The sequence below is a fragment of the Miniopterus schreibersii genome (genome assembly GCF_964146895.1).
Source record: "Miniopterus schreibersii genome assembly, chromosome: 6".
Taxonomy (NCBI): Eukaryota; Metazoa; Chordata; class Mammalia; order Chiroptera; family Miniopteridae; genus Miniopterus; species Miniopterus schreibersii.
The window spans coordinates 37,922,963-38,067,141 of NC_138107.1; the positions used below are offsets into that span (position 1 = coordinate 37,922,963).

The 144,179-nt window shown below is 37.1% G+C and overlaps 1 protein-coding gene across 2 annotated transcripts; it reads right to left on the bottom strand.

Moving 5' to 3' along the window:
• Nucleotides 1-51,048: 51,048 nt before the first annotated feature.
• IBTK (inhibitor of Bruton tyrosine kinase) lies at nucleotides 51,049-121,387 on the bottom strand. 2 transcript variants are annotated; one of them, XM_081139983.1, is made up of 29 exons: nucleotides 121,209-121,387; nucleotides 113,503-114,205; nucleotides 110,588-110,684; nucleotides 109,159-109,283; nucleotides 104,861-104,971; nucleotides 103,763-103,933; nucleotides 101,617-101,734; nucleotides 101,346-101,526; nucleotides 99,333-99,456; nucleotides 96,857-97,034; nucleotides 94,071-94,248; nucleotides 92,302-92,901; nucleotides 91,356-91,442; nucleotides 90,176-90,258; nucleotides 90,060-90,097; nucleotides 89,519-89,615; nucleotides 83,051-83,152; nucleotides 80,825-80,942; nucleotides 78,271-78,331; nucleotides 77,594-77,718; nucleotides 76,079-76,191; nucleotides 72,410-72,558; nucleotides 70,518-70,681; nucleotides 69,012-69,104; nucleotides 68,327-68,470; nucleotides 64,038-64,187; nucleotides 53,902-53,973; nucleotides 53,133-53,265; nucleotides 51,049-52,331 (listed from the first exon to the last, which is right to left on the bottom strand). In XM_081139983.1, exons 2-29 carry the CDS (start codon nucleotides 113,821-113,823, stop codon nucleotides 52,200-52,202), a joined length of 4,065 nt encoding a protein of 1,354 aa, XP_080996109.1. In that variant the 5' UTR covers nucleotides 113,824-114,205; nucleotides 121,209-121,387; the 3' UTR covers nucleotides 51,049-52,199. The 2 variants fall into 2 exon arrangements, with proteins under 2 accessions (XP_080996109.1, XP_080996110.1); XM_081139984.1 differs by having other exon boundaries at nucleotides 94,071-94,245; nucleotides 121,209-121,385.
• Nucleotides 121,388-144,179: the final 22,792 nt, after the last annotated feature.

Below are 144,179 nucleotides of genomic sequence, written 5' to 3' on the forward strand. Positions count from 1 at the left end.
AGCAGTCGTTTCTCCTGGGAGGAAAGCACTATCGCTGCTCCAAGTACCGCAGCACTCTGCTTGCCTGGGGTTGGGCCCTGTCCTGGTAGTGTGTTAGAGAGAAGGAGACGTTTGTCCTGTTGGTGTCCTTGGTGAGCTGTTACTGCAGCTGGGAGGTCAACACGTAGGCCTCCCCTGTGCTGGGGAGGCTGGTCTGCTCACCCTGGGCAATCCCATCCTTCAGTATCACTGTCAGAACACACCGTAGTTGGCCTGGCTCACTTGACCCAGCTATGTCCCAAGGGATATCTGGTCACCATGACCCAGAAGGGCAGGTGAGGCAGCCTCTGGATAAAGTGTGTGTGTGTGGGAGGGGGGTCATGCTGGCCCCTTGCAGGGGTTTGCAGTTCTGACCCTCCTGTTTTGCTCTGCAACTGGCACATCCTTTAAGGCCAGTGTGTCTTTGGATCCAGCAGTGTGCCCTGCAGGCTGCTCACGGGGTCAGTCTATCATAGTCCCATTGTCTTCCTGGGCAGTTCAGGAGAGCCCTCCTCCTTCTAGATGGGGAGCAGTGTGCATCTGAAGGAGGCGTGCTTGCCCCAGGCTACTGTTTTACTTTTTGGTGCAGACTAATGTTAACTTGTGACATGCAGCAGGTATGGTCACTAAAGCAACAAGCCCAGGCAGACCTCACATTTACATGGCCGATGGTTGCGGGGGTGGGGGGAGGGGTAGTAGTGTGCGGATGGGAGATCCATTTCAGCTGGTCTTCTGTTCCCGCCTTACTAACAAACAGACTTAATTTTAAATAAAGTATCAGCTTTAGGATTTTGGATGTGATTCCTAGAGGGTCCTAGGCTCTGGGATTTAGCACGACAGCAAAGAGGAGGGGCAGTGTGGATGCTGGACCAGGGAAGGAGAGCTTGAGTCTGTGGCTGCAGCTGTGGGTGCCAGACAAGCAATTCCAGGCAGTTCAGGGAAAGGAAGGGCCCTAACGGGACAGGCAGGCCATCAGAGACGAGGTGGGGACCCTCCTGGGCCTCTGCCTCCTACTCCGAACGCCCATGGTCACCGCCAGTAGGTGTCCCTGGTGCCCGGGCCTGGCCAGAGGGAACAAAATGGGGAGAAAACAGTGCCAGTGTGTGTGGCCAGGGCCTCAGAGAAGGGCCTTGTGTGTTTAGGAAGAGAACTGAGCTGTGAACCAGATCACTGAAGAGTTACAGGGCTTCACATGCATTTAAATCCGCACTTTCTCCTCTTGGCTTTAAGTTTCCCTGTATGTGAAACAGATAAGATTCGCCCTGCTTGCCTGCGGCCTGCCTGTGGGCCTGCATCTCAGGGCACAGTCTGCTCCCAGGGCTCTTCCTAGACCAGCAGTGCCACCTACCTGTCTGTCCTGCCTCACCTTAGGGGACTGAAAGTGCAGTCTGTATGTTAAGCCCGTGACACTGATTTGATTGTACCCACAGCATCTTTCACTCAGAGAAGTCCATCATGCCTTTTGCCAGGCTGCTGACACTAATTGTGTGAGGAGAGTGTTGGAACATCTTTCCTTGTGTGCACTTCTGTAAATAGGATGGGCTCACATATAAGGAAATGATTTTGATTTGGGAATGTTATCGACTTGCTACACATGAAATGGGAGTTCAGAAAAGTTCAGACTCTGTAATGAATTGCAAAGACTTAACGATTTGTGTATGAACTAAACCACTGTAGTTTTGTACCACATGTGCCTTTACACCACATGACCAGCAGCTTCTAAATAAAACCAGATGACTTTCTGCCCCCCACCAAAAAAGGCGGGGGGTGGGAGGTGAAGACAGAGCTCTGAGAATTAAAACTGAATTCATATAAACTATCTTTTTGTATAGTCAGTGTGAAAGCTATCAACAATGACAGCTGAACATCACAAGAGAGTGAGCACTATTCTAGAGACTGTGAGGTAGAAAGGGTAGAAGGCAAGGCTCTTGGTTTCGGGAACTCACAATCAGGGTGAGGCATAATGAAGACACATATGAAAATCTGGCCTCAACAGCTATGCTGTCTTCAATATCTTATATCTTCATCTCCAATGCATACGTGCATCTTGTATAAAATATTTCAATTTATTAAAAAATATTTGCCATGAAGTATTCAAAGCAATGCAAAACAAGAATCTGAAACCAATACTACTCTCTCCAGCTAGGCTATCATTCAAAATAGATGGTGAAATAAAGAGCTTCCCAGATTTAAAAAAAAAAAAAAAATGGCCGGTCGGGTGTGGCTCTGCGGTTGAGCGTCGACCTAGGATCCAGGTGATCGGGGTTCAATTCCCAGTCAGGGCACATGCCCGGGTTGTGGGCTCGATCAATGACTCTCTCATCATTGATGTTTCTATCTCTCTCTCTCCCTCTCCTTTCCTCTCTCTGAAATCAATAAAGATATATATTTTTTAAATAATATAAAATTAAATTAAATTTAAAAAAAGGGCTAAAGGAGTTTGTCACCACCAAACCAGCATTACAGGAAATGTTAAAGGGGCTGCTATAATAATAAGAAGAAATAGAGAGAGAAATGTAGGCATAAAGAATTAAAATGGCAATAAATAAGGACCTATTTAAGGGAGAGATCAACAGCAATATAGTTATAGTTGTGGACTTGAACACCTCACTGATTTCACTGGATAGGTCTTCCAGACAAAAAGTCAACACAGAAACAGTGACTCAAAATGGCACACTAGATCAGATGGATTTACTTGATATTTACAGAACATTCCACCCCAAAGCTGCAGAATATACATTCCTCTCAAGTGCACATGAGGCATTCTCAAAGATAGACCACATGTTAGGACACAAAACAAGCCTCTACAAGTTCAAGAAGACTGAAATCATATCAAGCATCTCAGATCACAATGGCATGAAATTAGAAATCAACTACAGTAAAAATACTCAAAAATATTCAAACACATGGAGGCTAAATAGCATGTTATTAAACAATGAAGGGCCACCAATAAGATCAAGAAAGAAATCAAAAACTTCCTGGAAACAAATGAAAATGAACACACAACAACCCAAAATCTATGGGACACAGTGAAAGCAGTCCTAAGAAGGAAGTTCATAGCACTGCAGGCCTACCTCAAAAAGCAAGAAAAATTTTTAGTAAACTATCTAACCCTACAATTTTAAGAATTAGAAAGCTCCCCTGTGAAGCCGTCTGGACCAGAGCTTTTGTTTGCTTGGAGTTTTTTATTACCGCTTCGATTTCATCAGTTGTTATTGTCCTGTTCAGGTTTTCTGATTCTTCCTGATTCAGTTTTACATGATCTCACTCATATGTGGAATCTAATAAAATAGACTGAGGAACAAAATAGATCCAGAGACAAAGAAGCATGGAACAGACTGATCCACCTCAGTGGGAAGGTGGGGGTGGGGGAGTGGGTGGGGAGAGATTAACCAAAGAAGTTATATGCATATATGCATAACCCATGGACACAGACAATAGTGTGGTGAAGGCCTGGGGGGGGACAGATGTGGGGTGGAGGGGATTGATAGGGAAAAAGGGGATATCTGTAATACTTTCAACAATAAAAATAAATGTAGAAAAAAAACTAAGCTAGCCAAATATGTGATAGCCATATATATATATATACACACACACACACACACATATATATGTATATATATACACACACATATATATATATATATTTGGCAGTTTCTATACCAATGAAATATCCTAGCTTTCTATTCCTCCTCCTCCCTTTCCTGCTGTATTTCTTTCAGGTTCACAGAATTTTAACACTCTCACTTCTTGAATAGATCTTTATCCATTGTCTGTCTTCTTCCAACCTACTTCTTCCTTCACGCACCACCACCCCCAACACACACACACTGGAAGATAAAATATATTTGGAAATAATAATAGATCCCTTTAGACAAGAGCATAGTATGTTCTTTAAAATATACTCTATGTCCCAAGTTTGATGCAGTGAACTTTAAATAATTATTTATTTTTAAATACATAGTCATAAGCCAACTTTACAAGAGACTATTCGATGCTTTCCTGCTTTCTTTTTCAGATAAAAATGTCATTGTAAATTAGTAAGTTTTGAAATTGGGCACAGAAATTAGGAGAAATCTAGAAACTTGCAAGCTTCAACAAAAACTACATAGAGCAAATATTTTCTAAAAAGGCAATTGTCAGTGTCAGTAATTAGTGTACACACATCAGCATATGCAGTGTGGCAAAGAGTGTGTTACTTAGACTAATCCATAACCCAAATGCTAATCTGGATGATATGCCGTAAATAATGCCGTAATGAACATAGGGGTGCATATATCTTTTCAAGGTAGTGTTTTCACTTTCTTCTGATAAATACCCAGAAGTAGAATTGCTGGATCATACAGTAGCTCTGTTCTTAATTTTTTTTAGGGACTTCCACCCTGTCTTCCATAGATCGGATGATATGCTTGTGCTCTAATCAGGAAACCAAATTTCAATATCTGAATGCACTATAGCGTATTCATCACCAAAGGCCTAGTTTCCACCCATTACTATCTATTTGACCCCTTTACCCATTTTGTATTCCCCAGTCTCCCTTCCGGTTACCCTCTGCTGACCACCCATCCATTGTCTGGATCTACAAGTTTGCTTCTTTTTTGTTTTATGTTCCACATTAGTGAAAACATATGGCTTTTGTCCTTTGCATCTGACTTATTTCACTTAGCGTAATACTCTAAAGATCCATCCAGGTTCTTGCAAATAGCAGTATTGTATCTTTTTTTATGGCTGAGTAATATTCCCGTGTGTGCGCGTGTGTGCGCATGTATGCGTGTATCACATCTTCTTTATCTATTCATCTCTTGATGGACACAGGTTGTTTCGCTGTCCTGGCTATTGTAAGTAATGCTGTAATGAATATAGAGGTACATATATCTTTTCAAATTAGTCTTTTCATATTCTTCTAATAAATACCCAGAAGAGGAATTGCCGGATCATATGGTAGTTCTATTCTTAATTCTTTCTTTTCTTGAGGAACCTCCGTACTATTTTTCACAGTGGCTGTATCAATTACAGTCCCACCAACAGTGCACAAGAGTTCCTTTTTCTCCACATTCTCTCCAACATTTACTTCTTGTATTTTTGATAATAACCATTCTATCAGGTGTGAGGTGATATCTTTTTTCTGTATCTTGATCTATACCAATGCTTTGTAAATCTGCACGTGCAACATCAGAAACAGTTTTCTATAAGTGTAAATAGTGGTCTGTTAACTCTCATGATGAAGGTTAGAAATTGACTCCCCTGGTGAAACTTGAAAAACATGAATGGGCAAAATTCCTTTAGAGGCATTCTCCACCCTTAAATGAATCAGGTAAAAGAACCTAAGGATGAAACTTAAACACTGCCGTGTCCAGCTATGAACTCTGGAGAATTCTGTTTCCTGATGGGTTACAAAAAGACACAGAGACCACTTCCCAAAGTTTGAATACATAGGTGCTCTATAAGGGTGGCAGGATCTCACCCCTGGAGTCTGGGTGTTCATAAATCTTGAATGAACCCTCCTTGAACTGTAGTGTCAAAGCACCCTTAAAAGGACTGAGAACTGCGACTCTGGTGAGCCTACAAGACAGGCTGGATGAAGTGTTCCACTAACACCAAGGTCGTCGTCTTTGGCTTTAGCAGTTAATCAGAGAGTATGAGAGTACAGTTTGATATGACATACTCTAGTGTAGTAATCAATACTATTATTAATGGCCTATACTTTAAAAACACTCACGACGTGCCAGGCACTGTTCTTTGCCAGGGGTCTGCACACTTTTTCTTAAGAGGTCAGATAGGAAACATTTTAGGCTTTAGAGGTCAAGAAGCAAAATTGAAGATATGGATTTAGGTACTTTATATAACCATTTTTAAATGCAGTCATTTAAAAAAATGTAAAAAACATTCCTAGCCCATGCTTCATAAAAAAACGGGCAGCTGACTGGACTTGGCCTACTAACCAGGGCTTGCCATCCCCGTTCTAAGTACTTTACATATATTAACTCATTTAATCCATTCAGTCACCTATGAAGTAGGTACCATTGTAGCCCCATTTTAGGGATCAGGAAATTGAAGCAAAGAGAGGTTAAGATACTATCTGAGGGCAGACAGCTATGCTCTATTAGTTAAGTATAACTAACATAGTCTAGTATCACAGAGATTATCTTCTCTGTGTGCAACTTTTTGAAAGCCCGTGCACCATGTTTCTGTCCACAGAAAAAGACACTGATTGGAATATCCCTCGTGTTAAATAGTCTCTCTTTCTGACATCAAGAAGCCAGGTGCTGGGAAGCATGTTGGGGCCTACACTATGGGATGAAGGCCCCAAGAGTCAAGCCTTTTCTCTACCCCTTAGTAAGCTTTTGTAAGCTCCCAGTCTCCTTTAACTTCCTCATTTTCTCAGCTGCACACAGTCAAGGTCAGACATTTGGTGACAATCAAGCCACAGAAAGCAAAAAGCAAAGAGGACTTTATTCCCTGGAGCTGGCAGGCAGAAGCTCTTGTTCCCTCTGTAAAATAATGAGGCTTTCATCGAGGGCCTCCCAATGCAAACAATAATACAGCAGTTATGTTTCCAGGTAGCACTTCGCAGTCGATCGTCTTTACATAACCTGATGGTTAGTGCGAAGCAGCAGTTGCAGTGAAATTGTCTCTCAGCTTGACTTTAGACCTTGCTGATAACATCAGCTCAATATTTGGGATAACCAAAGCCATGCATTTACCCGTGGAAAAGAAGACTAAGCTTTACTGTCTCTGAAAGGAAACATCAGAGTCAGCAAACACAAACATTACTTTGGGTCCCAAGCCTCTGGCACCAGTGAAAGGCCCTAACTGGACAACATCCTGAAAATGGTAGATGCTTTTTCTGGCTGATGGTGCGATGATTCTCTGATAGGGGTGTCATTTTTCCTGGCTCTTTAATCAGGAAAAGAAAAATAAATCCAGTGGAAATAGCTTTGTTATGTGCAGCCTCGAATCAGATGGCCCTTGGCTGAGCAATCATCACTCTGAGATCAGTTCAAAACATTGAGGACTTGGAACTTTCCAGTGCTCTGAACAACCCTCACTGAGCAGGGCCAGCAGTAAGGGTCAGATTCTAGACAGTCTTCTGGATACGATAGGGAGTTACCACATGTTCCATATGAGCCAATTGAAAATCATTTCAGTTCATTGTTAACTAGTGCCACTCGAATGCCTCCTCTGAGCACAAAGCACTAGGTGTCATAGTGTAGAGCAAACCCCAGTGACATACTTCCTGTCCAAAGACATAATTAATATGAAAATTATACTAAAATCACATATACTTTTATTGTTCAGCTGATACACATGATTAGCAAAACAGATTATTATATGGTAAGTGTGTGTGTTAAAATCATAGGCTTATATAAATCTGCTATTTTTTTAGGTCAGAAACAGCTGAGTCTTATTCAACCTACTACAAATTAATAGATCTCTAACTACAAATTAATAGGTCTCAACTTAACTTATGGAGTGTTGACTAAATTATTATTAAAATTGATATGGGAAGCTTTCTTACTTGGATATTTTTATTATATCTAGCCCTCAAGCACCTAAAACACTTTAGACCTGGAACCCCTGCACCTCCCTGAAAGAAGCCATGTGCGCTTTCTGAGTTAGTTTTGGGAGTTCACCCCTGTGATAGGGGACAGAGCACCCCAGAGCCCAGAGAATCCACAGTCATGAGGCTTCTGGAGAGAGAGGCTCTCAGACACACAGCCGACTAGAAGTTACTGGCAGGAGATACCAATCTCCACGGTTGCTTCCTGTGAAATTTGTACAGAGAATCGCAAAATGGGACCTAAAAGCCCACAATTACATGTGTAATTAAGTTAACTCAAATAAATTATCATCCTAAATATGATATGAATCAAATGATAAAGTAACAGTGCTTCTTCCTGTGTATTCTGTGACGATAATAAGAACTTAAGGGAGATTTTTAAAGCAAATGAAATAAAGGTTTCTTTAACAATAAATATTTATTAGATACCTACTCTGCCCCCAGTACTGCCAGTCTCTTTCTCATATATCATTACTTTTCCTTTTCACAGCTCGTCCATAACAGGGCAGGGTTAGGACCCAGAGTTTCTGAACCAACAGGGCACCAGGGTACCGCTCTGTGACCTTACTTGGAAATCTTTCTCTGGGCTGTTCAGTAGACATTATGTAATATGTTTTGTAAGAGGAACCAATTTGGTAAAACTGAGAATGAGAACAGTTTGCTTTTAATTTCTTTTGGAGAGATAGTGTGCGATTAAAAGCTCCTACATCTAGCACAAAGGGGCTTTTCACCTGGGCAGGGAGCATAAGCAACCTCAACTGAGTCTGTCCATAGCAACTATTTTCTTAAGAAGGAGAAACCAGGCAAAGTTCATTTTAATGCCCAGCTTAACTTCCTATGGGAGGACCTGTGTCAAATTGAACACAAATATTTACCTAGATGTACCTGAAGAGGAACCAAGGGTTCTTCTGTGTGTGGATTCCCAGCCTGCTCCAGAGCCAAGTGATCACAATTCAGAAGTTAGGACTCTTAATTGCAGTGTCAGTAAGATGTTCTGATTTAGTGCTAAGGAATAGTTCATATAAATATATAAAGTATGTAGAAGATATATCTAGAAGCAGGCCAGCCAGAATGTCACTCTTTTTTTTTTTCACTTTGCTATTATAATATTGGGATGCTCTTGGAACTCAACTTTTCTGTGTAAACTCTGCGAAGAATGTTTACATTTTCCTTGCATTCGGTGTGAGGAGCAGTATCAGAAACTTGTACCGCATAGCACAGTTTCATAAGTGTGTAGAGGGTGGGAGAGAAGATGGGCCAAAAGCCTCAAAGAGCCTAAAAGCAGATGAGCTGCCACTTCACTAGTGGGGCTAGACCTGGCCCTGTCACAGTCTCCAGGTGTCACAAGACCGTCGGCCAGCTCTGCGTGTTAGGATAGGCACACTCACAGCGTTACACACCTTGCAAGACGGAACAAACCCCTGCACTGCCTTGGAGCACCTGAATGGGCCAGCTCCAGAAACTCGCAGGGCCCAGGGAAAGACGCAAATGCAGGGCTTCATATTCAAAAAGCAAGAAAACAACCCTTTTCTTTTTTCTAAGGCCTCTCAACATGGTATTTATTTGCCATTTAATACAACGTTCCCTTGGCACAGGGGTACTTACTGGGCAAGAGCAGACCTTCACTGTCATGGGACTCCCAGCCCCCCCAGCTCAGCACATGGGGCTTGCTCTTGCCTCCAGCTGCCCTTGAACCTGCACACAGCCCCACGGAAATGGAGCTGGGAGTCAGAAGGGGACAGCAGTCACTGGGCAGAGTGGACAGCCAAGAACCTATCTCAGAGAAACAGTGACAAGTCAAGAAGAGGGACCATGTGTGAAGCAGGCTCCAAGCACCTGTCGCAGACTCTGCACTTACAAAACACAAATTCAAATATAAAATTATCAAGACTTTCATGACAGTGGCCACAGAACATTAAACCCCAAGCATGAGCCCTTCTGAGCACAGAGCCTGGTGCATCCACCCTGGAGATGCCCATGAAGTCGGTCTTGCATGGTTGATAAACCCTGGAATTTTCTCAGGGAGCCTATTTGCTGAAGGTGAGCTCTTCAGTTTAGAAATTGATCAGTCATGTGACAGTGGCCTTCCTAAATAGTGAACAAAGAGACACTGCCCAAGAAGAGAACCCTAAAGCAGAAAGGCCAGCCAAGGAGTCCCTACACCTCCAAGGGGCAGCTCTTTCAGTGTTGAACTTGGCATAGATAAAACGAGTCGGGATCTAAAATCTTTCCCTCAGCCTCAAGAGTTTCTCACTAATCATTAGGGTGAACTTCTAAGTAGAAAAACTCTGAGTTTCTTAGTTGACAAACTAAAGCAGGGGTGGGGAAGGTCTTGCCCATGGGCCATATCCAGCCCGTGAAATCATTTGGTCTGGCCCTGCCAAGGCAACTGCAGATGAGACTCAAAATATAATAAACCTAGGAGCTTTATTCATAGCTAATTTTTAAGTTGATAGTTTTGTATGGCCTGAGAATGATGTTATAAATATCCAAATGGCCCTTGGCAGAAAAAAGGTTCCCCACCCCTGAGCTAAAGGGAAGGTACTTAAGGAAAGAGTTCTAATCAGATAATCAGCACAGAAGCCACCAAATCATGAAAATCCAGAGAAACAGACAAAAAAGTGCTATCTTATCAGCTGGTCCATAAAACAGCTGGTCAGAGAAGCAGCTCTGGGAACCTAGAAAATAAGATCTTAGAAAAAAAAAATAAGAAAGAAAGGTACTGTGACAGCCTTGAATTTTGAGCTAGGAATGGAACAAAATTCAGATAGGCTTTAAAAGAACCATCATCGGTCTTACATTTTCCAAAACAGTTCACAGGTCATCCTCAGTGGGTTATAAATCTCAAATATAACTCAGAACTATTTTAACACTGAAACTGCATAACTGGGGCATTAGGTTAAGTGTTTGTCCTTGGCTATCATGCTGAATTGTCAAAACCATGCTTTGTTAAACCGCATTGTGCAGGTGGGAAACCAGAGCTCAGGGAGTGCACCTTGCCCTGTGTCACCAAGGTGGTCCCCCGTGACAGCGGTGTGTGGCTGTGACAGCCTGCCTCCATGCCTGCACTCCTGGCCCCTACACTTGCTCAGTCTCACAGCTCTGGCTGCCCGTATTCCCTCCAGAGACACAAAAAGCATCTGTTAAATCCTTGTGTCCTGATTTTTTATATGGAAATTGTAATCACTAGAGCAAAAGAACTCCGACAATGCAGCTAACGGATAGCAGCTAAAGGATGAAATCTTACAGCTCCTCCTTTCCCTTCTCCTTCTGGTATTAATCATTGTTCTTAACTTTTCCATGCCCCCATGTCCTACTCGTAAAATAAAAATAACAATGAAGTCTTCATCACAGTATTGCTGTAAGGACTAAAATTAGCAATATATGTAGAGTAGTATGTTAAGGTGGGTCAGAGAAAATTACAAATTTAGGGCTCAATGATAATGAAAACTTGTGTTGCAGATATCCAGAAGCACACCTAATATGCTATAGTTTCCAGTGTCTTCTCTCCCAATTCTCTGAAAATTCTTTCAGAGGCTCCTCATCCCACACAGGGCCAACTTCTTAGCCAAACAGGAAGGAATCTAAGGGAAGAGCTAAATCTCAATGTACTGGAATCCAGATGTTGCCAATTTATCTGCTCAAATTCACTTCTGAAAAATTTCACACTAATACTGATCACTGAACTGATTTATTTTATATTTAACTGTTTTACTAGCTCTAAATGGTTTAGGAATTTGGGTCTTATTATTTATATATTTTACTTGTCATTTTATGTAGAGTACAAATTCTCTTTTGTAATTCCTAGCACAGTGATACATAACAGAAACTATATAATGAGTAATTAATTTACTTATTAGGCTAACTCTCTTAGGGAAGTCATTTTCTGGTCCCCACAAGTGTGACCTCTGTGAGTTTAGAATTTTGGATCCCAAAGAGGGAACACATGCACCAGGAGACCTAGCAGGAATCCCACTGCACGCTAACCACTGCTGGTAACTCGTGCCGGAGGACTAGCATCAGGGTGGGAAACATCCAGCCCGCAGGCCTTATACATCCCATGAAGTCATATGATCTGACCCTGCCAAGCAACCGCAGGTGGGACTTGAAATTCAGTAAACCTAGGAGCTTTATTCATAGCTAATTTTTAAGTAGATAGTTTTGTATGGCCTGAGAATGATGTCATAAATATCCAAATGGCCCTCGGCAGAAAAAATGTTCCCCATCCCTGAACTCACAGGTGAAAAGGGGAGTCATCATCCTGGCAGAGGTAACCTATCTGATCATGAGTCATAAGGAGGAAGAACTGCAGTTACCCAAAGAGGCGAAAGAGGGTTATATTTGGCACAAAGGTGATCCCCTTGGGCTTTTCTTGCTATTCCATCTGCCAACTATGTTAACACATATCATTAACATAACTCATCCATTATAAATGCAGTAGCCACTGTCTGAGAAGGGGCTTGAACCCCTCAGAGATGAGGGACCTCCCACCAAGTGAGCCCCGTAGACCAGCAGAAGTGCTAGCCAAGGGTGAAGGGAATTTTGAGTGGTTAGCAAAGAAGGGAGGGGAGGAGTATCATTTGTAGCCTTGGACCTAACTGCCACTGTGGGAGCAATAGTTTGTCTCACTGATTGTCCTTCTGTAAGTTTCCCTCAGCGGTCCACAGGAACCCTGTAGGAGCTGACCCCAGAATGTAATGGCTTTTCTCTCATGGTTCTAAGGGTCAACTGGGCTCTCATTGGGTGATTTTTCTGTTCCATGAGCCATTGGCTGGAGCTGCATTACATCTGTAATATTTTCAACAATAAAGATAAATTAAAATTAAAAAAAAAAAAAAGAAATTAGAGGTTTACATTTGAGATTGGCCCAGGCTGAGATTTTAAATAACTGAAAGGAACAGGAAATGATGGATGCTAGACAGAATATTATGGGTGGGAAAAGAATATTTGACATAATTTAGGGGGCATTTGAAATCATATAAAAAACTTTGAATATATATTCCTTTCAGTTGAAGTTATTCAATAAATCAACTACAGAAGACTGTACAAATATTAGTGATGATTATGAATTAAAAAAATTAATGTTTTCAACTACCAATCAAAATTGAGATAAATATTTAGAGATGTTTTCTTCATCAGAGTCTGTGTTCACTCTCACTTCTAAGAATGAACATCTTAATGTCTATCTGAACAGTGCAATCTGACAACTGTTTCACATTAATTTCATTTTTGTTGTACATTTTAGTTTAAAACTCATTATGTGACCCCCTCTAGTCTTTCATAAATCTTTGCAATTTTTCCAAATGTGGAAATTATGGAAAAACAAAGTGTTCTCTGGTACACACCCACATCCTGCTCAATTTTGAACAGATTAAGAAACAATTGGTTGGAATTCACAGTATCTGTTGAATACTTTCCTAGAGCTGAACAGTACTTTGGAATACATTTTTGAAGCATCATTGGGAATAATATCCTGACAAAATTTTTTATCTGTAGTGGTGACATATTTGCTTAGTTCTTTACAGTTTAAGAAACACCTTTGGGCATATTGCTGCATTCTAGCCTTGAGCCTCTTTGAGAGGTACACATTAACGTCTCTGCTTTCCAGGAAAGCAAGTCAAAGCCTAAAAAAATTATGTAATTTGCTGTAGGTCTGTAGCTGCAAATTCCTAAACCCAGGTTTAGGCTTCACATTAAATGGGCTAATTTTTCTAATTTAATGACCTGCTATCATCTTCCTTACTATATGCTTAACCTTCCTTTCTCCAGACAGATCTAGTTTGAAAGAAAATTCTTAATAGAATATGAGAAGAGCACTGGGTCCTAACTCCTATAGAAGGGTTATCCTAACATGGCCAGTATTTCCCTCGACATTTAACCCTCATGCCATTGTCAAAACCCTGGATTTTCTGCTGCCTTTGTATGACTGTTACTTTTTTCCACAGTCAAGTTGGTTAAGACAGAGTGTCCCTAATAGAGGAGGCAGGTCATACAAAGTAGACAGGACTCTGACAAAGGGGGCGCTTCCAGCAGGATCCTGAGGGTTGTGGTCTTTGAGAAGCCAGGTTGAATAACACTTTAATTCAAGGGTAGCTTCTTGAGCTGAGGCGTGGCTGTAGGCATACATTTCTGCATGAAACAGTCATTTCAGAAAAAAATTGCTATAAAGTACAGCCTGTTGTAACAATTAGCTTTTTGGCCCAAGTTTTTAATTAGCATCAAAGTTTCTTAATGGGACATTACATAATAATTAAAACCATGAGCTTTGAAGTGAGACTTGAGTTGAAACATTGGTTCTTGTCCATATTGTATGTGTGGCCAGTCAAAAGCCACCTAACTCTCTAAATTCCAGTTTCTTTCTTAAAACAAAATAATGATGGGTCATTGGTTGGATTAAGATAATTGTGTATGTTAAAATGGACAATAACAGTACAGTTTACAGTAAATATAAACGATAATTTTTGTTCACACTTATAACTCTACATCCAATTATTTCTTTCACTTTTTCCATCACTTAACTCTTCTAGTCTGTCTGCAGACAACTTACTCAACATCACCGGCATGCATAGATATTACATGGTCTAAAGACAACTTTTTGTAAAAACACAGTAAGTGGTTACTTGCATGATTAGGAAACCACCCCAAATTTACTTACTACTCTTGTTTGCTTTTGTTATAAATTTTTTTTCATTTTACCATTAGCAATGAGATTTAAAATGAAAATGTTGCCTCCTCTCACTTAGTCTTAGAAGGTAAAACAACCACAGTAAGGTACAAATTGTTGATATAAAAATTTTTGAGGACAGATCTGATGAGGTACTGGGGACCAAAGAAAAACACAAGATCTATAAAATTTGAAATGAAGGATTCATTATATGGGAAGAGAAAAATAATTTTTACTACATTTACTCCTGGGTTTTAATGTGTAGTGAATCCATCCAAATTGTTCCAATAAAAACCTTAGTTGGGACTGATATACTCTGTGATGGAAATATGCTGTCACCAAATTCCCTCACTGTGTATTAAGCACTGGGTGTCAGGGACTGTTCTTGTTAGAGGAAAAATGACAGAAAAGACCATACAGCTCCAGACCTTAAGTTTTCCTCTAATGGGAAGATGAATTAGGCAACAAATAATTACTATCAGCAAAGTCAAACACTAGATAACACTAGATAAATGTTATTTTGTGTGCTTTAAGGTATTAACTTTAAACTTTGATTTATTTTGCATCTTTAAATTAGACAGGGAAAACAATAGTTCACAATTTTTACTATGTACTTTTATCCCATTTTATTAAGTGTTTAAAACAGCTGGGTTTTTTAAATTAGGCTTTATCTCAATTCAAGCAGTAAATTTGCTAGTCTCTTTCCTGAAGGTCTGGGTCCTTTCCCCTTCATTTCTGCCAAGGTTTTTATGCCACTGCAAGAGGAGTAATTCCTTTTACAGAGCAGCCACACAAGTATAAACCCTTCAAATCAACCCTCACTTTTTTATCTCCTTTCTCTTGCAAAAACTTAGGTTGATCAGAAACTACTGTGAGAATGTTAGGTGTTAAATACTAAAGAATACATGGAAACATAAACACTATCATTACAAGCTTTCTAAATAAAATTGATGTTGACATGTATGTCCCAGGAAGGGGATGCTTTAGACTTTCAGAAGATAAAAGAATGGAAGAAACCAATTACAGTAATAATAATAATAAACACATAACTAGGTGTTGCTGAAGAATATTTGGAATCAAGATCTCTGGTCTACTTTCACGGAAACATTCGTCATGTAATGTCAATGAGTCATTCATCCTTCTAGCAGTCAGATTTGTTGTACTGATTTAATATTGACTGACTGCTTATCACATACTAAGCACAATCCCTGAAGGTGAGATAACACAAGCCAGCTCAGAGCTGATTCTCTCTCTGCCTTTGTAAACTTACACCACAAACTCCGAGAGATGGCCATGCCCAATGGTCTAGAATTCATGTAAGAGTAACCTTGATCTTAACAACTTACTGAATGAGAGTTATGCAGGAGAGAAAAAGTTCCCAACAAATGAGAAAATATCCTTATTAAGAAGCGATTTGGGGCAGAAGTCAAGGTTAATCAAAGAGATTTAGTGTTAAAGGGGAGAAAATGATGGTCAGCTTTAAAAGGGAGCTCAAGACTTCCCCTTTGCTTCTATGTTACTTTACCTGCTGGGTTACAGGGTCAGACAGTAACAAAGAGGACTTTTCAGAGGGTGGAATATTTAACATGATCAGGAAAGCATGTGAGGCCTACACTGTGTCCTCTGAGGGTCTGTTTTTTATTCTTCCACTCTTGAGATTGACCGTCACTTTTTATTGCCTCATTTTTCTGTCATGGGAGGTCCCTACCCTGAGCAGGCTTGGATCACACAGCTTAGATTCAACTCTAATTCTCAGAGAAAAATGTCCTTCCCTTCCCTTCTCAGGTGCTTTCTTCCGTTTCCTTCTTTCTGTGCTTCCCAGGTCATGAAACCCAGGAACTACATGGCAGAGCTATACAAAAGGGACCCGAAATGGGGTGGGCCTAATCTTAAGGAAGCCTGGAGCTGCTTCAGGAGAGGACTTGCTCCCCCAGTTGCTGAGAATGTTAACTAAGAAAGCTGCCTTGCTCAGAGTTACACGTCCATTCAGGAACAGCTCCCATTCACAGTAATTTATCCCTGAAAACTCTGAAGGCTGGTCCCAGCTCCCGAGCTCCCCCTGGGGTCAGCAGAGGCCTGCTTGAGCTCAGTTCCCTCTGCCCAATCCTGTCCTTAACATCCCTTTGACAGCCCAATACACTCCCTAATGAATATCCTTGCCTTTTTTTTTTTTTTTAGCTTGCAAACTGTAAAAAAACAGGTGGCAAGCTAGACTTGGCTCATGGGCTGTCGTAGCCAACATTCGCTCTACAACCACTTTTGTAAATTAGGTCAGCTTTAGGAGTGTTCGTATTGAACGTATGTCATGCGATGCCCATTTCCAAAGTCAAAATGTTTAAAGTAAAATGCTTACATTTAAGTCATTGATGGGCAAACCAATGATGCCACCAACTCAGAAATGTTAAGCAAAACCATTCACAAGAACAAAACACTCCCACTCTCCAGGCTGCATTTTTTCATGAAATAAAAGGAGGACTTTGTTTTGTTGGTTTGAGGGCCAAACATTTTTGAAGTGAAAAGGAAAAGTCACTTGGCAAAGAAAAACATTATTTTACAGTTAGATGTGAAAGTTTGGAGCTGCGATAAAGAGCGGTTTTCTACACTTTTCTCACTTTGAGTTTCATGGAATCTGGCAGCGGTCTTCGGAATGAAGGCACAATGTCACATTCACTTGAATTTACGTTGAAAGGAAGTGACAGGAAAGTAATGCACTGAACACATTAAGAAGATCTGGTTTGCATCTGCTCAGTGGCTCCTGTGACCCCAGGCCTCCAGCCTGCTGCCCTGTTCCTCAGCCACCCTCCAGAGATGAAAATGGACATTACACCCCTGAGGCCCTCCTTTCTCAGAGAGGGAGTGGAACCAGTGACAGGGATTGTCCCCTTAAGGACTGAATACTCAAGAATGTTGGCAGAATGAAGCATTGTGAGTGAGTAACTAAACGGGGAGCTCAAAAAAGATACTAAGGTGGAACTATCTTCCACTTTGATTTCATTGCTTACCTCCTGCTCAAGTTTCAGCATAAACTATGGACAAAAAAAAAAAAAATTTAACGGCTTATTTGACATTAATATGTAGTCAAAGTCAATCTTGTATGAAAATATACTCTATTTTTAGTTTTCAAATTCTAATTAACTTCATATCAAATAACTGACTTTTTTCTCATAGAGTATAGGAGTCAGACTATTGCATTCTAAATTAGAATTAAAATTTCCCAGAGAGTATCTAGAATAGAACTGTGGTGTGATTCATGTTTTCCTTTTCCCCCCTTTCTCTTGTAGGTGTAATCTTTTTAGAGGAATTCACTGGTAATCCTATAATGATATCTGAAGGGAAATCAGTGAGAATAGAGTAGGTCTGATTTCTCTAACCATAAACACTATCAGTTAGGGCTAGAAATAACTGGGAAACCATGGCCACAAAGACTATGGTTAAACTAAAAATAACATGATACAATTTGAAGGGGGTGGATGGCTGTGGTTCAGGCAAGAGTTTTTCCTTTATTGCAGGTTTTCAGGGAGAGGTCACTATGAAGTCAACCACTGTGGCTTCCGACAAGCCTTCTGCTCCTTTGCAGAGCCCAGATCCTGAACATGAGCCTCTTTCCTTATTTCATTTCTCATCTCCCTACAACTCCCTCAGATTCACTTTTTTTCTGGAGCATCTGATTTGGCACCTTCAGTAGAGGCCAAAAGACGGGGTGCAGGGTGGAAGGGAAGGACACAGGAAGGAGGGGTAAGAGTTGAGCATCAGATAGGATTTTCTCTTAATAATGAAGCTAAACTTCTTTGTCACCAGGGCTCACGGCCTCCCTCCCACAACTAAAACTCAGAGCTCAGAGATGGTGGATTTACCTACTTCTGGGCTAAGCTGTCAACATGAAAATACTAGTCCCTGAGCAAATTTCACACCAGCCTGTGCTGACTGGCACTAAAGCTTACAACTAAGTAGTGTCTGTGCCATGAGATTCAGGTGGTGCTTCATGGTGGGTTCCTGGGAAGCCGTGGTTAGAGGGAGCAAACTCAGAGGCCTGTGCCTTTCTCTCACCTTCCCTTCTTTCTTAATGGGACCATGTTTGGAGGTAGAGGAGCCAAGTTACAATCATGAGGAAGAGAGGCCGAGCCCTGGACCTCTTCCTCTGGACTTCATTGTTCATGAGAAAAATAAAGCCCTATGTGTTTTGGCCCCCATTGTTTTAATCGTTTGAGCCAAACACAATCCCTAACTGACACACTTGTCTCTACAGGTGAGGCGCTGAGGCCCCTTTAACCAGAGTCACACACCTGATAGTGGGGCCAAGGTTCAGATCCACGTCTGTTTCCCAGGACCCCAGCCTCTTTCCAAGTCTTTGCCTTTGCCTCTGCTTCCTCTAATGAGCCCTGGAACTTAGAGTGTTTTCCTATATCTAAAGCTCTTAAAAATGGTGGCAGTGTTCAAGGACAGTGTTTCTTGAGACCCCCTGGCCCGGGAAGTGAGTTCTCAGGTATTCTGCCTCTGCTGGTTGGGCAGCGAGAGGCAGTGCAGGGCGAGCTTCATGAAGGAAAGGGCAGTGGGGCTGGGCCGTGCGGGATGCTAGGGGTTTCAGCAGCTGAGGTTGAAGCAGGAGTGGCTTTTCAAGCAAAGGGAACCCTTCGAGCTGAGCGTAGAGAGGGTCCAACTCTAGTTTGGCAGTAGCAAAGAGTATGTGAAGGGATATATTAGCTTTTTTAAAAGAATATTTTTATTTTTAAATAAATTAACATCCTGTTTATTTTGGAAGATTTTTCCTGTCAAGGGGAAAGTTTATTTTTAGTACAATATCAAAAATTTGGTGCCACTCAAAAACAAAATTAAATATGAAAATTGGCTGTATCAGCAGCTAGCAGCCCTATTACACTTCCCTATTTTTGCCCTTAATTTGTTGCAAAGAAATATTAGTCTATCACAAGCCTCTTTGCACAGCACCAGTAGTACATATTTGTAAATTTTATTGTATTTGTATGGAGAATATGTGTGTTTTACGTTCCTGAACAAACGAACATGAGTTAAGTACCCATTTAACACTAAGTTATTCTTTTTTAACCAGTCATAGTAAGTAGACATGGTTAATTTATCTGTTTTACTGCTTTATTTCAGTTGAACTCTGTACAGCTTGTTATCTTTACTTTTTTATGATACAGCATATGATAGAAACATATCTTCATTGTAAGATTTTTGGAAAGGTACAATATCTTCCTTTAGAATAGCATAAAGTATTCTTCAGGTGATCGTATATGACATCAACACCATTAGATAGTTGGAAATAGTGACAGTTTAAACTCAGTCATTAATAATTCTTTTTAAGATATTCTTTGTAAGTTCCCTTACAAGCTATGCTACTATACTAAAACACTTATGGCATCTCTCAAATGCCATCACATTTTTGCAAACAGGTACAGCAAGTGACCAAAGAGGCCCCATGAATACTGAATGGAGTTGCCTGGGCTTTGGCACAACTTCTTTTAAAAGAAGTTGTTTGTTCAGTGCTTTTCTTCATCAATTATCCACTTCCTTAAGTGATGGCATCTGTAAATGTGCTGACAGTCTATTGTCATCCCAGACTATGCGTTAACATGTTTATAGATGAGTGTTTTTTTCAACATGATTCACTATTCAAAAGAAAGAGTGGAAAAATTCAGTGCTAGATCAAGGAGGTCTATCTTTATTTATGATGTCTGTTTCCAAGGAATGTATTGAGATTTCCAACTAACTGCCCAGGAACTTATCCTCTGAAACAATTTGCACATACTGGGGTCTGTCACTCTGAAATAAGATGCTGAAGTGTTTTCGATCAGATTCACTTCTGCATTGCTACACATTTTAAGACTTTCTATTATGGCAAATATTTAGTGTGTCTATCTTGCAGTATCACAGATAAAAGTTAATTATATCAATATAGCTATATTTACTTTTTAAAAGTTTTTTATGTACAAAATATTTCCAGAATTATTTTTGAGGTGGTATACAGTGAAAAATAAAGATGCAATAAAACCACAAAACAAAAAAAGTTGAGATTTTAAAAAAGTGATAAGTAATGAATCTGGTAGTAGTTACTAATACCAGACAATCTGAACTAAGGAAACCCACCACACTGAGTGCAAAACTAAATTTTGAACTTGCCGTGAGCAAGAACATAAAACACAAACAAAAACTGATGTGTTGCATTGGGATCACTGTTAGCAAATGGAAGCAAACAGTTTCCCAAGAGTTCAGTTTGAAAGCATTTATTGTGTATCAGTTACATGGTGGATTGTTTTTAAGCTTTGTGCAGAATTACAAGCCTGAGAATTTTGTTCCATGAAGATGGGCCCTTGGTTCTACCGGTGACACTAAATGGAAAACCAAACAATGTGATGGACCTTTTTTTTTAATCTTAATCTTACTAAATCCTTCCTAAACCCCCTCAAGAGCAGGTATTATTAATATTCCCATTTTATAAATAGGGAAACTAAGATGCCGAGAGGGTAGGTTGCATGGACAATGGCATGAAGCTGGCAAGGGATGGAGCTGAAGATTAATCTCAGAACCTTTGATGCTGTAACTCTTGCTCTTTCAGTTACCACACCAGAGATTTCCAAATGCAGTAGTGACAATCAAAACCTTTTCTTAAACAAAATCATTGAAAGAGGCACCATCTACAGAATGTAAGAGAGCAGAACTGCTCTGACTAAAGTAGGGTGGGGTCCATACTCATGTTCCCTAGTTTCTTTTCCAAAGGCCCCTCTCCATGAGTAGCAGGTTCCCAGAGACCCCAGCTTGAAGGCCCCAGGGATCTGTAAAGCACAGTTTGGAGCCATGGTGCTGAATGATATCGCTCTCCAAACCCAGCCTCTCCTGGCTCTGAGAGCCAAGGTGATAGCAAGCAGATCCGAACAGAAGGAAGGTTTATAATGTGACGGGTTGCTCTTCAGAACCAGTTTAATCAAACGCTTCACATGGCAATTCTTTCTCTGAAAACCCAAGAGCATAATGCTGTTATGGATCTCTGAAAGCATTTATTGGGAGATCTAAAGTCATAATATAATTCTCAGGCAATCTGGCTCAATATGGGGTCCAGCTGAGTGCATGATTGGTATGTTCTAGAATCTGTGTCAATTTTCCCTATTGGGTAATGGATTTTTTAGAATACAAAGAGTGAAAATTCAAAATTAGAATCACTAGGAGGGTGCAGAAGAAGAGATTTTGTAGTTGATTTAAAGTAATTCCATATGCGAGAATCTAGGCTTATAAAAAGCAAGGTTGACATTTTGCTGTAAAAATCAGAGAATCTGACTTGTCTTCTAGCTATATCAGGTTCAAAACTTGCACATAACTCAATGGGTTTTATGAAGTTCTGAGTCGCAGTATACAGAAAGGATGAAGTGGCCCTGGCTATCTTGAGGCCGGAAGTGAATAATAATGCTCCTCCACCATAAGACTCCTGTAATAAGTTTTGTTTTTAGCTGGATGAGTGCATTCCCAGGTATATGAGATTATACTCACTTCCTGTTTCATAGATGATGCATGGAATTCATTTATCCTCATAGAAGACAAAAGTCAGATCCCTTATTTTAAAATCTTTCTGGGGAGTCATGTAGCCCTAGGCAGAAATTGAGAGTTTAAAAGACATGCCCAGAAGGGGCATTCTTCTTAACCCCATCCTGATAGGAGAGGAATACTTTTAACCAGGTATGGCCCAGAGTTCATCGGCACAAATCAAAATAAGGAAGCACAAGTACTCGGGTATTCTTAGATTCCTGCCTGTGACACTGCCCAGGAGGGAAAGCTCTGGAAAAAAAGACAACTATTTGTTGTTCATGAAGAACAGACAATTACACAGGAATTGTGTTTGTTAAAGACTATGGGACTTTAGTTCTGAGATCTCCTGAATGACCAACACTGGCCATTTTGATGTGAGGACTCTCATGCCTTCTAAACATTAATTATCTCTGTGAGAGAAGAGATGACCTGGTATGATGGAGTTTCAGGAGGAATGTCTGAGTGTAGACCTAACACAGAGAGGCTATGTAGGGGCCTATTGCAATAGTTCAAAGGAAAATAATAAGGAATTGAATTATGGTCGTGGAATAAAAACAAAGGCGAGAAAGATATTAAATAGAAATCCTAGTGGATTTGGCATTAGAAAGGATCTTAGTGGAGAGGATTCAGAAAAATACACAGGATTCCTGATAGTTACACCAAGTGAGCTAAATAAGTTATAATAATTCAACACAATAAAAGGTTTTATGGACAAATATATTTGTACTATTATCTATAAAAAGTACTTTATAAATAATCAAAATGTTCAATGATAGGGGAATGGGTAAGTAAACTATGGTGAGAATGAAAAGTATCAATTAATGACCTGACTTTATACCTAGACCTAGAAAAATGAAAATTCCTTCATAAGACCTGAAGTCCACTGCCTTCCTGTGTTCATGTGATTGTCTTCACCTCTCTCTTAGTGTGGAAACCAAGGTTGCCTGGCAGGGTTTCCAGGAATCTAGGAAGGATGTGTGGGTGAGGCATGATTTCCCTATAGCTAGAGAGTTCAGGCCAAGAGAGCCTTGAAAGGCTGACCCAGAAGAGCATGAGTGTGTCAGATCAACTGAGCTCAGGGGTCAGTGGCCTCCCTCATGGGTGAGGAAGGCAAAGTTAAGGACTCAACCTAGGAAATGAGATAGGGCCTTCACTAAGCACTCACGTGCTTTTCTCATAGTCCTCTACAGTCCATTTCCAGTGGGCACACCACCACCAGCAGAGCTGTGGGAGAGGCTTTATCCTGAAGATAGCATAGCTTTATCTCAACCCTGTGCCAAGAGATTGTACTTTCCATGGCACTGAAAAAAAGATATTGGCTAGGACCACATAAACTGGAGTCCTTTATGTAACTGTACTTTTTTTACATTGTATCCCAGCCAATAAGCATGTACAAAGAATACATTTAGCACAAAATAAGGGCTTCCAGGATGGTGTTGTGCATGCCAAGAGTGTTGTGGTATAATCTTTGGGTGGGTATTGTACCTTCAGTCCTTAAAACTCTTAAGGGATTCGCATTTGCCTGCTACAGGAAGGAGGATGTGGTTAGTTATGCAACAGTTCACTGTAATACTATAAGGAAAGAGTTCGGATGTGGTATGCAGGAAAGAGTTCGGGATTTGAAGACAGACCAGTGCAACTTTACTGGCTGTTCCACCTCAGTGAAGTCATTTAATCTCAGTCTCAGTTTCCTCCTCTATAAAAGAAGACTAATGGTGTCTTCCTCATCTTTCAGTATTGTTGTGACAACCATGAGATATTAAAATAAAAATCTGTAATTATCTGTAAAAATAAATATATTTATAGTACACTATATAAGATAATATACAAGTAATGTACTGAAACTTGTTCCTGCCTGTTACAGAGACTCTTAAACACCACAGATAGGTCTTAGGGTCATTGCAAACATGTAAATGCTGATGATTCCCAAACTTATAGATCTAGCCAACCTTGCTTTACGTTCAAAGCCTTACTTACATGGATATCACACAAGCCTCAGACTCAGAGTAAAAAAACTTAACTACTCCTGTCTTCTCTTTCTTAATGAATATCACTATCTATCCAGTGCCCAAACTGGAAACTTGGGAGGGTAGTTGTCATGACTTGCTAACCCCACCATCCCACTCCATAGTTCACTCCTAAATCCTGTTGACAGGAGTATTTGTATCTGTCCCCATCATTACTTAGTTCACTTCTTGCTCCCCTAACTAGCCATCTTGCCTGTTTGACTCCTTCAGTGACTTACTCATGCTGTTGTGAATGATATCTTCCTATAGGTTAAGTTCAGCTGTAACACTCCCTTACAGTTCTTCAGCATCTTGTCATGCTTGCCAGTATAAACCTAGGCCTTTCATGACTGTGACCACACCTCCCCTAGAGTCCTGTGCATGTATCTTTCCTTCTGCTCCGTAATCCAGACATGCTGACCTGTAGTTCCCTGAGTGTGTGGCTGTCTCCCCATCTCTATAGATTGTCAGTGCTGTTTCTGCCATGATTTTCCTATTTAGCTTACTCTCACAGGTCTTCAAGTCTCAATTTAAATGCCACCTCTTTCAACAAATCTTGAATGACCTCCACCTTGCACCCCTCCTAACGTACACACACCTCAACATAGGCCTTCCATCTCCATGGCCATAGTTTTCCTGTAACACTTCACTTACTGTAATATTTTCTTCTCTCTTTCCATTACCAGATGAGTTCCATGAAGGCAAGTACTGAGACTTGCATTGTTTTCCTTCTAACAACTTGTTCTGTGTCTGGCACACTCCTGATCCTAGCCAGATGTGAAGAGCTGAGGAGACCCACCCAAAAGGAATCTTCTTTTGAATTCCTGCCCAGATAGGAGAAAGATCTCTTTAATTAGGCATGACCTTGAGGTTGTCCAACAGATGGGAAACTTGAAACCTGTTCAGTCCTTTAATTATAGGCCCTTTCTTATACCAATGACATTTTAAAGGAAGGTTCACAACCATCTTGTTATTCTTTAACTATGAGCCTGAAGAGCAGCCACAGCAAGCTGAGGAAGGTTCCTTTCATTTGGCTAAAGGCCAGAAGAGAAGTCAATGGGAGTTTTTTCCCCAAGGCCTAGAGCAGAGCTAGTACCTCAAATAGGAATGGCAAGTCCAAGGGAGACAGCAAGGCCAAAGAGAGATCACTCCCTGGTGGGTTTAGACCCTTAACCCCTCTACTTACCATAGGGAAAGAACTTCCTACCAGCACTGTGAGCTGTACAATACCCTTGCCCTTGCCTGTTCCCTGCAGGAGACTTAGAGAAAGAATAGAAGCTTTGAACACTTTCTAGAAATTACTCCTTGCTTTAAATTATAGAAGCCAACTTGACCACAATTCCTTTCTCAAAAACAATTATACACAATTAAAATAGTGATTTAAGTAGTGTTAATACTTGATGTGCATAAGAACTGTTCAGAAATGCCAGGAGATGTGCCCCCTCCACGTTTGGTCTTACTGGAGCCTAGAAGTGTGGTTCTCTGCTCACCCTTTCTCTCTCTCTCTCTCTCTCTCTCTCTCTCTCTCACACACACACACACACACACACACACACACACACACACATACATACATACATACATACATACACACATACATAGACATACACACATGCGCACACTTTCCTGGTATCAGAAACCACATAAAAATCATTTGGAAAGTCAGTGCCCATTCTCCCATTTTACCCTAGCAGAGAGGATAGGTAACCTGCTTAGATCAACCAAAAAATAGGAAAGGAGGCAACCTTTTGAACTGCAATATGTTTTGCTTTTTCTTCTCTGTCAATTATATTTCAGACAGAAGAATGGAGATGTGCACAACACACACATGTCCTTCAGTGAAAAAGGGTTTTCTAATCATCAAAGCATACAAATTTGAAAAAGTATGAATTCAGATTTCCTAATATATGATCCAATATCTTGTGTTTGAACTTGCATTTATCCTTAGTCTTAAAATTCAGTCACTGTCCTACTATGTAAGTGGCCTGTGGAGGTGGGGAGCAAAATAAAACAAAATTCACTCCCACAAGCAATGTTCTTCTACCTTCAGTACCATAGACAATGGATCCATTGAGGCTTTGCAAGCCTTTCAGAATCATGAAAATTTGAGTAAAATTGCTTAATTGTTAGTAATGAAAACAAAGTTATTTTTTCCATGACTTAACAAATAGCATCTAAGAACCTGTATTAATATGCCATTTATTTCACAATCAGACACCAAATTTGTTTTGATTTATATTCATTTTTAAATTATCTTCACTTCAAGGAATAATTTGTTGAAATTTGATAGTCTCTGTGGTTTTATAAATCATCCTAGGAAATGGTTCATCACGAATTTGCTGGGCTTCTTAATAAGTTTTCATGATTAATGACCATTAAAGGTTATTAGGACCTTAACATGATAAATATTAAATGTCCATTGTGGTAATTACTGACTCTTATTCAGAGCCATTTTTGCAATGAAAGATTCTGTGAAAGGTCTCTGGAGGAAAACAAAAATATCAAAGGCAGTCCTGCATCTAAATAGAAGCCTTAAATTTCAACTTTTAATTTTCATTGAACTGTGTTCCAACCAAGTCCATCCCACTAGGAGGGTGCATGTGGAGCAGAGCTTAGCAGAGAGCCAACAGGCAGCCTCTAGGGGTATTTCTTGGCCGCCTTGTTTTGGTTCGCTTTTTGTTTCTTCTGTGTTTCAGGTTTACTATTGCAAGTAGTCACCATGAGGTGAAAATGAGAGGGAAGGCTACTCTCTGTGAATTTTCTTAGATGATTAAAAGCTCCCCTTCCATTGCAAGGATATAAAAGAAACAATGCTGCCTTGATAATAAAATAATAGGACACTACTCTCCTGCTCCTTTGCATTTCAAAACCCTGTCCTTCTGAAATTCAGAGTGTGAACATGCAGCCAGTTTACCTCAAGAAGCTGCAAACCCACAGCAGAATTGCCCAGGCCCCTTCCAATGTCATCAAGCTGAGGGAAACCAGAGCTGACAAAGAAAAACAGGCATTATTTTCAATGCTCATTGAGTAACATTTCAAGGGGGTGATGTGGACAGGAGTGGGGAACAAGTCATAAGAAAATATGAACCAAGTTTCATCATTTCTCAGGACTTACCCAACGTCTAAAGCCAAGTTTGCCAAGAGTTGAGTCAATTTAAGGAAATGGATTATCATGTCTCTTTCATTCACAAAAGACCGTATAGCTTAGATCCGACCAGGAAGAGCTAAGGACGGAAGTTTCAATAAAGAGATGTTTTCAGAATCTTTGTTCCTAAGATCACATTAGACATGTGCCCTAAGAATAATATCTTGGGGAAAAAGAAAGAAAAGAAAGGGCAGATGATGGAGGAGGAAGTGACTTCACTGATACCTGGGATTTGAGTCACAGCCACTGTAGATGGCAGCCCCTCAACTCCCTGTCTTACCTCCTTCCACCTGAATATTCAAAACAAGAATCAAATCCAAGGTCAGAGTGTTCAGATCGTTGTTCAGAATGAGAAGTCCAGCATGAGAAGTCCAGCTTCCGTGTTACTGTCTGGGGAGATGTTTTCAGGAAAACTTGTTCTCTTCTTGGCATTGCTCACTTCTAAGATCCTGCGATTTGACTCTGCTTTTGTTGTTTTTTAAATCATCACCTGAGGATATTTTTTCAATTGCTTTTCAGAGAGTGGAAAGGAGACAGAAACAGAGAGAAACATTTATGCAAGAGAGACACATCGATTGGTTGCCTCCCACATGTGCCCCAACTGTGGCCCCAACTGGGGTTGGATATTGAGCCTGCAACTGAGGTACCTGCCATTGGCTGGAATCAAACCTGGGACCCTTCATTCCACAAGCCTATGCTCTAACCACTGAGCTTGATAAAAAGCTATTTCTGAACGTATTATTTTTTTAAATAATTCTTCTATCAAGATAATTGGGAAGATGCTAGATCCCAGTGGTAAATTGGTTTCTTTCTTGCAGGAATTTTTTTTTACATTCTTTAAAATGCCAATGTACATTATTATTTTTTGAGTGGGATAGTATATGTAGCATTCCCAAAATTTATTTGACATAAAGAACGTTCCCCCCCACTCCCGGGTTGTATATCGGTAAGGATGAGCTAAGTAATGCTGAGTAACAAAACCTCAGTGGTTTATAACAACAACACTTTATTTCTTATTCACTGCATGTGACAGCTGCTAGGTGGCTGTAGCTCTTATCAGCATCTTCACTCTTGTATCAAAACTAAAAGAGCAGCTCCCATTTGGGCCATTGCTGGGCTCACAGAGGAGATATAAGGAAAATCGTAGAACCTTGTAAAGGCCTTAAGGCTTTTTCTGGAAGTGGCACACACCACGGTATCTGCCATTTCATTGGCCAAAGCAAGTCATTTGGCCAAGCCTGATGTAAATACAGAGATGTGTCATCCTCCCACAGGGAGCATTTAACAATTCTGCTCCTCTGTGGAACACACTTTGAAAAACCCCACATTAGGAACATATAACTTGAAAATCACACTGAGCTTGGGACACCCTACATTTCTTCTGACAGAGAAAGGAATCAGGACCACAGGGCAGTGCAAAATTAGACCACAGAAAAATCCTGGATTTCATATCAAATCTATTATACTTGTAGCTTATACTTTTCTCTCAGTTTCACAAAAACAGTAGACAAAAGAAAATGATATAATTATCCAAAACTTCACTCCATTAGCTTAATATGCCTAAACATTTTTAAAAGAAGAAAAACATTAAGTCTTCCATTATCTTCTGCCTAAAAATTCTGATTGTGGACATATGTAAGAGCAAATTGAAGCTTGCCTGCTTTTCTTGGAAGGGGACAGGGTTGGTTTGGTTTTCTTTAAGCTATGAATGGATAGGGCTCCATGAGTCCTAAGGTAATGCCGGCCACCAGATGCCCTGTCTCTTTGCAGCACTGGGCTCATTGTTTCTGACAGGGCTGTGCTCACATCACCACTTGGTCGCACCAATGTGTCACTCAGATAGGGCTGGATGACTTGATGAAAAGCAAAGAGTTTTGTCTAAATGACTACCTGACTCTGGGCTGTAGCTGAACCAATAACAGAGCTTGTGAGACACTTCACAGTCTCAGTGATTAAGCATGGCATTCTCTTGCTAAGAACAAGAAGAGGATTCAATTAAGAAAAAATAAAAACAATAGTTATGCTAATTACTGATTGGCTAAATTGACAGGCTAATAGCTGATACCAAACTTCGCTCTTCTGGCTGCAACCTGAATGCACATCATATTTTTTACTGATAATTCCAATAACACCTTCCATCCCAACAGATCCATACCTGGCATTTCCATACCATCATTCAGGGGGTCCCTCTGTATAAGAAATACCTTTATACTCATGGCCTGTGACTCTGACCCACTCAGTGTAATAAGAGAACCACTTTTGAAAGCAGCTTTAAAAATGTGATCATAGCTATTGGATTCTCACCTGTCACTGTCCCTGCCATTTGCTAAAGTCCCATCATTAGAGGAATTTTTAATACACACACACACACAACATATGCACTTATATATCTAAGTTAAAGCACATAGATAGATATATATCAATAGTTTTAAATTCAAATAGTTATATACTGATAACTAGAGAAACCATGTTTGAAATCCTCTATTGTAACAAAACATTTTAAAGGTGGTTTTAACTAATTCCACCTCAAAAAGCCTGGAACTGGCCCAATGACTGTGTTTTTTGAATGTGTGGGTTTACTCTCTCCTGGGCCATGTGTTTTGAAAAATGTCACTAACAAGGCTTGTATTTTCATCTCTGCCCCAAGTTCTTTTGTTCATAGACATAGGACTGGCCTGGATTTGACTTTGCCTGAATGAAACTGCCCTTGTTCTCAGCCATGTCCCATCAGGGTTGTAGCCAACACTGCAGGTGGCTATGATGGATGTACTAGGTCTTCAGAAATGCACAGCTAGCCCAGCCGGTGTGGCTCAGCGGTTGAGCATCAACCTATGATCCAGGAGATCAAGGTTCGATTCCCGGCCAGGGCACATGCCCAGGTTGCGGGCTCGATCCCCAGTAGGGAGCACGCAGGAGGCAGCCGATCAATGACTCTCTCATCGTTCATGTTTCTCTCTCTCTCTCCCTCTCCCTTCCTCTCTGTGAAATCAATAAAGATATTTAAAAAACACACACACACAAAAAAAGAAATGCTCAGCTAGAGAGGTTACACACAAAAGAAGTTGTATTTCAAGTCCCGTAAGTGGGTTTATGCAAAATAAGTTATTTTGCACTGCTTAAAGTTGAAGACAAACCCAGCAGTGTTCACAAACAATAACCCAACCTCTTTCCTCCTCCAGATGGTCTTTATAACAGTCTAATTAACTTAAATTATTTTGTTAGCTAAAATCTATAATTAAATGTAACAAGAACCTCCCACAACTTATAACTTAAAGTCAGAGCTAATCATCTTGAAACATCATGCAGTTTCTCAACTTGACGCTTATTATAAAACTGTCCAGAGAGATGGAATATGATATTTTATTTTTCATCTAGGCCATTAAGAATATATATTTTAGTTATAGCTTTGGCTCAGTGTTATAAATTATTTTTCTAACTTTTCACAATACCAAAGAACTAGAGGAAATTTAAAGAAAGAAGAAAAGGCTAGGGCTGTATCAAGAAAGACCACAGCTGTGAGCACCCTGGACTGGCAAACAGGTGCTCTGTGCTGAAAAGAAAATTATATAAATGTCACTGGCTTATAAATATTTTAGATGGAAAGTTTTAAATTTCCCTTTTACAAAACTGGTCTTTAAGAGAATCTGAATCTAGTCATCTAATTGCATAAAGCTTAAACTGAAGCTTAAAAGGAATACCACTACTGTCACCCCCTCCAAACCCATTTATGCATAGTAAAACTTCCAAAACTGTGTAAAGCATCGCTTTTAGAATTTTCAGACAAGAAATTTACCATAAAGAGTTCAGCTTCGGGAATGTAAAGGTCATTTTCCAAGAGCCTAACAAAGAAAACGTCCACCCTGCTGAGAAATAATGACCATGTAATCTACCTCAGGCTTTCCCCACCCCTTGGCAGATGAGGCTCACTCCACTCAGCTGAGAAAACAGAACTGAGGCTTCTCCAGCTGCTTATCACAAATCCACAGACCTACTTTCATCTGCACTCTCTAAAATAATCATTGACTCTCTAAAATATTGACTCTCTAAAATAATCATTGGTGCTGCTCTAAAGAAAGCAGAGACTGTTTTAGCAAAGCGTTGCTGCCATGAGTCTCAGATCAAGAATGCCAATCTTCTACAGACCAAATAACTCCAGGCAACTCCTAGCCAGCCAGCCATCAGCTTTTGCCAACTATATGATAAGGTTGGTATGAATGAGTCTACTACTCAAAAAATAAACTGCATGGCTTGGCAGGTGGCTCGGCTGGAGTGTCATCCACACACCAAAAAGGTTGTGGGTTCAATTTCCAGTCAGGCCATATATCTAGGTTGCAGGCTCGATCCCTAGTCAGGGAGTGTATGGGAGACAATCAGTCGATGTTTCTTTCTCACATATCTCTCTCTCTCTCTCTCTCTCAAATCAATAAACATATTCTTGAGTGAGGATTTCTTTAAAAATCTATTAAATTAAAAAAACTGCATGGTCTTTTGATAATAGGACATCATCATATGCAATGGGCAGCATATCAAAACATACATTTTGTGATAAAATCAGATATGCAAGAGACTTCTAGAAGCTAATTAACCCATTTCCTCTCCTCCATGTATGTTGAACTTAGGCCAGTTACAGTAGGATTTGTGACCCATTTTCTTAATCCTTTATGTACCTCAGCAACTTTCCTGTGCGAAATTTCCAGAGTCTACATTTTGAACCGCTATCCTGAAGGGACTGCCCAGTCTCTATTGCTCTGCAGTGTATTGATTGGAGAACAGGTTTGGAAAGAAATACGATGAACTCTATTAGGTTATGTTTTGCTTGGGACGCAAGGCTAAGATTGGTGCAGGTGGCCATTGGGCATAGGTGCGGAGCCTAAATTTGTCTGTTTTTGTTGCTTTCTGTACTAAATGGTGTCCTTAAAATTTGCAAATGACTGGGTTTGGGTGAGTTTATGCTTCTATCATGTAGACTTTTCTCTCTTTCTTTGTGTCCCAGGAAGATCTAAGGCTGAGTACGTTTATAACTAAAATCAGAATCTTTCAGTGTATAAACATTGACTGTGAGTCAAAAGGATAATGGCCCATAAAGTGATGAATAAACTTATGCAATGTTTCTCCGAAAGTACACATCAGAAATCATATAGTTTTTAAATTCAGACTTAGCTAAATAGAGAACAAGAATCTTCAAATTATTTTGACTCAGAAAGAGTATGAATGTGTTGATGGAGTTAACAAAGATCAAGAGTTGAATCCTGGGCAGTTTTATAGGAGCTGGGTTAATTTTATACAGAGGCAGCCATTTATTTTTTTTGTTTAACAGTTCATATATATGACTTTTTTTTTTTTTTTTACAATATCTTCAGAAATCCTTTGAAAGGTCTTGGGTTGCTCAAGAATGGAGTAATTTACAGTCATATTATTTTAAAATTCTTAATTGCTCTCCTACTTGGTGAAAGTTAATAGCAGGGACTAGTTACCATTTGGCTTCTTTTACCTGAGGTAGGGTCACCTTAGAAAATTGTCTCCATGTCCATTAGATTTGAAATTAAAATTAAGTAAATTAAATATGTTTTGAGTTCTTATAGAGGTTTTTAAAATTACAGTTACAGGTAGTTTGAAATGAACAAAATCTTAGCAGAATTTTATTATAGTCCAGAAGGAAGGAGGAAAAATGTGTGTCTTTGACCCTTCACGTTGTCTCTATCCTGAGCTTCCCTGAAATGGAAAAAGAGCCATTCGGTCTTTTCTTTCTGATGGAGCTCTCCCCGGATGCAGAGCTCCCTGTGGCAAAGAGAAATGCCCCAGAATTTGCGCACCGAGGGCCTCCTACCTGAGGGGGAGGGGGGAGGGATTCACAAAAAGAATGCGGGCTGAGGGGAGGCTGGAATGAAGACAGGGAAAGAGAAGGAGGAAAGTCCTAGAAGCTCCTACAGTACTGGCATCGACCCGTAAGCCTGCTACAGCAGAGGGGAAACGCACCCCCCGAGCTGTGCGCCACCCTTCTGTGTGTCCTTTCTCGCCTGTGAGAGCGAGCTCGCAGGCCCCTGCTCGCTGGGGGTGTGCAGAGGGGTGCTCCTGGGAAGGAAGGCCTGGTCCCCAGGGCTCGCAGCCCCACGCGCTGATGGTAGCTTTTCTACTTGTTTCCAAAGGGGAAGAGAGAATGATGATTCTGCCACTCAGACACTCAGGAGTTAACCTTCTATTTTGTGTAAAGTACTAGTAATGGAGAGAGAAAAGAGTGTTCTTGGGATATATTTTGGAAGTAGGCAGTTGGGGTAGCGGCAAATCAAAAACAATAGCAACAACAAAAACCCCAAGAATTTCCCTGAGGTTTTTCCTTTGAGTAACCGAGTGGATGGTGGATGCCTCTGCCTGAGAAAAATGGTTAAGAAATAGGTTTGAGAATGAAGATTAGAAATCAAGAGTTCTACTGTTGGCCATGTTAACTCTGCAATATCTTTAGTAATCCAAGTAAATGTAGACCTAGTGTGTTGCAGCACCGCACTTAGCCTGACATAGACCTCACCTCAGTGGAATGACGCCGCATCCCCCTCGTCTCCCAAAGGGGAAGCCTGAATTCCAGACCAGGCCTTCCCCTTCCCGGCCACCCATCCCTCCTCCAGTCAGCTCCAGCTCTCTACATCTCACCACCCAGTTATTATATCTGAATTTCGTATCAAACACACTTCATCAATTCACTTCCCACTGCCGTGCCTCCTCCAATCTTTAGGACCAGAAAAGTTGGGCTGTGTGACTGCTGCTGGGTGGCTCCCATTGTAGCTCAAGCCACAAGCCATCAGATGATAAGGCTTTGATAACCCGGAATATGGTGGCATCTTATACGTTCAAGTCTTCCCTTTTTGGATCCTCTACTAGCACCGGCATTATCTCTCTATATTACAGTAATTATTAGGTGTTATCTGCCTCACTGACATTTTGTTTCCTTGACCTGGGAAATGGGGTGGGGCTGACAATAGGCCCTAGCAGCAGCCTGGTGACCCAGAGCTCTAGTTAGGACACTGAGACTAGTTCCAAAGCCTGAAAAATCTCAGCATCACCCAGCTCAGCCCAGCGTTCCCAGCCCAGGCTTTGTCCAGCTTAAGAACTCCAGCTTTGCCCAGTATTTCCTCGATTAGCCTTTGTCTCTCTCGTACTATGAGGAAGTAGGAGGAGGAGAGAGAAAGAGGAAGAAAGACACAAGGGATAATAAACTAAAAAAAGAGGTGAAAAAAACCTGTGTATATGTCCTTCATTTCCACCCTCTCAGTCATCATCGTGGTTCTAATACAGTGTGGTATTGGGAGCGTGTTCCTGTCCCAAGGACCATCTCCAGTGAGTGCCAGGGTCTACTGTACATATTATCAATGTTGCTTATAGAACTGAAAGAGGAGAGGTGATTTTAAGTGATTAGAAAGTGTTTAAATTTTTTCAGAAAAGGTCCTTGGGATGCAAGTGTCTCCATTAGTATTGACAAGGGAAATGGGGACACAGGACATAGCAGGAAGGAAGGCAGAAATTATTCTACTTAGGGAAAGTGGGGTAAAACCAACCTGTTCAGAAGCAGCTCAAGAGGAGGTGTGCTCCAAGAGGTGGGGGCACTTACACGAGGCCAGTGTTGGCATTAGAAGGAGGTCATTAGAATCCACAGGCAGGAATTTGAATTTCATGCCCGAGGTAACTGAGAAATCCCCGGAGCACATTTGACAAATTGTATATATAGCCTATTGGACGCTTCCATTCTGTTTTCCACACCCCACCTCCATGAGAAGTTAATTTGCATTGCACAATGCAGTCTTCTGGCTTAGACAGAAACACTGTATTTCTTAGAAATTACCAAAAATATTTATAGCTTGACTAAGCTAATTTAAAACATACAGCAGAAGCACACCATGCCTTATGCTCTCTGGGCTGCAGCTGTGGCGTGGCTCAGTCAGGAACTTTGTTAGGAGGAATACTCCCCACTCATCAGGACGCGTGCATAGATTACATACAGCCTCCTTTGCTCACTAGGTCACTGTCTAGTGTGGATATAACTTTCCTGTCACGTTTTCTTCAGAACCTAAACTTTTGAGGCATTCAAGCCTTGAGCAAGATGCTGAGCTTGTCTCAGAGCAGCAGTATCTCATGTCTCGATCCAGTAAAACATTTTACAAATCATTTCCTAATCCAGGAAAAGCTGACTCTTACCCTCAGATAAACCTAAAATGTATCCTGAATAAAACACAACAAACAAAAGCAAATTAAATGAAACAATTGGGAAAAGATTTCCTTTATTCTGCCAAGAAGATTCAACATTTGCCCCAGGGCCACAGCCCTGGCCCTCGGGAGTGCCATCGGGCATCTGAAGGCAGCCACGTGGCCCTGGGCGGCTGAACCAGACACCAGGCCTTTCTGTGTCTTCCTGGTACTTCAGTGGATACAGTGGTTACTGTCTGCTTCTTTAGTACCAAGTCTCCACATAATAGGAAGTTTATCTATTATAGGTAAACCGGACACACTCTTATTTTTCTGATTAAACTAGTAATGCTGCCTCTGGAAACACTGTTTTGTCTTAAATTACAAAAGGCATGCAAGGAGAAATATTTAGTTATTTTTTGCTCCAAAATGTACATGGAGAAAAGGAAAATGGGCGAGGGGACTGGAAGGGGGCTGCTAGGAAATGGGAGAGACCACCCGTTTGCCCTGAGAACTTCTTGGAGCAGATGTTGATTTCACATTCTGCATTTGATACATATCTGCCTCCTGATAAAATGGAACAAAATCCCGAACTCAACATCCTCCTCACCATAAAGCCATGTGCACGGTACGGTTTTAAACTAAGCCCAGGAGGGGCCTGGACGATTCACCCACAGGGAGGCCGTTACTTTGTTTTGCTCTTACTGTTTATACATGAAGCTCCAAGGAAGCCAGCCTGGAGTCCCTACAAAGTGAGTGTCGTGCTTCGCCATCCCTGTGACAGATGAGGAAGGGCCTCTCCACAAGGGAGCCACACTCCTGAGACTGGGCAGAAAGTAGCCGAAGGGAGTCACACAATAGAAAACGGAACAAAAGAGGATGCACCGGGTCCCAGGAGAATAAGTGACAGTGAGTGGCTGGTGGAGGGAAACGCAGTCCAAGGGCAGTGCTGATGGGCGGCCTCCCGCTGAGCCCTCAGGGGCCTCGGTCAGGAGCTGGTGGTGGAAACCCGGTAATGACTGCCCGAGGGAGCGGCTCCTTTTGGGCTGGTAGCACTGCAGTGGCTGCTTGTTTCCAGTTAAGGATCTTTGTGGCCAATGGATACTGTCTGCTCTAAATGCTTTGGAGTGTGTGATGTGAAATGATTTATCCAGAAGGCTGCACAGCTGGCACCCGATAAAACATTTGGAATCATTTTAGACATGCGTTACCTAGAAGTAGCATTCTCTCCCCAAGGCTAAATTTAAACCATTCCTGCCAGTTCAGACGCTCTGAGGAAATCTGTTTCTCATAGGGTGCCTCTGTCCTGGAAAGAGCCTGCGGCCCCCTGGCCCCCTGTAAAATGGAAGAGGGTTTGAAGCGTATAAATCACCCGTTCTTCTACCTCCCTCTGCGTAAGCACACAGGCAGACACACACACACACCCCTATCTCTTAAGCAAAAAAAATTCAGAACAGAAGAAGGAATTCGTGGAAGTGATAAAGATGAGCTCCCCAGGCCAGGGAAGCGGAGGGAGGGAGCCTGTCAGTAGCTCACAAGCAGCGGGCGCCTGACTCATGCAAAAGCCGCAGAGGGATGGTGGGTTCCCTCAGCTGCCCTTTGGAACAGAGACAGAAAACGTGATACTATCGATGTTCCCACAGAATCCCAGCTTTACGGGATCCCAGAGAACCAGAGGCCTACCCTGCGGCTCACCATGCTGGAGTGTAGGCAAGCTGATGTGCCCTACATAGCTAAACCCTAACTGAAAACATTCAACAGGCACACATACCTCTCCCTCCCCCCTCCCCCCTCTCCCCTCTCTCCTCTGCCCTCTGCCCTCTGCCCTCTCCCCTCTGCCCTCTCCAAGATCCTGGAAAGTTTAGGTAGTCTGATTGAGTCTATCCTATTCTGTCCTTGAATATTAAAGTAAGTTTTAAAATCTTCCAATGTTTCTTGATGCAATTTAAAAGCAAAATCAATATGTGGATATTAATATCCTTATTTCAACTATAGATTTCAAAACTATTTCAAGAAATAACCGAGTTTAAGCAGAGCCCAGAAGAGCTCAGTTTGAAGCCCAGACACAAGTGCTCCGGGTAAATAGAGGCTGTGCTTGCAGCTCTGAGGATTATAACCCACAGTCTCAGGACCACATCTTTAACTTTTCCCATTTGTCTCGGTTTTGCATGGTGACGATGCCACTGCTTACCACAGTTCTGCCCCTTGCCTGGAATTATTGAGCCAAAGAATTGGAGGCTATTGCCAGGGGGCTGGGAAAGATGCCTAGGGTTCTAACCAGTTTGTAGTTGTGTCATAAATGCCTACAGGTACAAGAAAGGGTGAGCAAGCCTTGTTTGGTCCAAGTCATCTCCTCCCCCAAATGCAGCTAAGAAAGAGCACCTGACTAAGTACAGGTTTCCGTGGCCTTCTCTGAAGGTGAGCAACAGGCAGGACACCAGAACTGGGAAAAGTCTTTGTCCTATGCCCAAGGAATACTACATTAGAAAGTCCAAACCACGTGGGTAGCTTGGTCCCTTGAGCTTCCAGGATTTTCTATCAAGGCCTTTTGCAGAAACTGCTGTGGCCACCGTGCACTGTGAGATTACAGACCTCTTACGGTGGATGTGGTTGAAAGTTTCCACTTGACGCTGTAAGGGATTGGCATTAAGCCACTGGGGAAGAAAGTGGTTCTTCGTGGGAAATCCTAACGTCCCACATCATACAGCATGTCAGGTGCCAGAGCATCTTCTTCTTAAGCCGCGTCATCAATGCTTCCGGCCTGAGGTACCACGAGCAACACCACCTGCGGTCCGCATGGCCACAGCGGAGAGCTTTAGTCTTCCTGGGGCTCTACCAAGTGCTTCGTCCGCAGGAAGTCCTGCTGCAGCACCTGTCCGCACGCTTCTCAGTGGCATTTGCCACCAGGATGATGTGTTCTGAAAAGTCAAGCCAACGTTGACAAGCCCGTGTGTGTCAGTGTATACTGGTGAATGCAAATTACCGTTTCATATCATTTACCATATTACTTTGTGAACTCACCACAAGATCAACTGCACGGTCATCTACAGAATGGGACTACCTCTGTCGTGACAGGGATGACATTCTACACTGGCTCTGTCCTACAAAGGGGACTACTGATTGCAAACATATTCTGGTTGGTGGGTGGTGGTCGTCACCTGAAGTAAAAGTTACCCGGTTGGAGGTGTCTTAATGAAGCCAGTCCACCCCCTGCTTGGTTACTAACATTTTCACTCAATGCTCAGAGCAAAGTTTGGTCGATTCCCTGTAGATGTTCAGAATGCACACAGAATCCATGTTTTCTCTTTTATTAAAACAGGCAGAGATTATAGAGCCTGGCAGTACACACTCAGTCACACAGATCTTTCTTGAAAGGACCACAAGCTGCTTCGTAGGCAAACAGCATGAAACCAGTTCTCAGAGTCAAGTAGAAAACTGGACATGACACTTAGCCATATTCCTTTTCTAATAAAAAATCTTTGCAGATCTCTTCTACAGTGATAGGAGATAGTTTTGGTTCTGAAGAGAGCAGTTTATAATACTGGCTGTCCCCTCAGGTTTCCAGGGCTCCAGGAATCAGGGAAACTGAATGGCCATTGACAATGGAAGAGAGGCTATGAGCTGTTCCCTAGGGCCTGGCCCAGAATTCTAGGTCCTGCTTTTGCAAGCACAGCCCAAGTTAGTACAGAAAATGAAAGTTAATTCCCAGCTATGTCAGAGAGGCTCAAGGAGCTTTAATTTTTTCTTTAAGCTAACTTTGATAGCCACCCACTGAGATAGGAACAGGTGTTAACCAGTTCTTACTGGAGGACTGCAGTACTGGTCAGGGAGGGGCATGGTATGCCACGAGCTGGCTGCAGAAGGCGGAACTGGGGTCCAACACCTTTGCACTCACTTCTGGTCTGTGCCGCCAGCCTGGCTCCTGCTGAAACATTTCCTGCTGTCACACAGCACACCTGTTCAGTGTGAAACTAAACTCAGAATCATCTTCCTGTTAAATTAGTGCTTACAACTTCCGCGAGACGAAATCCTGGCCTTTATAGCCACTGCCGTCGTTGTTAAAATATAGCCATTGTGATGTTTGCTAGCACTTGGAATCATGTCCTAATGGAAAAATCTGTATGAAATAATAAATAATAAATGTCAGATTTAAAAGTTATAAGGGAACCCAGCTAGGCGTGGCTTAGCAGTTGAGCATGGACCTAGGATCCAGGAGATGGCGGTTCAATTCCCGGTCAGGGCACATGCCCGGGTTGGGGCCTCGATCCCCAGTGGGGGCTGTGCAGGAGGCAGCCGATCAATGACTCTCTCATCATTGATGTTTCTTTCTCTCGCTCTCCCTCTCTCTGAAGTCAATAAAGATCTATAAAAAAATAAATAAATAAAGGCTGAGAACTGCTCACCCATAGTGTAGGGCACTCGGGTTAAAGGAGATTTGTTTCCAGTATTTTGCTATTGCACTTAAAGCTACTATGAACATTTGTATACAGGTTTTGTGTGAACCTAAGTTTTCATTTCTCTCAGATAAATGCCAAGAGTGCAGTTGCTGGGTGATGTGGTAAATGCACGTTTAGTTTTATGAGAAACTGCCAAACTTTTCCAGAGCGGCTGTACCATTTCACATTCCCACCAGCCACCGAGCGACCCAGCTTCTGGTATTCTCACTGTTTTTCATTTTAACTGTTCTGGTCATTGTAAAATAATCTCTCACTGGGGTTTTTAATTAGCATTTTTCTAACAACTAATGATGTTGAACATGGTTTAATGTGCTTATTTGCCATCCGTATCTCCTCTATGGTGAAATACCAGTTGGTATATTTTGCCCATTTTATAGCTGTCCTGTTTTTATAAGTGTTCTTTCTATATTCTAGATATAGTCTGTAGCTTGTCTTTCATCCTTTTAACAGGGTCTCTCACAGCACAAAAGATTTTAAATCTATTGATTTTTTCTTTTATGGATTTTTATGTCATGTCTAAGAATTATGCACCTAGAGGAACTAGGAACATACCTGTGTGTGCTGGGATCTGCACGGGGAACAGAGAGGACGCCGAATCTAATCTAAGCCCGGGGAGCCCGCAGTGGGGCAGGAGGGTGTGGGCAGGGGGAGGAGCTGTGACTTTTCATCATTTTTTATTAATTTTTTAACTATATGAATAAATGAATTTAAAAAAAAATAGAGCATGGGCTTTGAGTCAACTCAGAGTTTCAATACAGGCTCCACAGATTAGCTGTTAGCGTTTGGGAAAGTTATTTATTACTTCAGTTTTCCCATCCGTAAAATTAAATGTAAAAATAGACAAACTATCCCAGGAACTTTTATGAATATTAAATGAGATGATGTATGTGAAAATACTCAGTTTAATAAAGAATGAATCAATTATAGGACTGAGTTAGAATCATGAACCAAAGCAAAATTTATATTTTAATATAAAACAGCTCAAATGTTTCCTGTTGCTTCACAGTCATCTGTGGCGACATACTGCTCAGTTCTTCTAGCTGTGATGTTCCACTGGGGAGTTACGGTGGCTGCATGTGTGCTCGCAGCTTGTCCCACTAATGCTGTTTCTATAGGAATTATTATTCTTAATGTATAGGTGAGAACCGAGGGTTCAGAGAGGTAAAATGATTTGCTAGTTTGTCTAATTCCAGAGCTTTTCTATCTAACTTTGATGTCAGCATGATCTAGAAAATCCTCCATGAACTCCAGTCCTAGTAATATTGCTCAAAAATAAAATTTAAAAAAAAGGGAAAAAAAAGAAAAAAGAAATTCATTGGTTAAATAAATTTAATATACATCTTTAAAAAGCATGATGCAAAAGCCTTTCTTCAGAGTTTGCAATGCATATTAGCAAATTAAAGGTTCTGAGAAGTCCTGTAGTCTTTAACCCAGCATTTCCCAAATTAACTTAATCATGGGGCTTTTTAGAGCTATATAGCTATCAGCACCACTCAGCACTGGCATTCCGTAGAAAACATCTTAGGGAACCTTGCACTGAGCATACATTCTGCCCTGTTTTAAAATGCTTGATATTTCTGTACTATGTAATCTTAATATGAGTGACACCCAAATGCTACAGTTTCACAAGAACTCTACAAATAACATATATGGCATGATCGCATCTTACCAATGAAAGTAATAATGCTATAGTAAACTTTGTGAAATTATACATACTGCATATGCTATGAAGATAACCCTAGAGGAGTAGCAAGTTTATAACAACAACTCTGAGAGCAAATAATGTTAAAAGGAACATAAATCTCCTTCCTAACAAGCCTGATTTCCCCTATGAATGGTATACTATTAAAATATCTAAGATAAAAATTTAAGTTAAAATTATTTGGGGGTGCTCTATTTAACTAATCAAAGTAAATGTTTAACATACAACCAAAGAATAATTTTTCTTTTTTTAAATCTCAGTCACTACCTTTAATTCCAGTACTTATTTCCTATATCTCTTCTTATAGGCTCTTAGAAAATACCACATTATTTTCTGCCACTCTCAGCTCAAATAGGAGAAACTACACTTTCTATCATTCCCCATCCTTGAATTCTACCCTCTTGTATAGTAGCTATTTAAACAAATTCTTGGTGATGAGTGTGATGTTGATGGTAATGGTCTTAGATACATAGTTATGGGCATACATCTAACATGAAATCATACAAAATGCCTCTTTTTCTAAAAGTTTTCCTTTTTTAACATTGGCAAAATGAATCCAATGCACTCCTTAACAGTAACAGCACCAGGGTAACGAGCCAGCCAAGGCTGGCCACTGCTATGTTGTTCTTAGAAGGTAAAGGAAAATTATCTTTTAGTTCCAGCTTGCTGTTATTTCCATTCTGCTGGGGTTGGAAATAAAAGGAATATTAGAGTTATAAAACTGGAATGTTTTGCTATTTCTATTGATAAGTGCAATTAGTAATTTGTTTCACAATTTTTTTAAAACCTTCAAATGTCTTAATTGAAGCCAGTGACATACATAATAAAAAGCACTTTAAAGATACAATAGTAATAAATTCATTTTCTCTAAAAACTAATTAAAATGAAAATAAGTTTTATTTCCTCTAAGTGTTATGCACGAAATGAGGACTTGAGAGTGACATAACTAATACAATACTTGGATTATTTTTAATAGAACCATCTGTGATTTTCCACTATAGACTACTTTAAAGGGGTCTAAACTAAGACATCCAATAGTGTCAGGCATAAGTTGTTATGAAATGAACTTTGATTTTCTCATTAAATAATTTTTTTCCAGTGAGAGTGGATATTACTTCCTCTTTGCCCTAAACTACTAAAAGTATACAAAATACACTTTTATTAAGACTTGATCATTAGACTTAGCTTCACACTGCAGGGGAGGACAGTTTAGCTTCATGACTTGACTTAAAAAACAAGCCAGCCTTATTTTGCCTATGGATTTTAAGCTTATTGGGTTCACAATAAAGTGAAACAACAAAAAATAAATTGATAAATGCATTTTGTGAAACTCTGTTTCAATCTTTATTCACCTAGCAACTTTAGATGTCTTCACATGGAACATAAAACTCTGTTACCTTTTCAATTCTTGAGTTAACAACTGTGATACAATTCACAACTTAAAATTCTAAACTAATATGCCATCTGTTGCTATACATCTGAAAGATATAGTGCCTCATTTGGCGACTTTCATTATATTAAAACACGATCATTTGGAGTTGTGAACTCCCAGTAACCCATAAAAAAAGATCTAATTTCTAATTCTGGAACACCTTTAGAATCCATGTTCTTAAAATGCAACCCTCAAAATAGTGATTCCAAAGAAGAACCTGAGGCTCAAATGGCGCACAAAATTAAAACCAATTTTTTAAATGTTTAATAGAAATCAACCCCAAGCATTCGTAAATTTTAACTTATTTTGTTAACTTCCTGCTTTGGCTTATGTTCTTTACTGACTGATGGTCCATGTAGAAGGACGCTGCAATTAATATGTTTATTAGAAAGGGGTTTATTTAAATGCTTATCTACTTCTATAGTTATATGGTATATATTGGTAATTTTTCAGAGTATACAATTTACTTGTCTCTTCACTATCATACATAATGATAGGGTTCAAAAGTTTATTTTCAACAAGTCTAAAAAGAACTTGTTTTCAGGGCTATGAAACAAGATTGAATATATGTAAATAATTTGCTTTTTACAGTCCACCAGATTTTGCCTTAAAATATCTGACAGTTAGAGCACAGAGTGAAGATAGAGCCTTTATACTTGTACATTTTCTTAAATGCGGGCTTTTCTGAAGGAAACTTCGCTTAATGATTAGAGCTTTCACATGTTAACCAAGTTCAGGGTACTTGTTTTATACAGTCTGAAATTTTAATATTAAACACAAGGAAAATCAGTATACTAAGCAAAAATTATGTTTGTCTCTCTTTTCTATAAAGCCATCTATCTACTTACTACCTTTTTGAGCTTATAGTTAACTTTACAATTTTTAAATTATAAAAGTAATACACTTGCAGAGCTTAGAAGTCAAGCCCTGCTAAAAGAGTTGTGCCAAAACAGCTGTGCCCTGACCCCAGCTCAGACATCTCTTTCAGCTCTTTCAACTGTTTCTTTTTCATTTGATTTTTTAAACCACTTTTAGTGAGGTATGATTGACATGTAAAAAGCTGTATATATTTAATGTATACACATGATGAGCCAAAGTTTTCTCCTGCCCCCTTTTCAGTAGTACATGTGTGTGTGTGTGTGTGTGTGTGTGTGTGTGTGTGTGTGTGATCAACACAAGATCTACCCTCTAGGCAAATTTTAAGCATAAAATCTATACTGGTAGCTATCGGCACAATGCTGTAAAGAATACTTATTTATGCAAGATAAGTAAGTTCTGGCACATCCCAGCCAACCAGGGAAGGAGCCCACGCACAAAATCCCCAGAGGGAAAGCGCGGTCACGCTTTGTGATCTGCGTGCGACATGGAGGCACACCACCGAGTATGATGTTAGCTGCGGGCTTGTCAGATGTGGCCTTTATTATGTTCAGGTAAGTTCCCTCTGTACTCACTTTGTGGCGTTTCATCGTAAATATTGAATTTTATTAAATGCTTTTCCTGCATCTATTGAAATGATCATCTAATCTTTCTCCTTCATTTTGTTAATGTGGTGCACAATGGTTGATTTGCATATGTTGAACCATCCTTGCATCCCTGGAATAAATCCACTTGATCATGGTATACGGTCCTTCTGATGTATCGTTGAATTCATTTTGCTGTTTTCTGGGCGATTTTTGGACCTATGTTCATCAGGAATGTTGGCCTGTAATTTTCTTTTCTTGTGGTGTCCTTGTCTGGTTCTGATAACAGGGTAATGCTGGCCTCATAAATGAGTTAGAAGTGTTCCCTCCTCTTCTGTTTTACGGAAGAGTTTGAGAAGGACCGGTACTCATTCTTCTTTGAGAATTTAGCAGAGTTCACCAGGGAAGCCATCTGGTCCCGGATTTTGTTGTGAGATTTCTGATGCTGATTCAATCTCCTTACTAGTAATTGGCCTGTTCAGATTTTCTATTTCTTTATGATTTGGTCTTGGTAGATTGTATGTTTCTAGAAACATATCTACTTCTAGGTTGTCCAATTTGTTAACATAAAATTGCTCACAGTAGTCTCTATAATCCTTTGTATTCTATGTTACCAGTTGTAACATCTCTTTCATTTCTGATTTTCATTTCTCTTTTTTCTTGGGAACTCTAGCTAAAGGTTTATCTTTTTTTTTAAAAAAAGACCCTGCTTAGCTTCATTGAACTTTTATACTGAGTTTGAATCTCTACTCCATTTACTTTTTTTAATCTTTACTTCCTTCTTCCTAATTTTGGGCTTTGTTGTTCTTTTTCTAGTTCCTTGAGGTATAAAGTAAGGTTGTTTGAGATTTTTCTTATTTTCATTTATTTAAAAAATATTTTTATTGATTTCAGAGAGAGGCTGGGAAGGAGAGAGAGAGAGAGAGAGAGAGAGAGAGAGAGAGAGAGAGAGAGAAACATCAATGATGAGAGAGTCACTGATCAGCTGCCTGGGCATGTGCCCTGACCAGGAATTGAACCACAATCTTCTGGATCACAGGCCGTGAGCCATGCCGGCCAGGCTTACTTCTTGATGTAGGCATTTGTCCCTCTTAGAGTTGCTTTTGTAGCACCGCATAAATTTTAGTATGTTGTATTTCCACTTTCATTCATTTCAAGGTATATTTTAATATATATCTTCTGAGTTCTTCTTTGACCTATTGGTTATTGGGCAGCTTGTTGTTTCATCTCTACATAGATGTGAATTTTCCAGTTTCCTTATTGTATTTGATTTCTAGTTCATGCCATGGTGGTTGGAAAAGATGCTTGATATGACTTCAATATTCATAAATTTCTTAGGACTTGTTTTATGGTCTAACATATAATCTATCCAGGAGAATGTTCCATGTGCACTTAAAAAGAATGTGTATTCTGTTGCTCTTGGATAGAATGTTCCATATTAATCTTTTAGTTCCATCTGATCTAACATGTCTTTTAAGGCCAATGTTTCCTTATTGATTTTCTGCCTGGTTGATCAATGAAAAAATTTTTATTTTCTTAACAGCAAGTTATAATTAGGACTAGCAAATTTCAGGGCACCTAAGGAAATTTCAAAAACATTTTAAGCCTTACTAAATATTTGAGATTTTATTTTTATTTATTTATTTATTTATTTATTTTTTAAAAATATATCTTTATTAATTTCAGAGAGAGGAAAGGAGAGGGAGAGAGAGAGATAGAAACATCAGTGATGAGAGAGTCATTGATCAAGCCCATAACCTGGGCATGTGCCCTGACCGGGAATCAAACCCCGATTGCCTGGATCCCAGGTCGACGCTCAACCGCTGAGCCACGCCCGGCCGGGCAATATTTGAGATTTTAAAAGTAAGCAACTTACAAATAAACCCCTTTTGCTATCAAATAGTGAAAAGCCTTTGATTTGATAATTAACACAACTTAAGGCCTTTAAACTTAAATACCAAGTATGCTTTCCACTCTCTTCCAGTTACCAATCATCTCTGTGGTATGGAAAGTAATTCTACCTAGATTATCAAGCCTAAAATAGGTTCTCTTTTCTTTCACCTCAAAATATGTCCTCAGGGCTGTGGGCCTTTTTTTTTTTTTTTTTTAACTTTAGACCTACAACATGTAAAAAAATAAAATTGATTAAAAATCTTTCCAAAAAGAAAAGTCCATATAGGTGTCAGATGGGTACTAAACTTATCAAAGTGATCACTTCATAAGTTATATAACTATCTAACCACTAGGTTATATATCTGAAACTAATATAATATTGTATGTCAATTGTAATTGAAAAAATGTGTTAAAAAAACACATTGTGGGGCTCCACTCCCCAACTTCCAGACTCAGTAGAGCTGCAGTAGAGCCGACAACTTTGATTCCTCACAAGTTCTCAGTGATGCTGATGTTGCTAATCTAGAGGTCAAACTGAGAACCACTCACCTGTGACCATCTTCAATTTCTGCCCTTAAGTTTAGGAGAAATAAATAGCACTTTCCTCCTTACCAACAAGTTTTCCTTCGAACTCTTGATTCCATCTCACCCCCATTCTGCAGTTATTTCCTCTGTTCCCAGCATTTCTGATCTCTATTTGCGCTGACTTCTCATTTTCTGCTTTCTTGATGTGTAGCCCTTCACTTTTTCAAACACAAAACAGTTGCCCCATCTACCACTTTTGTGTCTCATGCATCTGCATGTTTGCTGCCGTATTTCTAGGTAAACTATCCTTGAACACAAACCTCTACATTCTCATACCTTTCTCCATTACTCAGATCATCTCTGCTTCAGGTCCGAGCGGAATCAGCATTCTCAACTTGGGTACATTATTAATGGACTCTTCATAAAAGCGCGGGCAGGCCCGAGGGAAGCTATAATGGATACTACAGTAGCCTTGCCTTCCTAGACAGAGTGGGTGAGGGAAACACATTCACCAGAAGCTGGGGGAGTGCTGTGTGCACAGCAAGCTGCCTCATGGCAGCTCTGACCTTTCTGAGGAGTGCAGCCCGCAGCAGCTGTAGAGGGTCAGAACAGAAAAAAAGCTGCTTTCTCTTTCCTCCTGTCAATATGCCAATATTCTGCTAGTGCTCCAAAGTGGCTCAAGGAACAGAGCCAGAAGGAAAATGAGCTGGTTGATAACATCCTCAAGTTCAACTTCATGAGACACAGTAGTGGGGAGAACAGAGAATGGATGAGGTGCAAATACACACCCAGCACAGTCTACGCCCTTTGTTCTCCAGCCTCTATTCTTGTTTTTTATTTAGGTGAAAAATTTGTGTCCTCAACATAGCAATCTATGTACAAAGTCTTATAGGCTACTGTTTCATAAGAGGTTGATGTCAATTCAATCCTCACGCACACATGGAACATTCTCCAGGATAGACCATTAATTTAGAAGATAAAACATATCTCAGTAAATTTAAATAGATTAAAGCAATTTTATATCGATGAACAAAATTAAGAGTAAAAGTGGGAACCTCACTACCAACCGTACAGACATTAAAAGAATTAGAAGAAAATCCTATGAATTTTATGCCAACAAAATAGATAACTTATATAAGTTGAAAAAATTCCTAGACACAGAAATGACTGAAACTGATTCAAGAATACAGAAAATTCAGTAGGCCTGTAACATGTAAAGCTATAGAAGTAAATCGAATAATTAAAAATCTTTCCATAAAGAAAAGCCCATACAGGTGTTAGATGGATACTACACTTATCGGAGTGATCATAAGTTATGTAATTGTCTAACCACTATGTTCTACATCTTAAACTAATATAATATTGTATGTCAATTGCAATTGAAAATAAAAACCATACCCAGATGGCTTCACTGGTTAATTCTATCAAACACTTAAATAAGAAATAATACCAATGATTTATAAACACTTCCAGAAAACAGAGATGGGAATATTTCTCAACTCCTGCTACGAGGCCATTAGGCTGATTCCAAAGCCAGAAAAAGATAGCAAAAGAAAAACCACAGACCTATATCCTTCATGAATTATAGCAAAAGTCCTCAATAAAATATTAGTAAAATCAAGCCCCTCTTTCTGCAGTGGTGTTAATGGTCCATTTCTTGACCTACTGGTAAATCACTAAGCGGAATATTTTTGTTTTGTGCACTTATCTATATTATGGTTCAAGATTTTAAGATTTAAATACACATAAGAAAAGAATGCCTTGTCCATACCTTCAAAATATAAATTTAGTAAAAGATAAAGACTCATAGAAAAAACAAAAATGGCAGAATATGACAAGTATCCTAAAAGGAATAAAGTGTTAAGAGGAAATAACAATTGATCTATATATGCTACTGCTTTTATTTTTGAGGGGATATGAGAAGAAAAAGACAAGAAAAAGTGTATAAAGGAAATATAATTTGGGTTGCCTTAATCATGAATAGGTAAAATTTCAATAAGTGAAGAGAAAGAAAAATTTAGGTAGAGATTTGCATGAGCAAAGCTTGAAGTCTATTTGGGAGAAACATAACATCAGGTTTGACTCCACCACTACATATATAGATGAAAAAAAGCACTTGAAGGCCAAACTGAAGATATATGAACTTACTTAAAGTATAGAGGAGTAATTTATGTTTTCAGGGCAGGGAAAAAGACAAGTTGTAGGCTTTGCAGGTACTCCTTTGGGAGGTAATGAGTCTAATGGATTGGACCAGGGAGACAGAGAAAGAGGTCACAGCAGCTAAGGGGCTAGCACAAGGGTTCTCGACCAATTTCTCAACCTTTCATACGCTGGTGAGATGAAAACTATTTTTGTAACACTATTTGCTTTTCCAGTCTGTTTTTCAAGTCTACAGACAGTACATGACATGTGATATCATAAGACAGTGAATGCAGAGTAGATGTAAGAACCTAAGGAGTCCTCTATTAAACCAGGCAGTAAAGACCTAAACTTGAAGTAATGAGTTAAGTATAAAAATAGAAAACAATCCCAGTCTTCTTGCTATTGTTCTGTAATAGTTATATTTTCAATAAAATGTTTTTTTACGTTAGCATGTGATGGCTTATGATTTTTATATTAATTTAATTTTTAAAGTTTGTTCTAATTTTGAATACATTAAATTTGGATAGATGTAATCCATATGAACCAAAGTTCTTTGGAGTCCTCAATCATTTTTATCAATATAAAGTCATCTCGAGACCAAAAAGTTTGAGAACTTCTAAAATGAATTAAGACATTAAACATAGTAGTAAGAAGAATGAAATGGTAAAGATTAAATAAAAGATAATGCAGAGAAAGAACTGATATAAATGTAGGGGCAAAATGGGGAAAGACAAAGAATCCAAAAGTTCAGCTGGAATGATTTTGGAGAATAACTGATTAAGAGACAAGGAAGTAAGAAAGATCCAAGTTTGGGGGTAGCAAGAATTCCGTTTTGACACAAATGAAATGCCAGCCAAGCAGCCAAGTCTAGAAGAAAAGGAAACATATAAGGGCTGAGACTCAGTTTGTGTGTGTAGGAGAGACCAGGTTGTTTTGCTGTCTTGGATCACTTGTCCTCCATTCCTTGTTGGAAGATTGTTGTAGCTTCTTCTGAAAACATCTCTTATACTGCCAATTCTGGAATCTTCTGGGTTACACTTATTTTTAATAAGTGCTTTTTTAAAACATTTTCTTAGTCTCTGCTACATTTCTGTAGACAATTAGCACTTTCTAAGAGGCAGTCTGGTACAATCATAGGGGAACCAAACAAAAGACATAAGATCTCATTCTCATTACTCACTTTTTCTGGAGTCCATGTTCTTCAATTTATAAAACGAAGGGGAATATGCAAAGTAATCTGTAAGGCTTCTTCAGATGTCAAATTTTATGAAACAGCTGTCAACCCACTTGTGAACACACACATATCCCTAGCCTCCAAGAGTTACAGAACCAACCCAGGTATTCCCAGCAACACCTTTCTCAACTAACTGCATCTGTTGTTTCTGTGTAAACTAGGATTGTCTTAAATTTATTGTAAAAGCCACCTCTTCAGAACTTTGAGAGAAGGCCTGAATCTTGTATTTTGTCAACAAATTTGACTTTACCTGACTGGTAGACTTCTTGATTTTGCAAGTTTTAAGCATATTCTGCTCTGACACCTACTCCCTACACCCAACTCCCCACCTGTCCATCCCCACTTTATGAGTCTATGATTGTTTTCTTGACTCTTAAAAACCTCTTCTATCCATCCCACTGATCCTTCAAGTGGCCAATGCTAGATTTTCTTCAATTCTATTAAGTCTTTCTTTAAGTCTTTCTTTAAATCATGGGATTAAAGATGAATTAATAATTGCAGGCAGAATAATGTTACTGTTAGGGGGAATAAGGTTACTTTCCTGGGCTTTTTGGCAATGTATCAGGTTGCTATCTTCATGGAATTGTTTATAAATTAGTTTTTAGCAGTGCTTATCATTCATTTTACTAGCAAAATAACTTTTTTTCAGTGAAATTTAATAGGACACCCCACTATATAAAACAGGCCATAAAATGCAACTGCTGACAGGTTTGTTGGGGCCTAAACCCACAGATTTGGTTAGCCCTTGACATCTCATCCAGCACAGGCCCTTGAGGGTGGTGCCCAGGCAGCATGAAGCGCACTATGAAAATCATCATCACTTCACAGCATCTTTATGTATTAAAGATGTTAGTATACATGTAAGACTCAAGGCTTCAAATAAATTACTCAGAAGGCCTCTTTACTGCAAAATAAAACAAAATTCATCTCTTCTCAATTTACTCAAACACATAATATAAAATTTTTCACAGGTGCATTTTAGGGAAACTGCCCTTTTAAGTAGTCAAGGAATAGATACAGCATTCACTTAAAACAAATACTAACTATAGTAATTCCTCCTATAATAGATGCCAATATAGTGCAAGATATCAAACACACACCAGCAGTGATCAAGATTATTTTTTATTGCACATTTACTTACAAGTTTGCCTCTTTCAAGTAGAGCTAAACCTCAAGTACTGTTAGTTGCAGCCATATTTCCATCATCTGAATTAACGCAGTGAATTTCCTGTGTGTTCCCCTAGGCTCATGTCCCAGAAACTAGAACATTAACCTTCCCAATCTGTCCAGGAACTAGAGCACACATTTAACGTTTTTTAAAAATTTAACCACTCAAAAGTAAACCAAATAGCGTACTGTAAAGAAAACAATGTATATGTCTATTTATATAATCCAGGCTCAGAGAAATTCTGATAACATAATATTGTAAAGTAACCATAAACCCATCTTCTTCTAAATTATTTAATTCTTGTAATGTATAATTAAGCATTTATTTCAGAAAATTTTAACACTGGAAAACTGATTCTCTCACAATTAGGCTTTTATAAGGTCTCCCCTCCCACTAAGACACAACCCACAATGACTCCAAATCTTATAAAGAAACTATTATCTTGGACTAAGCTGTTCAGAAGTGTTCATATTTCCTTTTCACTGTACTCCATAGTTTAATGCAAATGGAGAATATGCTATCCAAGCTGAAATAATATGGCATTTGAGCATTCAAACTTTAAACAGACTAGAATGTTCATGGCTTGATGAAAAAAGACACAAAAATGGAGAATTATTGTAGTAAACACAAAATTTTGGACATTAATGGATCAAAAATAATGGCTAATAGTCCTACTTTAAGCTCACCAATGTTATATCAAAAAAGAAGTGACAACAGATATTTGGCAAAAATCTTCTAAATTATTTATCACAAGTTTTCAAATGGAAAGTTATTATTAATGCATCACTCCTAAATTTTACACTTCAATTGCTTGTTTTCCTTTTCAGACCTATTCAGAAGAAATGTTTCTACTTAAACTTAATCTAGTTTTTCCTCTCATACACTTTTACATAAAATTACTAAAATCACAAGTCTAAGGAATTTCTTTTTAATCACACAAATATTATATGCTTGAACTGCAGTACAGAAATTAGATCTTTCTTATTCTACCTAGAATGATCTGTTACCAAATTTGTAAGAACTCTTCCACAGCTTTTTATAACAATCACGATTTATGAAAAACACATCTCAATTCCACAGCAAACTAGCATCCATGCTTATTCCACATAGGTACTGCCAGTGGTCCCTGTGGTGTCCTTTCAACAATGACAAACTCATCAGGGTTGCCAAACGCCTCATAGAAAACCAATAAATCTTGTATTGCATGCTCCTCAATCTGAAAGGAGGGAAGAAGAAAAAAGGGAAGAATCTTTTAATTGCCAACTAAGCAGAATTATATGAGCTTTCCAATTTCCTTCTCTGGAACTACTACTTTCTATAAATACAACATAGCAGAATTAAATTAGGTATCCTACTATCCCCCTTGGCAAGGAGAAGGCTTGAGGCCTGACCTAGGATAATTAGATACCCACCTTTCCTTGAATTTTAATCTTGAGTAAAAGAAAAAAGAAACTGAAAATAGATGTTGAAATTCATTCATTCCAATAGTTTCATTCTGTGAGAAAATTTCTGTTATTGTAAAAGTCTTCATATTCTTGCTTCTAAAGTCTCTAGGGCAACTATGGGTCTTTGTCCCCAAGCCTGGCTTTTTGGTCTTTCAGCTTAAGTCTATGGAATCTTAATATCCCTCAAATAAATTTTCTTTTCCTGAAGTAGGACAGAATTGGTGTGTGTTGTTTTAAGAACTCTTAATGAGTCTTACTGAACTTCTGGGGCAGGTATAATATGCTAGATAATGCCAAGTTCTCTACAGGTCATTTTTAAATCAGTTCAAAGAATCACCAGTGCTAAAAATATTAGCTTTGTCATAATTTATTAGTTCTAAATTAGTTATCTTGAATGCTTCAATTAATACTTAAATTGCTGAATCTCAGTTTATTTTTACATTGCATTTACATTTTGAACTGATAAATATATGCACCTACACAAAGCAAATGAACATAATTTTCTTAAGATCTAAGGATAAAATGTAGTGTCTGTCTTCCCCGAATTAAACCCGCATAGGTATGTTCTTTACCTGAATCAAAGCCAAGGGTTTTTCTCGACTTCTGATGAGTGCAGCTTCCTGTTGTAGTTCCTCTTCTACAATAGATGCGAAAGTGACTGGGGCTACTACAGGCGGAGCAGCCAGTGAAGAAGACAACCAAGGACTGAAAGAATAATGAGTTTTCATTCATCTTCCCCAAGTTTTGCACACAATATCTCCCCTGAAATACTCTTTAACAGTGTTACATTTTTCCCTGGTGACCTACAACATAAGTGACCTGGAAGCTTTTGCATTCCATTTATAGCATGATGGGGTGTGAAACAGAAAAAAGAATTAATATTTCATTTGGATCAGTGCTACAGAGAAAACTTTGGAAAACACCAAAAAGTGGGATAGGGCAGAAGCAATATAACAACAGAAAGGTAACTCAAACTGTAGAACACAGAGTATTCAGATAATACATTCTATCCCATATCATACTATTCCTAGTTGTTGTTTTTTTAAATGTATCTTTATTGATTTCAAAGAGAGGAAAGGAGAGGGAGAGAGAGAGAGAGAAACATCAATGATGACAGAGTCATTGATCAGCTGCCTCCTACATGCCCTCTACTGGGGATCGAGCCCACAACCCAGGCATGTGCCCTGACCAGGAATCGAACCACCATCTCCTGGATCATAGGTCAATACTCAACCACTGAGCCATGCCGGCCAGGCTATTCCCAGTTTCTTAAATTCTCTTTCATCAGTGCTAAGCAATAGCCTACCTTTCGAGGCCCCAAAGCTAATCAATTAACCTTACTTGTGACTGTCCAGAAGTGGTACATCTGAAACATGGTTGCCTTCTGGTCCTGGGGTACCATGAGTAGAGCATCTGCAAAACAAATGCCAAGTAGAAGATTAAAGCTTCTAATAACATTAGTAAAATTGCTTATTAATAGAAATATAGCCCAGCTGGTGTGGCTCATGGTTAAGTGTTGACCCATGCACCAACAGGTCGCAGGTTTGATTCCCAGTCAGGGCACACGCCTGGGTTGCAAACTTGATCCCCAGTAGGGGACATGCAGAAGGCAGCCAATCAATGTTGCATCGATGTTTCTCTCTAAAAATCAATAAAAATATTTTTTTTTAAATAAAAATACAGAGGAAGAACTGTAATCCCTTGACTCAGGGACAAATTAATGTGTGCAGTCAGACTTACCTTGAAAATTATAAGCAAAGAAAAAAAACCCTGTATGTACTTATAAAATCTTGTATATAAAATACCATAAGGGAAGATCTTGCAAGAAATGGTCTACTTTTTTTCTTTATCCTCACCTGAGGATATTTTTTCCATTGCTTTACAGAGAGGGTGGAAGGAAAAGAGAGACATCAATGAGAGAGAGACACACTGATTGGTTGCCCCCTACACACGCCCGGACCAGGGCTGGAGATCGAACCGAAATCGAACCAGGGACCCTTCAGTCTGCAGGCCGATGCTCTAACCACTGAGCAAACCAGCTAGGGCCTAAAATGGTGTACTTTTTAAAATAATATTCATATAGCCATTTATTGTAATCAAACATACATTTGGAAATTCAGACAACTTTGTGAAGAATGTTTTACATTAATATTTTATGACTAAAACATGACAAATTTGCACTACATTCCAAAATACAGCAGGTCCTAGACTAACATCATTTCATTCAACATTGTTTAGTTATAATGTTGATGAGATGCAGTAGCAACTTAACTCTTATTTTTATCAATTCATCTATGGTAAAATTGGTTTCATTATACCTCTTTTAAAGTTGCAGAACCTACCAATGATGTTAAATGAGTACTTATTATATATAAAAAAAACATAATTAGCAGCCAAATTATGTGAGCAACTAATACATAATCTAAATTTTGTGAGTGACTAAAATATAGTAAATAGTTTGACAAGCTAGGAATTATAGATAGGACAGAAATATAAGACATGATCTCTACCTTCTAAGAACTCACAAACTAGATGAGGAAACAACATATAAAATGACACGTAATGCAACAGAATTTAAGACAGTACCTAACAAACTGAGGTCTACTACCATAAGGACTATAATAAAAAAGATCTGGTCATTTGAGAGGGTCTCAAGAAGGAAGGGGTGTAATATGAGGAGAGTAGGAAGCATTCCTGTAAGGGAAAAAATTAACAAAGGCACTATAGAGATGGCCCTAATTGCAGAATTTTAGAGTGAGAAAAGTACTGTACCTAGAGATTATCTGGATTAATCAAATGCCCTCTTTCAGCAATGAGCAAACATAGCCCTAGACAGGTTTAACAACAAAGTCTGGGAATGAACAAACAGGGCCTAAAATACTGACCTCCTGATATATTTATGGACATTTGTTGGGTATGTGGCAGCACTATGGTGCTGAAAATCAGGCTGATTAAAATTCAGTCCTTTCCCCTCAAAAAACTCTGGTAGGGAGATTTTTAAATGTATTTAAGCAATGATAACAACATGAGAGTATTATAATTGCTATCTATACCAATATGTACCAAGTACTATGGATTCACAGAAGAAATTAACATAATAGGGAAGAGGGCATATGCTGTTGGCTTCACTGATGAAATGACATTAAAACAGAAGAGAGTGACATTGAGGTAGGTTTCAGTCATACAAATACATGGACAAATACATAAAAGATTTTGGTGGCTTAAGTAAAGGTAGACTGTTCTCATCAATAAACAGAAGAGTATGGAAGAGATTAAAAGGGAAATAATGTTAAAATGAAACAGAAGGACCAGGACACAAAATGCACTGAAAGCTAAAATGTTTAGATCTGGTGTGTGGGCAGTTACTGAGAATATTCCGTATACTTATCTCACTTAATCTTTGCAATACTGTGAAGACAGCAGGTACTATTTCCCTTATACTGATTAGGAAACTAAGACCCAGAGTATTATGTAATTTGCCTGATTAACAAATTGAGTAACTGGCAGAGACACAACTCAAATCCAGGCCTTTTTCACTCAAAGTATGTTTTCCGCCATCACAAAGCTACCTCTATGTTTAGGATGTCCCTTAAATACATTCCACTGTAAGTGTCTTCTTATTCCTTAAGGACTGGCTCAAATAGCACCTCCTCTCTGCTCCTACAACACAATTACTATTATAGAGCTTCACACGCTGTATTAATATTATTTGTGTGTCTGTTTTAACTACTAGACCAGTCTCCCAAGGTATAGGACAGTGTTTCATTCATCTCTGTATCTCAATGTCTAGCAGAACACTTGGAACATAGTTTTTTGTGAAAAAGTAATTAGAGAATAACTGAAGCAGAAAGCCAAAGGATCTTAAGAATGTGACAAAATGAAAGCAGAGTTTTTGAGTTTTTTTGTTTTTTAAGGTTCCTTATTCCTTTGAATTACTAGTAACTTTTTTCTTCCAGATGTAGGTGATGAAGTACAAATAGGTATAGTTATAGGGTTCTTAGTTTTAATGAAGTTCTATGACTTGAAACCTGTTGGATACCTGACCTATGACATACAAAGTAAGTCTCCAGGGTGAAATTAGACAATCAGGAGAAAAATAAAGCCAAAAAAATGAACTAGAAAGCTGTTGGGGTAAACATATGAGATGATGAGAATCTAGTTTAAAATGGCTGTAAAATACATTTTAAAATTCTACATTCTGATGGAATAAATAACTACCTTAGACAGAGACTAAATACAAATTCCCTTAAGTTCCGTGAATGGACTTAAAGTCAGTCTAAGGCTGGAGATTACAGGCCTAACATAGGACAAACATATAATGATTTAAGTGGTGCTCAAAAGTCATCCCGGTGTCCAGAGATCAGCTGAAGTGTTTTGAAACTTTCAAAGAAAAGGAAAAAATAATGTAGAATCAATTATTTAATTGTGAAGAAGAGAGAGCTACAAGCTCTGTCTTAGAAAATGTTATGTCGCTGGCTAACAGTTGAATATTAGGACTAAAGTATCTTATATAGATAAGCTCTGATTGCTTAACTTTGATTTAACAAGGCCTAAGTAAAACAACTTATCTATGAAACATTTTGTAATTTATAAAGTCCTTTCATAAACATTATTAAGCCTTATAATAAACCTACAGGATAGGCATTACTGTTTTTATTTCATATATGATGAAACAGAGATTCAAGAACGAGGCCTATTGTAAGAGTTAGACTAAAACTCAAATCTGTTTCATAAAATTATCTCAGAATTCTTTCTACTAATGATTTTTCAGTGGATAATCTCATTAATTATAAATTTACCCAAACAACTTGAAGTCTGTCAAAATTTCATCTTAAAATGAAGCAAAGTTGTTAAGTAAAACAGAGTTATAATTAAGCAAATATAAAAAATATTCTAAACTTTCAGGTAATAAATATAGCATTATTAAGCTTAAAGTATTTGCAACACAGAAAGACATCCCGATAGACAATTTGTATAAAATTTATTAGTCTTCTAAAAATAAAAACAACATCAATATTACAGCAAAGTTGTCTTTCAAAAATTTGTTCAAACTGAAGAGCAATAACCTTGCTGAACTTTAAGAGAGCAATCATATTACTTTTTGCTCATACAGTTGACTTTCTAAAAAAGAATTTTGTACTAGCTTAACTATAAATACTTTTACATAAGATTAGAGCGGATATAACAATTTTTGTATCACAAGTAGTTTTTCTTACTAATTAGAAACACAAGAGTATATGTTCTGCTCAGAATTACATAAGGAGGTATTTCAGTAAAAGGAAAATGAAAGAAAATATTTTAAAATGAAAAAGAACATAAGTAAACAATAAACATAGAAACTGCATAAATTCCTCTTTTCTACATTTTAACATCCCCAAATAACAAAGCCATTCTTGGATTTCCCTGGCCTTTTGGGGGGAAAAAAATCCACATTTTCTACAATTAAAACAAGAATGTATGATTGGTGGAATTTCCTGAGATAAGCTCCCTAATCTCTACGCCCCCACCCCAATTCCCTAAAGGACTATAAGCATTCCTGTCTCCTTGCTTTAATTCCCACCATTTCCTCTGTTTTCACTGCCCCTTCTCTCTTCTTTTAAAAATCCCATCCTATTTTCAAAAACTGTGGCAATAAAATGTATCAATATTTTTTCTAATATTATTTATATGGCCATAAAGATAATGATCAAATATCTGGGACTGGATACAAAATGTGTGTATGAACTAATCATACTCAAGAGCTTCCTCGTCAATGAAGTTTGTCCTTACAACTGTAGCCCAGTCATTGTTTTTCCTTCTCTGAACCACTCGTTGGCACTTAATCAGATACTGCTCTGTGACTTCTTTAATACTGTTAAATTGTGCTGTAATTTCATTCTTGTTCTGTCATTTAACTTCCATGTGTGCATATTTAGACTTACCAACTACATTTCAAACACATTTAAGGCTGGGCCTGCGTATTACACTTTTATATATACCCAAGAGGCCAGCAGAATGTTGTACATATATCAGGTGTCCCATAATTTAGTATATTAATAAATATTTTACTTTATCTGTTATTTCCTTTTAAAAACTCACTTATTACATATGTTCTATGGTGAAATTAAAAATGAAAACTCAAGCTGTTTTCTCTCTCAGTAATCAGATGATAACACACAGCTATTTAAAACATCAACTTCCACTAACAAACACCCACCGTATGGATGGCATGATACTATCATATACTCCTCTAACTAAAATTTCCAAAATAGTACAATAGCATATATTACTTTTCACAATTAAGAGCCATGATGTTATAGCACACTCTAGTGATCAACTATGAAACCACAGATCCTTAGTATTTTAAGAGTTCCATGACAAATAAAAATATTTATCCCTGCCCTGGCTGGTGTGGCTCAGCTGGTTTAGCGTCGTCCCATGCACCAAAAGGTCGTGGTTCGATTCCCAGTCAGGGCACATGCCCAGGGTCTGATCCCCGACAGGGTTGCATATAAGAGGCAACCAATCAGTTTCTCTCTCACATCGATGTTTCTCTCTCTTTCTCTCCAGCTTCCTTCCTCTCTCTCTAAAATCCATGAAAACATATTTTAAAAATATGTTTATCCAAAGAAAAGAAATTTTAATGTGTAGTTTAAATATTTAAAGTATTTAAAAATTACAAAAATGAACTTCATACTTTAAAACTTATACATCTAAGGACTACAATATAACTTGCTATTAGAAACAAATGTTACTTGAGACAGCTACAATTTATTTCATTTATTTATCCCACCATTCACTAAATGCCGAGTACCTAGTAAATTCTAAGCATTGGTGAAGAGCAAAAAGATCAATCTTCCTTGCTCTCAATGAACTATGTAGTTAAACATAAAGACATTAAGATACTTGTAGCAGAAAACATTAAACAAAGATTCCCACTAATAAAAAGTATAACTGTGAAACGTGTGATGAGTGGGAAGTGTACTGAGAATACACGTAACAGGAAACTAACCCAAAAAGGGAAGTCAGACTTCTCCAAAGAATATGACTGAATAGAGACTGAAAGAAGAGTCAGTCAACTAGTCAAAGGGTACGTAGGTAGAAAGAAGTAAATGGCATTTGAGAAACTAAGAGAAGGCCAAGATGGCTAGAATACAAAGATCACGTTAAAAGATAAAGCTAAAGAGGTTGGGAGGAGCCAGACTAGGTAGGCCTTGAAGACCATATAAGAATTCTAGCTTTTATCCTAACAGCAGTAACATCTGCATTTTAAAGAGAACACAATGGCGCAATATATTGAAGGAAAGGAAGAAAGGCTATGGCAGGACCAGTCTGGAGGCTCACTCAGGTGACCAGGTAAAAGATCACAGTAGTCTAAATGAGGGTGATAGCAGTGGAGATACAGCTTAGTCTATGGATTTGAGAAATATTTATGAGAGAAAACTGGCATGTCCCAGTGATAGACTGGACATTGGTGAGGAAAACGGATATGTCAAAGATGTGCAAATGCCATTTATCAAGGAAGATAAATAGGAAAAGTGGGCTGTTTAATATTTTGTCTGTATATTTGATTGATTTTGGTTTTATGAGAGAGGTATTAGGAAAACATCAAGTTTGGATTTGGACATAAAGTTTAAGGTGTTTTTGAACATCCAAATAGGATAGAGATGTCAAGAAGGCAGTTTAAGTCTGAAGCTCAGATGATAGATGTGGGCAGGTGACATAAACTTTGAGTCTTTAGTGTGTAGCTGATAACTGAGCATAGGAGCTCCTGGAATAGATAGCATAGAAAGAATGTAAAGTGAAATGAGAATATGACCTGTAATTGAACTTCAAGTACAATGAGTCATATAAAAAGTCCATGGTGTTGGCAATATGGAGGTCACTGATAAACTTAGCCTGAACTGTTTCAGCTTAGTAATGGGACTGGAAGCCAGAATAATACTATTAAGTGAGTGGGAGCTGACAGCCCTTTTGAGAAATCTGGCTGTGAAAGGAGTAGGGGATTGGTAAGGATAGGACAACTGCCAGAAGAAAATGTGGAGGTTGAGAGAGGGATTGATTATCTTGCCCAGACCACATGAGAGAGACCTGAGCATATTCAAAACCAGATGGGAAAAATCTACTTAAAGGGAAAAGGTTGAATATCCACAAGAAAAGAGACAGATAATTCATAGTTTAAGGATTCTGAAGTGTCAAGGGATTAAGATACAAGTAAAGGTATAAATATTAGCCTTATATTGAAAGGATAACTCTTCTACTGCAAAACAAAAGATAAGATGAATACAAATAGTTACATTTCTTTCTACTTGAAAACATGGTAACAGGACATCATTCATCATACAGCTTACAAAACCAATGATATTCCTGTGTTTTTCTTATACAAAAAAGGCTATATACTATATTTAGAGGATAATAAATAACCAAATTAAAAAATATATTTTTTTCTAATTAAAAAATTTGTCTGGAATAGACCTACTTAATGAGAGATGTGTACATAATGACTAATTTTGAATACAGTTTACATTCAATGTTATTCTGTATTCGTTTCAGATGTACAGCATAGTGGTTAGAAAATCATGTACTTTACAGAGTGGTGCCCCCGCTGCTTCAAGTACCCAACTGGCCCAATACAGTGTTATTACAACATTCTTAACTATATTCCCTATGCTGTAATTTACATCTCTGCGACTATTACGTAATTACTAATTTATATTTCATAATCCCTTCACCATTTTCACCCAGCTCCCCAAACCCCTCCCCTCTCTCAGTAGTAAATCTGCTCTATGTATCTGAGTCTGCTGCTATTTTGTTTATTTTGTTCTTAGATTCCACATTTAAGTGAAATAATATGGCATCTGTCTGTCTCTAACTTAGTTGACTTAGCATAAGAAGCATAATACCCCCCTAGGGTATTATGCTGTTGCAAAAGGTAAGATTTCACTCTTTTACAGCTGAGTAGCATTCCACTGTGTACATGTACCGCAGCTTTTTAAAAAAATACATCTTTATTGATTTCAGGGAGAGGGAGAGAGAGAGCTGAAACATCAATAGTGAGAGAGAGTCATCGACTGGCTGCCTCCTGCACGCCTCCAACTGGGGATTAAGCCCGCAACCCGGGCATGTGCCCTGACCAGGAATCGAACTGTGATCTCCTGGATGCTAGGTTGATGCTCAACCGCTGAGCCACTCCTGGCCATGCCATGTACCACAGCTTTTTTATCCACTCATTTATTGATAGGCACTTGGGTTGCTACCATAGCTAAGGCTATTGTAAATAACGCTGCAATGAACACAAGGGTGTATATATTTTTTCGCATTCATTTGTGTTTCAGGTTTCTTCAGATATATACCTAGAAGTGGAACTGATGGGTCATAAGGCAGTTCCATTTATTTTCTGAGAAACCTCCACACAGTTTTCCACAGTGGCTGCACCAATCTGCATTCCCATCAACAGTGCACTAGGGTTCCCTTTTCTCTATAACCTTGCCAACACTTGTTTAATTGATGATAGCCATTCTGACAGGTGTGAGGTGTTATCTCATTGTGGTTTTGATTTTGCATTTCTCTGATGATTAATGATGTTAAGCAACTTTTCATGCCTACTGGCCATCTGTATGTCTTCTTAGGAGAAGTGTTTATTCAGGTCCTCTGCCCACTTTTTAACTGGATTTTTTGTTTTTCTGGTGTTGACTTGTCTGAGTTTTTTATAAATTTTGGTTATTAACTCCTTTTGGAATATATCATTGGCAAGTATCTTCTCCCATTTAATATGTTGTCTTTTCATTTTGTTGGTTTCCCTTGCTGTGCAAAAACATTTTAGTCTGATGTAGTCCCATTTATTTTTACTTTTGTTTCTCTTGCCCAAGAAGGTAAGTCAGAAAAAATATTGCTAAGAGAAATGTGAGAGATTTTACTGCCTCTAATTTCTTCTAGGAGTTTTATGGTTTCAGGTTTTATATTTAAGTCTTTAATCCATTTTGAATTTATTCTTGTATATGGTATAAGAATGTGGTTTAGTTTCATTTTTGTGCATGTATCTGTCCAATTTCCCCAATACCATTTATTGAATAGACTTTTATCCCACTGTATGTTCTTGCCTCCTTCGTCATAGGTTAATTGATCATATAGGCCTGGGTTTATTTCTGGGTTCTCTATTCAGTTCCACTGATCTATATGTTTATTTTTATGCCAGTACCATACTTTTTTGATTACTATCATCTTATAGTATAGTTTGATATCAGGTAGTGTAATACCTCCCACTTTGTTCTTTTTCAAGATTTCTTTCAGCGTCTTTTGTGTTTCCATACAACTTTTTGAATTATTTGTTCTTGTTCTGTGACATACACTATTGGTATTTTGATAGGAATTGTGTTGACTCTATAGGTTGCTTTGGGTAGCATGAACATTTTAATGATGTTAATTCTTCCTAGCCATGAGCACAGTATAAACTTCCATTTATTAGTATCTTCTTTGGTTTCTTTAGTGTCTTACAATTTTCTGAGTACAGGTCTATTTTAGAGCATTTGTTTACAATTATGTATGTAGTAGATACAAAACACCTGTGTTATATGTGTACAAGTGGCACTCAAATGTAGTTAGATGTAAACATTTTTACTGTCAAAGTTTAACAACACTTAAGAGATTACATGTATGCATTTAAAACTTTAAAAAACCAGTATCAAAAATAGCTCGACAGCCCAGCCAGCGTGGCTCAGTGGTTGAGCATTAACTCACGAACCAGAGGTAGTAGTTCGATTCCCAGTCAGAGCACATGCCTAGGCTGTAGGCTCAGTCCCCAGTAGGGGACATGCAGGAGGCAGTCAATCAATAATTCTCATCATTGATGTTTCTATCTCTCTCCCTCTCCCTGCCTCTCTGAAATCAATAAAAACATATTAAATAAAAATAGCTAGACAAAAAACTCGAACCACCCTAGGGTCCATCACAGATGCAGATAAACTGATTGTTTTATATCCATACAATAAAATACTACTCAACAATAAAATGGAAGGTACTATTAATACACATAACAACTTGAATAAATCTCAAAACATACGCTGAGTAAAAAACAGATTTTTTTAAAAAGTACATACTGAATGAATCCATTGATACAAAACTCTAGAATACTAAGCTAGTCTCTACTGACAGAAGCAGGTTAATAAATGCATGGGGAGCAGGATGGGAAAGAGAGGAAGGGATTACAAAAGGCCATGAGGAAACTTCTGAGAATGAGTTATATTCACTGTCTTGAATGTGGTTAGTGATAATGGTTTAATGGTTGTATGCATATGCCAAAAAGTCAAATTATATACTCTAAATATATACATTTTATTATAAGCCAATTATACCAAAATAAAGCTTCAAAAAAAAGACCTGTTATTTCTGATTGTAAAAGAATATATAAAAATCTAACTCATAAATACTTAGATTATTTCAGAACATAAAACCACCATAGAACATTTTAAGGTAGAAAACTTATAAATTTATTTTATTACCTTATAACTTTTGGAGCCTGGGGATTTTCAATTCCTTTAACACAAACTTTTTTGACATGATCTCCTGCACTGTGCCCAGTAACAGATTTTTTTTCTTCTACTAAGAAATCCCGGAATGACTTGGATGAAAATGAATGTAGAGAAGATGCCCTGTAAAAGACAAAAGAGATCATGTTAAAACATTCACTTTTTTAAAGGGTCATTGCTGGAAATCACAGGACACAATGGAGAGAATACAGACCAAAAATTTTACAAAATTATATAATTACAGTTTTCAATGCAATGTTAGATTTTTTTGCTGTTAACTATGATGAACTAATCAAAACTATGTGATGAGAAAAAACAATAAATGCAAGTTAACACAAACACAATGATAGCAGTGACATTAGTAACAGCTATTACAACTATGCCTCAGGTAATAATAAAAACTATGCTCAATAAATTAAATAATTAAGCTCAGAGAGAACATTACTTCTGCTGAATAATGCTGATAATTTTACTTCTTGATTTGAGTGCTGGTTGCACAATATTGTTCAGTTTGTAAAACTTCATCAACCTATACACTTACAACTATACTTCTAAGTATATATATGATTCAATAAAAAGTCATTTAAAATTTAAACATAATTTTACACCGACAGAATAAAGAAAATTTAAGTTGATCTAAAGAATCTAAAACATAAATCAATTACACTCAACATAGGTGTAATACTTCTGAGTATTAGTTAAGATTGGAATGTATTTTATAACAATATCCACCAAAAAAAACAGGCAAAACATTAAAAATTACCTGCACAGATTATTTTAGCTTCCAAAGATTTCATACTTAGATTTGTATAGTATCAGAGTCTTTTTATCCAGCAATCAATTCTTTACTTTATAATCAAGAATGTAAAAAGAATTTGCAGGGTGGTAGTCAGGATTAGGCACACAGGCTCTGTTGCTAGACTGAGTTCAAATCTTGGCCCTGTTCAAATCTTTAGCTTTGATCTTGGGAAGTTACTTAACCTCTGTGCTTTAGTTTCCTCATCAATAACATGGAGATACTAATACCATCTCCATCATAACAGTTATGAGGATCAAATGTTAGGTTCTGTTTTAAATACATAAGTTAATTCAGAGAAATGCTATGTAAATCTGTTACTAACCACAATTTTCACATTTAACAAAACTAACTTGTTTTTATTTAAGAGAAAAAGAAGAAAAAACACAGAAGTTCTGATATGAAGAAATATAATCAGTTAATAGGCTTAGTATCTCTTTCCTTCCTAAAGTCTGACTTGGAAAAATTAATTCAGAAACTTTAGTTATTATTTCGTACACTAGAACTACATTGTACCCTTAGCGTCATTCTCAGAACCTGCAACATTAGTCAAAATTATGAACATAATGTAAACAATTTCCTAGTCTAATTTTAATTTTTCCATTTTTTATTTACTCAGAAAACAAAATGGCCATGTTAATAAGTGAACACTTATAAATGCTGACCAACTAATTCCCCAAAAAGTTTAAATTCATACTTTGAAGATACTATAAAATCCACACCCGGATTAAGTACATAAACTACAGGGTAGGGCAAAAGTAGGTTTACATTTGTTCAGATGGAAAATAATACAATAATTAATAATACAAGAATAAACTCATGTACTCACAAATGTAAACCTACTTTGCCCTACCCTGTATATAGTTATATTCCTGCTGTTTGCAGTTAGGTGTGGCAGTAAGTATTAAAAATAACTGGTTCTTGCATTAAAATAAAATTCTATCCAGTTGAATTTTAAATCTAATGTGTAAACACCAAGTGTATATGGGAGCTGGTCACTTTTCATTATCCAGTGTTTAACTTGGAGAAATTAATCTTCAGTGGAAGAATGCACAGTCTTTATGGCCTGGCTTGACTTATGAATGTAAATTCTTCCAAATTCCATTTAGAGTTAGCCTATAAGTTATAGACTAATTTCAATTATTTAACTTTTTAGAGCTAGGGATTTTGTTCATTAAAGCAAAATTTTCACGGTTGTTTTAGCAAATTAATCAAGAAACAAATCTTGATTAATTTTTTGTGTGGCTACAAATATCTACAAATGCTTCTCCATGAAGTTTCGCTGGCTGCTCTGATGGAAAATAGCCAGAGCCTATGAGTTAGGAAAGTAAAATCATAGGAAATCAGACACTCTATCAAATTATGGCATGATCAGTGGAAAGAATAATAGAACTCATTTGAGGAAACCTGCGTAAAACATGTTATAAGTAACGACTACTGTGCATGATTGATGAACATGCAAGTTTGATCTTTTCTAAGTATTGTTACATCTCCTATATTTATTCTTAAGGAGATGTTATAAGTGACTTATAAAAAAATAACTTTAAGGGTGTAGATCACTACATCTAGAAGTCCCAGAATTACTAGTAGGGTGAATCTTACAACTTGTGCTTTTTATACACATCACTGTGAAGTTTCTTTGTTTAGAGACATGAATTGCTTACAAGAGACATTCAGCAGATTTTCTGGCAGGAGTATTTGCCAGCATGTTCCCAAATGACTAATGATACACTATACTTTACATCATAGTTACCTTGTTTACCAATAGATATGTGTGCTTTTGGGAGCAGAAAGGAATTGGTAATGAAATGGGGAGTGGTTATTTTGTATACATATATAAATTTTTTTATGTTTTGGGTATATATGTGTTTAGGGTAAAATTTTGTGATAAAGTCAAAGTTAGGCAAGTTCCTTTTGAAGAAGTATTTTTAACATGAATACCTTAGTAGGTCATGTTTCTGATATAAATCTATAAAGAAAATTTCTCTCATAATGAGCTAAGATTTTACTTAGGGTAAATGACTTAAATGTGGGCATAGCAGTAGAGTATAGTGATTAAGCTGGGTTTCTAGAGTGAGCTTTGCCTGAATTTAAATCATGGATATGTTACTTGGTAGCACTGTGAACTTAGATCAGTTATATAACCTTTCTCTGTCTTACTTTACTTGTCCATAAACAAGAGCTAAAAACAGAAGCTATTTCTCCAAGGGTATTGTGAAGATTTCACAGTACCTATTTCACAGGAGGTAATATATGGAACACATTTAACACAGCACCATCAGTATTGTATAAACAATACATAAATGTTAGCCAGCCATTATTATTTACCTATATAATAATGTAATTTGTAATATGGTCACATGATTAACTGATTTCCTTAACATGCATTAAAGTTTTGGTGATTTTTTTTTTAAGAAAAATCTTATGTGAAGCAGTTTGTGTTCATTTAATCTTTATTGAGTAAACAGAAATTTGGTAAAAAATTTTTAGCTAATTTTGTTATGAATGGATGCTTAGCTCATATGTTAACAAAAACAAAGTATGAATCATTTTCCTCTCATCTTTGTTATCTTTGACTTTATAAGGAGTGTTATTGTCTTGATTTCTTATTGAAGGCAGTGGTAGAGTAGATGGCAAAGTATGAGTGTTGTGATCATTAAGAATTGGGTTTCCGCCCCACCGGGCGTGGCTCAGTGGTTGAGCGTCGACCTAGGATCCAGGCGATCCGGGTTTGATTCCCGGTCAGGGCACATACCCAGGTTTCGGGCTCAATCCCCAGTCGGGGGCGTGCAGGAGGCAGCCGATCAATGACTCTCTCATCATTGATGTTTCTCTCTCTCTCTCTCTCTCCCCCTCTCCTTTCCTCTCTCCGAAATCAATAAAGATATATTTAAAATAAAAAAAAAGAATTGGGTTTCCATCCCAGTTCTGCCTTATCTCTGGTGATTTTACCGTCGTTGAGATCCCTAAACTGTGGTTGTACACTTTGTGGTGATGAAAATGCTTCTCTGTCAGGATTGTTATTGTAAAGATTAAATGAGATGACGCATGTAAAAGTGTTTTACAAATATAGTTTGGCCAGAGGCTGGTACACATGATTTATTCAAACAAGATATGGAAATTTAGAAGGCCTTGTTTTTTTATGGGGTACCCCAAATAGTATATTATTTCTTACAGAAAATGAAAAAATAAGAATGCTCCTTTAATATGCTTTCTCAGTAAACACTAATTAAAATAGTTAAAAAATGTATCTACATACAAAAACCTTTTGAAAACCATGATGTACTTGTAAAAAACAATTATAATAATAGGTTGTCTTTATTTCCCAAGGCACAGTTTTTAACTAAAAGCAAACAGGAAAATGAAATATTTTAAAAGATGGGGAAATAAGACCTAGGAGTCAAGAACTACCATAAAAGCTAAAATGCACAAATCTATGCTTAATTTATTAAAAATTAGACCATACCAGGCATGTGCTAGTTTTGCGTTTTTTGAAGGAGCAGTTAAAGCTGTTTCCATGCTATTCACTCCTGAGTTATTTTCTTTGGTAGTCATTGCAATCATTTTTCGTTGCTTCTGAGAAAGTTTAACTCCAGGAGAAATCACTTTGCTAGAAATTAAATTAAATTAAACCAATTAGTTTCACTACCTCCGAGAAAGTTTAATTCCATAAGAAATCATTTTGCTAGAAATTAAATTAAACCAATTAACATTAATTTCTGCTTAATGACGAATTACAGGTAATTATATTGCTTTCTGTTTATGTGATGTGATTTTACTATTACTGGATGAAAATGGCCAGGAGTTTCAACAGTGATATCAGTTTATACTATCAATGATCAAGTAATAGCTACATATGAGCTTGCTACTTACTAATACACTGGCATCAAAACTAGTCTACAGTGATCATTTTAAGGGCAAGTTTTTGGCATTTAATATGGTATTTCACAAGAGTTGGACTATTAACTAAATCTTTAGCATATATTTAAGAAATATGTTATGGAGGCTGAACTACCTAGAAAAGAGCTCATAATTAACTTTAACATAAATGCACAAAAATAACAGAAAAGGTCCCGCAGAGCTTTCCAGTTCTTTAGGGCACAACTACAACACGGTCTTTCCTTTTATATATGTGTATTTTTTAAACCAACCCCAAGTTTGTCTTTGGTGTTGCTCCACATTTTTGTCTATTTTCTTCAATTTGCATGATGGTTCTCAGATCCATGATAGGAGGGCTGACAGGACTAAAAGACATAAAAGTTACCTTACAATTCATTTATCCATAAAATACTACCCCCAAACTTCACCGAAACTATAAATTATATATAAGATTTATAATGAAAGGACAAGTTAAGTCTGTTTCGTCAGCTGTGGCCAATGTTAAAAAAGATATTTTGAATGAAAGCTAATTTTATATATACATCCATAAATAACTACTAAAATGCATCCAAAGTCATAACGGTAAGTAATATAACTGAAACTCTTAAAGGAAAAAAAAAAGCCAAGCAATAGAAAGATTCATAACTTATCTAACTCAGGCAGAACGGACTCAAAGTTCTATTTAAATTCTTATCCTTCAAGATGAATGGGACTTAAAAACTGTATTTCCTTTTTATTTTTAACAAAGAAAAATTCTTACTACTCTCTAATGTTAACAAAAAAACATTTAATGGAAAACTTGGGAATGCTCAACAATACTAGAGACCCACCAGAGGGAGTTATACCATAATGAGAAAAAAATTCTACAATCTTTAGAAACAGCCAATATATTTTTCTGACTTTACACAAAGCTATTCTTAAAACATGTTTAAAAAATAGCCTAATATTAATTAGAAGATGCTTCTAGGTGTTCTCACAAATGTTTACTTAGGCAAAAAAATTTGAGACCAATTTCTGAATTACCTTTAGATCATGAAGCAACATACAATGGGACATAATAATCTTTGTTACAACTGTGCAAAATACAGTGTATTTCAAAATAATTATACAAATCATCCAGATAATAATATAATTGGTAAGTCAATTAACAGTTTTAGAATATTATAAACCACAGTAGGTATGTAACGATGAAGCACAAGCTCAATAAGCGCAGAAAAAGAATACTGCATTTTAACTTTATCTACTCCTTCCGTTTTAAACAACTTTCCTAAATAAATAATACATGGATAAAATATAGGTTAAAAGTACAGTATAGCATTAAATGAATATCCTCTGAAAATTAACTGTGATAACAATACATTTTGTGAGATTGATCTTAAATACCCCTTAATGTGCTAACAAAACAAAACAAAAAAAGATAAAGCCTTCAAATGACAAAATGATCTTCCTGGGTGGGATTTTTAACTCATATATACTATCCTCCCCCTACAACTCCACCCCCTTATAAAAAAGATGATATCAAGTCACTGTATGTGTGTGATAGATAGTATTTACTAGTATTCACTGATGAAAATACAAAGGCAATTAAATTTTGTCGGGGGGAAAAAAGAGCCTATTTTAGCTGATTAGTAATTTGTATGCATTAAGGTAATTTTCTGTGTACCATATTAGAAATCTATATTAGTATTTTTAAATGTACTTCATTAAAAATATTCATTTGACTAAAAATTAATGGTACTTTTCAGACTAACAGGTATGGCACAAAATGAATATCCTACCTGAAAGAACCAGCAACCCAACTAGAAGAACTTGAAGTATCAATTCTGTTACTCGGAATGGGTTGTGGAACAGATATTTTAAGTATTGGTGATTTTTCCCATGGTTTTAAATCTTCCCTTAAATATGTAGGTGGTGCACCATTAACATATGGTTTTGTTTTCCCCTGGGGGTAAAAAAACATTTAAAACAGTGAATAAAAAAGCAAGCTCCTAGCAGAGCAGCTAACACATAGTTGGTACTTAAACAGTGGTTAAATTATATTAAAGAGCAAAATCGTATGACAAAAATCATCTAGCATTTTTAATTCAGTTCTTCCACAGCTTAGTATCTTAACCAATTCTCAAAACAGATCAGTGACTATAACCCAATTATTATGAGCTTTGGGAATAATTTTTCGGAAAAGAAGTTTGCATATTAAATCCCTATTTACATGAGTATTAAACAAAAATGTTAAGATATGAAGCAGTAACTTCAAAATTAAAGTCCACAGCCCTGGCAGAGTGGCTTGGTTGGAGCATCATCCTGTACCCCAAAAGGGTACAGTTGGATTTCCAGTCAGAGCACATACCTAGGTTTCAGTTTGATCCCCAGTAGGGGCGCATACAGGAGGCAACCAATCAATGTTTCTCTCTTCCTCTCTCTCTAAAATCAATTTAAAAAAATATATACCCTCAGGTGAGGATTAAAAAAAAAAATTAAAGTCTATGACTTTAATATGAGACAAAATAAATGAAAGTTTAGTAAAAATGTATAATTTACTCTGAATATAAACTACTCAAAACAAAATTAAACTAAAATATTTTTTCTTTTTTTTTTTTAATCCTCACTTGAGGGTATTTTTTCCACTGCTTTTCAGGGAGAGTGGAAGGGGAAGAGAGAGAGACACATCAATTGGTTGCCTGCAACCGGGGTACATGACTTTGGCCAGAATCAAACCCAGGACTCTTCAGGCCAACACTCTAACCACTGAGCCAAACCAGCTAGGGCTAACTCAATACTGACACTTCAGAAGAAACCCTAAAGCTATTGCTACTACCAAAGGTCAAGGAAGTCATTAAAATTGTATTTCCACTGCCAAGACAGATTCTTATATTCTTGCCAGACATTCACAGCATGCTTTTAATCTTCCTTTAAACCTCAACTGCATTACAGACCAATCCTCGTGTTAATATGAACTGCCTCCCAATTTCTACCCTACATTTAAAAAAAAACAATTTTTTTAATCAACCCTTGAGGCCTAGAAGATTCTAAGAAAGGGTAAACTTTTCATTGTCTCAGGAATTCTAGTTCTAATATGCGTGTGTGTAGGAGTTAGAAAAAAATGAGTCATTATCTAATAAATTAGACATTTTCCTTCCCTGTAGACTAACATTCAGTGGACTAACAATTATGGAATAAAATGTTACGAGATGTCTAAAAAATGACCTCCCCAGAGTTGACCAGACTAGGAATTCTGCATTTTAACAAATTGTGATAGATTAGGAGAACTCCATTCCAGAGTGTATTGCTTCAGTTAACATCATAGAGAAAAGACTGCAGGATTTGAAATTAGGCGTACATTCAAATCACTTTCCTTTGACAATTTTTAGGTGGTGTTAACTGACATAGCTATAAAGCATATTTTCCATGGATTTTAGTTGCAGAAAGATTAGAAATAAAACATCAAAAAGTGCTCAAAACTGCCATTAAAATCTTTAAATCTGGCAACATTATGCAAATCTGAGAAAACTAACTACACATATTATGTCATTAATGTTATTTTATTATTAACCAACCAGGACAGTGTTTTAAGGTAAAAATAACATAATACTAAAGATAAACTGCCTATAGACCTAAACTTTGAAGTTAAGAAAAGAATATATTAATTCTTTTAATATAAGTAAAAACAGACCTCAGTCTTATCTGAATGAAATCCTGTTGTGAAATCAGGGGACTGTAAATCTCTAGGACTACCCACTCCTGCATAGCTTCCTTCAGAGTCTGATGTCAACAGTTCTGGAAGCGATTCCACAGAATTGGTCTTATCAGACTTTAATAATCCTAAAAGGTAAATTTAAAATATATATTTTTAAAGATATATACATTAAATATATATGTATTACATTCAGTAAACCAAATAAAACCAAAAGCTTCCACTTATCCATACTTAAATTATAGCCACTATGCCAAAATCTTATAATTCAAGGTAAAAAAAGAAATCAGTTAAAATGAAACCTGAAAAGGAGATTTAAAATTTAGACTTAAAACAACAGCTTCAATTATATACCAATTATGCAATGATCCCAAGGAAGACAGTTCTTTGAAATCTGCTTTAAAAAGTGATTCTGAACTTTTTTCTTCCACATAAAAATAAAAAAGACAAAATTAATAAACTCCAGTCCCTTGCCCTTTCCCTTCTATCTCTCTGTAGAGGTCTCTGCACCCACACAGAGTGGGACTGGCCCAGTAGCACAGGCTTTGCTGAAGCCAATTGTGGTCTGTTTGAAGGATTCCTTCTGCAAAAAAAAAAAAATTAATAAAAGAAAAAATCTGTGGATTAAGAGCTATTTTTAATGAGCTTATTACCTAAAGCCAAAGAGTTGTTATGAAATGTATATACCATTTCTTCTCGTAAGCTAAATACTTGTTTCCCTGCCATACCTGGTATCCAGATTCATTAGCAGATCAGAATCATATCAAATATAAACAGAATAAAAAGTAAACTTTTGCTTCAGTTCATGTGTGTTTATCACATATTTCAAATTTAGTACAATCTAAATGAAGCAGCAAAATAACCAAAATAAACACATTTTATGGGCTGTAACTAAAAGTTGTGCAATTGATTTAAAAACAAAATATACAATCTCTTATATATTCTAATAAGTGTTATTCTTTTGAATGTAAATCACCTTGACAAGATATATGCCTCTTTTGTGGTAATCATTGCTAAGACAGAGTTTGAAACTAACATTCAAATATTTTTTGACCACAATATTTTAAATATTTTTAAGTGAGGCAAATTTTTATTTAAGAGAGCATTATTTAATACTGAAATTCTCTGAAAAGCCAATCAGAATAAGTCTAATAAATAAAAAGGATGACTAAAGTGGCCAATAGTTGTTTCGGGTAAAAAAAAAATTTTTTTTCACAAAATGTCTCGTCTAACTTTAAACGTCAATGCAAATAAATGTTAAGCCTATGTACAACTGTCCTTGATGTAATTTGCCTCATAACTCAAATTTTCTTCCAGAATGGATCTTTTTGGCCCCCAATTAAATTTAACCTTTCAATCATTATCTGTTTTGCCAAAGAAAGAGTGGTACAGCAGGAAGAATATAAAATTGGAATCAGAAAATAAATCTATTTCTGTTGGTCACTACCTTGAATCACTTAAGTTTTCTGAGCCTGTTTCCTCAAGTTTAAAGGAAGGGACAGATATAAATTAGTTCATTACTAAAGTCTCTTACAGCTCTGAAATGTTAAGACTAATGCATGTGCTAACAATAACATTATTTAAAACAAACGAAGTATCTACTTTTCCATAAGTCTTTTAAAGTAACTGGAAAATAGTTTCAAAACTATCTATCCATTTATTCATCCTTCCATCAATCAACCTATGCCTCCTTCTAAAGGCAATTCATACAACACTGAGAGCACAAAATCACTTTAAGATTTTTAAAGGTCCTAAAATAGGAATCAGGAGATATGGTAAATAGGAAACCATTCTTCGGGGCTTATCTTTTGTGTTATCTAAAATAGCTTCCTTACATTATTTATTCCTTTGATTTTTTTTTATATATCTTTACTGATTTCAGAGAGAGGAAAGGAGAGAGAGAGAAAAACATCAATGATGAGAGAGTCATTGATTGGCTGCCCCCTGCACACCCCCAACTGGGGATCAATCCTGCAACCCGGGCATGTGCCCTGACCAGGAATCAAACCCCGATCACTTGGATCCAAGGTCAAAGCTCAACTGCTGAGCCACGCCTGGCCAGGCTCCTATGATCTTTACTAAGCACCTTTTTTATAATATTTTATTGAACACAAAACAATGTGCAGTTGTATTTTTCAAAGCTGCTTGTAATAAGGTTGACTATGAAAATATGCTGATAGCAACTGTATTAGGTTATATCTTACTGCTATAGACATACCTACTGTTTTTGAAAATCATACTGTAATCTCATTATTTTATAGTCATACTTTATATTTTTATCTAAAGAAATCATTAAAATTTAGACAGTTTAATCTGAATCTAGAATGGGAGACAGTCTATAAAACCACTGGCCTGAACTTTTCAAGACAAAACAAAACAAAATGGTATGAAGGGTGCTACTCTTAGTTAAAAGATACTACAGAGATATTAAGAAAAGGCAAAGTCAATCTTGATAGGATACTAGATTTTTTTAAAGGCTAAAACAAAAAAGGCTATAAAAACATTTTTGGACAACTAGGGAAATCTGGATATAGACTATTACTAAATAATATTAATGAATTAAATTGTCTTAGATGTGATAATGGCATTGTGGTTGTGTAGGAGAATATTCTTAGGAGATTCATATAAAAGTTTGGGGGGAAATGTCATGTCTACAACTTACTTCCAAGTGTATCAGTTAAAAAAGTGTGTGTATAGAATGTTTGGAGGATGAGGGAAGAGGGCATGCAACAGAAAGACTACAAGAAAAAGCAAATGTGGTTAGAGGTTAACAATAAATGCAGATGAAGGGTATAAGGTGTTTATGGTATTTTTCTTCCATCTTTTCAAGTTAAATATTTTCAAAATAAAAAACCAGGAAAACTTTTTAAAAAATAACTACATAACCTTTACTTTCAAACAGGCTAACATAATGCCTAGATAGAAAATGTGTTATATTCTACTACTGGATTATATACCTCCTTATGCACATGAATGGCATCTCACTTGACATCTCCCTCAGAGCACTGATAAATACAAACTCAATCCATGAGATAACAGTATCTGTCATGTTTAGCCCACCTCTGCTAACCTTCCATGCCACTGGACACAGTGGTCTTTCTAAAAGCATAAATCTTATCTAGTCACACCCTGCCTTAAAAATCCATTTATAGCTAACCAGTCTTCAGAATAAAATCCAAATACCTTGGTTTAGCATGCAATACCTCCAAAATATGACCCTCTCTAACCTATCTCCTATCTGCACACACCCTAAATGGCTGGGCCATGCTGAACTATATATACAAGAAATGTGCAGTTCTTTCTATTGCATCTAGGCTTGGGAACATATTACCCCCTTCTCTTAGTAGGTATATCTACCTGCCTCCTTTTCTGGGCTAAATTCTCTTCATTTTTCAAGATCCAACTCAGGTATCACTTTCCACTAAGAGATCCTTCCTATCTTCTCAGACTACTTTGCGTGTCCCACAGCAAACTTCAGAGCACTTATCACAAATACTATCACACTCTGTAGACACCCTAAGACAATTTTCTATTTCAGCAGCCCCAGAAAATAACATATAATAGTATTTAATACATGTTAAATGAATTAGATAATAGAGACATGAAAGGTTATATCCAGAAATACATCCTGAAACACTTTCCACTAACCTGTAGATGGTAGGCTCTGAATAATATCGGAAAGGTTATAACCTCCAGAACTATCTGAACGCTTACGTGGCTTCTTTTTTGCTTTTGTTTTGGCCTTCTTGAACATACTTTCCCTAGGAAAAAGCACAGAAAAGTCACTTTTTAAAAAACAAGTTAAGATGAAAGAGAAGAACTATGCATGTTGATAAAACACATAAGGATATACATACTATAGTCACATTTATCTATGTAGTCTGGGGCCAGTTACTCAATTTCACTGAACCTCAGTGTGATACTATTACTTATTCTGACTCTAGCATTTCTGTGAAAGTTAGAAACAAGATGGTATACAAGAAAATTCTTTGAAAAGTAAAATACTGCAAATGTTCACAAACTACAATCTTGAATGAGAAATATTTGCTGATAACTTTTAAAGCATTCCAAGGAATGCTTCATCCCCTAGAATAAGTAGTATTAATCAAGAAAGGGAAAATAAAATTACCTATAAGGACAACTACCTTTTTTTAACTAAAAATTACAGATCTCATTATATAATTCAACAGTTATACAAATCAGCTGTGAATACTATTTTGTAAAGGATAACATATTTGTCAATGCTAATAATTTTATAATTTAAACAGCCAAGTATCCTAAGTGCTACCAAACTCTAGAAAAGGGATTTAAAAAAAAGAAGAAGAACATATCTGGAACCCAAGAGCAGTTTTTCAGTGAGCTACATAGTAAGTTACTACACAAACATGACACCACAACATATATATATATAGTAAATGAGTTGAACAACTGAAGACTGGTTGTTCAACAGGTCATTTACCAAGAAGAAGTAATTCTGTTAGCAGTTGATAAGTAAATCTAAGCCATTAATTGGAAATTCTAAGCAAGGCTTGTTAAATGGTTGGTCCCAGTACTGGGATGTTACCTAGAACCTGGGATACTTTGGTTCACTATAAAGAGGAATCTAGTCTTCATACCAAGGTGGGGAAGTGAAAATCACTTGGTTGAATGAGGATCATAAAGAAATCAATGCTCTTTTCCAAATCCAACCACTAACTCTGGTCTTCATAAAGCTGGAAGTGCTCATTCTTAAGCCTTTCCAGAATTATGTTTTAGTTTTTTCCTGTTCTAAATCATTACTGCTCAAGCAACTCTTTCCAACTTCTAAAACTGTCAAAGTCTCCTAACTACTGTCTTCTCCTTTCCTGTTCTCTGAGCTTTAGCACATTATGCCTTTTTTATTTCTTTAACCTCAGCAGGGTTTGGGAAGGTAGTTAAGATAAATACACTAATTCAACCCAACATGTTTAACCTGAAGGCTACATTCCTTTCATATTCATAGGTAATTTTGTTATATCTGCAAATATAAATTATTCACTTACTTTGTACTAAACCAAGGATAAGAATGAGCATAAATACATGTCTTATGTCAGGTTTCTCAATTTTTTTTTCAATATCAATATAAAAGTGTCCAAGATCTGGAATGGGGAGGTGGGGAGAAGAAAAAAAGGAAATAGAGCTTACGAATAACTTTGTTCAGTATTTATTTCTTCTTTCAAAAAAATATCTCCATCTTCTACTAGTTCCAAATAGCTAATATCTGGTCCATCTTGATATGGTGTGATGACTCTTTTATCCATTGCTGGAATCTACAGAAAAAAAGATGTCACCTTTTAAATACACAATTTATAAAGATTTCTTGAAAGATTGCTATAATGTCCTATTTGTTTTACTATGTGGTGACATAAACTAGAGAAAGTCTAGAATGCCTAATGGCTTTCTAAATTTAAATCAGGGGGTTGATTAGATTAAAAGTTTATTCCATTAAGTCGTAAAAATTTTTTAAAAAAATTTTTAAATAAAGAAAACCTTGACAAAAAAGTCTCCCCTTTATTAAAAATACAAATAAATCTATTTGTTAGGGATCACAAAAATCCATGTTTTTGCACTGTCCTGACCCTTGGTAAATAAAAAATAATGTAAGACTCTGAAGCTTTCAATAACTTTATAAAGGAATTAAAAGATCTTATCATTAACTATCTTTAATTTCAATTATCTATGGGATCTGTAAAGAAATACTAAGTCCTATTTTCTAAATGATGCTAATGTATTAGAATTCACTAGGAAATTATTCCATTGAGAAGTCTGACCTAATATACTGCTTTAAATAATATCATTAAAAGAAAACACATAAACCTTACCATTTTTCGGTAAAATGCAGAAAGATCCTTCAAAACACCAACACTTAAAACATCAAGAGACCTAACAAGATACAAAATTTTACATTAACACTCAAGTAACTTAATACCTGTCAAAATTTTCAAATATATAGAGATATTTTATATTGCTGAATAAGTATATTCTTAAAATATTAATATCTAGCTGTTACAAATTCTTTTAGGAAGTATGCACAGTTATATATTAAACAGCATGAACACACTAGACAAATATTTTACATAAAACTCAAGCAACTCTTATAAGTGATAGAAAAATCTTTTCTATCATAATGAAATAGCAAGTACATATTCATTTTTCAACTTTCGTTTTCCACAATAATCTTTGAAGGAGTGCTTATACTGATAGAACAATAGCCTATCAGGATACCTAAATTTTATCTAGAATTATCACTGCTACCAATTACCTGCATGACCTTGAGCAACTCACTTTACCTCTCTGGGCTTTAGTATATTCACGTGCAAAATGACATTCAGACTAGACCAATAGGATTCAAAGTAGATTTTAAGAAACTCAGGTTCCAAAGATGTACTTTAAGGCATCAGTAAAAATTTAAATCAAAGTTTATATTCCGAAATATGTTTTAAACTATTTTTACAATTAATCTAAAACAACTTGCACATTCATATGAGTACCATACCAGTTTTAACATTTTGAAGATAATTAACTTGTGAAGCTGTGTCAATATTAGTGTGCCCTCCTTTTCTGTGCACATTTATTTGCACTTTTTCTAGCAAACACATATTTGATTAGGAATGGCCAAGTTTGTACAAATCTTTGGTTTAATGCAAGTTATACATATCTACTCATGTAAAATTGCATTAGTACAGACATAATCACGCTATGTGCCATCCTTTATACTAATAGTTCAGCTGATGCACTTACCACAACCTAATAATTGAACAATAGTAGTATGACTCATCATTTTCCAATATAGTTTAGATAGGTGTGGTGCTTACTTTACATTTTGGCTGATTCCTATCTGACAAATTGAATGAGCTTAATTTGGTTAAAAATTTCTATGATTAGATTACTACTGTAATGTTAGCAAAGAAATTCTTCTTCTGAAATTCTAGCTAGGCTCTCACACAAAAATTCCAGAGGCATTTTCAAATGACATTGTCTAATATCCCATAACATTAATTTGTACTTGAAAAACATTATTTACAAAATAACAAAGCAATAAACTGCCAAAATAGCATTTCCTCTAAATTGAACCCTAACGGGCAATTATTAAAAATCTGTTAGCAAAACACTTTTATTTCAATCAGTTCTGGAATTAGTTTCATTAAAGATTATCCTGAATTTGAAAGGTGAGTTATCAAAAACTGTTATTTAAAATAAATTATATAGGTTAAGGTTTTCTTGATTCTTTACAAAAAAAAGTTTCCTGGGTTTTTTATCTTTAATATGAATATATAAACAGAGTCTAATTCATAAGGTTTTCATGAAATTAACTGTACCTCTGTAATACTTTTAGAATGCTGCCTGGCACATTAGAATTTATTATCATTAATAATTTTTATTACCACCATTAAAAATTATGGCAGTATTGGTTGTTATTATGAATAACATAAAATACAGAAATAAACTGGATACCAAAGCTTTAAAAATGCAAAATGACACTAAGATTGCTAATCTCAAATTTTTGTTCACCAAAACACTCATTTTTCTCACCATTGACTGTATAGTGAGTTAAATGTAATACATTTTGACTTTATTAGAAAAAAAATCTGTAAATTTATTTCATTAAAAATTCCACTGCTAAAACAACTGAAAATAGAATGAAATTTCCAACATCCTTCTAATTCTAAAATGTCTATGACTCCTACATCATTAACATATATCAAATAATTTCCATCCAGGTAATTCTCATAATATGAAATATTAACTTACAAAACAGGGTATATATATTTAGCTGATTTTTTATGTAACATGTGTCATTTTTCATAAGAAACATTTCATTACACATTGATTTCTATGTAAAGCCTTCAACACACCTATCAGCTTGTAACAAACTAGAGGAAATGAATTTTTCAGACCACCCCTTGCAGCCTAAGTTTGACAGGAAATGTCTTAAAGAGAATAAATACATAGAGAAAATAGAAATCAACCAGCAACAAATTTTATGCATGCTTTCATGTAAAGTAATTACTAGTATTACAGATAGTTTCCAAAAGCCAAGTTCACAATTACATAGTTACAAATCAACCTAAACAAGCAAAGAGATATACATACATATAAAAAATATACTTGTGATAATATTGTTCCACAACTCTCCAACCAGAATGTAAGCTCCACTGAGAGTAAGGATTTTGTCTATTTTGTTCATTGTTGTACCTTATCAACAGCTAGCATATAGTAGGCACTCAAATGTTCATGGAATGAATAAATCCTCTTACTTTTTTTTTTCTACAAAGCTGTAATTTATCATTATTCACTTTTAAATTACCAATATAACTGCTATTGTTTATAAATAATTGCTTTTGCAACGATCATATAATATATGCACCAACCTACCTTGCTTCAAGTAAAGCTGCCATATTCAGTCCTATAAACTGTAAACAAGATAGTTTCAATTGCTCAGCATTATACATTGCTGCAAATTCTAGTAGCATAGCCGCATTCTTGAGTGTAACTATAAAGGAAGAAAATACATGCAAAATGAGATGAAAGGCATGTTACTACAGAAAATGAAATATACTTATGTCTAAAGTTGTCAAGTTTAAACATTTAGAACAAGAAAAATTGATAGTTTCTTGCTAAAAATAACTTATATAAGGGCAAATATAGAACTCATTTTTCATCCTAATATGCCAAAATAATTTTAAATGATTGGTTATGAGAAAAAATAAGCACAAAAAATTTTTTTAAGCAAAGAAAATGGAGAAGGTGCATTACAGTGTCACCTAAAAGCAAATACATAAGAATTGACAATTTTGCACCTAATAATTTTAGAATATTTTTAACTTTCATTGATAAACAGCTTTTCTTTTCATTTATATAGCCCGGAATAGTAATTCTCTCTTCTATAAAACTAAAGCTATTTTTAAGACTATGAGAAATCATTCTGTAAAATATATTTATGTTGAGTAATCTATCAATTTATGTGGGAATATCTGTATGTATACACACATACAATATATTTGGAAAAATGCGTACATCTATATCTTACGATATAGTTCATGGCAGTGCAGAATCTGGCATACTGTACAAAAGATTCTACATTTTCTTATAATGCTAGTAACTTTATATATGATGTTTTGCTAGAAGACTGTCCCAGAATATCCTACCTACCTAGCATGTAACTTTGCCTTCCCGAACCTCTCCATTCTTTTTCTTATTTACTCTAAGTCATGGCCAAAAGAGAAACACAAATGTCTTCTACACCAGGCTTCCACCATTTCTTTTCTTTCTCCCTTATAACTGTCAAAAGGTATAACTGCAAGCAATAATCGTCTCCATCTCACGCTAGACTAACCTAGTTTCAACTAATGATTGCTTAATCCATAGTCTCCCACTTCAAGGAAATTAAAATGGATCATATAACGATTTTAGAATTGTTCAGTTGGGAACAAGGATTGCCCAATAACTAGAGACCAAACCATTATCTTGCTAGGTTCTAGGAAGATTGAGGAAGTCATTAATAAAGGCAACTGTGCAGCAGGGGCCAAGAAAAAAAATATCCAAGGGATACCAGGAAAGTGAATAGAACAACTAAAAATGTCATCTATACTTTATACCTACTGAATGTTGCTTCCTTTATTTTACTCATATTTCCCTTTTCTTGCTTAAAAAATCAGAGATGATCTCTTTTTGATAACCCAGAGCTAAAGAAAAGCGTATAAATAGGACACTAGAGCTAAAACAAACTACTAGCAAATACAGATTAGAAAAACTTGACAGGAAATCACACTTCCTTTAAGTGGTAATGTGGCAATGAAGGAGACACAAAACTTTTGTATCAGGCTAAGGAAATGTAACCTTTATCCTAGAATAAGCAATTAAAAATATTTGAACAGGGGAGATATAATTAGTTCCTCCAGAAAGATTAAAGAGAAATTAGAAGACAGAAAAAGGACTTAAAATACTACATTATACAGAAAAGATGGGAAAAAGTGAATTCAACTAGCATGGTCACAGAGGGAATATAAAGGTGGGAGAAACGTGATCAACTCAGTTAAGATGAATCAATTTTGACATCTAAAAGAATCTGGTATAAGGAACAAAATAACAAAAAGCAACTTGCAGTTTCAAAGTTGAGTGTTCAGGAGAAAAGACATGCAATTAACTGAAATAATGAACAGAGAAAGAAATTAAGAGAAAAGAGATGTGTTTTGACCAAATATATTAGTGGGACCGTTACATAAACATCCAACAAAGAGTAGGAAATGGGTAGCTAAACAGACTTACAGCCAAGACCAGGGCAAGGGTAAAAATTTCTGCTTCCAAACTTACCCTTGAAATTCCAAAATAAATGTCACACCATCTTTATTATTCCAAGTTTTGTGACATTTTTAAAAACATATTGCAATTCTAAGATGTACATATTTTCACATATTAATATCTCTGAAATAAGGATATGCTTACAAATGATGACATGAAATCATTTAAATGTTTTGACAATTTTCATGATACAAAAGAACACTGGTGCATTTTACCATAAATGGCATCAAAAGTCAATAAAATACAGTAATACTGGACCAACCTGAAAACATACTAATATCCAAATTCAAAAATACTCACGTTTTTCAGTTAATGCTACTTCACAAATCTCTTTCAATCGAGTTATGAGAAGCTGGTCAGCGACCACAAGAACACTGCAAATAAAATCCACATTTTGAGATTCTAAAAAAAAAAAAAGAAAATAAGCATCACTTGTTATTGCTTTATAAACATAACACCTAGGAAAACAAGTAATTAAGACAGTAAAAGAGAATTATAATTATTTTCTAAATGTTGGAATGGTAACTATGATAAACAGCATTAATATCACAATATTTCTACCTTTTAATAGAAAGCTAGAAACATATACACCAAAATGCTTCACACTAGGACCATAAAATGGGCAACTTGAGTTGATCTTTTTAGTCGAGAGGGCTATTACAATGCCTGACTTATTTAAAATCTCTCATATTGTTAAACAAACATTTCTCAAATTAATAAACAAGGAAGAAAGTCAAATCTTAACATCAAATTTAATATAGGTATATGTTAACATACACATATAAATGCATATACGGGGAGGGAGGAAGGGGATTAGGGGTGAATAATGCTCTTAGGCTTCCTTATTTAAAACTGGTCATCTAGCCTGGCCGGCGTGGCTCAGCGGTTGAACATCTACCTATATGATCCAGGAGATCTGGGTTCGATTCCTGGTCAGGGCAAATACCGGGGTTTCGGGCTCTATCCCCATCAGGGGACATGCAGGAGGCAGCTGATCAATGACCCTCTCATCACTGATGTTTCTTTCTCTCTCTCCCTTTCTCTCTCTGAAATCAATAAAAATTTTAAAAAAATAATAAAACTGGTCATCTAAGGGTACTTTTTTTTTTAACTTACAGGAATTCCTTAATTTAAAATAACCTTATTGGCCAGCGTACTAATGGCCTTAAGTAATGCCCCTGAACCCATGCCAGAATAACGACATAAATAGAAAAAAACAAAAACACCAAAGGAAGAAAAGGGGAAAAATGCTTAAGAAAAAATGAAGAGATGAAGTCATTGGGAATAGCAGACTACGGACTAGTTCAAAATTCCTCTCCTCCACAAAGGCAATGAGAATACTGCAAAAAAAATTGTCCAAATCAACTTTTTCAGAATTCTAAAAATTAGCCAAATAGTTACAATGATCTTGGGAGTGCTGACTCAAGACAGTGAGTTTTGGGACATTGTAGCTTTTTCTCTGCATACCCTCCTCTCTCCTCCTCCACAGTAATCTTACCACCAACCAAGCAATCACAGTGAAAATGAACAATTACAGCCCCTGGAGGAGACAGAACAATTGTGGAACAACATTATTAAAAAACACAACAAAACACAGTCATTATTTGACCTGTACGGCAGGTCCCTGGAAACCCCACCCACTATCAGGGCTTGTCTTTGACCTACTCAAAGCTTACCCAATGTGAACAGCCTCTTCCTTAGGGGCATTTATTAAAAACAATCATCAGTAATTGTCTCACACTGAAGCTGACTGAGACAATGATAATGGATGGAGCAAATAAGAAACAGATTTTGAAAACTTACAAAGAACAGGTAGGAAAAAAGATGTTATAACTGAATGTTTGTGTCCCCTGAAAATTCACATGTACAAAGCCCTAATTTCCAGTGTGGCTATATTTGGAGATGGGACCTCTAAGGAAGTAATTAAGATTATATAAAATAAAAAGGGTAGGGCCCTGATCTGACAGAATTAGTGTCCTTCTAAGAGACATCAAAAATATCTCTATCTCTCCCTCTCCCATCCCCACCTCTACACACACACACACATACACACACGCATGTGCATGAGTGTGCAAAAGGCCATGTGAGGACACAACAAGAAGGCAGCCATATACAAGACAGGGAGAGAGTTCCAACATACTCCTTTAAATATAAAAGGACACACTAAACAACAAACCCTGAGGAAGGGGAAGAATCTGATTTTAAGAGTTGCCACATTATATTATTTAAATGTTCAGTTTTCAACAACAAAAGTATGAAAGATGCAAAGAAAAATATAAGTATGGTTCATATATAGGAAAAAAAGCAGCCAAGAGAAACTGTCCCTGAGAAGCCAAGATGCTGAACTAAAAGTTTAAAGCAGCTATTTGAAATATGACCAAAGAACTAAAGGAAATTATGTCTAAAAAACTAAAAGGAAGCATAAGTATAAAGTCTCATGAAATCAATAGTACCAATGAAAACAGAAATGAGATTATCCAACCTGACGAATAGAAAGAAAAAAGAATGAATAAAAGTAAACAGAATATAAATGAACTATGGAATACCATCCATCACACCAAGATACATATGGGAGTCCAAGAAGGAGAAGGGAAAGGGTATAAAGAATATCTGAAGAAACAATAGCCCAGAGGAGGGAGTAGAAATAAAAGTATAGAAGTTTTGTATGCAACTGAAGTTAGGTTGTGATTAGTTTAAAATATTGTTGTAAGATGTTATATGGAAATCTTATGATAACCACAGAGCAAAAACCTATAGTAGATACACAAAAGAGAAAGAAATAAAAGGATATCACTACAAAAAACATCATTAAACCACCAAGGAAGATAGTAACAAAGGAACTACAAAATAGTCAGAAAACAACAAAATGCCAATAGTATGTTCTTACCCATCAATAATTACTTCAAACGTAAATAGGTAAGATTCTCTGATCCTAATTGAAGGACAAAGTGGGTGAATGGATAAAAAAACAAGATCCAACTCCTTTTACCTTTAAGGACACACATAGGTTGAAGGTGAAAGGATGGAAAAAGAGGTAAGAAAAGGAGGGCAGGAGTGGCTATGTTTATATCAGACAAAATAGGCTTTAAATCAAAAACAGTCACAAAAGACAAAGAGGTTACTATACAATGATAAAGGGGTCAATACCTCAATAAGATATAACAATTATAAAGATATATACAAACCACATTGAACCTAAATATACAACATATCTATTAAAAGAAGTAAAGGCAGAAATAGACATCAATATACAATAATAATGGAGGGCTTCAATACTCCATATTCAAGTATGGATAGATCATCCAGATGGAAAATCAGTAGAGACACAGCAGACTTGACCAACACTATAGACCAAATGGCCCTAACAGACATATGCAGAGCATTCTATCCAACAGAAGCAAATACGTATTCTTCTCAAGTGCACACTAAACATTATACAGAAGAGATATGTTAGGCCACCACAAAAATAAAAAAAAAATAGAACAGGAGAAAAATTGGAAAATTCACATATGTGGAAATTAATCAACACAGTCCTAAACAACCAGTAAGTCAAAAAAAATTAAAGAGAAAGCAAAAAAAAATATCTTTTGAGACATATGAAAATGGAAACACAACATACCAAAAACTGATATAAAGCAAAAAAAGTTCTAACAAGAAAGTTTACACTGATAAATGCCTTAATAAAAAAGAATTCAAAAGAACAACCTTAAGACTTTTTACACAACAAAGAACAAGAAAAAGAACAAATGAAGCCCATAGTTAGAAGAAGAAAGGAAATAATTACAGCAGAAATCAATGAACTAGATACAATACAAAAAAAAAAAAAGATCAACAAAATTAAGAGTTGGTTATTTGAAAAGATAAACAAAATTAACAAACCCTTAAGTGGACTAAGAAAAAGAGAGGACTCAAAATTATAAATGAGAGAAATTACAACTGATACCAAAGAAATACAAAGGATTATAAGAAACTACTTACTGTGAACACTTGTATGTTAATGAACTGGAAAATCTAGAACAATTGGATAAATTCCTACAAATGTACAAAAATCAGATGATCATATCAATAGATGCAGAAAAAGCATTCAACAAAATCCAGCACCTATTTCTGATAAAAACTCTCAGCAAAGTGGGAATAGAGGGATCATACCTCAACATAATAAAGGCCATATATGACAAACCTACAGCCAACATCATAATCAATGGGCAAAAACTAAAACCATTTCCCCTAAGAACAGGAACAAGACAGGGGTGTCCACTTTCACCACTCTTATTCAACTTAGTACTGGAAGTCCTAGCCACAGCAATCAGACAAGAAGAAAACATGAAAGGCATCCAAATTGGAAATGAGGAAACAAAACTGTCATTATTTGCAGATGACATGATATTGTACACAGAAAATCCTGAAAACTCCACCAAAAAAAGACTAGATTTAATAAATGAATTCAGCAAGGTATCAGGATACAAAATTAACACCCAGAAATCAATGGCATTTTTATACACCAATAATGAACTCTCAGAGAAACTAAAAAAAATTCCCATTTACCATTTCAACTAAAAAAATAAGTTACCTAGGAATAAACTTAACCAAAGATGTAAAAGACCTGTACTCAGAAAACTACAGGACACTGAAAAAAGAAATAGAGGATGACATAAACAAATGGAAAAATATACTATGTTCATAGATTGGAAGAATTAACATCATTAAAATGTCCATACTACCCAAAGCAATCTATAAATTCAATGCAATCCCTATTAAAATACCAACAGCATATTTCACAGACCTAGAACAAACACTTTGAAAATTTATATGGAACCAAAAAAGACCCTGAATAACCACAGTAATCTTGTGAAAGAAGAACAAAGTTGGAGGGATCACAATACCAGAGATCAAGTTATACTACAAAGTCACTGTAATCAAAACAGCCTGGTACTGGTACAAGAACAGACATATAGATCAGTGAACAGAACAGAGAATCCAGAAACTGACCCACGCCATTATGGTCAATTAATATTTGACAAAGGAGGCAAGAACATACGTTTTAAAGACAGTCTCTTCAATAAATGGTGTTGGGAAAATTGGACAGGTACATGCAAAAAAATGAAGCTAGACCACCAACTTACACCATACACAAAAGTAAACTCAAAATGGATAAAAGATTTAAATGTAAGACATAAAACCATAAAAATCCTAGAGAAAAACATAAACAGCAAAATCTCAGACATCTCTCATAGTAGTATGTTTGCCGATACATCTCCTAGGGCAGGAGAAAATAAACAAATGGGACTGCATCAAAATAAAAAGCTTCTGCATAGCAAAAGCAACCATCAACAAAACGAAAAGGGAGCCCACTATATGGGAGAACATATTTGCCAAAGACACATCTGATAAAGGGTTAATGTCCAAAATATGTAAGGAACTCATACAACTTAACAAAAGGGTGACAGACAATCCAATTAAAAAATGGGCAAAGGACCTGAATAGACACTTCTCCAAAGAGGACATACAGATGGCTAAGAGACATATGAAAAACTGCTGAACATCACTAATCATCAGAGACGTAAACTAAAACCACAATGAGGTACCACTTCACACCTGTCAGAATGGCTGCCATCAACAAATTAATGAATGACAAGTGCTGGCGAGGGTGTGAAGAAAGGGAACCCGAGTACACTGCTGGTGGGAATGCAGACTGGTGCAGCCACTATGGAAAGCACTATGGAGTTTCCTCAAAAAAAATTAAAAGTTGACCTGCCATTTGACTCAGTGATCCCATTTCTAGTAATATATCCTAAGAAACCCAAAACACCAATCACAAAGAACTTATGCACCCCTATGTTCATAGCAGAGCACTTTACAATAGCTAAGATCTGGAAACAGCCCATCTGCCCATCAGTAGATGAGTGGATAAAAAAAACTGCAGTACATTTACACCATGCAATACTATGCAGCTGTAAAAAAGGAGGATCTTTTATCCTTTGGGACAGCATGGAGGGAACTAGAAAGTATTATACTAAGTGAAATAAGCCAGTCAGAGAAAGGCAACTACCACATGATCTCACTTATATGTGGAATGTAATAAACAAAATAAACTGATGAACAAAATAGATCCAGAGGCATAGAAACATGGAACAGACTGAGGGATCTCAGAGGGAAGGCGGGGAGGGGGGAGTGGAAGGGGAGAGAGTAATCAAAGAACTTATATGTTTATAAGCATAACCCATGGACACAGACATTGGTCTGGGGAGGGCTGGGGGTGGGGTGGAGAGAATCAATGGGGGTAAAAAGGGGTCATCTGTAATATTTTCAACAATTAAATCTAATCTCGACAAATAAATATAATTCTTATATAGTTCATTTTCACATAAGGTAATGAAAACTTGCTTTTTCCACCCTTTACTGTTAGTAATCGTGCCTATTGCTAACTCTAAATTAAGCTTCTGTTGATGACTTATTTCAATTAAGAGTAGAAATTAAGATTCATGTTGATTTTACCATTATTCAAATATCTTAAAAATCTAAAATACCGTAACTTTTTTTTTTTTTTTTTAAATTGATTTCAGAGAGAGAGGAAGGGAGAGGGAGAGAGAAACATCAATGATGAGATTGAGTCATTGATCAGTTGCCTCCTGCACACCCCCTGCTGGGGATCAAGCCCACAACCTGGGCATGTGTCCTGACCAGGAATCAAGCTGAGATCTCTGGATCCTAGGTAGATGCTCAACCGCTGAGCCAAGCTGGCAGGGCTACTCTAACTCTTATTAATACCTTTTATCACCACAGCTTCATCAGTATAGAGGTAGTCCAAAATAACTTTCAGTATGTCAGAATGTATTGGCATCTCCAGAGCTGCACAACTGGAAGCCTAAATTAAATAAGATAAAATAAAACAATTAAACTGCAAAATACTACTATATTCTGATTGAGATTGGTACAAAAAATTCTGAAGAGGAATCACATCAAATGCAAAAGAATATAACATTTATAAAACACAAAGCTAAAATGACACTTCTAATTTTAAATTGCCTTATAACATGAAAAAGGATCAAGAAAATTTAAGAAAAAGGAACACACTGTATTCCAAACTTCCAAGTAACGGGGACATTTTGACTTAAGTAGCTTTTCTACAATAATTTTCATTTGTAAGTTTTGCTATTTTCCAGCAGGCTTAATCATAATTAAAGTTTAATACAAAAGAAAAACTGAGTTAAAATATCAGGTTCTCATTTTTACTTTCTTTAGTACATAATCTCCCCAAAATCTAAAGAAGTGTTGTTACCAGCCTAGGTGGTTTCTACTTAAATCTTACCTCGATCCATGAGCTACTCAGCATACTATGAAAATATTCTGAAAGAAAAAAAAATTCAATAAAAATAGTGAAAATACTAAAACAAATAAATCAGCAACTAAAAAAAGTGTACCTACCAAGTCTAGCACAAAGAACACATTTATGACAAGGAAATTCCTTTCCATCCACTGATTTCATGGTCACATCACACAGAAATGAACTGCGAGAAAAATATTTAATTAAAGCAAGAACAATTTCTTTACATGTTTAGCAAATGAGAAAATTCATTATAGGATTTGGCTTAACTTTTGGCTTTCTCTTCATTAAAGGCAGCAGAGAATAAACAACTTGAAGGTATACAATAAAGTACTTCATCTCCTTCCACTTCAAGGAAGATAATAAGGGCCTTACAATAAAGATAATATTTTAAAAGGGAACTGAAGTCAGATATTCAAAACCGTCCTTCTTCTAATTTTCCTTTTCCATTACAGACCAAGGGTTAATAATATAACAGTAAGTGACATCACAGTCAAAGGTCTTTAATTCACTTGTTTGTACAACCCATTGTGTTCTAAGCATAATCCAGATATCTCCAGTTTCTCTTTCTCTAAAAACTTTTCACCTACAAAGTATAAATACATAAAAAAACAAAATATTTAATAAAGCCCTAGCCAGTTTTGCTCAGTGGTTAGAGCATCCGCCTGCTCTAACTGAAGGGTCCCAAGTTTGATTCTGGACAAGGGCACGTACCTCAGTTGCAGGCTTGATCCCTAACCCCAGTCAGGGCGTGTGTGGGAGGCAACCAATCCATGTGCCTCTCTCACATTGATGTTTCTCTCTCTCTCTCTCCCTTCCACTCTCTCTCTGAAAAGCAATGGAAAAAATATCCTCGAGTGAGGATATTATAAAATATATATATTTAATAACAAATGTATTTAGTATAGTATATTCCTTACTGAAAAGATTTACAAAGGAATCATCATAATAATGAAGAGTCATAACCAGTTTGGTTTTTGAGTTAACTAACATCATTTCCTATTGATCAAAAAAAATACAAAATTCAGGCAAGAAAAAATAAAAATAAAAAATCTTCCCTAATTAGAAAATAATCAGAAAAATAAATTATACCAATGTCTATTAAACAGTTAACACTTTATCCATTTACTTCAACTGTCCGTTTCCAAAAATGAAGAATACCAGTAAAGTTAAGAGTGTATCTACCTATACATTTTGCTTCATATGTAAGAAAGAGTTCTATTTCCACTCTTAGGTCCCAAAATCTAGAGACAAAAAGTTTACCTTCATTTCCAAACTTACCATTTTTTCTGATTTAGTTTTAGTTTGTTACCAGTTTTCTTGGAAATAACATTAATTTTTTCATTTTCAAATCTGACTCCATCTAACCTATCAACAAGAATAGATAAAAAATAACAATTGGCATATATATTCCTCTACCAAAACAAACAAGCAACAAAAATCCAACAAATTAGTTTATATCTGAACATGATTATATGTTTATATCACCTAGAAAATATCTCAAAGAACTCCCACTCTGTGGTACAGAAATAATCATACATTCTCCCTCAATTTTACTTAGAATTCAAAATATATTAAATATCATTACTGACAAAAAACCCACAATTTTTAAAAAAAATCAAGCTATAGCACAAGGCCCTTCATTATTTTTAAATAGAAAACATACACTCCTCCCAGCTTCCACCCTACAACTAAAGTTATACTGCCATAGGCAACATAAATATCTTAAAAATAGAAAATTCCAAAAAGTCTGGTTTGTAATATGACAAATACTGTGTTAGCCGCTTTACCCATCTTATACAACAAAAACTACATGAACAATATGAGGTCAGCATTATCCCTCCCATTTTGTATACTGAGAAACTAAAGTTCAAAGAAACTAAGAAATTTGCCCCTGCTAGTTATAGTAAAGCTACAAGACATATATCTATAGTCTAACTCCAAAGATAGTACTCTTTCCAGCAACCACACTGCCTGCTACTCCAGATCTGTTACACAAACACCATAGAGGGCTCAAACCCAGTAACAGTGTTCCCATACTTGAATGCTTTAATCCAGGGAGTCCCATTAGAGATAGCTTTAGCAGAAAATGGAGAAGACAAAACACATACCTCCCAGCAAAAAGGGGGGAAGGAAGGGAGGGAGAAAAAGAGCAGAGCAGCAAAGGAAAAGATAATTTTTAAAAGGAGGACATGAAACGAAAATAGGTATTAAGGAGGAGCCATACCTACTACTCAAATTACTGAAACCAAATTTCTTTGCAACATTTTGCAACATTCTTACAGGATCATCTTCCCCAACACTTTTTACTTTTTTGGAAGATTTGGGTTTGCTTTTCTGCTTTTCACTAATTGTATGTGCTTGATTACTTTTATAAACTTCAAATGCTGACTTCTGATTATCTTCATGGGAATTCATCTTATTCAAATGAGAATTCATCGTGACCTGATATTCTTCTGTTTTTTTGTTTAAGTTAATTCTTGGTTTGAAGCCAGGAGTTAAAAAGTCACAAGTATCTGTGTATATAAATTGTAAAAGGTATTCAAACAAGTCAGGATGGACCTTCTCTACCACAAAGAGAGGGCATCCTGCAGAATCTTCGTCTTTCCGGTAAACATCTGTAAAATCTAAAGAAGTACTATCTGAAAGGAACAATTTCTGAAAAAAGTCAGAACGCAATGCCAAAATATATTTATGAGCAGGGAAGATTCTGTTGCCAACTTGAAATGTCACATCATGGATGCTGTCCATTTCATCTGTTTCCCTCAACAGTTTGCCAAACTCTTCAAGAAAGGATGAGGAAGACACAGCTGGAATTTCATAAAGGCTAGAAATGAAACAAAAATCACTTTTACTTTAAAGAAAAAGCTTTTTAAAAAGCATCCCTAGCCAATTCTCCTTTTAAAGTGCAATTTCTTTTTATTTACTAAACAGAAAATTTTAAATTTGGCATTTCCTAAAATATAAGAATACTGCACAGTCTTAAATACTGTATCACCCTTTAAATTTTCTCTATTCCTTCTCCTCTTTGGTTTTTCTCCTAAACTAAAGTGATAAGAATTAAGTTTTCCTTTGAAAGCAGTGTTTTCTCTTTCTACAAAGAAACACTGAATATAAATTTCAAATGACTATTTCATAGAAATGTTTTAAATGATAAAAATTATAACTAAAAACATTCAAAAAAGAATATAGAATATAGTTCTCAACCTTTTCCTCTTTTATGTCGATTTATTTTACAAGAAAAATAAATATACAAAGAACTAAATAAATACTTAGGGTCCCAGATCCTAGAACAGTAAGAAACTCAAGGAAGTAAAGATAAATACACACACAGTCACACAACTGGTCTGTAACCCTGACTCTTTCAGTACTGTAAGAATGCAATCATGCCTTCCCAATCTACATTTTATCCTTCCAGGTATGAGGGACCAACTAGGACAGACCTTGGCAAAATGGGCCGGATGGTCACCCTATTTCTAGGGCTTCTTTCCTTTACAATAGTACCCTTGATATTTATCTTAACCTGTCATCTCTCTACTAATGTGACTCAGAAGACTTGTACAGAGATACGCACTCTACAGATGACTCTACATTACTTCTTTTATCAAGTCTCATCATATACAAGGATCAGAAATTGTTGCAAACTACATAACAAATATTTATAATATATTTTTCAGAATCTGAGTACTTAAGAGTACATCACAAAGTACTAAAGACATAAATTTGTGTGCCTACAAATACATAAACATATATGTATACATCCTCAATATTTTCAATAAATATCAGTTTACAAACTACAAGGAACACTCATCATTTCCAGTATACCAAATTCCACCTGTGAGTTATCCTGGTAACATGATTATATGTCTAAAGTCTCTAAAAGACATGGCAACAGCTCTTCAATTAAATTTGGTCTAGGAGCTATGGGGGGGGGGGGACACACACAAAAAAGTGACTGTTCCTTCTAAAAATGAAATATAATATATACAAGTATACCTTGTTTTAGGATCTGACTGCAGAACTGCAAAGTTGCATCCACTTGGATCTGTGCTGACGCTAACAGCTCTGTGGGCAAAAGTAAGTTTCTCAAGTCGAATTCTTTCATATACACTATTTACATCAGAGACACAGGACACATCTGATGAGGAATTATGAAGGTTTGATAAAATCTCTGCTAAAAAGAAAATAAATAAATTCCCATTAATCAAGGCTTTATTAAAACTATTAAAATGATTTCGGAGTAAATGAAATAGAAAAACAATTAGGAGAATATAGAAATATCTTTTGTATGTATTAAGTCCATTTGAAAAACCACATCCTCTTTCTCTTTAACACAATTTGCACCCTATATATTGATTGTATTATACATGAAATTTTGGTGGGTCAATTCTCAATTATCCATGAATTTCTCCCTTTCACCAAAATTCCTCCGCATTGCAACCAAAGCTATCTTTCTACAAAGCAAATCTAGTATTAAACTACCTTTTTAAATTCCTCAGCTTGCATTAACAATATATAAACTTAGCATCTTCATAATTGATTGCTTATTTGTTCTCTTCTTTCCTCCTCCCCCTTTCTTCCATTTATTCAGCAAATATCAGAGTGACCACACTATGCTACTGCAATGCAGTGATCATCAGTCTACCTGGAATGATATAGTGAACAAGATAGGCATGTCCCTACCATCTCGGAGTGCACTTACAGCAGAAAAGACAAACATTACATAGTGATATCATTACAAGTCATATCAAGGCTATGAAAGAAAAGTATGAAATTTGCATGAAAAAAAATGATTCTACCTACAGTATGAAGTATGGTTAAAGTAAATAAAACCAAAGACAAAGAGATTATTTAGAAAACTAAGAGTCCAGAAAAAACAATAAACGATATAGATTGAGGATGTAGAAATGAACCTGTAGAAAAGTGGAATGACTTCAGAAATACTTGAGACAAAAGTGACAAAACATGGTGACTAAATGGATATAGAGGGTAAGGGAATATGGGGTGTCAAAGATAGCCATTTACTTAAGTTGAAACACTGAAAAACAGATGTGGGTGTGTGAGTTCAGTTTTAGACCACTAAATACGACTAAGATACAATTCTAAGGACTTCAACATTTGTAGTCAAACCTGTAAACCTGGTTCCTCTATCAAATTCACTCTATTTTAGTCTCAGGGGCTTTACTAATCTTCCCCCAACACTCAGTTATTCCAGTTTCTATACTCTCAAAAAACTTATTATGTGAATATTAGTATTTGTCTCCATGAACTGCAAATATTTATATACACAGTCTATGCCCCTACAAATTTATGAGTGTCTCAGAACAGGGGCCCATCTTATATATTTTTGTATTATTAAAATCTAGCCCTCTATCTGGCATATATAATTTTCTGAATAATTATAAATGTTCTTTATATATTTTTAGCATACAAAAACTGATTTGTTCATTCAGCAGATGACTTCTATGTGCCAGGAAATATCTTGAATGCTAAGAATATAGAACAGACATGGTCCTTGCCATCTTATAGGAGACAAGCATTTAAAAAATTAATCACAAAGATAAATACATAAAAACAAGTAAAAATAAGTTGCATGATAAAAATACAAAGGGAATAAATGCTAAAAGTGAAACAAGATAACTCAGTTTAGATTAAGGAATCAGTAAAAAACAACTCTGATGAAGTATAAATGAAGCTTAGATATGAAAACTTAGGAAAGGCCCTGGGACTAATCACAACTGGACAGGGTCAATGTGACTGGAGAGTGGTAAGTGAAGGGAAGAAAATTCCAGATGAATTCAGAGACATAGACAAGAGTCGCAGCAGGGGCCTGGGGCCTTATGGGCCATGTGTTGGTAATGAGCAAACCATTAAAGAGTTTTGAAATACAGGAATATTAGGATCAGGTCTTAAAAGCTCACTCTGGTAAACACTTGAGAATAGATAAAAAGAAACAGGAGTGGAAATAAGAAAATTATTTTTACAGTAGTCCATGTGACAGGCTAGGGTGGGAGCAATGAGATGTAAAATGATAAATACTAGTTTTTCTGAGAGGAAAAAAAATCAACTGATTATTATTTATGGATAAAAGAAAAAGTCACTAACCTAAGTTAAAAAACAATGTAGGTAATCCACAAGTTTATAAATTTATAATCGGATAATTAAGAAAGAACTATATAATGAATAATTTCTATTTTCACTGGTGGCATCTTAAAGCTATTCTTTATATTCATCAAGAAATGAATAAAAAACTTGTCTTCAATTATTCAGCAATTGTTTTAAAAAGCTGTACTTTATTTTAAATTCTCAATGAACGTACAAACTTTATTCTTCCTGTGATTTTCCTTTAAGTCATGAGTTATACCTTTTAAAACTTTAATTTTATATATACAAGTGTGTAAAAAAACAAAAATATAGCGTAAGCTACTAAATTCTCAATTTGGAGAGAAACACAAAAACGGGAGCTTGGAAGATGGTTCACAACCATCTGGAAGTTGTTTTTGTTTGTTTGTTTTTTTAACTTTACACTTCCCTATCCCTAAAATAAAGGCTAGCAATTAGCAATAGCAAGCCACCGTTACTGATGAGAATGTACCATGACCTCAGGGTATGCAGGGACAGATAAAAAGTTGAAAACTCCACATTTAAGCAGATCATATTCCTTCTGTTTACCTGCACATACACCCAAATCAAAAGAAAACCTAGTAACACTTAATTAAATCTAATAATAAATCTTGTGAAATTAAAGATTAACTGAAAAGAACTTTTATGTATGAACTGACCTTTCTTTTCAGAACTCTTTCTTTTTTCTTCAAACCATTTCCCTCTAAATCCTTCTCCATCCTGGGTGACAAATAAAATTTCATTCCTATTTAAAGCAATATCAGAAATGAAGACTTGTCGTGGATAAGCCCATCGACACTGCTTCAGAGAACTGCTGACTGATCTCCAGCAAAACACCTAAAATAAACCAAATTACATTGGAATAAAAAGCAATAGAGCATCTGATTAACCAAAAACTGAAATCAAGAGGTAATATTTCTAAAATAAAAGTTCTCATTAATATGTTTCAATGTTCATTCTGTAGAAAAACACAGATACCATAAAAGTCAAGATGGTTTTAAAGAACTGTGTCTTTCAGAAAAACTACATCAAGCAAACAGGAAGCATTAAATATGCTTCAAAGACACTCCTCTTAAGAAATAATTTTCAGGCCCGGCCAGGCATGGCTCAGCAGTTGAGCGTCGACCTAGGATTCAGGTGATTGGGGTTCGATTCCCGGTCGGGGCACATGCCCGGGTTGTGGGCTCGATCAATGACTCTCTCATCATTGGTGTTTCTATCTCTCTCTCTCCCCCTCCTTTCCTCTCTCTGAAATCAATAAAAATATATTTAAAAAAAAAAAAAAAGAAAGAAAGAATTTTCAGCCCAGCCGGGTGTGGCTCAGCGGTTGAGCATAGACCTAGGATCCAGGCGATCAGGGTTCAATTCCTGGTCAGGGCACATACCCGGGTTGTGGGCTTGATCAATGACCCTCTCATCATTGATGTTTCTACCTCTCTGCCTCTCCTTTCCTATATATTTAAAAAATAATAATAATAAAAATAAATAAATAAAAAGAAATAATTTTCAGTATTGCTTGTTTGGGGCATATAGAGCAGCTACAATGCTAAAGAAAACCAAAAATCTTAAAAGTAAAACTTAGATACCAGATTTGTTGTAATATCTATTTACAAGAATAATGAAAATCATTCTGTGAAAGTCCAAATTTGACTCTAAAGACAAAAAAGACATATGTATAACTAAATTATATAACTATAACAAAATTTTAGAGACAGAAATAATCATCATAGAGTTCAATGGCTTTCTAGTGGTTCTGCAAACTACAGTGTTCCTGAAAAATGGCTTAGGGGCTGCTGCTCAAGGACACTGAAAATGATGAGATTGGGTGCTGGGTTTCCCAATCCAGCTTTATCCAGAGCAGCAACCCTTTTAAATCTGCTTTATAGACTGCCATTCCAAATAAGATTTCATTTGAAAAATTAACACTATTGATTTAAAAGTTAAATCCCCTCATAACTAAGAAAAGTAAAGCACAAAATGGTATCTGCCAAAGTCACTCAAAAGTTATGTACACACAAAAAAAGGGGGCTCTATTGATTGAATAATTCCTTCACAGTTTGGTTTTTATTAGTAAGACTAAATTTTACAGAAAGTAAATATCCAGAGTTATAAGCTAGACCCATATAAATGAAACACCCCAAAGTTAAATGTAAGTTTTTTATACTCAAGTTTTTATGTAATCCCATACCTCTGCTCCCTTCCATAAGTACAAATTCAAGCTCTAATTGTTAAATATAGTTCCGTCTATTAAAATGATTAACTACAATAGATTTATGCCTGTACTGTACCAGTAGGTGAAGCTTTATGATTTTAACTCTTCAAATTCTAAAATGTCAAAATTTACAGCACTTTATAGACCACAGAAAAACATTCTTATTGTATGATTTATTTTATAAGCAAAAAGCAGAAAGCAATCTGTTTTCCCAGTCAGAGTAAAATTCTTTCAGTCTACTAATGTATAATATATATTTTTAAATTAACAGTTTTATTAAAGAAATATACTGATATATTTTCACAGGAAACTAAAATTAAAACTCTACAGTATTTACTTAAGTGATGAGATAAGATACTTTATATAGCGATCTTTTATATACATTATCTTTCATAATCTCTGCATATATATGTGTGTGCTTGTATATATATGTGTATATAATGTATACATTTGTTTAAAGCTGAATCTGGGGAAAATTTTCCAATTATGCATCAAATTTTTAATATTGCCTGCTTAACTTTTTTTAAAGAGTATTTAGATAACATACCTCATATCTATGTAATTCAGTTATCAATACTGAATCACTTATCAATACTGTGTAAATCACTTATCAATACTGTGTATATATAAAACACCCCATCAAAATCCTTTACTTATTTCCATTTTAAGCACAGTATATGAATTTTAAACTATAGCTTAACAAAGCAGTACTATGCAACATTAGTTAAATGTCATCATACTTTCTTTAAAATAATCAGCTCCATACTAATTAGTACTGGATGTCAATATAAACTGAGAAACAGTCAATAGAAGTCATCACTATCATTGAAATACATTTACACATTATCAGGTCCTCTACTGCTAACAACTGACAGTAAGATTACTACACTTTTGCATAAATATATATATATATATATACTCACCCTTCCAGCTCCATCCATTGCAAGAATACAAATTTTTTCACCCCCATTTTCTTTCAAATGTTCAGGATCAACCTTGTATTCCATACGTCCCCCAGATACAAGGACCTTTTTCAAGTTTAGCTGCCTGGGTAAAAAGAAAAAGTCTAGATTAATATGTTCTCTAAAATACAAATGGCTCAATTTTAAAGAACCCAGGGCGATTATTATGAAAGGTAAAGTAAAATGATTTAGCCTTTGGTATCCTTAGTCCCTCCTTTTCTATAAGTTTCCCCTACACATGGCTGTTTCTTTCTGTAGCAATCCTTTCCTCTCAAAAGGCCTCTACACACATTAAACATCTAAAGCCCTGACTGCTGATGTCACGCATGCACTCAAGTTTAAATAACAGATAAAGCTAAAAACTCCTAAGTGTATTTGCATTTTAACAGAAAAGAAAAATTTTAAACTTCAAAACAATATAGAAATCCTTAGTTTCAAATATGAACAACCATAGATATAGCTACCATGAAAATCATCAATATTGTTAATTTAATAACTCATCCACTAACCACACATTTCATTATATCTGCACATGTGATGTGCCTATAGTATTGTATGAAACCTGCCTGCTGCTACTCCAATGATTATCCTCCCTCTTATTTAAGATATTTTGCCTACAATTTAAGATTTTTTCACTTCAAAATTACCATGTTGTAACAATCTGCAACAAAAGAATTTTCTTAGTGAAAACTTGGATATGACATATTTATGTAATTTAATGTTAATCAGGGCAAGTTTTATAAATGTTAACTAAAAACCTTCATATTCCACAAATTACTTCCTACTCACAAAAAATCTACTCAGTTCTAAGAAACATGTATGTTCACATTTTCATGTTTCTGTAACTGAAATATGACCTATAATAGATAAGTTTCTAATTGTTATACACAGAAGTTGTAACAAATTGATGATCACATTTTCTGCTCCTGAGCTAATTTCAGGGATGGTATTTATTTATGAAGAAGTTACCATATCATTTACATTAGCAAAAGTACATTTCATTGCATTTCATTTTCAATGTCTGATTACTTTTAAAGTTAGATGGTTGCTCTCTAGAATTCCTGCACACTACTGCTTCCACTAATTGAGCTATACTTTTCTAGGGTCAAAGATCTATTTCTCTACTTGTATTTATTACTACAATTATATAATATAAAGAAATATTATATAAACCGATAAGACAGTCTGAAAAAAATGTTTTCTATAAAAGTTAAATACTTTGGAATGACATGATAACTATGAGTAGCAAAAAAAAAATCAATTATAAAAGAGTGAAATGTATGAAAATTATAGTATTCTCCACATAACTTACTTCACAATTGTTTTTAAGCACTTGTTCTTTAAATCATTCAAAATAAAATCATAGGTGACACATTATAAATATGACATACAGGAAATACAGGGAAGTCCAATTGGTAGACCCATACAGACTTAAACCTTCACGTTATGATTCTCCACTTTAACTGGCTTTTTGATTAGCAAACCAACTGCTAGTTTACTGAATGCTACTATAACATGCATTCAGATAACAGTAGGCTATACAAAGATTAAAAATATACCGGTTAGGTAAAAACACTTGGACTGGGTCCATGGTATGTGATTTCTTTTTAAAATAAATAAATGCACAATGTAAAAAAGAATACACATGAACCAATGACTGTATCACAAACCAAGAATTAAAATTAATCTAGTTCTGTATACAAGAACCATAAAAAAGAAAATTTATAAGTCATATTTAACTGTATGTTACCATAATTCAGAAATATTGTTTTATAACTTACAAAGAACTTTTACATATATCCACTGGATGCTTGCCAAAAGACTAAGATCATCAAAGATAAAAACTCCTAACTTCCCCACCATTCCATTTTCTCCATTTGACATTTCAGAGCATAGCCTAAAGCTGATAATGATATTTGCTGGAAGAGTTGAACTATTATTAAAGTTCTGTTTCTTTCACAGAAGTACACATACTTAGAAGCCATCTTCTTGCACTGATAGTCTGTAAGTAAGTAAATATCTCCCCTTGTGGTAACACAGACTGTGGCCCCATCACTTGCAGCAACCAAAGATAGAGTGATGTCCTTATGATGAAGGGCAGAGACTTGGCGAGGAGCAGTTACACACTTTTCTCCATTGGGATCTAGCAAATAACCTAAAAAAGTTACACAAATAAACAAATCACAAAACATCCATTTTAAGAATCCAATTTACTTTTCAGATAGTGTTGTCAAAGATTTCTTACCCAGTTGTCCACCATTTAGTCCCATAGTGTAAACAGCTTCTCTAGTCCATAACACTGTATGAAACCTGCCTGCTGCTACTCCAATGATTGTCCTTCCTTTCAGATATTTTGCCTGCATCTATTCCAAAAGACAAATAAGACTGCAGTTTACTATATATCTATGAACTAGTACAATTTTGCAAAGATACAGTAGAACAGAGTAGCAAATATATGGCATATGTGCTACCAGTGCCCCTTCAAGTACTAATGGTAATTGTCACTAACAGATGTCAACACTGAGACCCCAACTCTTCTCAGAACACAAGACATTTTGATGCAGCCACTTTATGTCAGCAGTTTTAATACATAAAAAGCAATATGCAAAACAGGTAATCTCATTCTTATTAGAAAATATGGTGCTTTTAAATTTGACATATCCAGGGTCTCCCAACAGTGGCACGAATAGCATTTTGGGCCAGATGATTCTTTGCTGTCAGGGATCGTCTTGTGCATTGTAGGAGATTTGGCAGCATCCCTAAACTCTAACCTGCTAGATGCCAGTAGTACCACTCCCACACCTGTCCCAGCTGTAACAACTAAAAATGTCTCTAGACATGGCCAAACATATCCTGGGGAGCAAAACTGCCCCCAATTGAGAATACTAGATATGGGTCCCTATCAATTTAGAGCTCTGACATAGTCACCCAATGAGAATAAAAATGGAGTAAAAATCTACCATTCCTAAAGTCTACAAAAAGATTAAATATCCACAAATTCCACAGTTGGAGAAAATGGATCTTTAAAAAACTACCAGATTGGATGCCCTGGCCAGGTGGTACAGTTGGCTGGAGTGCTATCCTGTGCATCAAAGGGCTGCAGGTTCAATTCCCAGTCAGGGCACTAGGTTGCAGGTTAAATCCCCAGTCAGGGCAGCAAGTACAGGAGGCAACCGATCTATGTTTCTCTTGCATGGATGCATGTCTCTCTCACTGTCTCTCCCTGTGTGTGTGTCTCTCTCACCCCCTCCCCCTTCCTCTTTCTAAACATATCCTCAGCTGAGGATTGGAGGGGTGGGGGAGGAGTACCACAGATTGGAGACTACCTCCAATTATTTTGGGGTAATTCTTATTGATTCATTAGCCATCCCAAATGGAAAATCAATGGATCTAAAAGTTTATTAATAAAAAATATATATCTAATAATAATTTTAAATAAAAGGATTAAATCCAGTGAAGAGATTTAACATCTAAACTACAAAATATTATGAGCTGAACACATTTATTACGGATAATGATTCTAGTAACATATTTAGAGCACCAGTCCCAGTTCTGTGTACTAGGTCTGTCCCTGAAGTTGAGAAAAGGGTACCTTTCTGGTAGTGGCTGTACAAATTGGAGGGGGAAACTAGAACAAAGAGCAATAGCTTTTGGACCTATATCCCTTCACATCAACTTGCTAGGTGTGATTTCTGCACAGAGGTAGATTTACCACGAAGCTAATAAGCTTAGGCTTCCAGGTGCCTCACTTGCATAGCCCATTTTGTATTTATAAACTCGGTGTTATTAATTTCTTTTTTTGTTGTTAATCTTCACTCAAGGATATTTTTTCCATTGATTTTTAGAGAGAATGGGAGGAAAGGAGGGAGAGCTGAACGGAGTGTGGGGAGGGGGAGGGAGGAAGAGGGAGGGAGAGGAAAAGGGGGAGAGAGAGAGGGGGAGAGGAAGGGGGGGAGAAGGGGTAGAAAGAGAGAAATACATCAATGTGAGAGAGAAACATTGATTTGTTGCCTCCCACACAAGCCCTGAACAGAGCCAGGGATCGGACCTGCAACCCTTTGGTGCAAAGACAAACACTCTAACCACTGTACTACACAGGCCAGGGCTTGGTGTTTGGTGTTTTTAAAGAGGGCCTTAAACCCCAAAATTCTGGGTCCCCCTTGGCTTATGAATACTTAGAAGTTAATCTAAGGCAGTTTGGTGCCTAATTTCCCAAGTGCTCTCTTTCTTACTCCAAACAAATGCTAATTTGTACTATGCTTAGTTTCTCCTTTGAAAAATATTTATTAGTGAATATAAGTAAAATAACCTGCTCTGTCAATACCGTCCATCTTTTTGTCCATACAGGTTTACAGCAAATAATCACCTTATTGTTTAAAATAAAAGTTTACCTGTCTGGGTACATTACAACTGGAAGGTGGAGGAATAATTCCTAATTGATGAAAAGTATTTTGACCAAATGTATAAATACATCCATCTTCAGTTAATACAACAGTATGATCCTCAGCAGCTGCCACTTGGGAACAATTATGACCACTCAGCCCTTCCACAAGCCTAGGGACCTACAAAATAAAATTAACTTAGTATAATTTTTATAGAAATACAAGTAGAATTTGATGATACTATGCCTAAAATGACATGACTGGTATATGTCTCTATCATGATAAATTCTACAATTCACCAAGGAGTAGATGAGTTTAAGACACTGGTTTATTAGTAAAACACAAAACCCCAGTTAAGACATTTCAATAAAATAATTTAATTCAACAAATGATTTTTGAGCCCTTATTATACACCAAGTGCAAATTTGTTTGGTATGAATAAGTGAGCTCTTCAGCCAAAGAATTCATTGGTGTATTGAATAAATAAAAATACAGGAAACAATCCATCCCTTCAATGAGACATTTACTAGCTATTTGATCTCAATTAAATCTCTTAACCTCTCTGTATTTCACTTCCTTCAGCTGAACACAAAACAATAAAAGTATTTTAGATGATAATTGTATTGGTATTAGGAGTAGATGATTTGGTAAGTATAAAACACAATAGTCTCTGGCACAGAGTAAACAATCAATAAATGATAGCTATTACTATTGTCATTATTTATAAAATGAGAATAATAATGCCTATAACCTCACAGGGCTGTTAAGGCTTTATGAACAATGCCTAGAATATAATAAACCTTAAAAAAGGAAGCTATGATAACAGCTCTCCTTTTTAAAGCACTCTTTAATCTACGGTAAACATACCAGTAGTCCCTTTCCCAATATTTGCTGTAAGAAAATTTTTTCCTTGATGCTTTATAATTTTGCACTGTATCTAAATCCTTAATTTGAACATGATATACCAAAAAATTATTGATTATTAAAAAGTCTATTACCAATTGGTACATTATTTTCTCCATATAGCTGGTTAAAACAAATTTTTTAGTTAATAAAAGCTTCCAGTTTATCAAAATTTTACTAAAGTTACCTAAACATTTCAATTACCAAGCATGTCTGTTCATCTCCATGGCCTAAACGTCCTCCAGGACCATGACCACAAGTATAGACCTGCCCTTTCTGAGACAGAAATACTGAGTGAAATTTACAAAGCACCACCTATGGGAAAACAAGAGAATATTATTAAAATTCTCTGAATAAAATGTCTTAATTTTATTTAAAATACTAATAATAAATTACTGCTAACTCTTTAAGCTGGATGATAGGTACATGGGATTCAAACTATTCTCTCTACTTTGTACACATTTACAGTTTTCTGTAATAAAAATTAGAAATATACATATTCTACTTCAAAACTATGTCTAAAAACAGACATAAAAAAGGATAAAGGAGGAATTAAGCACCTGTTACCCACAGAAGAGACTAAACAAAGGAAAATATAAACCTTAAGTCTTCAACTACAGAAAGCAGTAGCCACTTGTTTCCCAAACAGCAAGAACTGAGCAGAGTGCGATGTGAAGCAGAAAAATTACCAAACAGTGACATATGTTATTAAAGAAAATGGAAATGTCTTAAGATAAAAGTATTTTTTTGTTATTAATCCTTACCCGAGGATATTTTTTCCATTGATTTTTAGGGAGAGTGGGAGGGAGGAGGGGGGAGAAGAAGAGAGAAAGAGAGAAAAACATCGATGTGATTGAGGGAGACACATCAATTGGTTGCCTCCCACACACACCCCCGGTCAGGGATCAAACCTGAAACCCAGGTACATGCCCTTGAACAGGAGTTGAACGGAGACCCTTCGGTCCAAGGGCAGATACTCTAACCGCTGAGCCAAACTGGCCAGGGCTAAAATTATTTTTAAAAAGCAACATCACCTACACATGGGGAAGGGGGGTAGACAGTGTGTCCTTTTAAACCTCTAATTTTGTCTAATATAACTTTAATATCACACTTACATATTCATACATTCTTACCAGAAGACAAGGGTACTGAAATGGTTGAACTGCATCAGCAGAAGGCAATAACTAGAAACCAACAAAAGTTTCAAATATGCATGTACTTACATACCTAACCGCCAGGCCACACTGTGCTATTTCTTCAGCGAATCTAATGTGCAGCATACTTATTTTACATTAATCCCATTTAACAATCCTTTTTTCTTATTTTTAAAAATTACTTGCATTTATACTTATTTTTTGATTTCAGAGAGAGGAAAGGAGAGGGAGAGAGAGAAACATCGATGAGAAACATCGATTGGCTGCCTTCTCCACGACCCCTACTGGGGATAGAGCCCACAACCTGGGCATGTGCCCTGACCAGGAATCCAACTGCGACCTCCTGGTGCATGGGATGATGTTCAACCAATTGAGCTATAGCAGCCAGGCTGCATTTATATTTGTATGCTACCTATAAACATTTCTAACTTACAATATAAAAGGATGTTAAGAAATAAAAAAATCCTAGAATTATTTTCCAGAAAGTCAAATTCCTTTGGAAAATAAAATTATAAGCTGAATTTCAAGTTCTATTTACACATATCCTTAAGTCAGCTGGCAAGTTCTAGAAATATATGTGCCTATCATAAATAATGCAAAAAGTCATTATCTCATTGAGCTATACCACCAATACCTGAAAGTTTAAAAATAAAACTCAAAGTTGCATCCAAATTTATTATACAAAGTTGGAATTTGAAAGAAAAAAATCATTTTATGAAACCAGAAATGATATTTTGTTCAATTTTATACTAAATATTAGAATGCCATTCTGCAATTTGACTTCTACTATGCTAACCACTACCAGAACTTAAGATCTCCAAATTCATTATTATTTTTTAAATTTTCTTTATTTTTTAAATTTATCTTTATCTTTATAGATGTCCCCCTTTTGTGTCCCCTCATTGATCCCGTCCATCCTGCATCTGCCCTAACCAGGCCTTCTCCATACTATTATCTGTGTCCATGGGTTATGCATTTATGCATATAAGTTCTTTGATTAATCTCTTTAAACTTTAAAACCCCAACATTTTAAAGAAGATAACTGATCATGGCTTTTCATCTTAATTCTCAGAAATATATTATGATAATATTAACAATCTCTGTCCCTTGGTAGTTAATTCATTTGGCACTACACTACAGAATCAGCCCTTTTTCAGTAACCAACAGGGCGCTCTATACAGGAGTGGGCAACAGTAGGTTTACAGTTGTAATACAAATAAATAACACAATAATTAATAACACAAGAATAAACTGTTTCATGTACTCACAACTGTAAACCTACTGTTGCCCACCCCTGTAATTGGTGCTCAGTAAATATTTCCATAAACTTGTTTCCTCTTTTCTGACTGATATTTTGGCTGCTTTCCTTCCTCTCAAATCTGTCCAATGTCTGCTTCAACCCTCATTCTGTAGTAAATAAAATCCCTTACATCCTTAATCTCTTCAAAAAGCACTCTCACTTCTTTGACTTAACTGAAAAGTACCTTTCTCTCTTTTTTTTGGTAAATCCTCACTTGAAGATATTTTTTCCATTGATTTTTAGAGAAGAATGGAAGGGAGGGAGGGGGGAAGAGAGAGACATCGATTGGTTGCCTCCCACACACACCCCCACCGGGCCTGGGATGGAACCTGCAACCCAGGTACATGCCCTTAACCTGGAATCGAACCCTCCACCCTTCAGTGTGTGTGGGATGGGATGGGGGGGGGGGCTCTAACCATCAGGCAACACTGGCCAGGGCTGTAGCTTTCTCTTTGAGTGTACTGTTTCATCCATAACTCTGCCAAATGGAATATGCTCAATTTTTCTATAGCACATATATCTTCAGATCAGAAGGTACAATCAGCTTCTGGTTTTCTAATGTCACCATCATTCCTTTACTTTTTTTTTTTCCCTTGGTGCTCTGATCTTACTTATTTACAGAGACAGGTGCTGAGCCAGGTTTGTTCCGTGGGCTACAGCGTGCTGACTCCTGGCATGTACAAATCAGTCTAGCTTCTTTTACAAAAAATAGGTTAGTTCACATTAAAACAAACATGAATATATAACAGAAATTATTTTTAAATGCAAGAATTTTTAAGATTAAAAATGGAGACTTCAAAGAAATGCTAAATCTGAAACCCAGCTTCAGGCTCTGCCCTGATCTCACCACAGCTCAGCCTCTTTGCCATCATGGGTTGAATTGTGACCCCAAATGACATGTTCTTATCTTAACCCCTGACACCTGTGATACAACCTTATTTGGAGTAGGGCCTCTGCAGATGTGGTCAAGTTAAAGTGAGGTCATTACCTGATCTAATAGGATTAGTGTCCCTATAAGAAGAGGAAATACCATTTGAAGACAGAGAGACAAGTTGGGGGGATGCCCTTCACCCTTGTGTAAAAACCCCTGCTCCTGAAAAAAAATCTTAGTTCATGAAATCTATGTCCATGTACTAACACAGACAAGGAAAACAGAGCCTTGGCCAGGTGGCTCAAGTTGGTTGGAGCATCGTCCCATACACCAAAAGACTGCGAGTTCGAACCCCAGTTGGGGCCGAATGGGAGGCAACTGATCGATGTTTCTCTCTCACATTGATGTGTGTGTTTGTTTTCTCTCTCTCTCCCTTCCTCTCTGTCTAAAAAAAAGTTTAAAAATTTTTTAAAAAGACCATACCCTCAGGTGAGGATTTAAAAAAAAGGAAAACAAGTATCTTTCTAAAGTGCCCCAACTCTGATCAGTCATTAGTGGCTGCTGATGGGTGGAATACCATTTTAAGAAGAATTCTGAAGACCTGTTCAAGCTCAGTTTAATACATACACACACACACACACACACACAGTGGTAGAAAGAAGAGTATGTCAACAGTAGTAAAATCCATAGAAATGGAAGATAACATCAGCATAATAATAGAAGACCAAACCTTTACAATTATATCAATTAATTTTACAATTACTTATATTTAAGAACTCAGGTTCACTTACGTAAAACTAGTGAAACTAAGTTTCAACAATGAATTCACTTGAGAAACAACTTGAAAAACTCTTAATTTTTGTTAAACGGAAACAAAGCTAGATAATCAACAGAAGGTCTACCCTTTTAAAATTAAATTAATATCTGTATAGTGCCTTTGAATTTCCAACAGTGCTTGACAAATATCTCATAGGTTTCTGCTATTTTACACAGTGTAAATATGATTAAGGCTAACAAAATCTAAGATAAATGAGGAAAGTTCTGTTGATTGATTTCTTCATGCAAATATATTATCATATCTTCGACAAAGTTAACATAATATAAATGAAAAGATGAGCTATCAAATACAGAAGTTCTTTTTAATCTCTAAAAGTACTAAGATTATACTTCAAAATACCTGCTTAATATAAACTCCGCTTCTGGAGAACAGATCCACCAATTCTGGATGGTGTTTGCTATTCTGGCTTCCATGACCCAGGGTGAAATTTGTATTATCTCCCCAAGTGTAGACATCTGTAGGATCTAAAATGAAAATTTTTATACTTTTTTTATTTTAAAACAAATATTAGTGTAGTTCAATTATAGATATATTCCAATAATCATTTTACCTCTCACATGACTCTTTACAGAAACTAACTACCACATTTAGAAAGATGTTGCCAACATTCTCTTTTAAATTATGAATCTAATGCCTGGCCGGGCGTGGCTCAGTGGTTGAGTGTCAGCCTAGGATCCAGGCCATCGGGGTTCGATTCCTGGTCAGGGCACATGCCCGGGTTGTGGGCTCGATCAATGACACTCTCATCATTGATGTTTCTCTCTCTCTTTCTCCCTCTCCTTTCCTCTCTCTGAAATCAATAAAGATATATTTAAATAAATAAATAATGAATCTACTAATACATTATATAACTCTAGAAATAGAAATCAGAAAATCTAAATCAGCACAGGCCTGCCTCAATGTGAGCAATCTAATATTTGTTCTTTGTTTCTAAAGTTTAACTAAAGTTTAAAGTTTAACTGTCAAGTGAGTAAAATACCACCTGCCATAATCACTTAGTCTCCATGAAAAGAATAGTTATTTAAACATAAAATTTTATTAATACATATATACAAAAGTTCAAAATGAAACAAGTGTGATATTAATTACTGTTCCTACAGAAACATTAACTTTCAATAGTTTGCTCTTGACAGATGTAAATAACACTACTAATTAGAGTACCCATTAAACTGGGATAAAACTTAATCACAGCTAAGTTTATTATATGAATCTTCATTTTTACTTTGGAAGGCTCATGTAATTCCTTTGTAACTGTAACCTGCAACATAGTATCCAAGGTAGAAATAAAAATGAAGACTGAGTCCTTTCTTAGCTTGATCACTAGTTAAATGCAAATTATAAAATGCCCCATTTAAATCTCTTCTGTTTTTCAGCCAATTTCCAGTTCCAGAGCTCAAAGGGCAAACAAACTGGAGGGATAAGAATTAGAAGAACGTGTGGATAGAAAAACAACTAACTTTTCCTCTCCACCTTAAATGTTGATGCTACTTTCTGGATGCACATTAATGACTTTACAGTAGTTACAAATCTAAATGCCTTCCCTCGTTAGGCTGTGCTTTTTAGTCTTATAGACATAAAATAGATTAAAATTGAAAAATGCAAAATAAATAGAAGTATTCTGGAGAACCAAAATATCAACACATACATACCAAAGTAAGTTCTTTGCAGATATACACACACAAATTTCCTCAGATATTTTAACAAAAATAAAATTTCATTAAAATTTTCTAAGCTGTATCTTAATGGAATATATGTGGAATTTTCTTACCAGTGTTTTTGAATACTACATGAGCTGGTCTATCCTTCATTACAAGATCCAAAGCTGACAAGCCTTCTTTATCTTGAATATACAGACTAACACCATGCTTAAAAAAAAAAAAGAAGAAAAATATATACGTGTGTGTATAAATATTTTAACCATTTAGCTATAATCAGTAATTTCTTATTCTTATTTATCAAAAATCCAGATTAAGCTCATAAATACATTTTAAAAACAAACATTTAATAACAATGATCTCCTGTGAGCATACACATTTTTCCCCTCACACACAGAAGAGAACTAAGAGAAATCAAATATCCAATTCTTGGTGGACTACGGAAGGACCAGAAAACATGAAGAAAGAAATAAAATTTAATTTAAAATAAAAAAATTAATTTAAAATCAAAATTAAGTAGATGTGAAAGTTTTCCATGGTAAGGCAGTTCTGGTTGCCTAGAAGGCCCTGTGCTGGGTCTGTGTCAGTGTGCATGCACACACACACATGCACTTTTTGTATTTAAAGAGCAATATTCCATGTCCAGGTAATGGTTTTCAAGGCAATGGCAGAAAAATACATATATTAGGCTTTATGTACATAAACATAATGTGATCAACTGTGCACCATATCTTTTTGCCTTGAATTCTATTGTACCTATTACTGACATTGACAATTATATTCTTTTATTTCTATTTGTGTGATATATGTTGTTTTTCCTTAAATTTTTTATAGCATTGTTTCACTTTGGCACGTGTATGCATGTGTGTGTTTTAAGGATGAATTTAAAGAAATCTGTAGTTTTATATCTCTACAATTAAAATTCAAGCATGAAATAGAACATTCTGTCCCACTTATTTAAGGCAGTTAGCACACCCTTCCCCTATTACCATACTTTCTGTCTTTTAAATCATAATGGAGGCAAGAGGTGACAGCGAGCTATGTTCAATTCATATTACTGTTACTTCATTAGTTTTTTAAATATAAAATGTACCCTTTTTCAATAATAACTTCTAATATTTTCTGGTAGTTTAATAAGACATTCAACAATTACTAAGACTCATCTCTATTTTAACTGGTACAAGTCATCACTGCCTATCCACACACACAGTTTGCCTGGATAGTTATAGGCTGAGATGAACCATAAAGTTTTAAAACTCTGTGACATGTTGGCACACTCGGTTTTGGGTTCCTCGGGAAAGAGGAATCTCCTCTTGCCTCATAACAATGGATTCTAATAAACTAAAACCAATTCTAACTTTATTATGTTCCAGATGGTTATGATACCTGATTTCCCAAGGATTGTCAATGAACAAAAATTACTCTAGTGAGCAAACAATAAAACAAAAATCAGAAATGATCTAAGATCTAAACAAATTTAAAACCGTATGTTGCCTACTGCTTTCAAAAACCTTAGACACAATAAATCCATGTGGGAAGACCTAAGCCTGACCTTTTTCAGAGTATGAAGGGTAGATTCTTGAGCAGAGTATTCCAAGCTATGAAATGACAAATGGGATCCCAGAAACTTAGATCCCTGGAGCTTATTTTGTAAGTTTTGTCAATTTGTCCTAAACTTTATTTATACCAACTGGACACTTGTAAGACTACTTATATACTTGTACTACCAAGTAGCCACAACCTGCATAAACGTCTAGGAACATTTTTTTGGCTTTAGAGCTCCCTAGAAATGGTGGGCTCTGACACTTTAATATGTACATCTTAAACTCTAAAGATAGTGAGAGGACCAGTGTGTACACTATCCCATTTCTTTAAAATCAACTCTTGTCCTGGCCAGTGTGTCTCAGTTGGTTGGAATCATGTCACAGGTTCAGTTCCCAGTCAGGGCACATACCTAGGTTGCTGGTTTGACCCCTGGTCGGGGCGCATATGGGAGGCAACTATCGATGTTTCTCTCTTTCTCTCCCTTTCTTTCTCTAAAATCAATAAAAACATATCCTCAGGTGAGGATTAAAAAAAAAAAATGGCAAAAAACTTTTTACAGCACCCCAAAACAGTAGATAAATTCATTAGCTTATTAAAAAGCACCTAAGTGTATATCAGGTTTATAAGCCTGACAGGCATTTCATACCAATGTCCTACAAGGAGCAAATGGACTTTAGACATATCTATTCCACCAGTAAACACTACTGGAGATGTCTGTCTGCAAATATAGAAAACTGTTGTTTGTTTGTTTTGCCTGTCTTCCCCAAAAGCAAAGCATAAGATAGACTGGCATGCAGGTAATTTCCTTGGGAAGACATCCTAGAGAGCAGTGCTGAGAAACCAGAAGGGTAAATCAAGGAAGGAAGACTGACCAAAAACCAATACAAGATGTGCTAAAGAGTAGGCCACTATTAAGGAGGCTAGTGCATGGTTCTACCAGGGCATTCTGGGAACTTTATAAAATACATTACAGAATAATTGTCCAATCAAGGGACAAGAGGAGGAAGTAAGTATTTACCACCAGCTCCCATTCTTCATTAACAGAGAGTTGCTCTACAGGGGCTTTAAAGCTCCCATACTTTTAACTGGTCATGCATTTGTAAAGCCCTGGGGCATAAAATCAGAGGCATGCAGTACACAACAGAAACAAAATGCAGATTATACCTACACAAAGCTGCTAGAAGCCTGTGCACAACTGGTCACCACGATTGTGGATAGAATAAGAGATGAGGCCAAGATGATATGAAGTAGTTCAGCAGAGGTAGCTGAAGCACTGATCTTTCCAAACTGGTTATGTGCTAAGTTGAATTAGTTTAATATGGCTCTCTGGCTACTGCTGCCCATATATTACCAAAAAATTCAGGATTAAATAATAGACTATCTTGAGACTAAATAATTTCCGGTGGGATAAAATAGGGATGTATTCTGCTTTCCTTCTTTTAAAAAAAAACATAATAGTTTTAAATAAACAATTTATACTTACCTTCAATAGAGACCAAACACAATCAATATGTCCATAAAATATGCTTCTGTGCAAAGCTGTCCATCCTGATTCCTTGTCTTTCACCAAGGGATCCACTCCTTTCTCAATAAGCCATTCTAACACTCCTTTCTTCCCACAGGAGGAAACAAGATGGAGGGCATTTCTGCCGAAGTCATCCTTGATAGTTGCGGCATTATAACAATGACTAGAGAGAAAGGCCTTAATCTGGTTTTCACTCCCCTTGGTGACCACAGAAAGGACATCCGAGGCATGCTTCAGGGATCGACACTTTGATGTGCAGTCAGGGATGGAAGAATTCATCCTAATTGTTTTTATACTGCTACTTCTTCAGAGTAGTCAGATAAGACTAATTTTTAAAAATGAAAAAGCAGGACACAATAGTGCTACTAGAAAAATTTATAGAGACTAAATGGCCTGCTTAGGATTATAATTTAAACCCTAATGGCAAGAGTATAAAACTATAAATCTTTGTACAATTGATTTTGGCACTTAAATTAAAAAAAAAAAATTATAAATAGTGCTATAAAGTTTATATCAAATACAAGTTCTTTAGTTTTTTCAAAAAGGAGCTTTCCACAGTTTATAAATTATTCCTGGAGTCAAGCACCAAGGGGGAGTGAGGAGGGGAATTCCCCCTCCACACTATCTGATCCTTTTAAATATCCATAATTGCAAGGGTGACCTATAAGAGAAGGGGAAAGGAAAAGAAAGTAAAAATACAAAAATCTCTCTTTCTCAAATACTTTACAATACAACTACCTCCATATTTAAGTGCCTTTAATTCCTACTTCAAAAAAAAAAAGTCTAACAACTTTCACCTTCACATCTATAGTATTCTATATCTACATCAGTCATCCTCACCTTTTTTTTCCAGTCTCATGTTTAAGGTTAATCTCTAGTCTATACTCTGGAGTCCACCTCTTTCCTTTCAAAACTCTCATTCCTTCTCTCCTGTATTTTTACACTCTTCTGGCTATGTCCCCACAAGCTATAAACACACTTAAATCTACTTTCTTTATAGGAATCTCATGCCAAACCTTTACCCCTTAAAACTGAACCACCACCACCACAATAACCAACACTCTCATCATTTAGTGTTTACTAAGTCCCAGACACTGTGCTAATCAATGTTCCCGTTAGAACTTAGAAAGTTCTTCAATACAAGAGATAATAATTAAAGAATAGGTATCAAAACAACTGGAGAGATAAATGGAAAAAAATAACTTTTAAGTACTTACTTTATATCTTAAATCAATATAAATTCTAGGTGGCTCAAACATTAAAAAAATGACATAAAAGCACTAGATGGAAATATAGGAGACTCTTTTTTATAACCTCAAATCCTGAAACACTGATCAGAAAGAATATATGCACCCCTATGTTCATAGCAGCACAATTTACAATAGCTAAGATCTGGACACAGCCCGAGTGCCCATCAGTAGATGAATGGATAAAAAAGCTGTGGGACATTTACACCATGGAATACTACGCAGCTGTAAAGAAGGATCTCGTACCATTTGGGATAGTATGGAAGGACCTGGAGAATATTATGCTAAGCTAAATAAGCCAAGCAGAGAAAGACAAACATCACATGATCTCACTTATACGTGGAATCTAAAGAACTTAAACTGATGAACAGAACTGATTCAATGACATGAAAACATGGATCAGACTGACAAATCTCAGAGGGATGGAGGGGGTTGGTCGGGTGAGGGGCAGAGATTAACCAAAGAACTTATATGCGTATATGCACAACCCAAGGGTATGGACAACGGTGTGGAGAGGGACTGGGGAGGGGGGTGGGATGGGGTGGAATAGGTCATTGGGGAGAAAAAGGGATATCTGTCATATTTTGAACAACAAAAAAAAGGACTTTCTAAGTATGATCCAAAAGTAAAAATCTCAGACATTTCTTGTAGCAATATTTTTTCTGATATATCTCCTCGGGCAAGGGAAACAAAAGAAAAAAATAAATAAATGGGACTACATCAAACTAAAAAGGTTTTGCACAGCAAAGAAAACCATCAACAAAATGAAAAGAAAACCCACTGAGTGGAGAACATATTCACCAAATACATCTGATAAGGGATTAATATCCAAAATATATAAAGAACTTATACAACTCAACACCAAAAAAACAAACAATCCAATTAAAAAATGGGAAAAGGACCTGAATAGTCACTTCTCCAAAGAGGACATAGAGATGGGCAATAGGCATGAAAAGATGCTCAATGTCACTAATCATCTGAGAAATACAAATTAAAACCACAATGAGATATCACCTCACACCTGTCAGAATGGCTATTATCAATAAATCAACAAAAAAAACAAGTGTTGGTGAGGATGTGGAGAAAAGGGAACCCTCAAGCACTGTTGGTGGGAATGCAGACTGGTGCAGCCACTGTGGAAAGCAGTATGGAGTTACCTCAAACAATTAAGAACAGAACTGCCTATGACCCAGGATTCCACTTCCAGGAATTTATCCGAAGAAACAAGAAACAATAATTTGAAAGAATATATGCACTTCTTTGCTCACTGCAGCAAATAGCCAAGATTTGGAAGCAGCACAAGTATAGATCAGTAAGTAAGTGGATAAAAATGCAGTGGTACATTTACACAATGGAATACTACTTGGCCATGAAAAGGGAGACAATTTTACCCTTTGCAACTGGCATGGGTGGACCTAGAGAACATTATACTAAGTGAAATAAGCCAGTAAGAGAAAAACAAGTACCAAATGATTTCAGTCATATGTGGAGTTTAATGAACTGAACTAGCCGGCAAAATAGAGACAGACTCATAGAGAGCAGGCAGACAGCTCTGGTGGGTCAGGGAGAGGTGTTGGAGTGGGGGAGGAGGGGAGGAATTGAGCAAAAAGAGAAAGAACTCATGGACAACAGGGAGGAGGGAGTAAGGAGAGGTGGGAGAGGGTATAGGGGATAACAATGGAAAAAAATAAAAGTTATAAGCAAAAAATTAATAAATTCAATCAGTTTAAAACCTATATGAAAAAAACTTTAAAGACCAAAAAAGGAGAAAAATCTTCCTTTATAGTCTCTCCAAATTAGGAGTCCAACAGAATAAAAGTCAAAGAACATTACCACATTTCTCAAAAAAAGAGAACATTTAAATGGATTTTTAAAAAGAAGAGGCTTACTTCACACTAAAGAAATGCAAATTAAAACTATGAGCTATCATTTTTTTATCAGAATGGCAAAGATTAAAAAGGTTGATATTACTACGTATTGATAAAGTTGTGGGGAAATAGGAACTCTACACCATGGCTGGTTAGCGTATAAATTAGTACCACCTCTATGGAGAGCAATTTAGTAATGTTTACCAAAGTGTAAAATACACATTTGTTCTGACCCAAACAATTTTATTCCTAGGAATTTATCTTTTAAAAATATACCCATGTGTGAAATGGCGTAAGAACAAGAATATTCACTGCATCATTGTTTAGAATAGTAAATCATGGGAAAACCTAAATACTTAAAGGAGATATAGTATGTCCATGCAATAGAGTATTAATCTTATACCAAAAAGAATGAACCAGCTATTTAATTTCTGATATGAAATAATCTACAGGATATATTGTAAAATATATTTTAAAATGAGATGCATGTGTAATACTATTTGTGAAAAAAAAGTATATGTATATATGTTTATTAAAGATGCCTAGAAAAATACACAAGAAAATGGTCAATAGTGGTTGTTCTGGGGGAGGGCACCAATGGTTGGAGATAGGAATGGAAGGCAGACTTACTTTTTACTATGAACCCTTCGAATGACAGAGAAAAAGTTATTAAAAGACTATTTGGAAGGACATACATAAGGTTTACTACATGTACAGGAGAAACGTGTGTGTGCCAGACAGATATGAAACATTCCAAATCGGCACTGCCCACTTCTATTTCAAACTACACTAAGAGTCAGAAGCCCTAAATCTAACTAGTTTTTAACTATTCTGATTCCCCACCTGAAAATGATAGCATAGAACTAGATGATTCCTCATCTTTCTAGCTCCAGTTCCATTTCAAGTCTGTAAGTTTTATAATTTGACATAGTTCTCATAAAAATCATTCCCACTTTAAGTACGGATTTGAACCACAAAGTGTTTGGGAGTTAGTTGACATAAAGAAAAAGGGGCCAAACTTCAAGTAGTTTAAAAATGTTAAAACTGGAAATTAGTGCAAAATGTAGTTCATTTCAATCTTGTTGAGGCTCTAAAAGTTTGCCACCTTTGTGTTTTTAGTGTCTTCACAATACCTGAAACAAACTACTTATTGGTGAATCACTCAAACCCTACATGAAAGAATGTAAAATACAGCAAAAAAGAATTCCCTAATTTCTTACTATATGTAATTTAAACATTTAAAGGGAAAATAAAAAAATATTAAATATAAAAGTAATACCATACTGAAGCATATATAAAGAGAGAAGCACATAGAGAATAAATACTATGAACACTACCATAGAAGTGACTAAGAGCTAGCATTTATTAGAGTCCTACATATTTAGATTCAAATATAGCAATGCCAGCTGTTACCAATTATGTAACTCTAAAAATTACATAATCTCTCCAAGCCCTAATTTCTTCATCTGGAAATGGAGACAATACCACCAACCTCAGAGTTACTGTAATGATAAACAAAACTGCTTAGCATGGTGCCTGGCACCAAATATGGATTCAAGAAACAGTAGTTTTTATTACTACTATTTCTTCAGCAACAAAAAGGTAACACATTTTAATCTCAAAGTTCATGCTTGAACTTCAATGCCTCTGCAACCTGGTTTCCATGTATACTTCTCCAATGAAACCACGAAACTGAAGACAGCTAAATTGCCAAATACTTTTTGGGTACTTTCAGTTCTTATCTTGACTTCCCTGTTTTTGATTCCTCAACACCACATTCTCCTAGGGAATCTAGAAAGGGATGCTGAAAGCATAGGATCTCTCTCCTATCACTTCTTCCAAAGGCATTATTATCCCTTTCCCTGACCTTTAAATAATGGGCTTCTCTCAATATTTCGTCTTCAGTCTTTCTTTCCTCTACTTGGTATTCTCCCTGGATAATGTCACTCTCTCATGCTAGACTTTAACCTACATGCTCATAATCCCCAAATCTGTTTCCTGCCCTGACATCTCTCCTAAATTCCAGGCCTATACTTCCAATGCCTAGTGTAAATCTTATTTATGCATTCAACAAATGCTTACTGAAGGCAAAGAAAGGAAAGGAAATAAATATTAAGCATCTAATACATACTGAGTATTTTACACTGCAGAGAGTTTAAGTAAGCCACCCAAATCATACCACCAGTAAAAGAGGAGTTAGAATTCAAACATAGATCTGTTTAACAGTCAAGCCCAACCTGTTTCTACAACACTACACTGCTTCTCCAGTGCATCCACCGTAGGGCACAAGGTACTGGGAATATAAAAATAAATAGGACTTAAATATTTTAGATAAAGTGATAAATATAGGTTCATGAATAATAATTAAGTGAAAGTACAATTGCATTGATTGAACGCAATTTATTACCCAATCTCTACCACTAACAGGTAGCAGCTTGGAAGAGGAGATTGATTATAATTAAGCAAGTTTAATAAAAATATATCATGATTATAACCTACTATGCTGAAGATAAAACAAGTGACTCATAGGACAAAAGGGGTTTAGGGAAGATTGCCCCCTGGAGATGTTTAAGACTTACGATGAGTACATGTTTGCAGATAAATTCAGGGTGGGTGGGCATTTGAGGCAGAGGGAACAGTAAATATAAAAGCGCTAGGATTATCCTGGTCCATTCTGAAAATTCCAAGTAATTCGGAAGTCAGAAATGAGTAAGGCCTAATACAGACACACGGATGGACTAGATTATGGACACAGCCTTATCTGCCTTTTTTAGGGATAAAGAAAATGAGGAATTCAGAGATAAATCTGGGATCTTGAATTGACAAGACGGGGTGATAACTCCCAGGTTCCTGGCTTGATTACAAACAAGGCAACCAAAAAGAAGAGTAAGAAGTAAATACTTTGGTAATCAGAAATACAAATCAAGCTTAAACAAATAAAAAAGTTGAAAATTTGTTTTATAAGTGATGAATATGAAGTATTAATGAGAAATTGAGTTGGAGAAGTATAGCTGGCTACAGGTAATTATTGTTCAGCCTTGAAGACCTGACCACCACGAAGGTGTTAGCCAGTGGAGGTTGAGCCCTCAGCAATGGCTAGTAATCCTACTTATGCTTGGTTAAGAGTTCAGTTATCTTCCTAAAACACAAATCTAATCATGCTACCTCTGACATATCCAACCAAAATAAACCGGTATCCATACAGGCATACCTTGGAGATATTGCAAGTTCAGTTTCAGACCATCGCAATAAAGCTAGTGGAGGGTCTTGCCTTCAATTTGTAAAAAACACATCTGTGAAGTGCAACAAAGTGAAGTGCAATAAAACAAGGCATGCCTGTATTTCACGTACTAAGAATAGCCTGTGACTTCAGGAAGAGGAAGCCAATTAGGCCCGGTGACCATGTAGCATATAAAGTTCAGACTCTGAATTCAGAACACCTGAGCTGGTAACCCAGGTGCACCGCTCACGAGCTAAATGACCCTGGGAACAACACAATTCCCTAAGCATCAATTTTCTCACTTGTGAAAAGGGGATAACAACCATCTCCTGAGTTGTTCTGAAAAATAAATAAGACCGTTCATATGTAAGCACCTAACAAATGTTAAGAAAAAGGGGACACATTGGTATACAGGTTAAGAAAACTGCCAAACTATATTAGAGTTTTTTGTGCTTGGAATGCTTTTCAACCAAACCTTTACAGGGCTGTCAACTTGCCCGTGGCTTACAAACATGGCACCTACCATCTTTTAAACTTTGATGTGTACAAGCACAATGCTTCACATAAAAACTAACTGAATCCTCTTTTCAGCCTCCTTATTGCCCTTGTATCTATGATTAGCTTCATTTTACAGAGAGGATCTAAACTCACAGAGATACAAAAGAAGACTCTAGATTCTACCTATTCTACTCTCCCCAAAATACTGTCTTAAAATGCAGTTAGGAAACCTTCAACGAGAAGCAGAATATTGTTGCTGAAAAAAATTACCCTTACTTGTAGTCATCGAGTTGGGTTCCCACAATCTAAAACTTCTTTAGAACCTGACATGATAGAAGAGCAAAAAAAGTCCTCTATCCTCTCTGTCCACCTCCGGGAAAAGACCCGCTCCCTCTCCCCACAGTCAGCTCAGCACGGAATTTCACAGTTAGCACCCCCGGAGTGGACTAAGACTGTGTGACCACACGCAGGGGAAGACGCCTGGAGGAATGGCCTCAACTTCCAGGCTCGAGACTCAAAGGGAAGTGACAGGGGACACCTATCTGAAACTCGCAGAGCGACAGCCTCGGAGGGCGTGTCAGGCGGGCCCGCAACGTAGCACTTCGCCTGGCCATTCATAGCGGAGGGAGGCGGCGGAGAGGCGGCTGCGGGGACGCGGGCTCTCCGCCCGCCCCGCGCCGGCTCGCGCGAAGCCCGGCAGCCTCGGTGTCGCCGGGTCCCCTCCCCGCGGTCCTCCCGCCCCCTCCGGAGAGTGAATAACGTCCCATTGCCCCCCGGCTGAAGGGACGCCGTGGCCTCGCGCCGCTCGGGCCGCGCCGAGCCCTCCCTCACCAGTCGCTAGATTAAAGGGCGCCGGCGGTCTCCGCGGGGTGGACACACGGCCGCGCAGGGACTCATCCTCAGTGACGGCAACGGGAGGAACCGAGGGGCGCCAGGGGGGAAGCGGGCCCCAGACGCGGGTGAGCTCCGGAGGCGGCTGCAGCTACAGCCACGACTACGGGCAGCGGGAAGGGGAGCGGGGAGAAAGGACCGGGGCGGGCTGTACCCAGGAATAAGACGGGCGCTGATTGGCTGGGGCTCGTGTATGCCTCACGGGGGTTGGCTGCTGCCTGCCCAGAAGGCCTAGCGTGGCGGCACCTAAGCTGTGGCCTTTCCCCGGAGCCCGAAGGGAGGGTGACCCCCGAGGGCCTGGCGGCCGCGGCCGCAAGCCAGGGGCGGGGGACCAGCGGCGGTGGAGGAAATGCGCTTTCGGGGTTGGCTGTCGCCCAACGTTGCTCTCCCGACAGCTGGAGACTCGGAATTCAGCGTAAACCCGGGGAGGGGGGGGCGGGCGAGCAGCTCTGGAGACCTGGCTGCATGCCTCGGGCAGCCGGTCACCACACAGCAGAAGCCGAAAGCTGGGGATCTCGCACAGAAGTGTTTCGTCCCGTCGCCCTACTAGTGGGGTCAATGGGAAGCCAAAGGCGTTGTCCCGAAGAGACGCGGCCTCGCCCCTCCGCGGCTTGCCACCTAGATTATCTAGGAGTCAGGCCCCGGCCAGAAGGCGTCGCCGCCCTCTTAGGTCTGCAGCGCGACAAGCTGCCGGCTCGGGTCACGCCACTCAGCGCCCGACGCTCGGCTCGCGCACCCCTGAACTGCATCCAGAGGAGCGCTTTAAAAGTAGTCAAGTGAGAAGAAAAAAAAAATAAGGAAGAAAGAAAGTAGCTACTAATCGATATTGGGAGCCGAATGGGAAACGTCCAGCTGCGGAATGCCTCCTACAGCAGGAGTCAGGGGATGTTTGTTCAAGGAGGGGCCGTGCGACTCGGCCCAAACAGCGCTGGGAGCTAGCTGGCCACACAGCTCTGCCACGCTGTCGGTTATGCAAACCCTGTACTCTCGCATCTGTAAAATGAGGAGTTGGACTAGATGTGTAAAGGGCAGCCTGTTCAGCTTTAGTCTTTTTTTTTTGGAGCCTTCCTTGTGGAAGCCCAAAGCCACAGGGCTGGTTAGGGAGAATAGCTCTCCTGTTGCCCTTTCCAATACAATGTCCTCACTCTTTGCCCCTTATGCTTGGTGCCCTACTTCCTACTTTAACATGTAACAAAAACCAGTTTGTAATGTAAAAGTTGAGTGATTTTGAAAATAAGCTGTATATACAGGGTGTGGCAAAAGTGGGTTTACAGTTGTTCATATGGAAAATAATACAATAGTTAATAAATAGTAATACAAGAATAAGCTCTGTGTTCTGCATATTGTAAACCTACTTTTGCCACACCCTGTATAATGGCTTTTATATTCATGAACAAAGACGATAGTAAGGGCAAATAAAGCTAATAATGTAAATAAGTGCATTGATATTAGTTCAGATCTTTCATCTGTCTCTTATTTGGATCCGGGCAAGTTAATTACCTTTTCTTTTTTAAAAAAAATTTTATTTTATATTTTCCATCACCACTTATCCCCTCTATGGGCTCTTCCACTCCACACCCCCCTCCCCCCCATAATCATCACACTGTTATCCATGTTCATAAATTCTTTCTCTCTTTTTTTCTCAATCCCTCCACCCCCCCTAATTAGCTTTTCTGAAATCTGTTTCCTCACTTGTAAAATAGGGGCAATATGAATTTTAGGGTCATGAAAATGTAATTATATGGATAGAGATGTATAGCATTTAGTAGAGTGCCTACCACACAATAACATAAATAATAAATGTTACTTTTTATAAATAAAGAAGTATTTCTCTAGCCATGGAATTATTCCTAACAGTCACTCATTCATTCATTTTCACAATTGCCAAGTGCCAGGCACCTGTGGATCCAATATTGAACAAAAATACATATAGACCCAGATAATCCCAAACATAAGAATAGATTGCAACTTTTACAAGTGCTGCAAAGAATAGTATGATAAATTTAATCTGGCTTCCCAAAGAAGTGGTTCTTAAACTAAGATCTGAAGAATCAGTAGGAGATAACTGGATGAAGCAGGAAAGAAAAGAACATTCCAGACCCAAGGATGTCTAACAACCACCCAGTTCCCTGGAAAATGAGATGCCTTCAAAGGTACTGGTTATTTTCAGGCCAGAATATTGAAATGAGTAGGAAACAGTACAAACAAAATACAAGTAAATGAAAAGTGCATTGTAGATATTAGGGAAGGAAGAGATCGAAATTAGCCATTTTGTTTGTCTTTTAAAATTTTTTTGTTTGTGTTTAAACATAGAAAAAAGAAATATACTAATAACTGGCTATATCTGTGTGAAATTACCGATGGTTCTTATTTCCTACAATTTCGAATTTTGTAATTTATTTTTGTTTGCAATAATTAAATGCTACTTGAATGATTTAAAAAAATCAAAATTTGGGAAAGTAATTGACTGGAATTTCTAAAGTAGACTTAAAGGAAGAAATAAATCTAGAGATGGCTTTAGAAGACTGCAGGGATTTAGAAGGGGAGAAATAGAAAACGACTAGTCCAGGTAGCAGGAATGGAGTTGGAGATGAGGCCAGAGCAGAGCACTGCAGAAATGGCTTTAAGCAACATAGCATTTGCAATAAACTCCCTAAGTGCCATTTTTCCAAAATAAACGAACAGAGCTATCTATAGTCAAAATGTATTTTTCTGTCATCCAAGTTGTACAGAGGTTGCCAGGGTTGCCCCTACTTTAGCTGGTGACAGAAGAGAGAGTATTAGAACTTGTATGGTTTCAATAGATCAGAACCCAAGCCTGATTAGGTTCCGCAAGAATGGTTATTACTGCAGGAAGGTCAGCAGTGCAGCTGGCCTAGGATGACTGAAACCTTATTGTATGACTTTATTCTCTTCTGCTCCAGCCCACCTCCCATATGAAAAACCTTGGCTGGTAATAGCTTTTTGACACATAACGCAGACAAAACAGTAGACAGTGACTGGGTATTTCTGTATTATTGAGAGGAGATATGAGGGGGGAGATCTTCTGTAGAGAGGAGATATGGTCCCAGTTGCATTCTTCAGATGTAATGATTATCCTTCAAATCCTCGCTTAGAGGAGACCACCTCCTCACCAAACTGTGAAGCTTTTCCTGATGCCCTTTCCTAACAGTTGACCCCTCCTCTCTACTACTTCTGTAACTTATATGATTGTTACACACTATATTGTTTTTAGATTTATTAGTTTTACCTGTGGATGTAGTAAAAGCAAGGGCTCTGGAGGCAGACTGCTTAGATGTAAAATTTACTCCCATTCTTACTAACTGTGAAACCTCAGGCAAGTTACATAACCCCTCTAGGCCTCAGTTTTTTTCATCTCTAACATGGGATTAATAGTACTCCCTTCATAAAGTTTTTATGAGGTTTAAATTAGATGATTATCTGTAAAGCTCTTAGTAGAACACTTCACCTTAATAAAAGTTGACATACCTCCACTCTTCGGGATGGATATATTTGCATGAGAGCATTTGAAGGATGGGATGGGAGACACCAGGAATGACCCACAAGATGGCAGTGTTTGAATATAACTTCAGAACTGTATAAGCTTGAAAGCAGAGTCCACCAACAAATCTAAAAATTCAAGGCAAATTCAAAGCCTATGTGAAACTTGTGAGAAATCAAACCTATGAATTTGGTAAGTTTAGCATTCTTTTATAATCAAAACAATCTGGACTCTCCCTCTATGCTGTGACTGAGCATCTCACTTAGAATTGCTTGTGTTCCGTCTTTACCTACGTGGGAGGAGGAAGAAAATTTTTTCTCCCCTCAAAGTCCTTTTGGCTAGTCTAATCAAAAAGACATGAGCTAGATTAGCAAGAGAAAATAACCAAGTTTACTACATACATATGTATGGGAACCCCAAATACATGAGAGTCAGAGACCCCATATGCATGAGAAGTTAAGAGACAGAAAGGGAAAATGGGTATATAGGACCTTTTGAGGTAGGGATGAGGTAAGGTGCCTAGTGGGCTTCAAGGGTCATTGCAGGACCATATGAAGAGCAGATGTTTAGAGCCTTACAGATAGGTCAAACAAGGTTATCTCTGATAATCTCTTATTATGGTCAAGGCCCCTAACTCAAGTTCTTCTAGGTGGTTAAGGGAGGGGCAGAAGTTCCTTGAGCCTGCAGCTAAAGTTGCCTTTAGCTCAAAACAACCTGCATACCACAGAGGCATGTCTTGGAGTGACTAGTTCTGAACCCACACACCTAACTGCATGATGAAACAGGCTGTTATCAGCACTGCTTGCTTAAAAAACAAAGAAAGAAAAACAGTTTGAATTAAACTGCAGTGGCAGACTGGACACATACTGCAGCTTTCTCTTTATGCCACAAATCCCTAGACCTTGCAGAAGAGACATTTAAAATAATTAAATTCACAAATATATTGGAAAACAAGAAGGTTAGCCATTGGTGGTCCAGAACTTATGAGGATTCCCCGAGAGATGGATAGAAGGCTGGATTGGACAACTCTAAACAAAAAGAAGACAAGACTGCAGTATGAGTTCTCTCCCCTCCACAGTGCCATCTCCCTCTCCCCTCCAAGGGGACCCCACGAGACTTGCAACCAGGGGAGCAATAGGCAATGGCAGCTCATCCCAGGCTCACCCCCTGAACCTGTCTCCAAGGCCCTCTTCTCTCTCTGACTTCCTAGTGAACCAAAGCAGCCCAGCCTAGGCTCTCCTGTTGCTTCTACTATACCTTTCCTTGTATCATTGCTCTAAGTATATTTTTGCTGTGGCCAATAAATTCTTGCTTTCTTTTCTACAAAAAAGAGGAAGGAGGAGAAGAAGACGACGATAACAAGACTGTTATGAAAGGTAGTAGCAGCACCGAAAGGGTTTCACATCTAGAGGAGGCTATTAGGAGCAGGAAGGAGTCCAGACTAAACCTCAAAGAAACTAACTGGAGTATCACAGCAGGAGCAGTGCGCCACTGGAAACTTCCTCACCCCCCATTCCATGAGAGCAACAGAGACATCTGTATCTGTCTCTAGGCAGAATATAGGATAGTGCTCACGTGGCTGGTGACACCTGGAATAATCAGGAAACAATCAGAACCCTAGTTGCCAGTTCTTCCTGTTCAGCAGACCGCCCCACCCTTCCACATACCTCTATTGATGACAGGTATTCAGGTGGTGGCAACAGAGCTTATTCCTCCCCTCGGGGAGAGTGAACAACAGACACAGCCTCCTCCACAAGCAATTTTAAAAAATCAATCTCAGATACATAGGTGATCACAAAACCAAGAATAACCAGCTATTTGAGGAAAGCCAACATCCTGAGAAATATAAAGTTACAGAGCCAAGAACCTCAGCAAAAGTTAGGCATGATAAATACAAAGATAACCATGCCTAGAAACATAGTCAAATTGCTGAAAAACAAAGATAAAGAAAAATCTGAAGGCATTCAGAGAAAAATAGAATATTTCATAAAAGGGATCATGATTTGAAACCCCATAGATTTCACATCAGAAACTAAGAAGGTAGACAGTATATCAATATCTTTAAAGAGTTGAAGAAAGAAACTGTCAATCTAGAATACGTTCCTCAATAGTGAAGGCGAAAGGAAGATATTTTCAGAGAAAAACTAAGAGAATTAGTCACCATCAGAACTGCCCTAGAAATGCTAAAGAAAGTCCTTTGACCTGAAGAGAAAGCTGCCAAAGGGGAACTCAAAATTTCCAGAAGGAAGGAAAAACATGAGAAATGGAAAATATTCGAGGTAATACCATCAACCTTTATTATTCACAGATTCATATCTGTGAATTCATCTACTCGCTAAAATGTATTTGTAACCCCAAAATCAATACTCAGTGCTTTCACAGTCATTCTGGGGCATGTGCAGAACAGTGAAACATTTCAGTCACCCAGTGCACAGGTTCCCAGTCCAGCCCCAGCTGAGTTCAAACCATGCCAATGCTCTGCCTTCTTGTTTCAGCTCCCATAATGTAAATGGTGTCTTCCCATGATAAATCTAGTGTCACATTTTTTGCATTTTTTTGCTTTTTCTTGATAATTTCTTTTTAAAATGGCCCTCAAAAGTAATGCTGAAATGATATCTGTGTTTCTGAGCCCAAGAAGGCTGTAAAGTGCTTTATGGGAAAATACGAGTTAGATAAGCTTTGTTCGAGCAGGAGTTGTAGTGCTGTCAGCCATCAGTTCAATGTTAATGGTTCAACAATATACATTACATAAGGCATCTCTAAACAGAAACATACATAAAACAAGGTTGATCAGTTGACAATGTTGTGACCAGAGTCTCACAGGAACCTAAGCCTGTATATCCCCAGGAGTGATGGTTCAATACTCACTAACTTGATGTTTCTAGTGACTTTATAGAACATAACTACTGTAAATAATGAGAATCCCTGCATATAAAAGTTTGTTTTCCTATCAATACCTTTAAACACATGACTCTAAAGCAAAAACTATGATATTGCCTTTGAGTTTATAAAGTATGTAGACATAATACAAATGACAACTATAGCCTAAAGGAGTAGGTAAGTGGACCTATACAAAGGCAATTTTATGTGAATTGGTATAATACTAATTCAAGTCAACTGTGAAAGCTAATAATGCATATTGTGATTCCTGAAACAGCTAGAGAAAAAAAAATTAATGGAAAGAGGTATAGCTAAAAAGCCACACATAAATTAAAATGCAATTATAGAAAAGATTCAAATAATCTAAAAGAGGCAAGAAACCAGAAACAGTGTAACAAAAATCTGATGGAACAAATAGAAAACAAGTAATAACATGATAGAAATAAATCCAGCCCTATCAATAATTACATTAAATGATTAAGTGCTAAACACTCCAATTAAAAGGCAGAGATTGTCCAAATGAATTTTAAAAAAATACCCAAGAATGCGTTGTCTGAAAAAAAAAAAAAAAAAAGAATGTGTTTAAAAGAGACTCACTTTAAATATAAAGAGGTAGATAGATTGCAAGTAAAAGGATGGAAAAAGATATATCATAAACATAATAAAGCAGACTATTGTAGCAGAAAAATAGACTTTGAGACAAAAAGTTATCACCAAAGATAAAGAATGATATTTAATAATGATATAAGGGTCAATTAATCAGGAAGAAATAACGTGTATGTGCCTAATCATAAACACATAGGACTTCAAAACATAGGCAGCAAAAATTGACAGAACTAAAAATAGAAACAGACAATTCCACAATCAGAGCATGAGATTTTTAAAACCCATCTCTCAGCCCTAGATAGAACAATTAAATGAAAAACTAGAAATTCTGTAGGTGATATGAACCACTTTGACCTCTGTGATGATTAATCTTTATGTGTCAACTTAACTGGGCCATCAGGTTCCCAGACTTTTGGTTAAACATTATTCCGGTGTCTCTGTGAGGGTGTTTCTCAATGAGATAAACATTTAGATCAATAGACTGAATAAAGCAGATTGCCCTGCCTAATGTGAATGGACCTCATCTAATCCTTGAAGGCTTGACTAAAACAAAAAGGCTGAGTAAGAGGGAGCTCCTCCTGCATGACTGCCTCAGAGCTGGGATAGCAATTTTTTCCTGCATTTGAGTTTGAACTGGAACATCAGCTCTTCCTGGGTCACAAGCCAGCAACATTTCAGTCTGAAACTCACACCATCTGCTCTCCTGGTTCTTAGGCCTTCAGACTGGAACTGGAATGACACTATTGCCTCTCTTGAGTCTACAGCTTGCCCACTGCAGATATTGGGGGTTACCAGCTTCCATAATCATGTAAGAGCCAATGCCTTATAACCCCCCTCTCCATATATATTTATAAATCTCCACATACAATGACAGCAGAATATTTTTTTCAAGTACACATGGGCCGTTCAGCAAGAAATACCATATACTGGACCTTGAAACAACTAATAAATTTAAAAGAATTAGAGTCATACAGAGTATGTTCTCTGATCACAAAGAACTAAATTAGAAATCAATAAAAAAAAAAAAAAAGTCCGGATGGTGTGGCAGTGGTTGAGCTTTGACCTATGAACCAGGAGGTCATGGTTCGATTCCTGGTCAGAGCACATGCCTGGGTTGCTGGCTCAATCCTCAGTAAAGGGGCGTGCAGGAGGCGGCCGATCAATGGCTCTCTCTCATCATTGATGTTTCTATCTCTCTCTCCCTCTCCCTTTCTCTCTCTGAAATCAATAAAAAAAATTTTTTTTTAGAGAGAGAGAAAAAGAAATCAATAAAAATAAGATCTAGGAAAACTCCAAATATTTGTAGCATAAACAAGATATTTAAAATAATCCATGGGTCAAAGAAGAAATTACAAAGGAACTTAGTATTTCATACTAAATAAAAATAAAAATACAACATATCAAAATTTGCATGATGAAGCTAACGCAGGGTTTATGTACAGAAATGTATAGCTTTAAATACTAAGGAGAGATCTAAAGTCAATGACCTAATGTTTCCCCATTAGGAAGCAAGAGAAAGAAGAGTAAAGTAAATCCAAAGTAGGTAGAAGAATGAAAATAATAAGATAAAAGCAGGAATCAATTAAAGTGAATATAGAAAAACAATAGAGAAACATAGCAAAACTAAAAGTTGATCTTTGAAAATATCAAGAAAATTGATAAACCTCTTGCTATAATTAGTTATTAGGAAAAAGTAAAAATTGAGAACGGTGAACAATTTCCAAGGTTTGAGATATTACCATACTTGCAAAGCTAACAAATTCGCCTTATTGTTTCATGGGTTCTGGCATACTACAAAATGCATCAACAAATATAATTTGAATAAAGATATGATAGATATATGATGAAGCACGTATATTAAAATGTTAATGTGTAATCTTGGTGGGTATATAGTTGTTCACAGTAAAATTCTTTCATGTATGTTTAAAAATTGCAAAATAAAAAATTGGAGGAAATGAGACTTAAAAAACAAAAATCAGTTACAACGCGTGAACTTTATTTGAGTCATGATTAGGGCACACAAACTATAAAATAAAAATTATGATATACTAGGAGAAATTTGAACACTGCCTAATTCCTTATTAACTGTTTTTAGGCCTGTGTAGGAGATGCTGTGAGCGCCCAGGGCCCATAGTCCCTGCCTTTCCCACCCAGTTGCCAGCACCTGCATTTTGTTGCCTGAGGGCTTTCTCTGCCTGCTGAAATCCTCTTTGCCTACACATGTGGCTGCCTGCAAGTGCTGAGGGGTTCATGCTTGCTGCAGCAGCCTTCTGCCAGTGTCTAACTTACAACCTTTCCTTTTCTATCTCAATTCCCTCACCTTCCCCCTCAAACAGACTACTTGCACTCAAGTCTTTGTTTCATTATCAGATTCTGGAGCAACCCAAAATGTGAATTGGGATACTGGCATTTTAGTTATGTTTTTTAAAAAGTGTTCTTAATTTTTAGAGATACACATTAAAATAGTCACAGATAAAATTATACTGTCAGGGATTTGCTTCAAAATAATCAAGTGTTAGTGGAAGAATGGGTAGAGATATGGATGAAAAAATGACAGAATTATAATTGGTCAAGTTCAGTGATGGACATGGGTGTTCATTGCACACTTCTGTCTACTTTGTAGATGTTGAAAATTGTACTGAAAATGATCTGTAGGGGATAAAAGATTGTTAGGCCTGGGCACAAACTCTGGCCTGGGCTCTGTTCCTCAGGACAGCAGACTCGCCTGAGGAAGGCATTGGTTCAAAAGAGATGACCAGAGAACCTGCACACGAATACTCATAACAGCACCAGGCTAGAAACAACCAGAATGTCCGTCAATGGGTGACCAGTTACACAAGCCATATATCTTTACTTTGGAAAACTATTCAACAATGGAAAAGAACTATATTTATTGATATGCACAATAACCTGGATGAACCTGAAGGGCAATATGCTGAGTGAAAAAAAAATCTCAAAAGATCATACATTATTCTATTTACATAACATTCTTGAAATGACAGAAGTATAGAGATGGAGAGAGATTAATGGTTGTGAGGGGTTAGGGACAGGAGGAAGTAGGTGTAGCCATAAAAGGGTAGACAACCAAGATCTTTGCGGTGATGGACCATTTTTGTATCTGGATTACAGTGGTGGATACATGGATCTATATATTTGCATAGACCTGTACACAAAGACACACACGCACATATACAAGTGAGTGCATACAAAATTGGTGAAATCTGAATCTGAAATAAGGTCTATGGATTGTACCAATGTCAATTTGTTTTGAATTTGAGCAATAGTTATGTAAAATGTAAATATGAGGGGAAACTAGCTGAAAGGTACAAGGGACCTCTGTAAATTATTTTTGCCACTCTCTGGGAATCTGTAATTATTGCAAAATGAAAAAGGTTCTCTAAAAAGTAAAGAAGTGGAAATAAAGTTTTTAAAAAGGGATCTAGATTTCAGTGGTAACTAGGGTAAAGGCCTTAGCAGTTGTGTCCCACATCCACTACTGGCAACGCAAAAGTGCAAATTTCCATTCCTCTATCCAGAAAAGGAAAGGGTAGAGTCTTCAAGGGAAAGGCCAGCAGGTGAGTATTTACAGGCCATGCAGCCTGCAAACGTGATTATAAAGCCCCCTTGGAGACCGAATAAGGTGCCCAACATTGTAACACATTCTGCTTAAACTAGACAATGTGGGCTCTGTTGTTTGCAGCTTTGAATGCTGGCTGATTTTTATTCTGATAGTTTCAATTGCATATCTTTAATTTCTGAGGGATTTTGAGGAGTGATAAATAAAGCTAAAACATATCTCTGCATACTGAAGCCACTAAGCAATTGATATCAGGCTAGAAAGTAATAAATGGATATCCAATGCTCCTCAAGAATTTCTTTGTTATGAGCCTGATTATAGCTGCTTTGTCACCTCTAGAAGCAGTGAGAACTGAAGTCTGTGCTAGCTTGCAATTATTGATGGCCCTCACCTTTTGACTTTTTTGTTCTACTAAAATCCCTAAAAAAGCAGGACTCTGGTATGTACATCACTGTCCAGAATATAGATTTTTCTTCCATGACCCACTAATGATATACAGCACTGCTCTCCCTCACATCCTCTAGAGTGGTAGGAAGGCTGCCAGGAAAACCCTCTTGCTGTTAAATATAGCTTCAGCAAGGGCTCTGAAAGGGGATGTTGAAAAGAGCTTTACAATTACCCTATATTGTAAGAAGATCAGGAACGGACAAGAGGACAAGCAAAGGAATGAAGAGAACCAGGGTAGGATCTCAAAGGACCCCACAGTCAATATTTCCCCTCTTACCCTTATTACTACTCTGTATTAAAAATATATGGGGGGTTGAGATCCTTGTTGGTATTGGGAATTGTACCCAATTCACTCAGGTTATAATATGAAGAAATTAATTTACAAGGTTTACAAAAGCAGAACCACAAAAACAACTTGATTTAAATGGAATTGTTCTTTGCTCCCAAACAGAAACAGCCAGTTTTGTTATACATCTGTCCCTCTCTTTTTTTAAGAGTAACCTTATTAGTTTTAGAGAGAGGAAGGGAGGGAGAGAGAAACATTGATGTGAGAAACATCCATCGGTTGCCTCCTGTATGCAGCGTGACCAGGGATCGAACCCGCAACCTGGGTATGTGCCCAGACCTGAAATCAAACCTACCACATTGTGGTGTACAGGACAGTGCTTCAGCCAACTGAGCCACACCGGCCAGGGCTGCCTGTGACTCTTGATACCAGCTTTATGTTTGTGAGTAAGATGTAACTGAATAAATGATTGCACAATGCGCCTTCCCAAAATGAATATGATAGAGGCTCATCAGAGGCCCACATGCTATTACTTGCATAACAATTATTTCTTCTTTGTCATTGTTCCTTCCGTATCTTCTAAAATTTCCACCATTACCTATTTAGACTTTTGACCAAAAACAACACAAAGCAAAGCAAAACAAAACAAAAAAAACAGGGAAGCTGGCATAGCTCTTGGTGCGCCAAGGGCCACCATTAATTATTATTATCATTGCGTACTTTTCTTTGGTGCTTTCCAGTTTAGAAGGTACTCTAATATCTTCTGTTTCCCATTAATATTTTGGTTTGCTATGCTAACCCTGAGAAAGAAGTAGAGGCTCAAATTATTATCAAAAAGTTTAAAATTATAAAGATGATGTCCAAAGGGATTAATTGACTTGGTCGAGGTCACAGAGCAAGTAACAAGATTCCCTCATCTCTCACATCAGTAAACAGATTATTAAGCCTAATGCCCTCTCTAATGCTAGCAGATTAAATGAGAGAGGAAATAGCCTTGGGAATTTCCTCTAATCACCCCACATTAGCTGAATGTCACAGAGAGCATTCCAGTTCTTCTCAAATCCACTGCATTTGCCATCTGTGAAATTCACCTGAGCTCTTCCTCATATTTTAACTTGTCTTCCTTTTAAGAGTTTCATAAATGAATGGGGAAATGTTGTGTGTGTGTGCTCGCGCGTGCATGTGTGTATGAACTCCCTAATTATATAGTTCAAGTATTAGAAACAGAAACCTAGACTTTTGTAGTCTCACAAAATTTAGCACAGTACAATGCTTATAAATAATCTTCTATTTGAATTTAATTAGATTAGATAATAGCATGGAAAATATACATGTGGCCCTAAGAAGATAAGTTAGAGAAAAGGAGAATTTTTTTGGAGGTAGATCAGGCACTTTTGTGCCTACTGAGCCCATCACCATCATTTTAACCATTCTTTGCCAAGACATTTAATTCCTTGACCTTCTCTTTGCACGTGCTCTACTCAATCATAACCCCAGATCAACCTACGGTAAACTCGGCCTTCGTTACTCCTTACCTTGGTTAGGCTAGAGACAAGGTTATAAACAACAGAAAGATGAAATACATTTGCTTAAATAATAAAGGGTATTTGGACTATAATGTCCAAAGATAACACTGACTTCATATGGCACTTGATCTTGCAGCTAAAATGATGTGAGCAAGACCAGGCTTGTTTTTTATTCTGCCTTCCTGAGGGTTAATTTCATTCTCAGTCCAGGCATTGCTCTATTGCCTTCTGGTTTTCAGAAGTGCTATTGAGAATTCTGATCCCATTCTTGTTCCCAGTCCTTGGTACATGACCCATTTTTCCTCATTAGAAGTCTTGGCATTCTAAAATTTCAAAATAATTTTTCTTCATTCATATCCAGCAGGAAAATGCAAATATGTGTCCCATTATTCACAGTAAAAGTACTAGATCACATGCCTACCACTGAATCAATCTCTCTGGCCAGGTAAACTGGAAAAACGGATAAGCTTGAACTCAGTTCTGTGTTCCCATATTGGAGCTGGGAGGGAATCAATTTCTCTAGAATCACAGATTCCAAATGGAGATTAGCAGCTATTAAAAAGAGGGAAATAGATACTGTAGAAATAATTAATACATGCTCTCTAATTTCTTTCATCTTGGCTGATAGGTGTTAGTAGAAGAAATCAAACAATCATTTGTGACGCACGGATGAAAATTCGTGGTCTCCAATGTCTGCAGAACTCTTATTATATTAAATGTCCTCCCCCCTCATATTTCACTCTCTACCAAGTCTTTTTCCCTAGCTGCCTCTTCACATAAACACATAAACCTCACTCAAACTAGGGCCACCTAACTGTTAATACCCAACTAAAGCTAAAATCTCATGAACCGGTTCTTTCTAGCACCTTCTTACTAAAACACCCCTCTGTTCCTCACGGCGTTTTCCTCCCTTGAAACAAGTAATAAAACCATCTTGATCAACTAAAGGTGTGTTCCTGGTGGTTTCTGGCTGAAGAGTGTTAGCACTCCTTACTATATCCGTTTAAGTATTCACTGAAATTCACTTCTCTGACTCAGATCTGATCCTGTCACTTCCATGCCCCCATATTCCTAAAAATAAAGTCTAAATATTTTACCCTGGCCTGTGACACCATCCTTACAATCACACCTTCTATCTTCTTAATCACCCCCTCCCCAGCTCCAATTCCATGCACTAGCCTGCATGCATTTCCTTGCAGCTCTCCTGAAGCATTTTTTCTAAACTCGGGCATGGTCTTTGGACCTCTTCTGATGCCTAGAAATCTTCATCTAGCTCATTTTTACTTGTGCTTACAGACTTGGCTTAGGCATTCTTCTGAGAAGACCTTTTTTTTTTTTTTTAATATATCTTTATTGATTTCAGAGCAATGAAGGGAGAGAGAGAGATAGAAACATCAATGATGAGAGTCATTGATCGGCTGCCTCCTGCACACCCCTGACTGGGAATTGAGCCTGCACCCCGGGCATGTCCCTGACCTAGAATCAAACCGCGATCTCCTGGGTCCTAGGCAGATGCTCAAACCCTGAGCCACGCCCGGCCAGGCAAGACTTCTTAAATATCTCCAGGAGTCATTAGTTTCTATTTCTTCTTCCATAGCATGTATTACTGTACTGTATTTACTTATGTCGTTTCTCTATAAGACTACTAACTTCTTGAGGTCCACAACCTTATTTATCCTGATAACTTTCTGGCAGTGAATCATACTCAGGGTCCTTTTCCTGTCATGTTCGGAAATAGAAGTGGGAAATGGGGCTAAGTTGCTCAGGGATTAAGAATTGTTTTGTGGATTTATTAAAGACAATAACTGTTTTGCAATATACTGGACAGTCCTGCACAAAGAATTATCTCCCCCAAAATGCCGATAGTATCGCCATTAAGGAACACTGTAGGTTCTCTTGACAAATAAATAAAATCATGTAAAAATGAAAGAATAAATTAATGAATAAATGATGAGGGAGAAAAGCAACATGTATTTGGAGAAGACAGTGTTCTTGAAGGGGAAGCCTCAATTGGGAAATTCATGCTCTGAGAAGTTAAAATTTTCTCTTGGTCATATTCACTGTCCCTTTCCCCTGGGTGTTGTGAGTGCAAGGTGCAGCCCGAGTCAAAAGAATTAAAGTTAAAAGACTCAAATGAAGATATCTAGGATGGGAGCCCAAACCAGGCTATTAAGATGTGAAAAGGGAGGCATTTCTATAAGGCTTCTCAGACCATTTGGCCTATGACATTTACCTCATCTTTTTCAAGACAAGTCCTCTTAATTCTCATTTGAATTTTATATTCAACCATTTAAGCTAAGGCCTATTACTTGCAGTTTATTGTTGCTGCAAATTAAAATCCACAGGGAGCAGACATGCACTGTGGTTTTATTTGTCAATGTAAGTACTGTGTGACTCACTTCCTCCCTTCAGGGGAATCTTAGCTTGGTGAAATTTTTCCAAGGCTCAACTTTTCCTGGAATAACTTTGTCATTAAAGAAATAGGCACTGAATCAAAAGCTAATTGAATAAAAACTGTGGTAATTTAATCTGGAATTCTACACCCATTTAGTGCCTAAATAATTGGTACCAAGTGTTTTTTATGCAAGGACACCAACTGTTTCTGGGTCCCAGTACAATCATTTCTAGTTTTGAAGGCAGTGTTTTAAACTGCCTCAATCTGCCCAGCCGGCGTGGCTCACCGACTGAGCATCAACCTATGATCCAGGAGATCACAGTCAGATTGGAGGTCAGGGTACATGCCCGGGTTGCAGGCTCGATCCCCAGTGTGGGGAGTGCAAGAGGCAGCCAATCAATGATTCTCTCATCATTGATGTTTCTGTCTCTCTCCCTCTCCCTTCCTCTCTCTGAAATCAATAAAGACATTTTTTTTAAAACAAAACAAAACAAAAAATCAATCTGTTCACATACCCAATGACCTAAAGAATTCAATGTAATACCAACCCATAAATGTTAGCTGGTGGTCATGATCTAACCTGTACTTCAAACACTAAAGGCACCCTTAAAAAATGTTTTTAAATTTTTTAAACATTTTTTTATTCACACTTTTCATGGAAACATTATTCTAAACTTCTAATATCACTGTAGAAAATAGCAGTAAAGTCTTCTCACAGGATGACCGTGAAGGACATCTGTTCATCTTTAATAATTATAGGCCCAGCATACCCCCAACTCTCAGTGTTCTGTTTCTTCATTTACTGTTTAAAAGAAGGGGAGGAACCCTTCCTTTTCCTTGTTATTCTTGTGAGACCTATCAAATTGGTAAACTACTCCATGCTGATTTATTAATGGGAGCTAAATAGCTAGCAGAGTACTAAAATAGCCTTTTAGAGATGATGTCTTAACTCACTAAGTTCACTAGTAAATTCAATGGTGGAAGTGATTTTAGGCACTCATGGTAGCTCAAGAGAGAGAAATTTGAGAACAGACTGGATCTAAAGCAAGCAAGGCCTGGAATTGTTCAATTTATATTAATGCAGTAGATGATTCCATACAAAGATACGCTCCCCGGATCTCACTTTGCAGGAAGCTGCCATCTTTGCTTGTAAACAAAGCTAATCAGGTGTAGCTGACTGGATGTAAGAATTACACTAAATTCCATGAAGCACATCTATTGAGCACATCACGTATACACACACTATGACCGCTACTGCGGGGGATTTAAAAAACACAACTTAAAATTCAGTATGGGGGATGTGATCAGTGATTTTCAACATTTTCCATCTCATGGCACATAAACTAATTACTAAAATTCTGTGGCATGCCAAAAAAATGTTTTTTGCCAGTCTGACAAAAAAATAGGTATAATTTTGCTTCATTCACGCTGGCTAGCTGCTGTTGTGGTGGTGTTGTAATGTTTTTATAATTTGACCATCCAGAGGAAAAGAGGTTGGTGCCCCTGACTAAACAATCAGGTACCGCATGCTCTAGAATTCTTGCGGCTCAGGCGCACCAGCTGAAAATCTCTGTGATAGATACAGAACTCTCACTGATGGTGAAATGAAATACAGGACTGCCATCAAAGAGACACAACGGAACCGTGGGGCTACAAAAGACAGAGGTCACAATCAGCTGAAGGGGCCAGAAAAAAGTTCTAAATGGGATTATTTGTGAAGAAATGTAGGGATGAGTGGGATTTTAGGGAGCATCTAAGAGCAATCTGTTATTTCCGTGATTGCCAATGTAGGGAAAAACTGTGAAAGACTTTGAAGTGGACCAAAAGGATCATGGATGACGTCAGTAGTAAACTGCGTGAAACAGCTCATTCTGTAGGGTCACCAGGCTTTTCATTGTCTTTGAGCTATTTTACAGCTCTGTACTTTGTGCATTAACTGATAGCAATGCAGATAACTCCTGTCCGTAGACATACAGATCTGTCATCTAGCAGCCTAGTCCCTCCCCACCACCTACGTTCAGTCCAGACACCTCAAGTAGACTCCCAGGGCCGCAGCCCTGGCACTCAGGTTGTCGGCTTCCCTTCCACTGACTTTCTCACCGAGGCCTCTTCTTGCAGAGCATGGTGCCCAGACAAGTCCTGATTTCCTTCCCAGTGGAGCCCATAATACCAGTCCTTCCCAGCTCCTGCCCACGCATCTTCCTCTCACTTCTATCCCTAACACACAGGGACCACTGTCCCTTTTTTTTAAAATACATAGTTATGTTACCTTTTTAAACAGTATAACTATAGTCTGTGGATTCCAGACCATGAAGATATAAATATCTCTTTATGTTTATCCCTATCAGTCAACTTCTCTTTGGTACCTGAAACATAAAAATCCATCCCTCTGAGGATAAGAATTATAATAGAAGGGATCATTAGTACCTTAGAGTTCTCTGAGTTGAGATTATCTCATAAGGTGAAACGTCCTTTTGCCTCTTAATTATGTCCATAAAACCCATGAAGTTTCAATAAAAAAATCTACATATTCTAGAAATATTTTTTGGACATCACAGACATGCTTTTCTTATTATTTAGAAGTGGCATGAGGCCATGCAGCCCACCGCCCAGCATCTATGCCTATTCTATTTGCATGTCACTGACAAGAGTAGAGCAGAGACGAGCAGGCAGGTTCTGAGTTGAGGGTCCTCCCATGTATGATTGCTATTCTGTCTTATTATTGGGTATCATTATTACACTTTAAGAGCAGCACACAAAAGTGTCTTACAGGTTTTTAGAAAGCTCAAGAAGTAAGAGAAGCCAGAATAACATATAAGGAAGCCTGTTCTTACTATATTCCCAGGAAAACTCTGAGTGAATGCCCACCCGGAAAGGATAGAAAGAGATGCCAACACAGATTATGTATTATTTTAATTGAATTTCTGTATATGATTTGCTTACATTTTCTTTTTTATATTTAAGGTGAGAGATAGTGTATTCATTATGACCTTGCATCATATCATGTTCAGATTATGTAATTATAAAATAATTAAACTACCTTCATAAAATTATATGGACAGTAAATGATTGCATTTTAGAAATGGGCTACTTGATCATGTTCAGTTTCTAACCCATAATAAACTTGGCACCACTAGCGAGGGTTGGAAACAAGACACCAAGCGAGAGCATTGCTTGGCATTCTTCCACTAGAGTTCCTGCTGTGGAAGATTGGCCCTTTCAGATAACACCAGATTCTAAACTGGTATTTAGCTTAAAAATCTGTAATCAACAAAGATCTCAACAACCACTTAAATTTTAGTGCCTGTCAATTCTAACTACCAGTTATGAAATAGCTGCTAATGCCATCAATAAAATGGGAGCGTGGAAATTAAGGGGATGGGGGATACACATAGAGATCAAGAGATCACTCTCCTGCTGCTGAAAGGAAAATGTTTTGAAGGCATACCTTGGAGATACAGTGGGTTCAGTTCCAGACAACCGCAATAAAAGGAGGCGTAATCCTTCTACTGGTGGAAGGTCTTGCCTTCAGTTCGTAAAAAATGCAACATCCGTGACACACAACAAAGCAAAGCGCAATAAAGGGAAGTATGCCTGTAGCAGATTTAGCTGAAATGAAGAACAGACACTTTGAGTCCTTTTTAACTGAAATTCCTTAGACAGGGATATCTCATTCGGTCACTCTCATTCTAATTAACACGATAAAAGTATAGCACCCTGAAACCCATCATCCTGAAAAGTTTGTTCATTTTCATAGTTATGGGTATCTTAATAAAGAAAAGATTATGACCAAAGGAACCCTTTGGTAAGCGTCAGGGAGCCATGGGGGAAGATCAAATTTACTTAAGGAGAAATTTCCAGTTGAGATATAATCTCTGCTGACATCACAGGAGGTCTGAGAGTCATCCATTTAACCACTTCCTGCTGCTGGATGCGTTTTAGACTTGCCCAGCATGTTTTATATTGTAATTTGCTTTCAAGTCTATTAGTTTATCCACAAGATCACGACAGAATGAAAAAATGCACAACTGGGAGAGGTCCTGAGGAACTCAAGGAATGCACCTTTCTCACCAGTTGGGAAGCAGTTGATGGTTGATGCATGCAGATTTGGCCAACCTCTCAGTGCTGGTGCCCACAGAGAACCCAGCTAAGATACGAGTGTGGATGGGAAAATAAAGGGGTTCTATGGAAAGTAACGTCCCAGGGTGATCTGATCATAAATTCCTAACTGGGCAGGTCATGGTAGGTAGTCATGCTCCAGGCCTGTAACTTCTTTAGTGAAAGGTTTTAAACCAGTTCTCTCCACTGTTCTTGTGCATCTTGGTTAACACACCTCTGAAATACTTCTTAACCCTAAAGGGAGTATATAATCCTATTAATTATTTTGTAATCTAACCTCCATCTTGCTTTCTTCAATCTTCCCTAAATTCACCTCCTTGATTTCAAATGCATAAAAGAGGCTGCAAAACTGTTACTCTCTGGAGCATTTTAAATTATGTTCCCCAGCATATGTCATCAGTTTGGCTGAAATAAATGTTTACAAAATTTCTCTACAGATTTTCAATGTTTCTTACCACAACAGGTGGAAGCACTTTGGAAACAGCAGCTGGTAAGGATGGATCAGGGTATCTCACAGTAAAAGCAAAGCCAGCCTTAACTGCAAGTTAGAGATCAGTCTTTGTAAGGGCAGGCTGATCCTGAAAAACACAAATAAATTAGACAGTAGTTTTTTTGTTTTTTTTTTAAATATATCTTTATTGATTTCAGAGAGAGGAAAGGAGAGGGAGAGACAGAGATAAAAACATCAATGATGAGAGAGTCATTGATCGAGCCCGCAACTCGGGCATGTGCCCTGACCGGAAATCGAACCCTGATTGCCTGGATCCTAGGTCGATGCTCAACCGCTGAGCCACGCCCGGCCAGGCTAGACAGTGGTTTCTGATTCACCTATTATTTTTCTAATATTTGTTTTCTTTCTAAATGTGTAGGGGAAGGGTTGTTTATTGATTTTGAACCTTGCTAATGGCAAGCCAACTTCTAAAACCCTGTTATCGCCTGGCCAGGAGATAACCCTGTTATCGTCATCATAGATGTATATCTTTAATAAATGTATTAAAGAAACCTTTGTTTCTTCATATTTATATATTTAAAATTTAAGAGCAATAGATTTAAGTGAGAATAGTTGGAAGAGGGGAGCACAGTTACATTTTAATTGGCATGATCACTGCAATTTTCTTAGATTATTAACATTTTCCTATTCTCAGCAAAATCAGTGTTTTGTTTTAGTGAGATAAACAGAAGTGGAGTGGCAAGGAAAAGTCCAAAAGTTAAAATACCAAGGTGGTAATTCCTCTGGATTTTCAGTTTTCATCTGCTTTTTGGCTCTCTGAAAAGCAGATTAAAGTTTAAAACTCCCATTCACACCAGAAAAAGTCCCCAGGGTTGGATTATCTCCATAGGAGGTAAAAACAAACAAACACCTGGAAAAACTGGAATTAAACCTGGAGATTCCAAATAGAGTCCCAAATAGTAGCAGCAATTGCCTCCCCTCACCTCCACCAACCCCATTTAAAGGCTCCCTAGATGAAACAGAACTTTTTATTATATCTGCCACTAGATGGCACTATATAAACACCTTTACTTTCACTTTTCTTCCCAAAGATTAGTCAGGAAAGAGGCAAAATATTAGGTAAAGTAATCCATTTAGTCTTTTTGAAATTGCTATAGTTTATTAATTTAGCTAAATCTTTAAATTATAACCTTAAATACCTTGTAACGATTTGCCAATACCTTAATTTTCTATCAGCAAGTACAGTTCCATTGGTGAGAGCTTGGCTCAAAGGCAGCTTTAGGTTTGTTATTTGGCAGATAGGAAACTGAATAATAAGAAGGTAAGAAAACTGATCATATGTGAGAAAGGAGACAGAAAAAATAAATACATTTACAAGAAAATGTACAATCTTGAATTTCTTTGGTTTCCATTAAAACTGCTGGTGCCTCAGAAGACTGTCGGTTTAGTATTCTATCAGTAGTACCATAATTCATTCTTTTGTTACCCCATGAGGATTGAAGATGAAAAGGTCCATGCTAGCAGGAGGCACAGGAAGAGAGTATATATGCAAATAATTCTGTAGCTCTTGTACCAGGAGAGGGTTTGTCTTGTAATATTTCTTTTAAGTCACACAGAGAAATCTTCTGTTGGTTGCCAAAAAAGCAGAATTGTGAGGGTAAAGAGAGAGAAAGGAAGAGAATACTTGAAAGGGGTTTGCAAAGCTATGAGGAAAAGTCAGAAGATAACTGCAGTGTCATAACTGCAGTGTCTGTGATTTTTTTTTTTTAAGAGCTAAGAATGGAGGGGCTGAAGGGGTGGGTAAGGAACATAAAGCAGTCTGGACAAGCAAGGTTAAGTACATTCAGGCCTGGGGATTTGACGACATCTGGTCATATCCAGATAAAACGTAATCTCTGTGACTGGCAGCAGGTAGGAGTAGCCCGGTCCCCTGCCTTTCTAAGGCGGGTTGGCTGCTTCTTGACTCCCCTTCCCAGGAGCAGCGGCTGTTCCACAGAGCTGAGGTGCCAGATGCTGCTTCCTCCCTACAAAAGACAAAAGGACACACAGAGAGAAATTTAAAGACATCAAAGCCTGAGTGGACAACCACGTCCCTGTAGCTGGCAGGCCTACTAATCCAGGAAGGTCAGGGAGGACTGGAGAGACAAAGGAGTTGGACCCTGCGGCTGGGGCGGGGTGAGGGGGCAGGAGGGCTGGCTGGAATGAGGCTGCTTCTTCTAGCACACAGCCATTCAGTAAATACTTTTTTTCTTCCTTTGTATTTTAGCTTACAAACGTTAGCTCCTCGGTAAAGGTCACTGTGCTATTCAGACAGAATTTGTGACTCTCAGCAGTTGGAAATACCTTGGAACCAAAGAAAACAATTAGGAGGGGGAAAAAATCAGAGTCATTGCTAAGCCAAAATATGGTGGAAAGATTAATCTCTAAGTTGTTTTTTAATGACAACAAAAGCACAACATTTCTCTTTAATTCATAACCTTAATAAATTCTATTTATCATTTACAATAATTCTAAGGTGTTCTAAAGACACTGTTGTATTAGAAAAGAGTTTTGTATGAGTTTGAATAGGAAAGAAATGCCCTATTCCACCACTAAAAGTTATGGGAAAACATATTCTACTCTCACTAATGAAGAAAGAATCTAATAAGGATTGCTGAATTTTGGAGATCAGAGAGTTGTGTCCATAATAAAATATTAGACGACTACACCAGAAAAGCCTTGGTTCATTTATTTTAACACAAGTATTAGAAATAATTTAGTTTCCTTGGTAAATGGTCTGTAGACTCTTCAAAGTGTTGTGAGCTAAAATATTATTAATGTGAATTCACTCAATGCATCTCATAATTTTGCTGAGAAATGAGATGTGAACACTGCATTTCATGGTAGCAAACATCGGAGGAGGGCAGCAGAGGGAGGAGCAAGGATGAACAGCGACGCTGAATTTATGGGAATTCAGAGCGAGAAGGTGGGAGGCACTAGCAACTGGGCAAAAGAAGTCACGAAACTTGGATTTCGCTGTCAATTATCACTCAGATCAGCTTGAAAACTAAACTCTGTGGTTAATAAACACAGGGAATAGTTCCTAAAGAGTCTACAGCTTGCTCAGTTAAGCTCCTATTAGC

What these genes read in the sequence shown, in the direction of transcription:
- IBTK (XM_081139983.1), bottom strand. Translation starts at nt 113,823, where the DNA reads ATGAATTCTTCCATCCCTGACTGCACATCAAAGTGTCGATCCCTGAAG. An exon ending in CAATGGATGGAGCTGGAAGG is followed by an intron (nt 97,035 to 99,332) that starts GTGAGTATATAT and finishes GGTTTATTTTAG; the next exon opens with GTGTTTTGCTGGAGATCAGT. An exon ending in TGGGTTGCTGGTTCTTTCAG is followed by an intron (nt 69,105 to 70,517) that starts GTAGGATATTCA and finishes TATGTCTTTTAG; the next exon opens with TCCTGTCAGCCCTCCTATCA.